The sequence below is a fragment of the Anolis sagrei genome, chromosome 4 (genome assembly GCF_037176765.1).
Source record: "Anolis sagrei isolate rAnoSag1 chromosome 4, rAnoSag1.mat, whole genome shotgun sequence".
Lineage (NCBI taxonomy): Eukaryota > Metazoa > Chordata > Lepidosauria > Squamata > Dactyloidae > Anolis > Anolis sagrei.
The window spans coordinates 226283860-226428038 of NC_090024.1; the positions used below are offsets into that span (position 1 = coordinate 226283860).

At 39.4% G+C, this 144179-nt stretch overlaps 4 protein-coding genes across 7 annotated transcripts in view; 3 read left to right on the top strand and 1 right to left on the bottom strand.

Moving 5' to 3' along the window:
- Nucleotides 1-1039, top strand: part of CSTF1 (cleavage stimulation factor subunit 1) — an 8364-nt gene extending 7325 nt beyond the window's left edge. Inside the window, exon 6 of the mRNA XM_060772073.2 lies at nucleotides 391-1039. Coding sequence (XP_060628056.2) covers nucleotides 391-650 — 260 coding nt within the window. The 3' untranslated portion in view covers nucleotides 651-1039. The remainder of the gene's footprint in view (nucleotides 1-390) is intronic.
- A 12987-nt stretch (nucleotides 1040-14026) lies between these two features.
- CASS4 (Cas scaffold protein family member 4) lies at nucleotides 14027-46937 on the top strand. The gene is made up of 7 exons (XM_060772071.2): nucleotides 14027-14365; nucleotides 28069-28497; nucleotides 34588-34698; nucleotides 36630-36779; nucleotides 38108-39448; nucleotides 41746-41826; nucleotides 44381-46937. The coding sequence occupies exons 1-7, from the start codon at nucleotides 14303-14305 to the stop codon at nucleotides 44783-44785; spliced, it is 2580 nt and encodes an 859-aa protein (XP_060628054.2). The 5' UTR covers nucleotides 14027-14302; the 3' UTR covers nucleotides 44786-46937.
- Nucleotides 46938-49754: 2817 nt separating this feature from the next.
- RTF2 (replication termination factor 2) lies at nucleotides 49755-111624 on the top strand. The gene is made up of 9 exons (XM_060772070.2): nucleotides 49755-49884; nucleotides 53186-53280; nucleotides 53374-53467; nucleotides 54816-54955; nucleotides 57370-57448; nucleotides 102681-102794; nucleotides 109129-109183; nucleotides 109820-109912; nucleotides 110731-111624. The coding sequence occupies exons 1-9, from the start codon at nucleotides 49816-49818 to the stop codon at nucleotides 110904-110906; spliced, it is 915 nt and encodes a 304-aa protein (XP_060628053.1). The 5' UTR covers nucleotides 49755-49815; the 3' UTR covers nucleotides 110907-111624.
- Nucleotides 75683-98794, bottom strand: LOC132773108 (beta-1,3-galactosyl-O-glycosyl-glycoprotein beta-1,6-N-acetylglucosaminyltransferase 7-like). 4 transcript variants are annotated; one of them, XM_060772068.2, is made up of 6 exons: nucleotides 98668-98794; nucleotides 83590-83766; nucleotides 83102-83215; nucleotides 80295-81326; nucleotides 78765-78860; nucleotides 75683-76070 (listed from the first exon to the last, which is right to left on the bottom strand). In XM_060772068.2, the coding sequence occupies exons 4-6, from the start codon at nucleotides 81265-81267 to the stop codon at nucleotides 75856-75858; spliced, it is 1284 nt and encodes a 427-aa protein (XP_060628051.1). In that variant the 5' UTR covers nucleotides 81268-81326; nucleotides 83102-83215; nucleotides 83590-83766; nucleotides 98668-98794; the 3' UTR covers nucleotides 75683-75855. The 4 variants fall into 4 exon arrangements, with proteins under 4 accessions (XP_060628051.1, XP_060628050.1, XP_067324305.1 ...); XM_060772067.2 differs by lacking the exon at nucleotides 98668-98794 and adding an exon at nucleotides 87953-88238; XM_067468204.1 differs by lacking the exons at nucleotides 83102-83215; nucleotides 98668-98794 and adding an exon at nucleotides 87953-88238.
- Nucleotides 111625-144179: the final 32555 nt, after the last annotated feature.

Consider the following 144179-nt stretch of genomic DNA (forward strand, 5'->3'; position numbering starts at 1 on the left):
TACTGATAACCCCATGCCATGTAAATATTAAAAAGCATTGGGGATAGAATGACCCCTTGTGGGATGCCACATAATAGTTCCTTTTTTGAGGAACAGCTATTCCTAAGCACTGACCAGAACCATTTTTACACAGTGCCTCTGATGCCTAGCCCCAGAAAGACACCATGGTCAATGGTACAGAAAGCTGCTGAGAGATCTAAAAGCACCAACAGGGACATGTGCACTTTCTTATAAAAGACAATTCTGATTATTGATTACCTTTTTGGAAACTAATTGTTGTAATGAGAGAGCAGAAGTGGACCCAGTGTATTACTCATTATGAACAGATTCATTTTAGTTTTTAAAATCTGCCACTTTGTTAATGGTATACATATGTTGCCATGTCTGCAGGAGCGGGTCTGAGTGGTCGCCAGGTTCATAGGACGCAGGCTGTCTTCAACCACACAGAAGACTATGTACTGCTTCCGGATGAAAGGACCATTAGCCTTTGTTGCTGGGACTCACGAACCGCTGAAAGGAGGAACCTTCTTTCCTTGGGGCACAACAGCATTGTTCGCTGCATTGTCCATTCTCCTACCAATCCTGGCTTCATGACTTGCAGTGACGACTACAGAGCTCGATTTTGGTACCGAAGGTCAACTACAGACTAAAGCCAAAGCTGTGAAATACTTGTCTGAATTTTATTCCTTTTTTCATCTATACTTCATTTTGTTTCTACCTTGATGGATTAGCATTTAAGTTTACACTCGGTTTAAAACTGAGAAGAAGCTCTACAGGAAAGTTGATTTTAAGGTTGTGTCTGTATATTGAAAACAAAGGGGCAGCTTAGAACTTTCTCCCCATACTCTAGTTGCAGGGTTGCCAAATTTCACTACTCAGACCGGGTCTTGGAATGTTTTAAACTCTAACCTTATCTGTTTCGTCTGACACACACTTTTTTGCCTTCTGATTGTTCGTTTCTGTCTTAAAATTTTGTACCATGCTTTTGTGTTTTTAATTATTGTTTAGAGGTGGATTAAACTAATGTTTGCTTATAAAATCTATTTTCAGGGTGCTTTTTTAAATGATTAGCTACAACCTCATTTCTTCATGATATATTCAGGAAAGAATATCTGAATTAAGATTGAAAAAAAATATTAAAATGAATAGGAGACAGTGATTTCCAAGTGCCTGTTCTTTGGTCACCTACACATTGATCTGTGTAGGTGACCACATTAAAGAGACATTAGCTTGCCATACCCGCCATTCAGGCAGTAACTTGAATGTAAAAGTATTGGGATGGAATATCTAAAACTAATTTAAGTAATTAGATTTTCTCCTATAGTGGATTTTTTTTTATCTGTATGCCTGGTAAGCAGATCATTCAGAGATTCTGTTTTGGGATGTGTCAACCAAGATGCATTTTTTGCTTGACATTCACTTTCACATGCAGGGAGGGAATCTTTCATCTTCATTCCGAGGGTAAAATGCTTTCTAAAAAAAATGCTGTCAGAGACAGTTTTGATTTTAATGGTTTAGAGCCAAAGAAGAACTTTGCTGGATCAGATCAAAGCTCTAATCCAACATTAGCTTCCCAAAGTAGTCAGGCAAATGTGTAGGGAACACATGGAGGCACTTTTTATTTCTCGCCAAGTAGGATGTTATTTTCATGTTTTTATGTCCCTGTTCTTATTATATTAAAACATTATATTTAAACCTTTGGGACGTACGTGTAAAATTAAGTTTTAAAAAGTAGGATTAGAAGTATGTTTAGGGTTGTGCATTTGGGGTAAACTCTGACCCTTTTCATGTCCTGGCTTTTGGTGGGGGGCCCGATCCGTTGTTTTGGGAGTTTCTTGAAATTGGGAGGACAGGTATCAGTTTTTACTCTCTGGTGCTGAAAGATCCATTTTCTATCAGCCTATTATTGGGGGGGGGGGGGGGGCTTCCCACACATGCTCCCCTTCCTGGTGCATGCTTTAAGAAGGCTTCTTCTTACTTGCTGCTTCTATTCTAGAGGAGGTGCTTGGCTACAGGCCCTGGCAGGTGCGGGCACACCTGCTCACCTCACATGCACTCTCTTTCCAAGGAGAGTAAATGTGTGGTGTGTAGGCCCAGAGCGCTCGTGCCTGCCAGGGCCTGCAACTGAGCGCCTCTTACTCTGTGATGCTCAAAAGCAGGCCAAGAGCTGGGGTGCACTCCTGCTTGCTTTTGTGTCGAGTTGATTTTGGTAATGAGAGGGGCCTTCCTGTTCCGTGCTCCTGAAGAAACAAAGGAAATGAGAGAAACGAAATCCATGCATAAGTCTAGTATGTTGCTTTTCATATGTGGAGGTAACACGTAGCCATTATGCCTAGCAGATAGCTCTATCTTCCCCTAATTCCTGTTTTCTTTTTAAATTCATCTGAGTTGACATTACAATGTTCTCTCATACCCATCCTTTTGCATCACCTCATAGGGAACTTTGCTCATCTTGTCCAACTTGCCAAATCCTTTTTGAGAGGTTGGGAGTGTACTTCAAGTATGGCCATGCTAGAAATCAAAAAATGTTAGAGCTTGATGGGATGTCTTTTCTTTTCATTTAATCCATGGTTTACCAAGGGGCCAAACCTTAAATCAGTTTTAGTCTGTGAGTCACCAGCTTTTAGCTCACAACAAATTTCTGGGAAAGAAAATAAATAATATAGCACATATATGGTCCCAGTCTACTTGTCAATTAAACAGCTTCAAAACAATAAAAGCTTATATCTCTCACTTCTGAGATGACTGATGCTCAACTAGGCTTACATCAGATTTTCTGAATTTACCAAATTAGTTGTGATAAATTGGTTAGATGAAGTTCTGTACTACCATAGTCCAGCTTTCATTTGGATTTGTGATGAGATCTCAAAATTGGGTCAGGGAAGATTCAGAAAACCCAGTTACTAGTTTTTTAGGTATTTTTTTTCCTTTGGTGCAGTTGTCCTATTCTACATTTCTGATGATGTGAGACATTGCTTGGGTTGATTTTGCAGTCTCTTAAGACACAAAAATATACTTTTCAGTTAGAAGTTAGATCTTTTCCTATCTCTCTCTCTCTCTTTGGTCAGGAGCAACTTGAGAAACCTTTTCCTCTAATAATTCTTTAATTACTTGGGCCTGCGGAAAACGAGGTCTATTTTGAGAGGTAAAGTAATGACATTGGAGTATAAAGATCTTAATATTAATGGTAACAGTTCTGCAGTTGAAAAGGAGAACCCTTAGAAGCTGGTCATGAAATACTGAAAAGTTTAAAATCAAGGCTGACTTCAAATTTTAAGACAGAACATAAACACTTTATGCCTGATAGATCCAAGATTTAAGGAACACCAGTACAATTCATAGTCAGCTACTAAGAAATAAACGAAGTCAAGAGGACAAATAGAGATCAGAGCATTTGCTCCACTCGGAAACTGTCTTGAGTGACAGCTCTGAGGGTTGCTGTGTCTCCTGCATATATTTTTGGGGCGGGGGATAGCAGCTGTTGCCCTTTCTCTCCTGCTGCTTGCCCTGTTATCAGGCTGGCTTAAGCAGCTGTGCTCAGCAGCAGGGGGACATGACGCAAAATGGATTGGGAGGGAAGGGTGAAAGCTGGGGGTTGGTTGACAGCAGTGGAGGAGGGAATTCCTGAATTCTGATGAAGGGGTGGTGTCGTTTTTTAAAAACAAGATTATTACAGATGAGGCAACCCTTAATTTGTTTTCCAAATGATAGCCTCTTTCAGCATAAGAGGGCTGAAAGAATCTTGTGCTTAAACAGTGGCAACAAATGATACTAATTCCAATCCTCATAATTATAACAAATCTATTAAAGGTGCCACAAGATTCCCATTTTTATTCTTAGTTTTGTATGCTGTTTTACCTTCTTTTCTCTGACAGAGGCATTGACACAATTACTGTATCTCAACACACAATTGAGAGTTTTCACTTGCGTGGGACCTTGAGATTTGCAGAGATATCCATGCTATCCCAACAAAAACACAGGAAGGACTATTTTGTTCTCAGGTACCTTTAAATGGAATGGGGAATCACGTGGAATGATATGTGTGCCTTGCTAGAGTAGTGAACAGTAATGCTGCTACATTTTGTTGCAAGTGCTTTTTAAAAAATGTTGTTATGTTCAGGTGAAAGTGGTTACTGATGTATCCTTACCTGCTCATGGTGTGGCTAATGTTTGGAGAATCTTCTAATGAGAACTACCATTACTGAGATTCAGATAGAGCAGTGTTTGTCAACCTAAGGAGCAAGACCCATGGGGGGGGGGGGTTGCGAGGGGGTGTCAGAGGGGTCATCAAAGACCATCAGAAAACACAGTATTTCTGTTGGTCATAGGGGTTCTGTGTGAGAAGTTTGGCCCAATTCTTTCATTGTTGGGGTTCACAATGCTCTTTGATTGTAGGTGAACTATTAATCAGAGCAACTACAGCTCGCAAATGTCAAGGTCTCTTTTCCCCAAACTCTACCAGTGTTCACTTTGGCCATATTGAGTATTCATGCCAAGTTTGGTCCAGATCCATCATTGTTTGAGTCCACAGTGCTCTCTGGATGTAGGTGAACGACAACTCCAAAATTCAAGATCAATGCCCATCAAACCCTTCCAGTATTTTCTGTTGGTCACGGGAGTTTTGTGTGCCAAGTTTGGTTCAATTCTATCATTGGTGGGGTGCAGAATGCTCTTTGATTATAGGTGAACTATAAATCCCAGCAACTACAACTCCCAAATGACAAAATCAATCCCCACACTCCACCCACCAGTATTCAAATGTCGGTGTATCGGGTATTTGTGTCAAATTTGGTCCAGTGAATTAAAATATCTCCTGCATATCAGATATTTACATTACGATTCATAACTAGCAAAATTACAGTTATGAAGTAGCAATAAAAATAATGTTATGGTTGGGGTTCACTACAACATGAAGAACTGTATTAAGGGGTCACTGCATTAGGAAGGTTGAGAAACACTGAAACAGAGGAATATCAGCTATTAAATGAAAATGAGCCAGAAGGTGGATGGACTTTTATTGACCATGTGGGAATTAACTGGAGGCCCTCCTTGATTAATAACCTTTCTAAAAAAAAAGGGGGGGGGGTGCATATTAATAACCATGCCTGTAGGCTGCTTTCCTGCTTTCTTGGGTCTCATGTGATAAAATAATGACAACTTCCCTAGCAGTCTTTTGCATAAGTGCATGGGAGCAAATCTGATGAACTTATTAGCAACTGTCAGTAAGGATGAGTAATTTTTTAAATCTCAGCTCATTTATTTCTTAACTCATGCTTAAAAGTTCAAATTCACACTTAAGTATATTCAAATAATGTAATTTAGATAACCATCACTTTTTCTGATTTTCTTTCAAGAAGGAAGAAATGGAGGTTTAAAAAACTGGGGAAGAAAACCATACCAGTAGGTTTTTTCTTGCCTCTGAATAACCACATGAGATTGATACCTGTCCTTTTGAGCTTTTAAAGAATGTAAAAACTTAAAGGTAAAGGTTTCCCCTTGAAATTAAGTCTAGTTGTGTCCGACTCTGTGGGGTGGTGCTCATCTCCATTTCTAAGCCAAAGAGCCGGCATTGTCTATAGATGCCTCCAAGGCCAGCATGACCACATGGAGAGCTGTTACTTTCCCACCAGAGCAGTACCTATTGATCTACTCACATTTTCATGTTTTCAAACTGCTAAGTTGGAAGAAGCTGGGACTAACCATGGGAACTCACCTCACTCCCTAGATTTGAACCAACAACCTTTCAGTCAGCGAGTTCAGCAGCTCAATGGTTTAATCTACGCCATCAGGGGCATCGGGAGAGAGATGGACATAAATAAAATACATAACATAAAAATAAATAGGGATTTCTACACTGCAAGTAAGATAGACTGAGCATACCCTAATACCTGGGAGTCACTCTGGACCATGCTCCGACTTAGAAGAAGCACTGCTTGGCTATCAAGCAAAAGCGGGTGCTAGAAATAACATCATTTGAAAGCTGATGGGCACAACCTGGGAATCACAACCAGATACAGTGAAGACATCTGCCCTTGTGCTTTGCTACTCTGCTGCTGAGTACGCATGGCCAATATGGAATACATCTCAATATGTTAAAACAGTGGATGTGGCTCTAAATGAGACATGCTGCATTATCCCAGGATGTCTATGCTCAACACTGCTGGAGAAATTATACTGTCTAGCCGGCATTGCACCACCTGATATCTGCTGGGAAGTAGCAGCCAGCAATGAAAGGACCAAGACAGTGTCATCTCCGCCCCATTCTCTGTTTGGACATCAGCCAGCATGCCAACAACTTAAATCAAGAAACAGTTTTCTAAGATCTACAGAGATACTTGTAGGAACACCTCAGCAAGCGAGAGTCCAAAAGTGGCAGGCCAAAACCTGTAACCTCAATCAGTGACTGATACCGTATGAGAAACTGCCTCCTGGGCAGACAAAAGCCTGGGCAACTTGGAAGGCACTGAACAGACTGCTCTGGCACCACGAGATGCAGAGCCAATCTTAAGAAATTGAACTATAAAATTGAGTCCACGACATGCGAGTGTGGAGAAGAACAGGCCACAGGCCATCTACAATGCAGTCTGAGCCCTGCCACAAAGGGGGAACCTCCTTACAGCGACACCAGAGGCACTCCAAGTGGCCAGCTTCTGGTTAAAGGAAATTTAGCATAATACCAAGTTCTTAACTTTGTTTGCGCTTTTTTATACATTATAACTCTATTCTCAATCTGCTTCTAACACAATAAATAAATAAATAAATAAATAAATAAATAAATAAATAAATTCTTATAAATGGACTAAGTTTATTGAGCTCTTGCACTCTGTGTATGTCACTATGGAAGAATTGTATATGACCAATGTCCTTGATTTTTTTTTTTTACTTCATTATCAGGTGCTAGTGAGCTTTTTTTCTTCTCTATTAAATGTTACTTGTTGGTTGTATTGTAGCAACTTCATTGCCTTGGAAAACCTTCTAATCCTGAAATTGTGCTGTATGTATGCATATATATTTTAAACTATCGTTTTAGCACAGTGGTTCCCAACCTTTTTTTGATCAGGGTCCACTTGACTAGGGACCACTTTGACCAGGAACCACTTGAGCAGGAACCACTTTGACTAGGGACCACTCTCCAACGTTAGTACCAAAAGGATTACGAATCAGTTTCTGGTCTACTTTAGATTCAATTTGGTTATTTGGGGTGCTGATTCATAAAATTGCATTGCAGAAAATTGTGGCTGGGTGAATCTTCTCCACCCTGGCCTGAGAAACCTCCCAAGGCCAAGAAAGCCCTGGCAAGGATGAGGGCAACAAATAGGCGACTCCTTTCCTCCTTCCTTCTCTCCCTCTCCTTCTCTCTCTCTCTCTCCTCCAATGGTGGCACATACCCTGGTGCCAATTTTCCCCACATCAAGTGACCCGCCAGTGGTCGAAGGCCCACAGGTTGGGAACCACTGCCTTAGCAGAACCCATGGGTTTCAGTTTTTGTTATACAGTACCATGTACACTGATAGTGCTATATAAATAAATGATGATGTTGAGGAATAATTAGGTTTTCCTTCTGAGTATAAATATTCAAAATAGCACAGGTAACATTTTACATGTCTTCTGCTCTCCTTCCTCATCAAGAATAGTCCTGAATCTGGCACATGGATGCAAACTCTATTGCTTGCAATTTGCTGAAGGCAATCAAATTACTGCTGACCCTTTTCCAGTGTGGGCTTATGTTAGATGAAAATATTGTTCAGCTTCCACCACTACCAAGGAGAGCATTTGTCCCGTTTTTGAAAGTCAAGTCCTATGCCAAGTTGTTTCAAGATGTTTGTGACTGCACACCCTCCCGTTCCTCCTATCAGCTGTCTTAAAATAGGAACTACAGGAAGATGAAGCAAAGCAAAAAAGTTTTTTTTTTCCTGTGTGTGGTTATTTGCAGAAAAGCTGCAACCAGTTTTGAAAATTCAACTAATTTTAAAACTGGAATTGTCCTTGAAGTTAGCTCTTTATTCATGGTAGTTTTTAACTTGAACTCTGTCTTGGAAAGTCCCAGGTGGATTTTAAACTAAAATTGGAAAGATATAATTTCAGATCCTTCTTCTTAAGGAAGAATTTCTAGCATATGCTGACTTTGCAGAACAAAGCTGTGTCGCTCAGATAATTGATGATGAGACAGAAACAGAGCAGTTATCACTAACAGCTATGGATAGAAATGTTGGACCCATCGTACTTAGAAAGGTAAGTCACCCATTGTGAAGGAAATATGTGCACATCTACTCAGAAGTATGCCCCAATGCATTCAATAGGGTTTGCTCTTGGGAAAAGAATGCAAGATATTACAGCCAGCGTATGCCTCCTTGAATGAGAACCACATTGGATGCAATAGGACTGACCACTGACTAAATTGGCCATGCTGTAATGCAATGTTTACCTGAGTGAGCCATTATTGTCAATGAGCTTTCTTCTGCGTACCTATCCATACACATCTATAGGGCTTCAATGAGAGCTTGGGAGGATGCTTTCAGAAAAACCAAATTATTCATGACAAAAAACTTTTAGCAATGTACTGGACTGAGCAGACATCTGTCTTTGTGCCTTTGAGTGGTTGCGGGGAAGGCTTGTGAAGAAATTATCTTTGCATGAATGTTTGAGTCTGGAATAAACAGTCCCTATATTTATTACAGGCCAGTCTATCGCAACCCGTTGTTGTTCATATACTGCAGTAGTTCTAGTGGAGTTGAACTAGCTGCCTATGCTCTTCCAGGCTCAAGTCAAAATGTGAAGGCTTTCATTTAAAGCCCTTGGTGGTTTTGGACTCAAACAGCTGCAATATCCCACATCCTTCTGGCGGTGACTTTAGAATTCCCTGGGAGGATCTTTTCCAAATACCTTTTCTGCACTTTGTATCAGTAATATGATCTATTTTTGCTATTTATCTTAATCACTGGCACCCTATGATGGCATACTCAAACCACAAAAATGTGACTGTTTCTAACATTCCAGTTTTTTTTGGATACCATCTGAAAACATGTCTGTATCCAGAGGAATTCTGGGGCTTGTAATTTGGTGAGAAACTTAGGCCCCTTTTTACGCTGCCATATAATCCAGATTATCAAAGCAGATAATCCATATTATCTACTTTGAATTGGATTATATGAGTATACACTGCCATATAATCCACTTCAAAGCAGATAATTGGGATTTTAATGGCAATGTAGAAGAGGTCTTAGAATTCTTCTGAATCACTGGAATAATTCAGCCTTCCAGGTGTTCCTTAACTATCACTCTTAACATCCCTCACCATTGCTAGTGCTGCCTGGAGCTGCTGAGAGTTACAGCTCAACAATATCTATACACATCCACCTCTGCACTAGAGCTCCCTGGTAATTCTTAGTATCTCCTTGCCAAACTACAAATCCCACAGAGCCGAACACGTACTTTTAAAACATCATCAAATTGCTATAACTGTAGTTTAGACAAAGTCTGGAATCCTATTGGTGACATGTTGGTGCATCACATTTGGACACCATGGAATGGGATGTTCACTACCTCCTTGTGCAATCTCCAAACACACCCACAGCTTTCAAGGCCCAGGACCACTGCCATGACTGTTTACTGACTATGGGGAGGAATGGAAGGTCATGTGTTAATTTACTTTTAATGTGAATGCAATGTTTGGATTGGATTAGTTAAAGCTTTTTAACTCTTAGTGCTGCATGTATATAGTTTTAGATATTTAGTTTCAACTTATATTGTAGAGTACTATAGGTCTCATATTGGGAGAAAGGAGAGATACAGTACATATAATACAACACAACACACAATTCCTGTCAAACCTGCTGTTTTGTAGCTGGGGAAAGACACATGAGGTGAGATTCCTGGATTTCCAGCAAACTTCTCCAGATTGCAGTCTGCCTCTTCCCTCTCTCCCAGTAAACAGCTGTGACATTGACCCTAAGAATCAAAGAGTTGGAAGATATCCAATGCAATCCCCTGCCATAACCTGTGCTCCACTCACAACCACAAGCTCCATGGTTTTATATTATCCTCAGAATGAGAGACAATAAGGCTAGTTGCATGTCAACATGAGTCTGTTTTTGTATTTTCCCTTACATCATGCTTGTTGGTTTCTCTTATTTCCCAGAGGCATCTGGTTGACCTCTGTGGGAAGTGGGAACAGTGTGCTGGACTTGATAGACCTTTGGTCTGATCAAGAAGGGATCTTCTTTGTTTTAGGCTATCTTTACTTGGTAGTTTATATTCAGCTGGACTTTCTTCTGCAGAAACAGTTGTGCCTTAAGATTAGTAAAGAAAGGCAAAATGTTAAATAAGGACAGTTCTTTGCTGTTCAGTTAGGCCTTCATGCTGAAAATTTAATTTGTTCTTGTATGTTTTCAAGTTGATTCTAAAATGTGGCAATCATATTGTAGAGCCTTCTTGGCACGATTTGTTCAGTGGTGGTTGGTTATTGCTTTATTCTGAGACTGAGAGAGTGCGACTTGCTCAAGGTGATCCCATAGATTTCCATGGCTGAATAGGAATACAAAACCTGGTCTCTCAAAGTCCAATACTCAAACCACTTCATCATGTTGGTTCCTAATGCCACAGTATATTAATGAAATTAATGCCAAAATAATATATTGTTGTGCTTCTTGTGTTTTATACAAATGTGTATTTTGAGCTGGTTAAAGTGATGGCAGATGTCGCACATATATCTGGAAGTAAATTCGATTGACTTGGTGAGATAGTATTAAGTATAAAAGTAGCAAAACAAATTGACAGCATAATTTATTCTCTTCCTCCAGTAGCCTTGTGCAGCCAGTGCATTGTTTTCATCTTAAATACAGAAATCCCATATTCAGGCACTCCATTGTTAACCACAGCTTAGGTTACTTTATTGGATTACACTTTCTAGAATTTCCAGGCTGTTGTAGGGATTTGGATTGGGGATTTTGGGAGATGGAGTAAGAAAACATCCAGAGTTCTGCACTAAGCCATGATACTCTCCAGGTGACTTTGGGTGAGTTCCTTTCTTCCAGTGATAACCTCTTTTGCAGGCTTGTTATTAGGATACAAACATGATTCCAAATGTGACTGAGAAATATATTTAAATCTCGACCTAACCCTTGATCTATGTCCAGATCCAGACCCGTAGCCAGAAAAAAAAATTTCGGAAGGGGTTGAAACTTTTTCTCCTGAGATGACATTTCAGGCCAGTGTCTCCTGATCTGGCATGAGATCTCAGCAAGGCCCTGAAATGATCCTCATTGTGCAAAGGTTCTTCACCGGTAATTGGTCCTGAATCATTGCTCCCTCTTTAAGTTGGTTCTTGTTGACCACAAAGGACAATAGTTTCCACAATTGGCAGAAGTTGCTTTGTTTTCTTCTGCTTTCTTCTTATTTCCTTTCTTATCCAAACATTTTCCACTGTGAATTAGCAAGAAGTTTTCAGCCAAGCACAAGTTGTTCTGATGGCACTTTGTTTGTTGGTGTCCATTGAAAACTTCTATTGCAATTTCCCATCACACAAATGGTTTAGCAACCAATGCAACAAGCTACTGATGAACACCTTTACCCCAACTTCTCCTCCAAACACCACACAGAGCTTACAGAGAGCACCTTGTACATGAAATGACTAGGCTAACCAGAGAAATCTGCGGAACTATTTGAGTTGAAATCTTAAGTGCCTCTTCTTATCCACAGGAAATACATATCCTGGCAATGGAATCTCTGGATTTTGCACTAACTGAACTTTGACTTTGTCATCAGGAACAGTCTTGTTCATATAAAGTCAAATGGCATGGGTTCTTCTCTTTGCTCCTGTTCCATTGTTTCTTTGGCACGGCTTGGATTAGATCAGTGGTTCTAATCTTGTGGGCCACAGCCCAGCAGTGGGCCGTGTGAACAAAAATCCGGTCTGTGAACCTCCTTCCTGCTATTTATTTTATTTTATTTTATTTTATTTCTGCTCCTTTCCTCAGAGATGACCAGCCTCACCTCTTTTGGTACTAATGTTGGAGAGTGGTCCATGGTCAAAGTGGTCCCTGTTCAAATGGTCCCTGTTCAAGTGGTCCCTAGTCAAAGTGGTCCCTGTTCAAATGGTCCGTGTTCAAGTGGTCCCTAGTCAAAGTGGTCCCTGTTCAAATAGTCCCTGTTCAAATGGTCCCTGTCCAAGTAGTTCCTGGTCAAAGTGGTCCCTGTTCAAGTGGTCCATGGTCAAATTGGTCCCCGGTCAAGTGGTCCCTGCTTAAAGTGGTCCCTCGTCAAAAAAAGGTTGGAAACCCTGGATTAGATGAACTAGTGGGAGACACCTCCATTTCCACAGTTTTCACCCGCAATCCAGATCAAATCGCTCCCTGCCTTAGGCTTTGCCTGCCAGTTGTGGGTAAACCAATTTTGTTGCTTCCACTATGTCAGCTATTGCTGCTATTGCAATGTAAATAGGTAAAAAGGTATGCAATGAAAGTGTGAATAATCAAAAATTGAGATAATGCTTGTAGTTCTGGAAGACTCTAATTTTTGCTTCTCATATACTTGGCATGGGGATTTGGTTAACCGGTTCAAATTCAGGAGTAAACATGGTAGCTGTCCCCACTCCCTCCCCTAAAAATTTTCAGGGGTTGTTTTGAACCTGTAAACCGCCCCCTTGGCTACGGACTTGCCCAGATCTCAACATTTTTTTCTGTTTATTCAGCTCCTTTTTTTTAAAAAAAAATCTTTTTTGGCAAAAGCAATGCTTGTTTTTTGCAAACCCAACAGCCAGCCAGCAGTTCACTCTCTCTTCCAGCATATTCTATTCTATTCTCCTTCCTCTGTATTAATTCTATGCCTTTCCAGGGAGGAGCTTTTCTCTAGATATTTTTTTTATGGTGCAAACCCTGGAGTTTCTCAAAGGGCCCTTCTACACAGCCCTATATCCCAGAATATCGAGGCAGAAAATCCCACATTATCTGCTTTGAACTGGAATATATGGCAGTGTGGACTCAGATAACCCAGTTCAAAGCATATATTGTATGATTTTCTGCCTTGTTATTATTGGATATAGGGCTGTGTGGAAGGACCCCAAGTTTGCTCTTGTATCTCATTTTGTACATTGGTAACTGTCTTTTCTTTAAATAAAGACCCACTTAAGATGAATGTGTCTGAGACCCATTCATACATTCAAACCTCTCTCAATACCTAACACTATGTAACAAAATTTGGGGGAAAAATCTGTTCCTGGTTTGAATGTATTATTTCCCATTTAATTGTGCAGTACTTATTTTGAAAATAGTTGTTATATTCCAGAATCTTCATTTTTATGGCTGCCCAAACTATGTTGAATTGGTAGAGACTCGATGAGATGTTCATTGAAAAACTATAGCAAAATGTGCTGCAGGCTGTCCCGCAAAAACAAATACTTTACAGTTTAATAAACCTTTTCCATGTTTTTATGATAGAACCAATCAGAAAATGACATTTATAACCCAGGGACAAAAATCGTGTTTCATAGTGTAATAAGAGTAAGGTCTATTTTACACAAAGGTGGTGGAGGAAGGGGAGAGGGGTTGGAGACAAAAGAGAAAAGCAATGCGTAAACAAATCCCAGGAGGATCCACCCAAACCAGAGAATGTTAAAAAGTGATTAAGCAGCCAGGACCAGATGGTCAATTTGAATAGCCAGCCCCCAGTGAAAGTATTTCATTTTCATGGCTCTCTTCTGCTTTGTTCTGTCCGATCCACCCTCTGTGCCACCCTCACCCTTAAAAAGATATAATTCCTAAGACTTTGTTTCGGGTAATTTGAGATGGAATCACTGAAGCAAGGCCAGGTAGTTAAAATTCAAGATGATAACAATGCTGAGACTTTAGAATAATTAAAATTCAGCGTATCAGGAGCCAAATTGAAGAGTAAAGCAGTAATGAAAAAAATTAAAATCCCATAGTAGAATAAGAAAACCTTTGCACTACATTTGTTTTATGAGGTTTTCTTTGTATTATATGTCATTGTTGTTTTTAAAGAATTATCTCTCTCTTTCCCCCAATGACTTTTTTATCTGCCCAATCCTCATCTTCCCTTTGATCCTGGGGATGCTAAATATTCAGAACCTCATTTGCATGGGGATCTCTCCAGGCCAATTGCAACACAGGAGAAAAGAACTGTGCAATGAAGTTCCTTCCTCTCTCAAATTCACTCTGAAATTACTCCACCGTCTTTGGGCAGCGAATTAGGCGAAGGAGGTTTTGCAAGCAATTTGACACAAGAGGATTTCTGCTGTTTGGTTGCTAGTCCTGATTTAGTTCAAGGAGGCAAGCCAGATACCTTTTTAATGCCAGCGTGCCTTAATGGACCAGGAAAGGCTTTAAGAGAAAGTGGCAAAATGAAAGTGAACGTGAGTAGCAAACTTTGCTTGTTGCAATTGCATATTGAAGGGTTTGTGTAGATTTGATTTTACAGATTTATCTACTGTGTACAGCTATTGATAATAGACAAGCTGCAACTTTATAAGGAGAGAGCTTTTTGCATTTGGATTGTTGTCTTTCTAAAGATATCCTGAAAACAATAGCTCCCATCTGATTTTTGAAAGCTAAGCAGGGACAGCCCTGGCTAATACATGGATGTGACAACATTGAACATCTGTTCAATGTTCAATAAAATGTTCAATGCATACTGTGTGTGTGTATGTATTTATATATATGTCTGTTGACATATGACATCCTGATAAATTTTCAAAGCATTTTCTAAGGAGAACAATACTCAGTTCCTTCTTCTGAAATACAGCCTACAACAGTATTTGTTGGTGGTGTCCCATCCATGAATTAGCCAATTGGCAACAGAATGTTCAATGTGTCGTCAAAGGCTTTTCTTTTGCCAGAATCACTGAGTTACTGTGAGTTTTCCAGGTTTTATGGCCATGGGTTTTTTCGGGCTATATGGCCATGGTCTAGAGGCATTCTCTCCTGCTGTTTCGCCTGCATCTATGGCAAGCATCCTCAGAGGTACCTCACTACCTCTGAGGATGCTTGCCATAGATACAGGCAAAACGTCAGGAGAGAATGCCTCTACATGGCCATACAGCCCGGAAAGAACCTACAAAAACCCAGTGATTCCGGCCTTGAAAGCCTTCGAAAATACATTTTATGGCCATGTTGCAGAAGCACTCTCTCCTGACATTTCACCCACATCTATGACAGGCATCCTCAGAGGTTGTGAGGTCAGTTGGAAACCAGGCAAATGGAGTTTATATATATCTGTGCAATGTCTGTTCACACTTTCCTCAAACAGACAAAAGTTATTTCTCCCACCGGGGACATTCCACAGATCTATAAACCCCACTTGCCTAGTTTCCAACATACCTCACAACCTCTGAGGATGCCTGCCATACATGTGGGTGAAACGTCAGGAGAGAATGCTTCTAGAACATGGCCATACAGCCTGGAAAACTCACAGCAACCAATTAAATAGAATGTTTTATTTTGCTAGTTTGAAAGAAAAAGCTGCCCAGATAATAGTTTTGATGGATGGCCATATCTATTTTTGACATGCAACAACAACAATAACAGTGATAATAGTAGTATAGAAATAATATAAGCAACTCTAGAAATAATATATAATGTATAGAATATAATAGAAATAGTATAAGCAACATCCTCACTTAGATGTTAGACTCACTGATTGCAGTGTGCTTGCTTCTGAGTAGCTATATGTAAAGATGCACTTTTCGGGGATGCAAAATGTTCCCCAAATAGGTATTACTACTATTTTTAAGTTAGCTTTTTCATTAATAAATTAAAAATCTCATTATACATGTCTTCTGTCATCTTCTGCCCTATAGTCGATCTATGAAAAAGATAACTATAAAGGAAGGAACGTGGGTTTTGGTGTTGAGGAAGCGAGAGATAAAACACAGTTTTATTAACTTGTAAAAATATTGCATGCACAACATTTCATATCAGTTTTAATCTGATAGTCTTATAGATAAGTTGGAACTGATTATTTCTCGGCAAAAGACTTGCTAATTGTGACAATCACATGCATGTGTTGTCCCTAGTTTTGCGAGGGGGGGGGGAGCAAAATGTTAATGGGAGCCAGGATGGTGTGGTTTGGGCGTTTGGAGACCAGGGTTCAAGTCCCTAATTAGCCATAGAGACCTCCCATGAGACCATACAATGAGTTGGAAGAGACCTCATGGGCCATCCAGTCCAACCCCCTGCCACGAAGCAGGAAATTGCATTCAAAGCACTCCTGACAGATGGCCATCCAGCCTCTGCTTAAAAGCCTTCACAGAAGGAGCCTCCACCACACTCTGGAGCAGAGAGTTTCACTGCTGAACAGCACTCACAGTCAGGAAGTTTTTCCTAATGCTCAGGTGGAATCTCCTTTCCTGTAGTTTGAAGCCATTGTTCTGCATCCTAGTCTCAAAGGCAGCAGAAAACAAGCTTGCTCCCTCCTCCCTGTGACTCCCCTTCACATACATGGCCATCATGTCTCCTCTCAGCCTTCTCTTCTTCATGCCAAACATGCCCAGCTCTTTAAGTTGCTCCTTATAGGGCTTTTTCTCCAGACCCTTGATCATTTTAGTCACCCTCCTCTGGCCCCATATAGCCCATTGATTCCTTAACATTGAGCTATGGCAGTTTAAATGGGATCACCTGGAATACTTCTGCAATGTAGACACATGCTGAGATGTGCCTGCATATTTCAGTTCAAATTAGACTGGTACAGATTCTATGTTTTGGTTCAGTGGAATTAACATAAGCAAGCATTCAGGACTATTTAATGCTGTGGTTGCCTCATACCTGCTATTCTTTTCCTTTTCTTTGAAATCCTTTAAAATCAGTGTGCCAATCTGCCATAATATTGTCAAAATAAACTAACATAGTTTAGGAGGCTATTTCAAATGAATTTATCTGGGAGTATCAGTCCTATCTCAGCAGTGACTCAATATTTGTTCAAGGTGAACAACTTCAATCGCCATAGTTCTGTCATCTTTGGAGGAGTAACCCTGTTGCACCAAAAAACAACAGAGTTTTCTGGCATCTTAATGACTGAAAATATTTACAATAGTATAGGTGTCTGTAGATTACATATCCCACATCGTCAGATACAGATGTCTCATCTTTGATGACTAGAACCAATTATTAACTCAAAGATGCATTGACACAAAGATATAAAATATAGACAAGTGAGGAATCAACTCCAGCATTTTTTTCCCTCAGTTTGCATGCTTTGGAGTGGCTATGAACTGCTGCAATTTGTGCTATGGGATTGTTAGTATACAGACTGATGTGGACAGATGTGGAAAGTCCACATTAGAAACATATGAATAGAAATTTTCAAATGCACATGCAGTATAAATGCATGGTTTAATCAATTGGCCTCTGGGCCAGACTTTGGACGTGCCTGGTTTAATCAATGGGAAGAATGGGCAAACTTGTGGATGGAGTTCATCCCATAACATTTATGTCTATGGTTACTACAGTGATGATTTGTAGCAGAATCTTATTGGACTTGAGTTCTGTTAATATCTTGAACCAAAGTAAGGTTTCTCCTTGACATTAAATCTAGTTGTGCCCAACTCTGGGAGGTGGTCCTCATCTCATAACTAAGCCAAAGAGCTGGTATTTATCCATAGACACCTCCAAGGTGATTTGGGCAGCATGACTTCATGGAGGGTTGTGACCCTCCTAGCGGACTTTTGCATGTTTTCAAACTGCTAGGATGTTAGAAGCTGGGGCTAACAAAAAAAGCTCACCCCTCTCCCCAGATTCAAACTTCTGACCTTTTGGTTAGCAAGTTCAGCAGCTCAGCAGTTTAACCCACTGCACTTCCATGGGCTCCTGAACCAAAGTAGTTCCAGGTGATGGACTCCTAGATAATATTCAAAAGGCATAATGAAGCTATTCAGGTTTGTGCCCACTTTGTTGAATTTTATTGTGAAAGAAAAAAGAAAAATGATGGGAAATATGAATGGGTTATAAAGGACCGGGCAATTGCCTTTCTTGGAAGCATATGGCGTCTCTTATCTAATGGCATAATCTTTCTGTATAACTTGCAGCTGTATTGTGTCTTGCTGTGAAGTGTAAAGTTTATTTAGTCTTTGTGTGTGCACAAGCCTATAATAGGCAACTATTCTAAATAAGTATGCCTTGGAGAACCAGCATGTTATAATGGTCTGAGTGTTGGACAAGGACACTGGGACATCAGGATTCAAATCCCTGCTTGGCTATGGAAACCCACTGGGTAACCTTCTGCAAATCACATATCCTCAGTCCCAGAAAACTCCATGATAATTTTGGACAAACCAGAGAAAAATCCCTCTCATTCAATTCTGACAAGAAAATCCCATGTTAGGGTCACCTTAAGGTCACCATAAATCAGAAACAACTTGTCAGCACACAAGAACAACTGCCACGATAGCAAACCAGCTTGGTTTGCAGAATGTTCCAAAATCCAGCTTACTGTACTACATTCGATTAGGGCCACAAGAGCTCTGCAGCTCTTCTACCAGGATAGATAAAGGTAAAGGTTTTCCCCTGACATTAAGTCCAGTTGTGTCCGACTCTGGGGGTTGGTGCTCATCTCCATTTCTAAGCCAAAGAGCCAGCATTGTCTGTAGACACCTCCAAGGTCATGTTGCTGGCACGACTGCATGGAGCGCCATTACCTTCCCACCGGAGCAGTACCTATTGCTCTACTCACATTTGCATATTTTTCGAACTGCTAGGTTGACAGAAGTTGGGGCTAACAGCGGGAGCTCACACTGCTCCTCAGATTCGAACCTGTGACCTTTCAGTCAGCAAGTTCAGCAGCTCAGCGCTTTAACCCACTGTGCCACTGGGGGCTCCCAAGATATACTGTCGCAAAAAACAAGTTCCTGTTAGTGGAAGGGAGGGGGAAGAAACTGAGTTGATGTTGGCACTACAGTGCACACATTATGTATTCAGATGGAATAAGAGAAGAAGGGTCTGTAGGCTTAAAGGGCTCTGGCAGGTGATATGATGATTTTACTTGATGGGTTGTTGGCAAGAGTTGAGAAGACCACAACAAACTTTAGTTGGACCTTGGAGTCCTGCATTCTGCCTAATTGATCCCGATCCCCAATTTTATGTGTGACAACCCCTCATGGGGAAGTGAGGGTACTGGGTTTCTGAGGTCCTCAAAATGCCTGGAAGGCACATGCTTCACCATTCATTGTTTCAGGATTCAGGTAAACCTCAGAAGCACAGATAGTGGAATGAAAGAGAAGTTGGGTCTTCCATATTTGAAAGGTATGAAAGTTGTAAACTCACTTTAATTGTACAGACAAATGTTAGATTGGATTTTGTAAGAGAATTCTTTGTCATCACAGACTGTAAGGAAAAGAGGATGATCCTAGGACTTTTCTGCCTCCTGTCTTTCTCCGTGTCAACTCCAAGATATAAGGCTTACATCCAGTAGTGGATGGTTGCAATTTTAAGGAAGCAGTCAATCTGCTCTGACCAAATTTTAAAGGACTTGACTTGTCCAAGGTGCTGAATCATATTGCCAAATTAGGGTTAGCTGCTTCAATAACTTCATCAATGTTTGGACCAAAATGTGGAGCAAATTAGTTGTTCAGCTGGTATTGGAGTCACCATGCACTACTGCCCTTCACCTCTGTACAATGTTTTGAGGACTATTGTGAAGTTGTGCAATCTCTCTTAAGTATTTATTTTATTTATTTATTTATTTATTGTGTCAGTATCAACCTGACAATTGTATTACATTTTTAACAAATTTTTAACAAACAGACAAAACAGAGTTTGCAAGCTTGGTAGTTGATTAAATGTCCTTTGACCAGTAGCTGGCCACTTGGAGTGCCTCTGGTGTTGCTGCAAGGAGGTCCTCCATTGCTGCAAGTTGCTTCTGGTTGCTTCTGGAGTGAGAGAATCAGCCGTCTACGAAGACGTTGCCCAGGGGATGCCCGGATGTATTACAATCCTGTGAGGGGGCTTCTCTCATGTCCCCCATCTCTTAAGTGTGCAGAACAATATGGCTGGACATACTTGGAGTATTGCCATGAAAGTGGGTCTTTCAAAAGCAGTTTTTAGCATATTGTGCTTACCTCTAATTGTTCCTAGATTCTTTTCTGAACTATACTTCAGTGGCCATGTTCCCTGGAGGATTCTGGGAGATGCAGTACAAAAATGTGACATTTCCAAGCTCTGACTCACATGGTGATAAGTGGGCAGCTGCCACAACAGGCTATGTGCCATTTTTTTTCCTCCTCTGCTGTCAGTGTGCTGTGAGTCACTGTGGCTACATATTTCTTCAGAAAGGAAATGAGAATGAAGGAAAGGTGCTTAGTATCCTTATTAATAGAATAGCAAAGTGGAAGATACTTTAGGGGAGAGGCGGGTCTGTGGGCTCAGGCTTCTTTCCCTAGAGTCATTTCCTTTGTGTAGAAATGCTGTTACCATGACTTTCAAATAGAAGCTCAAATATCCATTGACTTATTTAAATTTATTTATCCAATAGCAGTCATATGAACAAAGCCAGAGTGGGGTGCGGGATGAGCTTGCCGTTTCCAGCCATTAGGGCCACTAGGGAATTCTGGTGGCTATCATACAACCTCAATTTTTCCAAATACTGTCCTTGGGTGAGTTGATAATAAGAACCCCCAACCCCTCCCCCCCCCCCCAAACAATCATGCATCATGATTGGCTTTCATGGCCAGAATCATTGGGTTGCTGTGAGTTTTCTTGGCTGTATGGCTATATTCCAGAAGCATTTTCTCCTGACATTTTGTCCTCATCTATGGCAGGCATCCTCAGAGGTTAACAACCTGCCATATAGTTGGGTGAAACGTCGGGGGAGAATGCTTATAGAACATGGTGATATAGCCCAGAAAACTCACAGCAACCCAAACATGCATTTAATGAGTTAGACTGAATCACAACAAGAAAGTTAATCTTTCAAATGTCTCTCACAGTTTTAAATACCATAGAGTCATGGAATCATAGAGCAGGAAAAGGCCTCATGGGCCATAAAATCCAACCCTCTGCACGGCACAGAGCATCCCCAGCAGGGAGCGGTCCAGCCTATTTTCGAAGACACCTAGAGATGGATACTTCATCACCTCTTTAGGGAATTGTTTGCATTCCTTCAATCATCTGGTGTTTTGTTTGTTTTTTACTAGTAAAAATGCATTGGGATTATGCAAAGTGTTTTCTGGTGCAAGCAAGTTTTCCTATAGCCTTTGATGCTGCAAGGTTAGCCATGGATACCATGCCCAACTCTTTGGAGCTGAACTTTGATTTGGGTTGTGAAATCAGCAAGAGTCACTGTTTAAATTTAGACACAGAAAAGAGGAAAGCACATTTCAGCCGGAAAATTTACTAGAGAAAGTTGACTTTTGCTTGGATCTTTTTCTCCTTCCTCTTCTTCCCTTCTCCCTCGTCCTTTCAAATCTTAAAATGGTACACATAACATATGTACCAGGGATTATGGGTTCGAGTCCCATTTGGGGTGGCTTTAGTTTGGGCTGCAGTGGTGCAGTGGGTTAAAACTTGAAGCTGAAGAACTTTTTGACCAGAAGGTTGGTAGTTTGAATCCATGAGGTGGGGTGAGCTCCCGTTGTTAGCCCCAGCTTCTGCCAACCTAGTATGTTAACAAAGGTAAAGGTTTCCCCTTGACATTAAGTTCAAAAACATGCAAATGTGAGTAGGTTAATAGGTACCGTTTCAGCGGGAAGGCAATTGCACTCCATGCAGTCATGCCGACCACATGACCTAGGAGGCGTCTATGGACATCTCCGGCTATTCGTCTTAGCAATTGACATGAGCACCAACTCCCAGAGTTGGGCATGACTGTACTTAATGTCAAGGGGAAACCTTTACCTTTGTTAACATAGTAACATTGCCTACTTACAGGGTATCTGCGCTCACAGGAGATTAACAGTGTAAGGTCCATAGCATTTCTTTTAACAAAAGGAATGTGTAAACATTTTGATTTTCTGTTGAATATATATATATATATATATATATAAACAAAAACACTTCTTAATCATCCAACACATTTCTAAATTAAGGATAAGATAGAAGCAACTATAAAGAATGTAACCCTGTTATAAATGCCTAAGAGAAGAAAAACAGTTTCAAAAAGGTTCCTGGAGGAGAGACACAGATGAGGAAGAATGTAGGTCTTTATCGCCAGCAGTAAACTGCACATGTTGTACATTATAAGTAGAATTACGTATACCATTGTATAAGATGATTAACCTATTGCTCTTGCAAGCCACCTTGGGTACCACTCTGGGAGAAAGATGGACATACATTAAATAAATAAGCTAAAAATAAATAGGGATTCCTTCACTGCAAGTAAGAGAGGCTTTTGCCCTGGTGAGTTTTGGGCCCAAGCTTCTTAGCTGTACTCCTTTGCTGGGCAGGACAGAGCTGCTAGTTTGTCAAAAATGGTGCTGCTGATTGCATATACTAAAAATATACAGAACCCTCAAGCAAATGGAGAGGAAGTTGTGTTTTCACAAGATAATATGAAATTGTAGAGTAGGAAATGTGAATATAAGGAGCAGGTTAGTGTATGCACAGAAAGATAGAAATAGACTTAGAGGTGGGCAGGGACTGGCTCTGCCATTGGGTAAAGTGAGACAGCTGCCACAAATGGAGGGTTTAGTAGACTGGAAGCAATGCATATTTGCTATCCCCCTACCACCACCACCCACACCAAGCTATCCTGCTGTCTTAGGTATGGTGAAGGATACTGCCCCATAACATTCAAAAAGTGGTTCGGTTTGGGGTTGTTGTTGTTTTTTTTGGGGTTTTTTTACCAAATTCTGTCTGTCACTCATTTTGAAATAAGATATACCTGTCTGTCCAGTTGGGAATTGTATATGGAATGAACTGGGGAAGGGGGATCTTTTTTTTTCTCTACCTTAAGCAACAACATTATTTGCTTTCACCCAGGTCACTAATGCTGTAAGCCCTTGTTGAGCGCATACCAATAACCCTAGCTTGCCCCATGGTAGCTCTCCCATCTCCATCTTTCAGCCCTTTTAATGGGCATTTGGACCTTTTGCCATCTGCCTATGTCTGTGTGTTGAATGCTTCCCAGTTTAAAAAACATTGAAGGTGGTAACCAGGAGTAGATATAGTTCTCCAAATGAGGCCATGCGTGAAGCTTTACTGAGAGGTCATTAATGTAGCTTTAAATTGTTTAAGCCATTTGCTCTCTCTTAAGACTAGGTTTTAAAACCTATTTGACATGTGGGTTTCTAAATGAAAGTGGCATCTATTGTTGACACAGGTTTGCTTCATTCCATACATTTATTCTCAGTGTAGGCTGTCTTTCTAAGATAAAAGGTAAAAAAAGTCCAAGGCTAACCTGGACATGTATCAGAAAAAGAAACTGAGTCAAGGTGCCACAAGCCAGTTGGATAAACAAGTAGAGAAGAAGCATGAGAGGCTGTTTCTATATATGGCAACTGCAGCAAAATTGTTATATGCAAAGAGATGGAAGACTAGAGGATGAAAATGCTGGAATTGGTCGAAATGGACAAAGCATTACCTTTGATAAGAGAAAAGTCCTGGAGTAGTTTTAAGAAAGAATGGAATCCATTAACTGATTTGTTTCTTTTTTTTAACAAGAAGGTTTAAGTTGGATAAGCGAGACTCTACTGTACTTTGTTGGTTATCCATTACTGTGCCAGCATTGTTTTTCCTAGTTCTTCTTTGAAATGTCAGAATGCAGCACTGGGTTAGAATAGTTTTTAGAAGAAGTATTCTAAGTATTTTAGAAGCAATGAATTTGTCTGCAGGAATGGCTATGCAAGACAAACAAGACTGTTACTGTCTGTCGCAGACAGCTGCTAGGACAGTCATGGAGGGTGAGTGTTGCCAAGCTGGGCATTAGAAAAGAGCCATTGTTCCTTCCTAGGCTATCAAGGCAAAAGAAATGTATGTTATCAACAACAGGTTGCTCTCATCATCAGAGCTGGCAAACCCATTTCTTCTTTTAATACTCTGGAACAGCTGCTTCATGTCAGCAAATGTTGTGAATAAAAAAGGAAGCTGCGTGTTCCTAATGCAATTTGCTTCTAAGGATGGAACTTGCAGTTTGGTTAACAGATATTCTTCTGCTGATCAGAATGAAAAGTTGGCACAGTTGGAAGGACTTGAAGTTTACCTCCTATTTCTTTTCCTTAGGAAGTTTTGGAATGCAGACACACACTTTGTCTTGGCTTTGAGAGAAAAGCTGGCATCAAAGAAGAACTGTAATTAAGTTTTTTCCTTTGCTGTGTTTTCTTGCTTTAAGCCAGCAGTGAGCATATGATTGAGGCTAGATAGAAGGTCACTTTCAATATCTGCTGATTCCATGTGTACTACGCTGTGCACTTTATGCAGCTGGAAATTATAATCCTTCATTCATAACCATTTGGGTTGCATTTATATTGTTGTTTTTTTATTATCGGGGAAAGAAGTCCTCCAAAACAGAATTTTATAAAGATAAATTTATTTGGTTATTTATTTCCCACACTTGTATCCTACCCTTCTCACCCCAAAGAGGAATCAGGGTGTCCTTACAAAGGCAACAGTTAAATACCCATATATACATACATCGATGTATAAACAAAAGCATTAAAATCCAGACCAATTAAAACATAACATAAAAAATCAGTTAAAATCACGCAATCCAGGTCATATTCCTGGGCCAGTCTGCGTCATCATTATGCTATTTTGTAGACTCTTATTGCACTGTTCCTATTTACTGACCAAAAGCCTGATCCCAGAGCCATGTTTTTAGTTTTCTCCTGAAGGTCAGTAGGGAGGAGGCAGATCTAATTTCACTGGGGAGGGAGTTCCACAGATGAGGGGCCATAACTGAGAAGGCTCTGTCTCTTGTCCTCACCAACTGACTGACCCCAAAGACTTATTTGGCAGCCAAAACATTTCAGGCAAAATTTAAGGAGATTTCATGGAAATCCAGAGGGCCCAATGTTCAGTGAGATCCTATGGACCAGCTATGGTTCTCAAGCCATGCCTTCCAGTATTTCACAGTTAAAAAATCAGGATACATGTGGATAAGCAGAACAAGACCCAAAACCATTTGAACCATATAACACGGATGTTATGTATTGTGCTGGTACGGCTGTACCAGGAGCACCAACTTCCTTTTCTTTCTTTGAATGTTTGCATGTATTCCAAAGTTCCATGCATTTTGCAATAAGGTGGCTTCCCTTGGTTTGCAGCCGCCTGCCTATCATCATTGCTTTTTTTAGTTCCGCCCCTTTCCCCATGGTTCAGGAAGGAAAGGGAGCCATTTTTGTTCAGTCTTACAGTTGAAAGCTTAGCTACAGGATTGCGAATCAGCTCCACCTGTAGAGAAGCTTTGTTTCTTACCAAATTCTGGGGAAACACAGTTCCAATGGACTCCAGCTGGAGAATCTACAAAGCCTTGGCTGGTAGGTCTACTCGGGACCCAAGAAGCAGTTTGGAGCCGGGAGTAGAGTCCACACCAGCAAAGTTTAGAAAGTTGTCCAAGGAGGGGTTAAAAAGGGTTTTCCTCTTAAAGAAAAGAAACAGTTCACGAAGCCAGTTGCCTGTCCCTTGTGGACAAGATTAAGAAAGCCACCAGTTGATTCAAAGCCTTGAAGTATTTGTTTGATTTGTTGAAGATCTGAGAAGTGTTTGATTGTTTTGTTGAAGACCTAAGCAATAATAAAGAACCTTGTTAAACTTTTCAAGCTTCTAAAGACTTTTGTATAGGAAAATCCTTAGGGCCTCTCAGCTGAGGCACCCCAGCTTCCCGCAGGGCACAAAGAGCACGTCCTGTTCAAAAGTAACATATTATGCAAGTTCATGTTATGTGGGTTCAGCTAAATGCAAAGCCCCCTTCCATGGAAGAAGAAAAGGGCAGTAGGCTGCCAGGTTGCCTTTGCTGAGATCCCAAAACTGGACCCTTCCTCGGGTGTCAAATCCAGTGGGTAGCCCAGCTGTACTTCTCTTGGCAGATGAAGGAGATGAACACTTTTCTTGGCTGAGAGAGACAGCCAGGTCTTCCTGCCTTATTTGGCACCTGGGGAGAGGGCTGTTCTCAGGATCTCGGTGTGGGAGGCTTGTGCCCCATAATGTGAGTCTGCCCTAGAGCTATTCTCCCTTCCATGGGTCAGAAGATGAGGGGAGGAATATTTTGCTATGTACAGTATTTTCATCTTTCGGTATCCTGCCAACTAGGGAAAAGACCTGATGGATGAGATCTCTCCCCAGAAAAAGAGCTCCAGATTTTTTTGTGAAAATCGTATTTCACAAATAATCTTGGGATAGATTCCTCACATAATACACAGGCACACTGTATAGGGAAAGGGGCAGAATCTAAAGCAACAAAAGGTGGAAGAGCAGGAGAAGCATCAAGAAGAGAATCAGAAGAAGGGTCAGGATTTCTTGCTTCCCATTGTTGCCAGTCAGATGTGTTTAGTGAAACCTACAGTCAAGAGATGTGGACAACACAATTTTTGGTGTTGCTTCTCAGAAATTTCTATTCAGAGGAATAGAGGGTGACATCAATTTTGGGACCTTGGATATGCAAAAATGTAAAGTGGTCTTCAGTCTTCATACGCACACACTGCATACAGCCATGATAATTGCATTGCTAGTAACAGGTAAAAATAACAAGCCTGGAGCCTTGATTGTGGTAAGAAGGGTGCTAAAAGTTGTTTCCTGTCTTCTCTTCCTTAGAAGCACAGGAACATTTTGCATTTAGCAACTATGTTTTTCATTTTGCCTGTGTGGGGCAATGTGGAATAGAAGATAAAAATATTTGCACACCTACGCATGCTGAACTTTCTGACCGAAAGGTCGATGGTTCGAATCCGGGAAGCAGGGTTAACTCCTGCTGTTAGCCCCAGCTTCTGCCAACCTAGGAGTTCGAAAACATGCAAATGTGAATAGATGAATACGTAGCATTCTGGCAGGAAGGTAACGACACTCCATGCAGTCATGCCAGCCACATGACCTTGGAGATGTCTATGGACAAAGCCGGCTCTTTGGCTTAGAAATGGAGATAAGCACCACCCCCCAGAGTTCAACACGACTAGACCTAATGTCAAGGGGGAACCTTTACCTATGGGGCTACATCGTGTTTTAATGTGTGTATGTTACATGGATCCCATACTAAGAGAAAAATGGGATATTAAATAAATAAATAAATAAATATGTGAGCAACGTGGGAGCGGGTGGGGGTGGGGAGAACAGAATGAGGGTAAAGTTCTTATTTCAAATTCATATATCTTTCATGTGCAATCAGTCTATAATTGCATTGAAGCAGACTTAGCAGCTGTAGGGGCTTACTAATGAAAATTGATTAAATTATGAACTAAGATATAATTTGTTAATGAAAAGGGGTACCTCAATCACACTGATTATTTTTAATGAAAGTGATTAACTGAATTTGGAATTTCAGCATTACCTTTTCTCCAGAACCAAGGCATTAATTATTGTTTTATTAAATGAATCACTGTGCTGAAAAAGAAACATACTTTACGTTATCTGGTATATTTTGTAAAATAAATGTATTATTTACAAATACAGAAAACATGTATATACTTGGCACTACAGTTGCAATTATTACTTTAACCAAATCCTAGTTATTTGGGTGCCTTTAGGGGGAGAAATACCAGCAAAAAACAAAATGCATTCAGGGAAAAGGACAGAAAGGAAAAGACAAAGCAAAAGAAAGGCCAAGGATTCATAGAGTTCATTTGCTAGTAAAGATGATCCAAGATGAACTAGTTCTGGGTAGAGGAGGAGATAGTCCAGCAAAAAAGAAAAATAGTAAAATGAAAAGAAGAAAAATGACTTTGTGGTAAGTTAGAAAATGAGTTCTGACTGCAGGTGAAGCAAGGCATTTATTATGGCTCAGAAAATCCATATGAGTTTGATGACTCCCCCCCCCCCCCCCCTTAATGTGGGTACTGGGATCTAAGCAGATTCTCGAGTTGAGGTCAAAGGTTTGAATCTGAACTCTGGTGGACATTAAATGATACATGGAACTTAAATATGAATTGTGTAATTGCAAAAGAAACTCTGGGTAGCACCTGACATTTAGTCTCTTCTGTTCCAGAATACCTTAGCCAAAGCATTATATGACAACAAAGCTGAGTGCCTGGATGAGCTCGCCTTCCGCAGAGGAGACATCCTGATGGTTCTTGAACAGAATCTTCTTGGAAGTGAGGGGTGGTGGAAATGCTCCCTCCATGGAAAGCAAGGCCTGGCCCCAGCAAACCGCCTCCAGCTTCTCACACCTTCAGTGGTTCCCTCCACCCAACATGATGCTGAAGGACTACCAGTCAGCCCACAGACAATCTATCAGGTTCCTTCAGCCCACAGGTCTTCCACATCATTATCGGTCTATGAACACATGGATGGTTGGATTACTCCATCTCCTCCTCCTTCTTTGTCTTCTTCTCATCCTGTGACACAGGAATTATACCAAGTGCCAGCTTTGGCAGCTCAAGTTCTCAGTGAAAAGACTCAGAGTTCATCGAATCAGGTAAAGATGTATGAAAACTCTCCTCCCCAGGAAAAGGAATAGTGAGCAACAAATAGGCAGCAATGAAGAGCCACAAATTATGGATGCTTTTATTTAATCTTCCCTCCCTTTCCAAAAGTGTTCTCCATCTATCTATCATCTATCTATCTATCTATCTATCTATCTATCTATCATCTCATTTCAACTCATGCATGTATACATTGTACACACACACCTGTTTCCATGCACATAAGTCTCCAAACATGCATGGGACCTGGCAACTTCACTCCTCTGGAAAATTACTAGACATTTCTAGTGGACTACCTACTGCTTGTGTAGGATGGTCACCTGTCCTCTTTTATAGAGGATGGTCTTCTACTTCAAAGTTGTTTCTATCTAAAGGTCCTTCCAATATAAAGATAATAATATTTTTAGTCGAATGTATCATGCAGCTTTTAACACCCTCTGTCTCTGTTGCCCATTCTAGAATCTTATTATATGTTTTTGTTACATTTTCTTTTCTGTTTTTATCAGTTGGTCCCAGAATTCCTCTTTCTCATTGAATCTGATAATTTTATCCTGTTTGTATCTCTTATCAGGAGATACTGGAATCAAGACAGATGTTTATATTCCTGAGTTAGTTCTTCTTGTGATTTTAAGTTGAAAGTATCATTATTTTTAATTAATATTTCCCTGTAGGTTGGCCATTTTGTCCAACCTAATAGTCTTATTTGTTTAGTTTCTAATGGCGAGAGCCATAGTGGAGTTTTTGAATAAAAATATTTTTTATATTTGTCCCAAATTTTTATAATAGCAGACCTAATACAAGTGAAAAATGTTTAAGAAGCCCTATCCTAGTCCTGCACTCAACATCCAGGCTCTCAAGTATATTACACAACTATTCAAATCCAAGCTTGGGAAGTAACTAGCAAATTGACACATTTTCTTTCAGTTTTGCATATCTCACTAGATTCCCCAGTGAACAGCAAAGTTAGAAATATACTTTAGTGAATTACATCATTGAAATGGGGCTTCTCCTTCCTGTCAACTCTGTTAAACAGGAAGATTTCCTCCTAAGGGGGAAGTGTTATCATGGAAGGAAAAGCATCATATGGCTCTGTGGTTAGGAAGAAAGAAAGAGAAAGAGACCTTTCCAGAGCCTGAGAAAAATTCCTCTCACTCTTGTTCGCATGGTTGCATGCCTTGCTTGACATCACAACAAACAGCTTTGCCATTGGGACTCTGTCAGAGAGGTCCATGGTAGGAAAGGCGGCAGCAGCCCTGAGCATGAAGACACATATTTTTCTTTTTGTGGTGAAAATACCAGTCTACCCCTTCATTGTTGATCCCATACCGGGCTTGGTTGGGATGTGAGTCGTGGCCTCAGGATTATTTTTATTTAAATATAAATGGGATCAACGAATATTAAATAGTAGGTTGTTGTAGGTTTTTTCGGGCTATATGGCCATGATTTAGAGGCATTCTCTCCTGACGTTTCGCCTGCATCTATGGCAAGCATCCTCAGAGGTAGTGAGGTCTGTTGTAACTAGGGAAAATGGTTTATATATCTGTGGAATGACCAGGGTGGGACAAAGGACTCTTGTTTGCTCGAGCTAGGTGTGAATCTTTCAACTGACCACCTTGATTAGCATATAATGGCCTGACAGTGCCTGGAGCAAACTTTTGTTGAGAGGTGATTAGATGTCCTTGTTCGACAATATATTAAATATATTGTCGAAGGCTTTCATGGCCGGAATCCATGGAATCCAATATATTAAATATTACAACCCAGAAAGTCACACTGAAAAAAATGGTGACACTTTCCACCTACCAGTCGATCATCATTCCCTGGGCTCCCTTGATTCAGATAGACACATATAACTAAATATCATCCTCCCTGCCCCGCCCCCCAGAAACTATTAAGCAAGAGGCTAGTTTTAAAAAAAATCACATTACAATGTAAAAGAGCTGCTTTTATTGTCTTATATTGTGTGATTTGTTAGTGGAGACAAATCCAAGAACAGTGCCAGCCTAGCTCAAAATGTTAAGACAAAAAATAGAGACCTTTCTTCTGTTTTCAGCCTTCCATTCTCCTATTGTACTTTCAGGTCCTGTGGCTCCATGTCTGTTGTATTGCCCATAGCAACCATCATGAAGCTGAGAAATAAAGTATTGCCAGCTTTATATATTTCAGCAGGAATGTGTTGAAATGTTCTCTCACTGCTGTAGCAAACTGTAAGACACTTGCACTTCTCATCAAGATCAGTAAAATACTAAAACTAAAATACATTTTTCCTCTGGGAAAAGACTAAAGTGTTAGAAGTATCTTGATCGTTTTATAAAAAAGTAGAAAAAGGACAATTTGGAAAGTTTATTTTAAAAACCTTGATAGTTTGAAAACAGCGAGTGAGTAAAAAAAATGCTTGAATTTGAAATGAATTTTCTGCTATAATGCCAATAATTCATCTTTCTGACAGTGAAAATGAATGGTGGTAAATTTAACTCCTCTAGTTCGTTATTTATTTATCTATTTCGAGCATTTGTATCCTGTCCTTCTCAACCCCCGAGGGGGGACTCAGGGTGGCTTACAACTGACAATCATTAGATGTCAACAAACAAAGAATCACAATACAAACAATTAGCATTAAATAAGATAACAAGATTATAAAATACATTAAAATACTGTCCATTAAAATATTAAAACACAGCCAATCCTAAGTCCGCAAATCCAAATCACAGTCCAGAGTTCCAGTCCAAGATCTATTCATTGACAATTCTCATGAGTCATTGCAGTTGCTGCTCAGTCAGCTGCCCGAATGCTTGGTCTCAAAGCCAAGATTTAAGGGTTTTTTTCTAAAGGAGAGGAGAGAGGGAGTCACCCTGATTTCACTGTGGAGTGTGTTCCATAGCCGGGAGCCACCACTAAGAAGACCCTGTCTCTCGTCCCCATAGTTCATTGATGGAATTTAGTATGCCAACATGTAGCAATAGTTTGCTTGATGGCTTATCTGTATGAACAAAAAAACCCAGGACTTCAACATGAGTCTAGTGCTGGCCGTCTACATAATGCATGGGGATCTCCAGTGAGGAGTTGTTTTAATCGTTCAGTCGCTTCCGACTCTTTGTGACCTCATGGACCAGCCCATGCCAGAGCTCCCTGACAGCCATTGCCACCCCCAGCTCCTTCAAGGTCAAACCAGTCACTTCAAGGGTAACATCCAGCCTCAATTCCTTCCCCCTTCCATTTTCCCCATCATCATTATCTTCTCCAAGCTTTCCTGTAGTCTCATTATGTGACCAAAGTACTTCCTCCTAAGTTACTTCCTGTGAGTATCATGAGTTTTCTTCCCTTAGTCTGACTTTGCTCTGCTTTAGCCACAGTTGGGGATACTCTGGAGTTAGCAGGACATTTTGGAGTACACTGAGGTTTTGCTGCTATCTTCACAACTGGATTGGGACAATTTTAGCTTGATTCACGATCCAGATGAGCCTTGCCATCATCACCTTTTCCCTGAGCTGATCAGTGAAGGGGAAATGATGGTTCATCCTCATGTCGCTGCTGTCGCTCCTTGCTGGCCACAGAGCTCTTTGCAAGGGCTTGGCCATCATTGTCACATCTGCTAGTGTCAGAATGGGGCACATATATGATCAGCAAGAAGGAAATGGTCACTCTATGTCAGCAAATGTGACCAGTGACAGCCAGATGCTTGGAAGGAGCAAGGAGCAACACCAGTGACGTGGGGATAGGCTAGCATAGAGAAAAGCTGGACCATTTGGACACTGGCTGTGAATTCAGCAAGTATGTGCAGAGCTACATCAGAGTAATCTGCCCCATATAGATGTGGTCTCAGTAGGGTTGAATAACATATGTTAATGACTTAGACAAAATTAGCGATACAACTCTAACTATCTAATGCTGATGGTTGAAACTGAACATCTACATCCAGAAGGAACTTGCAAATAGTATGCTGATACAGTAACTGGAAATGAGAGCTTGAACATGTTCTTGTTTTGGACTACAACTGACAAAAAACCTTAGTATAACCAGTGTTCAGGGATGTTGGGAGTTATAGTCTTAACAAAGAACTTTTCTAAAGTTCTCATCAATTGTGGGTTATTTGAAACTGCTACATGATAATGCTCATGAATTTAAAGTTTGCTGAGGTCACACATCACAGTTGTTGCTATATAGAACAACTGTGTCATAGCAATTCATCACAACATTTATACATACACACATACTTAAAGAATGTGGGGGATGAACAGCCCAGCTGAGCACAGGAATAGAAGGAGGGTAAACCCAAATCTTATAGAGACAGCTGGCTTTGTGATGATCAGCTGCTCCTTTGGCAGCTGAGGAAAGTTGGTCTCTGTTTAGGAATTTAATTCAGAACATGGCTGTATTAATGTGTTGTCGAAGGCTTTCATGGCTGGAATCACTGGGTTGCTGTAAGTTTTTTGGGCTGTATGGTCATGGTCCAGAAGCATTCTCTCATGAAGTTTCGCCTGCATCCTCAGAGGTTGTGTGGTCTGTTGGAAACTAGGAAAATGGGGTTTATATATCTGTGAAATATCCAGGGTGGGATAAAGAACTCTTGTCTGTTAGGGGTAGGTGTGAATGTTTCAATTGGTCACCTTGATTAGCATTTAATGGCCTAGCAGATTTCCAGGTGTGGCTTGAAAACATTCACACCTACCTTCAACAGACAAGAGTTCTTTCTCCCACCCTGGACATTCTACGGATATATATAAACCCAATTTTCCTAGTTTCTAGCAGACCTCACAACCTCTGAGGATGCCTGCCATAGATACAGGCAAAACGTCAGGAGATAATGCTTCTGGAACATGGCCATACAGCCCGAAAAACTGTATTAATTTTATATCCCTCAATCCCTCAATCTGGCCTTGCTTTCTCAAAAATTTCAAAGGTAAAGCAATGGCTTGGAATGTCTGCCTACTCAAAATGAGCCCATATATCCAATACCATCCAAGGGTACAAAGATATAAACTCAGATCTTTTAGAATTTTTGGAAAATATGTGAGATCACAATAGTCTGGTCTTAGGCAAACATTGTTCCATCCTATGAAGGAGGAAAAAGAAGGATTTGAGCTGACCTGCCATCCTCAATGTTTGTATCAGGAAAGGTACTAGAACAGAGGTCACTGAACAAGATGATTAAAAATGTTGTGTAAGAGCTACAATGGTTTCTCAAAATCAAGTCATGCCAAACTAATATAATCTCTTACTCTGATAGATCAAGGGAATGTGTGGTTGTAATATATCTTGATATCAGTAAGCCTTTCAATAAGGCCCCCTTAAATTCTTTTGGAAAAGATAGTACAATATATGCTAGGTGATTTTAGTATTAGATAGATTTGTGGAGAGCCACTGTGGAAACCAGGACACTGAGAGACCAAGTCCCCACTTGGCCATGGAAACATCATGCTCTCTTAGCCTCAGAGGAAGTTGATGATGAACCTCTAAATCTTCTGATTTTGTTTTTACGGTTGTGTAACATCCTCCTTGAACTCCTGACCCCCTATTGGAAACGCTTCTGTGTGAGAAAGAGAAAAGGGTTAGGGATTAGAGTGAGATGAGCCTGCAGTTGCATGTGGCCTCACAGAGTGGGAGAAAAATGCCACGAGATAGGATCAAAATAAGATAGGATCAAAATCTCCCCTTCTAAAAATTGTAAAACAGGTCTTTTTTGCAGCTACCCGCTTTTATGCAGAAGACATAGACTTTCTGTGTTCCTCAGACAGTGGTGTAAAAATCCTTGATTTGTAGCAATAATTCATATGTCCACTCACATTCTTGTTTCATCCCTGTCTGTAGTCAGTTCCCACATAGAGCTGTACACACTGGTCCCTCTGGCCGAAAGGTATTTGCATGTAATTTTCAAACATGATTGTTGTTATTTGGGTGCAATCATGGTGCGAAGAACAAATCTGCTTGCTTTCAAGACAAAAACCGAACATTATAATCAAGTAGCAAAAGATTAACTGAAATCCAAGAAAAACTGTTTCTTTCAATTCCTGAACACAAAAATGTTCACAGAATGCATATCTTCATTTTGAGTTCACAATTTCTCTTTGATCTCTTTTCCTTAGCACCTCTTTACTCTCCCAAGAGCAACCTGGGCTTCAGCTTCTGCACTGGAGAGAAAAAGTGATATATATGATGTTCCATCACCACAGCATCGTGCATCTCTCTTTGCTCAGGTGAGTCCCTCTGTGTTAACAAAACTCTCCAGCAGACGACAACAGCAACATTCTAGAAATCATTACCATCCACTCTCAGTTGACCCCTTTGTGGATCCATGATCAAGACACCTGCCTTCCCCCCATATAAAATAAATTGCTGATAAAAGTGTTCAAAGGGGATACTATAAATTAAAAAGGTACAAAAACTGCAATTAAGTTTCATTTTACAGTTTTCCTGGCACTCAAGGGCTAATGTCAAAATATAATGTGTTAAATACTGTGCATTATACTATGGGTATAATAACCTAGGCATGGGCCAACTTGGGCCCTCCAGGTGTTTTGGACTTCAATTCCCACAATTCCTAATGGCCTACCAGCCATTAGGAATTGTGGGAGTTGAAGTCCAAAATACCTGAAGGGCCCAAGTTGACCCATGCCTGGTATAACCCATCACAGGGTGCATAGACTATGGAATCCATGCATTTTAACCCCACTTTAACTGCCATGGATTCCTTAGAATTGTAGTTTTACAAAATCTTTAGCCTTTTTTTGCCAAAGTTTGTGGTGCCTCACTAAACTACAATTCCCAGCATTCCATAGTTGTGAGCCATGGCAATTAACATAGGGTAAAATTGCATTAATTCTACAGTGTAGACGCATTCATAGATAGCAATATGAGTTTTCTGGGGGCTTTTCTTGCAATAAAATAGCATATCTGACACATAATTATTCAACTAAACTCAACAAGTAGACATGTTTACTTTATATGCTGTATTTGTTTTTCCAACAGCCAAAAGTAGCTAAACTGAAAGATTTATTTATGAATGGACACACCTCCAAACAGTAAACTATGTTTACTAGGGATTAAATATGAAGGCCATACTGAAAGTAATGCCTACCAGATCATGCTTAGTTTTTTTAAAAAACAAGACTTAATCAATTATATACATGTGTAAAGTAATGCTTTGTCAAGAATTCAAAAAACGTCTCCACCAATAGCAATGAATTTATGCCACTCATGAAATCCACTTTGGGGAAAAAATTGGGCACCCCACTTTCCAGTATTTGATAACATCATCTGCTAAGACTACACCACTGAAGCATAGACACCCTACCCAACTCCATCCACACCCCAGCAGAGTCTTTGAAACTGAAGCAACAAATTAATAATGCCCTGCATATTGTAGTTTTACTAGCTGAAGTGGAGATTTCCACACAGACATTTCCTCTTGCCCAGGGCTGCATACACTGTTAAGACTGGAGAATTCACACCCGTTAGTTTCCCAAGTGGAGATGGCTTGTAACAAATGGAAACTATGTCATTGGGTTTTTGTGGCAAGATTTATTGTGATGGAGTTTGCCTTTGCCTTCTTCTGAGGCTGAAAGTGTGACTTGCCTTAGGCCACTCAGTGTGTTTCTGTGGCCAAACAGGGATCTGAAAAGCAACATCACAATTGGGTTTCAAACCACCACACTGCACTGTCTCTCTTTAGCAAGCTTACTTTGCTAAATTCATATTTGAATCCAGAAAAAAACCTCCTGAACTGTATTTATTGAGCCATTCTGCCATCTAGTGACTATATTCTTTTAGCACACCGTTATAGCAGTACATATAAATGTGTAAGTCTAGAAATGTTAGTAAAAATTGGGTTGATATATCCACATTCAGGGTAAATATGACACCTTTGCTCGTATCAAAAAAGGAACCATCTCTTCTCTGAATAGAGTGGTGCAAGGTGAGAGCTCAGGGCCCTTCCATGCAGCCCTATATCCCAGGATATCAAGGCAGAAAATCCCACAGTATCTGCTTTGAACTGGGTTATCTGAGCATTAGGTAGTGAGAGTTGTGTCTGCTCTGATGTGCACCAATTAAAAGAAATGTGTAAATAATTCCTGACTGCATCACTGACAAAATATAGAGGCTGATTTCTTTTTAAATGTTTAATTAGGGTCTCGCCACTCCTCCTTCCTCCAGAAAGGGCTCCAGACTATTTCCCTCCACAGAATATTGCCTGGGGAAAGCACAGCAACTTTATGACATCCCATTGAGCCCGGAAATGGCACAAAGGCGCACTTGGCAAGAATCTTCATTGGACAATGTAAGTGATATAGGTAAATACATTCCTCTGAAACACCAAAATATTCTGGGCATAGTCAGCAGAATATCATTTGTCAGGGCTAGGTCATTAAACTTAAATCCAGAGTTGAACAATGAGCACTGCGAGCTAAGGATTCCTGCAGTAAATAGCAAGACGCAAAGCAAGATGTTTAAGGCTCGTGGTTTTTTTGGTGGGGGGGGCGGGGTGTTTGTTTTTTTGTTTTGTGCGGACTGACCAATACAAGTTTCTCACTGGGGCTGATGCTGCAAAGTTAAACTGCAAGACAGGACAAGGCCCATAAAAGTGAAGATAGGGCCCTTCCAGACAGGCCCTATATCCCAGGATCTGATTCCAGGTTTTCTGCTTTCAACCAGATTATATGAGTCTGCACTGCCAGATAATCTGGGATAAACAGAGGACCTAGGATCAGATCCTGGAATATGGGGCCTATCTGGAAGGGCCCATAGAAGTGTTCCCCCCAAAACATGAAATCTTTTATCTCATTGTGGACTTCAAGTCATTTTTTGCCTATTGCTATCCTATCACTGCATTTTCTTGACAATATTTTTTGTGGGGGGATTGATGTTGTCTTCCTCTAAGGCTAAGAGTGTATGGCTTGGCCAAGATCTTTCAGTGGGCTTCCATGTATGGATTAGAACCTTGGTTTCCCGAGTTGGAGTCTGATGCTCAGAACAGTACACCATGTGTGATACTAATGCCAGTATACATTCGTGAAATTCACGACATAATATGTTTACAGTACTTCCTTAGTGGTTTTTACATGACATCTTTCATCTGGTTAAAGAGATAGCTGATGTTGCAAGTTTAACTGGAATTAAGTTCCATTGACTCAGTGGGTTAGCTTTAAGTACAAAAACATTAAACTGGACTGCAAGTGATTGGACTGATAGCTTTCTTTACTTGTCTGACTCTCTCCTGCTTTCTAATTTTCATTTGAACAGAATATATATATATATATATATATATATATATATATATTCATGTTCATGTAGTTATTCATTTCAGTTTGCAGGTGATTTTTAAAAGAGTTTTTTCTCCTACTCCACAACCTTTAAGTTCCTCGAAAACTCACCAAACTTCCTCTTTTTGTGTGTTTACTAAGTGCATGATGTTTCACTCTTTATAGTTGCTTTCCCTCTGCATTCTAGCTTACAATGTTTATCTAGAATTTTAAAAATTATATCATTTGGTTATATATATATATATACACACACACACACACCCGCACACACACATTACAGAAAAACACAAATTATATTACAATAATAATAATAATAACTTGCATTTTTCTTTCTGCTTCTCTCCAGGTATATGTCATTCCCACAGGAGTTTCTAAGGATCTTGTCACAGGAAATCATTTGGCTCACTACAATACCTTACCAAACCTTCGGAAATCCGAATGGGTCTATGATATACCTGTGTCACCTGAAAAATCAAAACAAGCTACTCAGAATCATTCCCCAAATAGGCATGTGCTTTATGATATACCACCAGTTAGGCCTGATTCAGGAATGCAAAAAATCCCATCTGTCTACAATGAAGACAAATTAGTGAATACAGAAGCATACGATATTCCACCCATACGAAATAAATTAGCTTCTCCTATGAGTCTTCTTTATGACATACCATCCACACATGATGCTTTAGTGCAACATCAGAATGGCCTTCCTTCAGATGCTCTTTCCTCCAAGACCGAAAAGGAGAACCACCAACAGACTGTCTATGATATTCCAAAAGGAATGCCTGTTGCTTTGACACAAAAGAAAGAAAATGCACATGGTGACAGATCTGAAGATAATGTACACAATTTCCCTCTGCTGTTGTCCACAGATGGCAGATTAGATCAAGACAGATTGTCTGTCTCAAGTATAGGCAGTAGAACCAGCACCATATCGACATTATCAAGCTCTTCTACTGAGTCCTTTTCATCTACAGCATCATCATCAACTCTGTCATCATCTTCAGAAGAGTCCACTAAGAAAAGTACCATGGAGCTTGAGGTGGCCATAGGGACTCTAACTAAACTACAGCACAGTGTATCAAGCTCAGTGGCAAGCCTAATGATCTTTGTGAGCAGCAAGTGGAGATACCAAGAACATCTAGAGGGAAACATTGAGGAAATCCACAGAGCAATTGATCACATTAAGGTCTCTTTGGGAGAATTCTTGAACTTTGCTCGCACCATCGAAGAAAATGCTGCTTCAGGCTGTGATAGCAAACTTCAGGCAAGGATTAAAGAGCAGCTGAATAACCTCACAGGCTCTTTTCAGATACTGGTGGAAACTAGGGATGCACTGAATGATTGCAAATGGTCACTCGACCTTCTAGTAATTAAGAAACCTCAGAGTAACCCAGATGACCTGGATCGTTTTGTTATGGTGGCTCGCACCATTCCAGATGACATCAAAAGATTTGTCTCCATCATCATAGCTAATGGGAAACTACTTTTCAGAAAGAACTGTAAAGACAAAGATGGGAAAGATGAAAGAACTGGTGGAAAGCAAAAACTATTAAAACACACATTGGAATGTCGAGTAGAAGATGAGTCTGTTCAAAAAAGTATTTTTGATAAGCCAAAGGAAAATAAACCATGTTCAGAGAAGCTGAGGGTTGATGACACTGAAGATTGTGATTATAGCCGGATACAGGTACGTGAGACTGGTATTGCAGCAGGGACAAGTACTGGTAAATGGTTTGAGATTGAGGGTAACCTTTTCTCAAAGAAAAGTGGTTGAGGCCCAGATTCAGCAGAGACATGCTTTCAGAAATATTACTCTTGATGTTCCCTGGTTAAAAATAAAATTACAATGCTCAATAGGAAAATGGGAACAAATTGTTTTTTAAAAAACATTATAGTAGAGGCTAAAGCAGTAAAAACTGAGCATCTCTTGTCCAAAAATTGGAGATCCTAAAAAATCTGACATTGTTCACCTGGGTAGATGAGATAGTGACATATCTGCTTTCTGATTTATTCCAAAAATTATATAAAATGAGTGTACTATATTACACATAAATGAATTTCCTGTTTAGACTTGGGTCTCATCTCCTCGATATCCCATTATACAGTATAAAAGGTAAAGGTTTCTCCTGACATTAACTCTGGGGGGTGGTGCTCATTTCCATTTCTAAGCCAAAGAGCCAGTGTTGTCCATTGACATCTCCAAGGTCATATGGCCAGCATGACTGCATGGAGTGCCATTACCTTCCCGTCGGAGCGGCACCTATTCATATTTGCATGTTTTCAAACAGCTAGGTTGGCAGGAACTGGACTAACAGCGGGAGCTCACCCCGCTCCCCATATTTGAACCACCAACCTTTCAGTCAGCAAGTTTAGCAGCTCAGCATTTAACCTGCTGTGCTACCAGGGGAACCCCTATTATACAGTATGCATCTATGCAAATGTAGATATTCCCAAAAGGAAAAAAAATCATTTCTGATGCCAAATATAATGGATTTAGAAGTCCTCAACCTGTGTTCGTGATGGTACCTCTCCTGTAGAATTTGGGAAAGTTACTTTTCAAGAGTCCACTAGCCAGCATTGCTATAAGCTCCATTATTTCTTCCAGCTGTTCACCAGTGCACAATAAGTGTGCATGATATGGGGACTTAAAAAGCCAATGTGGATGGGTTGAGTTCCTTTACCAGTAATTCACCACCATGCACACACAGAAATTCCACAATAACTAACCCTAACGGTAAATTACACATCTGGAGAATTTTACCTTGAAAAGCCTATGAAGAGGCAAATCTTTTCCAAGATATTCTCAGATCTTCAGCTGGCTTTGGAATGGTTTGGATGTCTGCATGAGCAATAGGGTCCCCATCAGAAGCCCTTCCACCGAATTTGCATTCCATTCAAGACAGAATGGCTAGCCCAGTTGTAGTTTTCTGAAGGCTCACCAGGCAGTTACTCTGATGTCATTTTTGGTACCAGATAAAGATTCCCAGGCTTTTCAATTGAAATGGATCTGCTCTATCATGGCTGGGTTTGTTTTGAATTCTACTCCCAGCCATTTCCCTGGTTTTAGTGTATTTTTAGATGTTTTCAATATGTATAAGTTTTATTGGTGTAAAGACTGAATTTTATTAAAGGAAAGTAAGTCGCCCTTTTGCTAAATATAGATCATTTCTGATGATGGCGCACTTCAGGCAGGACCTTGGAAGACATAGTCAGTGATCAGAAAGACATAATTGGGAGCAAATAGACTCAAAAGAAGGGAAATATATTCTTTAGCAAAGCAGCAAGTACAAAAAGGTCTATTAAAGTATATTTGCAAAGCATCCATGCCCAATTTTTACTGTAGGAACAGGACTTGTACCAAAACAGATCATCAGCCTATATAGGACAATATTGCCAACGTTGACTGGCAAAGGCTTTCAGACAGGATTTTTGCTTAGTTACACTTGAAGGGTTGAGCTTGGGACCATTGCCATGCAAAGCATATACCCAATTACTGAACTGTAGTGGGATATTGTACTTTGTTCTTATCATGATACAAAAAAGTTCTATGGCAATTCTGTTCTGGAATATTAAAAAACAAGATTGGTAAATGCTCTTTCTGTATTTATGGATTATGGTCAGAGGCGGCTCTAGGTAGTTTTCAACGGTAAGCAAACAGTATTTTGCCCCCCCCCCCCCCCCCCCACCAATCACTGGTATATATTTTCTGTTCGTTGTGGGAGTTCTGTGTGCCATATTTGGTTCAATTCCATCACTGGTGGAGTTCAGAATGCTCTTTGATTGTAGGTGAACTATACATCCCAGTAACTACAACTCGCATATGTCAAGGTCTATTTTCCCCCAAGAGCGCTTCAAGAGTGCCCCTGGGCAAAATCAACTATATTGTAAATGCTTACTTTGCGTAATGGGTTGAGCCGCCCCTGATTATGGTCAACATTTATGTTCAGTATGAAACTGACATGGTTTTTTTTTTCTCCTTTGAAGAAACCAGTAGGATTGGAACAAGCACAGCCGTTTCCTTCACCTTGTAAGACAGAGGAAAAGAATGTCAAATTAAAAATAAAGGTAATATTATTTAGTATAGCAGTGCTCTACAATGATGACTGAATTATCTGTTGTTTTATTCCCATTAGTACATCTGTGAGACTGATTTTAATTAAAAAAAGAGAACAGTGAAAAGGAGCCCCTACAACTGTTCACAAATTGTATTTCTAAAACTATACAGCATCTGACTAGGGATATATGGAAGTGAAGAAGTTGGCAGATATCATGTTAACAAAAGGCATTGTGCAAGAAAAGGGAAAATGCCTTTTTTAAAGTCAATATCTGACCCATGCTTCATTCTGCACCATCTCATTATCAGGTCTTCAAACAAGAAATAAAATATATAAAGATTGCCATACTTGGTGTGATTGAGCTAAAGTGGACAGAAATGAGACATTTTCAATCAGATAATTATATAATGTTTTACTCTGGAAATGACAGTCTAAGAAGACGCGTGGCAGCTTTAACAGTGAGACAAAGTGGAGCAAAAGCAGTCATAGGATGGAGTGTGAAATCTGGGAAGACTTGGCATTAATAAGAGCAATAAAATTTAATGGAAAACCTTTCAGTATAACCACAACCCAAATTTATGTTCCAAGTACAAAGGCAGATTAGGCAGATATGAAAGAACTAGATAAGATCCTTAAGTATAAAGCTATATAATGGAATATTAATGTCGGAATCATCAATCTCATGGTATTTCCAGTTTCTGTGTATAGTTCTAAAGTGAAACAGAGAAGAAAGCTGATAGGAAGAGAACCTACTCATTTGAAATGAGGTGCCAGAGTTCTATTGTCACCATGGATTGCTAAAAGGAGCCATAAATGGCTTTGAGAACAAATGTATCTTGAACTCTCATTACACGTCAAAATTACAAAATTGGGGCTATTATACTTTGAGATGTATCATGAAATAACATGACTCATTGGAAATAATGACAATGCTCAGCAACACAGAATGCAGTAGGAAATGAGGAGGATGACATTGACTCAATAAGGAGGTCGGAAGTCTCTCATTTCTAAAAAACTGAAGAACAGTAACTGACATATATATGCATGCTCCTCTGCAAATAGTTTTTCCATGTGCAGATCTTACAGTTATTCAGTGGATGAGCTAGTAAACTTAATTAATAAAAATTTATTTCTTTGAATGATGTCCCTTAGAATGACATCATATATAAACTATAAAAGGACTTGATTTAATTTCAAAATGGTTATAGGATTTCTTTGGCTAAACCTCTTACCTGGAGTGGTTTAGCCAAAGAAATCCTGTAACCACTTTGTTTCCCCATTATATCACCTACAAAATCTCTTATTCTCTCTATGCTCTTGATCAAAGAAGTTGTGTCCAGGGATATTCTTTCTACTTTCCAATTTTTAAATATTTGTAGACCTGGCTTTAATCTGATTGTTTTCCAGCTTTGTAAGCTATTTCGCTTTACCATGTCAGAAGAAGGCCTTGAGAGAACTCTTTTGCAAAAATGTATAGCTGGGAGATCCACAAAAATGTCAAATTGTGCTTACCTGGTAACTTCCTGTTCTCAGTTAAGTGCTTTTCTTAGTAAATATTGCCCCACAAGGATTACATATAGGGGCCTTCCCCTTTTCTAGGCTTGTGAGGAGCTATTTTGCCATTTTAGAAAAAAAATCCTGCAGGTGGAGATAGGCAGTGAGGCAAATGTTTCCTATCTCGAACGTTTCCTATCTTGGTCTACATTGTGAAACTTTGATTATGTCAAGATTCATAAGAGTTGACTCAACATTTGCATCAGTATTTCAGCCTACTACTTTGTCACTATTGGGAAGAGGCTCGGAGTGCATCTACACCAGGTTTGCCAAACTTTGGCCCTCCAGGTGTTTTGGACTTGAATTCCCACATGGGAGTTGAAGTCCAAAACACCTGGAGGGCCAAAGGTTACCCATGCAAGGTCTACTCTGTAGATTTAATATAGTTTGACACCACTTCACCTGCTGTCGCTGTTGTAGTTTGGTGAGGAACTTTGGCAGAGAAGGCTAAAGATTTTATAAAACTACAACTTCCATAATGTCATAGCATTGCTCCACGACAGTTAAAGTGGTGATGGACAGCCTTAATTCTACAGTGTAGATACGCCCTCAGTGATAAAATGTATGTTTTCAAAGCAGATATGCTGAAGTTCAACTCTTGGTGAGATAAGATCAAGTGTTGACTTCTGCCAGAGACTTTGAAGTGTTTATAGTTTTTAATTGTTTTTATATGAATTTTATTATGTGATTTAACCTGTTTTAAAGGATGTATTTATGTGTGTTCAACAACATTAATTGTTGCCAGTTTGTACGCTGCCTTGAGTCACCTTTGGGCTGAAAAAGGAAAGATAAAATTGTGGTAAATAAATAAATTTTAACAAGTAAGAGCAAATCACAGTGGGCTAAGTGGACAAACAGCACAATCAGATTTGAGTCATCTACCACTTTTCCTAGCTGAAGTATTTCAGTTGTGATGTCATGTTATGATTACATAACTTGCCTTCTGAGAAGAAACGTTTGAGAAAGAACGGCACTCAATGTGGTTCCTGTTTTTGTTTCTCATTCTCTAGGGTTCACCACCTACAACACAAGACAGCAAGCAGGGCCCAGCCACAAAGATGGAGTTGTCCAATATCTGCAGACTATATTTTGGTGCTGTCCAGAAGGCCATTAGTGTTTTCCACCAAAGTCTTAACAAAGATCAGGCCCCTGAAGTCTTCATAGCCAAGAGCAAACTGATAATAATGGTGGGACAGAAGTTGGTGGATACCTTGTGTCAGGAAGCCATTGAGAAGACCAATCGAAATGAGATCCTGTGTGGTAGCAGCCAATTTTGTGCTTTGCTGAAGAGCTTGGCGGTCGCTACGAAAAACGCTGCAATGCAATACCCAAGTCCTGAAGCTATGAGAGAACTTCAGGATCAAGCTGATGGGCTGTCAAAGTACACACAACAGTTCCGAGCAATGATGGAATGAAGCACTGACTCGTTGGGTGTTCCTGAGGATAAGATGAACATATGTTGGCAGACTCTGAAATCTTTCTTCAGTTTGCAAACACAATCCTGTCCCCACAATCTAAGAGCCCTTTCAAGGTGCAGTGGTTCTGTTTTAATTGCCATGACAACATCCTATGGAATCCTAGGATTTGTAGTATATGAGACTAGAATTCTCTGGCTGAGAATACTAAAGACCCCTCTTTTAACTGCAAATCTGGGGTTCCATTGGGTGTTGGCAATGGCAGTCAAATTGGATTCATAGGCCATATCTGCATTTACCATTTAATGCAGATTCAAACCAGTATTGAAGAAAATAGTTTTGCTGTGCAGGTGATGACCCAGGAAATCCTGGAACTAGTTTGGAACTAGGATGGTGTTTACACAAAATACAGAGCACCGATGTGCATTAAGGTATTTTTTCATACCTTAGCGGAAGAGTGTGTTGCTTGGCTGCAGTAGTTTGAAGCTAGCTTTGAACTCCATTAAATGGTCATGCTAGATGACCATTAGTGCTGTTATCTGGTAGTGTGGAAGACCCCTTAGTATGTATGGGCCCCATCATCTTGTTCTGTTGAGCTGCAGGTCTGAATGCAAGCACTACCCGTGACAACCCAAATGCAAGTAGAAGTCTGTGTGTGACTGCAAATGTTTTTTCAATAGGGTCCACAATTGTGTAATTGTGGAAATGAGAATTGTCCTTTGCACCTTGCTGTTCCAAGAGTCAAGATATAAACTGAGGGGAGGCCAAGTCTTACTTAGGCTGATTATGACTGTTCAAATACAATGCCTTGAGTGGGGCAAAAGTGATCACGGGAGCCGAGTTTAATTTGTAGGAGTGATGGACTCTTTGTTTATTAGAAAGCATGGGTGTCAGTGTTTTCATCTGCACAAGGAAGATAATCCTACAGTAGTTCCTTGTTTCACAGGTATGTTGTAAGAATAAATATATACACATTGGATGAAATGTTTTGAGGTCTTTGGGGCTATTCAGAAGTCAGTGAGCATGTTCAGCAACAGACCTGAGTAAACTATCAAGTCTATCAAACCATTGGTTGAGATAGTCCTTAACCAGGTTGGACATTTCATCCAATGTTTTATCGTTAAAGGGGAACCTTTCACACTACATAATTGTACAGTATAACCAAGGGCCCTTCCACACAGCCATATAACCTAGAATATCAAGGCAGGAAATCCCACATTATTTGCTTTGATTATATGAGTCTACACTGCCATATAATCCAGTTCAAAGCTGATAATCTGGATTTTATATAGCAGTTTATATGGCAGTGTAGAATGGGCCTATATTGCTTTTAGATTCAATGACAATTTATGATGGAGAAGCAGAGCAGGTGCACACAGTCTTACGATCTATTCTCAATCCCTACATCTAGAATAATTGCTATGTCTGCATTAGCAATGCTGGAAATGTAAGGCAAAACTCTGTGGCATCTTTTAGTTTTGCACCCCACTAAATTCTTCAGTTGATACCACATGAAAATTCAGTGTAAGCATTTTGTATATGGACATGCTTACATAGATTGATCTTACAATGCAGATGCATCCTAAGAAACCATCAATTAGTTTTTAGCCAGTTTTTGAGAAGCAGATAAAAGAGGGCTATTCTATTATTTCTTTAATTTATATCAAGCTGAAGGGGTAGAATCAATACCAAAGTCAAACAAAGAACGTTATTATGTATTTTAAAATTAGGTCTTTTAACACCAAGTAGCAGCAGAAAGCACTCATTATCAGAAAATGGAAGTGGCAGAAGAAGAATCCCAAGAGTCAGTGAATATAATTTGGGTTATAACAGGCATGGGCAAACTTTGTCCTGCAAGGTGTTTTGGACTACAATTCCCACAATTCCTAACAGCCTACTGGCTGTTAGGAATTGTGGAAGTTGAAGTCCAAAACACCTGGAGGGCTGAAGTTTGCCTATGCCTGGGTTATAGAAAAATTGTCTAATTGGTTCTATTTCTAATGTTATAACTAGCAGCATTAGTAGTTTCTTCATTTTTAGTATCTTTATAAAGGTCTAAAACCCTAAGATTTGCTACAGAAATTAGCTTTTACACTTTCCTTGCATATGTTTGTCTTGATTCCCAATAAATAAACTAATTTATTTCATGTAAGGTTGTGTCAGGTGCTGCAAAATGAAAAGGAACAGGTGAGATGCAAATGTAAGTGGCATTGTTGAGCAAAATCCTTACCATCACATTGCAGGAGAGAGAGATGGTTGGCAGAATCCCAAATTGGATTAGTATGCATTTTGCAATTCCCAAGTGTGTTTAGCGAATATTTTTTTCCTTATTCTTCATTTTAAGTTATTTCACAATGCCCAGAGTTAGTGGGGTGGGGGGGAGGACAGACACGCAGAACTACTTAGGGAACATTTTTTATCAATATTTCCTTCTAGGTAAAGGTAAAGGTAGTCCCCTGACATTAAGTCCAGTCATGTCTGACTCTGGGGTGTGGTGCTCATCTCCATTTCTAAGCCGAAGAGCCAGCGTTGTCCATAGACACCTCCAAGGTCATGTGGCCAACATGACTGCATGGAGCGCCGTTACCTTCCTGCCGGAGCGGTACCTATTGATCTACTCACATTTGCATGTTTTCGAACTTCTAGGTTGGCAGAAGCTAGGGCTGACAGAGGAAGCTCACGCCGCTCCCCGGAATCGAACCTGCAACCTTTCGATCAATAAGCTCAGTAGCTCAGTGCTTTAACCCACTGCGCCACCGGGGACTCCATACATTTCCTTCTACCAAGGTTTTATTTTCCAAGGTGTGCGTAAAGCATTGCAGCCCTTGTCTTTATACACATGTAGAATCTGAGCATTAATAATCTTTATTTGTACCCCATCACCATCTTCCCAAAGGGACTCGGGCGACTCACAGAACCACTCCAAGTGCCACATGCAGACAATAATACATAAGTATAAATACAATGACATAAGTATAATAACAGTGCATAAAAGAGCATTGGACTAGGACTACAGAGACCTTGCTTCAATTCTCTGTTCGTTCACGGAAACCTGCATGAGTCACATACTCTCAGCTCTAGAAGAAACCACATTGATAGGTTTGCCTTAGAGTCCGCATTCACCTGAAATAATGATGATGATGATGATGATGATGATGACGACGACGACGACTCTGGCAAAGACTCTGTTACAAGCCAGTAAAGGTGGTCCCAGTGATGATCGGCACACTGGGTGCAGTGCCTAAAGACCTTGGCCTGCACTTAAACACAATCAGTACTGACAAAATTACCACGTCAGCTGCAAACGGCCAATACATCACACAGTCCTGTACCTTGAATTGGGACCGGACGATGAACGGCAGCCAGTGGAGCTCCTTAAACAGCGGGGTTGATTGCTCCCTGTAATTCGGGCTTTAAAGGTCAAAACCTATTTATTTATTTACTAAATTTATATACTGCCATTCTCAGCCCGAGGGCGACACAGGGTGGTTTACAAATGGCACAATTCGAAGCCCACAATAACATAAAAACAAAACATTTAACGTAAGTAAAATTCACTAAATAATAAATCAGTAAAAATATATTGTCGAAGGCTTTCAAGGCCAGAATCACTGGGTTGTTGTAGGTTTTTTCGGGCTATATGGCCATGTTCTAGAGGCATTCTCTCCTGACGTTTCACCTGCATCTATGGCAAGCATCCTCAGAGGTACCTCTGAGGATGCTTGCCATAGATACAGGCGAAACGTCAGGAGAGAATGCCTCTAGACCATGGCCATATAGCCCGAAAAAACCTACAACAAACTAGTAAAAATATAGATCCTCCGTGTCTCATTACTAAAATCATAATCCAATCGCATTGTCCAGTTGTTCCGAAGATCAGAGTTTGTCTGCTACACTGCATTTTGGGAAAGCTTGCTCAAAAAGCCAGGTTTAAACTTTTTTCGCGAAATGTTAAGAGAGTGGAGGCCAATCTAATGTCTCTAGGGAGGGCATTCCACACCTGAGGGGCCACCGCTGAGAAGGCCCTGTCTCTCGTTCCTACCGGCTGTTAGGAATTGTGGGAGTTGTAGTCCAAAACATCTGGAGGGCCAAAGTTTGCCCATGCCTGTTGTGGAGCTAAAACTTCCCAAGCTTCCATAGCATTAGGCTCTCCAAAAACTTTTGGATTTCAACTCTCACAATTCCTAAAACCTGGTAGCCTGTTAGGAATTGTGGGAATTGTAGTCCAAAACATCTGGAGGGCTGAAGTTTGCCTATGCCTGTTGTGGAGCTAAAACTTCCCAAGCTTCCATGGCATTGGGCCCTCCAAAAGTTTTGGATTTCAACCCTCACAATCCCTAAAACCTGGTAGCCTGTTAGGAATTGTGGGAGTTGAAGTCCAAAACATCTGGAGGGCCAAAGTTTGCCCATGCCTGTTGTGGAGCTAAAACTTCACAAGCTTCCATGGAATTGGGCCCTCCAAAAGTTTTGGATTTCAACCCTCACAATTCCTAAAACCTGGTAGCCTGTTAGGAATTGTGGGAGTTGAAGTCCAAAACACCTGGAGAGCCCAAGCTGCCCCATGCCTGGTATAGATGAACACAATGGAGCACCAATGGGAAAGGCCATTAAAATGATCTGAACTCTCCCAACAATAACAACGAGGCCCCTTCCACACAGCTGAATAAAATCCCACATTTTCTGCTTTGAACTGGGATATAGGGCAGTGTGGACTCAGTTAACCCAGTTCAAAGCAGGTATTGTGGGATTTTCTGCCTTGTTATTCTGGGTTATATGCCTGTGTGGAAGGGCCCTGAGTCCACACTGCCCTGTAGCCCAATTCAAAGCAGATATTGTGGGATTTTATTCAGCTGTGTAGACAGAGCCTCGTTGTTACTATTGGGGCCTAGCTCAGCCCTGGTTGCTAGGCTCCCTTAACAACGCTTCCGCATACGTCATCATCCCTCGCCCTTACGTCATCATTCTGCGCCTTCCCTACCCGGAAGTCTCTTTGTTGTGAAGGAACCCGGAAGTGAGGAGAAGTAGAAGAGATGGGTTGCGACGGGGGAACGATCCCGAAGAGGCACGAGCTGGTGAAAGGGCCCCGGAAAGTGGAAAAGGTGAGGGGAGAAGGCTGTAGGGTTTGTGGCCTCCAGGCCTTCTTGGTTTCTCAGGGACGAGAAAGATGCCTGTGTGTTGTTCATAGGAAAGCCTTCTTTTGCGAAATCAGCACCTCAGGAGACGTTCAAGTTTGTAGCTGTGTTTAAATATGTGAGAGGAAGCCACAGGGAGGAGGGAGCAAGCTTGTTTTCTGCTTCCTTGAAGACTAGGACGCAGAATAATGGCTTCAAACTACAAGAAAGGAGATTCCATCTGAACATGAGGAAGAACTTCCTGACTGTGAAAGCTGTTCAGCAGTGGAACTCTCTGCCCTGGAGTGTGGTGGAGGCTCCTTTTTTGGAAGCTTTTAAACAGAGGCTGGGTGGCCATCTGTCAGGGGTGATTTGAATGCAATATTCCTGCTTCTTGGCAGAATGGGGTTGGACTGGATGGCCCATGAGGTCTCTTCCAACTCTTTGATTCTATGATTCTAGGGTCCAATCTACACTAGAATTAATACAGTTTGGCACCACTTTAAACTGCCATGCCTATGGAAGCATAGGAGCTGTGGTTTTACAATATAATAATATATAGAAATATTAACATTGTAATGTAATAATACTAATATATTACATTTAATATGAATAATGTTAGATTATATATTATATATACTGCAAGTTATGATAAATTATATATCACATATACTACAAATTATGATATAGAACAATATCTCATACAATACTAATAATATAATATACTGGTAGTGTGTGTGTGTGTGTGTGAGTGTGTATACACACACATACATACAGGGTGCAGCAGTATAACTTCCTTTTTTCAAAACTTAATAAAACCCATTGTATGAATCAGAAAAAAAATTATAATGTTGGCGCATACCTAAAGTTTTGTTTTATGTAGTTTTGAAGATCAAATTAGGTAGGTGACGTCCCCCATTTTCCGTTCTCCATACACTGATTAAACCGATTTCTGGCATTTGTCATGACTCTTGCCAGCATAGCAGGCGTTCTGTTGGCAATTGCTTCCTGGATGTTGGTCTTCAAATCTTATAGGGTCCTTGCACGGTTCACATAAACACGGGATTTCAAAAAACCCATAGAAAAAAATCACAAGGGGCCAAATCTGGAGAGCCACTCCAAATCCACTCAAAAAGTAGGCCTCAATGGCAAAAGCACGCCCCTTGCTATTCCAACGCATGATGGTGACTGAACTGTGTCAAGACAAAACTTTATACTCCCGCCTCTCGAACGAGACCACTCGTGCTCTGCTACGTCTTCAACCAACTGAATGGCACGCATTTTAAAATAAGGAAGTTATGCTGCCTCACCCTGTATATAGTGGTATAATAATATAGTACAATATATAATAATATAATAATTGTACTATGTATTTATTTATATCCCGCTTTATCTCTCCATATGGAGACTCAAAGTGGCTCACAATTAAAAACACTACAATACAACTTCAAATATACAATAATGAAACAGTATGATCATTAGACAAAGATGAAGTACTTTGGCCACATCATGAGAAGACAGGAAAGCTTAGAGAAGACAATTACGCTGGGGAAAATTGAAGGAAAAAGGAAGAGGGGCCGACCAAGGGCAAGATGGATGGATGGCATCCTTGAAGTGAATGGATTGACCTTGAAGGAGCTGGGGGTGGTGACGACTGACAGGGAGCTCTGGCGTGGGCTGGTCCATGAAGTCACTAAGAGTCGGAAATGACTGAACGAATGAACGACAACATGACCATTCTATATTATTACTATTATCATTAATATATTAGTGTTGTTATATCACAATATTATTATGTATTATATTGTATTATTATGTTGTATTATATTACAGTATTATTAACATTGTGTGTATTGTATATATAATATATTATATTATTAGCATAGCACAGTATTGGTGTTATAGATGAGTATATTGTACTATACTATACTGCAATAATATTAGTAATATGTATAATATATAATTATTATATATTATTATATTATACTACTGTATATTATTATACCACAACTTGTATAATATACCACCAGTATATTATACTATTGATCTTATGTATTACATGTAATACTAATAACATTGCAGTACAGTGGTATATATAAAAACATATAATACTAATGTGCTATGGTAGGTTAGGCGGTTAGGAATATTGGGATTTGAAGTCCAAAATACCTGGAGGGCTGAAGTTTGCCCAGACCTTCTTTGCCAAAGATTGATGGTGTCTCACCAAACTAAAACTGCCATTATTTCATAGCATTCAGCCATGGTAGTTAAGTAATTATGTGCAAGAAATAACATTTGTACACATGGAGCCACTAGAAAGTAAAAACGTCACTTAGGGCTCTTCCACATCAATAAACCCAGAATATCAAGGCAGAAAATCCCACATTATCTGAGTGTGGACTCAGATAACCCAGTTCAAAGCAGATATTCTGGAATTTTCTGCCTTGATATTCTGGGATATAGGGGTGTATGGAAGGGCCCTAAGTCCATTCTGCCATATATTCCAGTTCAAAGCAGATAATGTGGGTTTTTTCCCAGCTGTGTGGAAAGGGCCTTATCAGCATTGTGATTGCCTTGCAGAAGTTACTTTGTAGTTGGGAGCATCAAATACCTCTATACAGAGTCAGAAGCTGCACTCTCTGAAGAAGCAACCCTTGGTTATTTTATTATTTAATTCTAGAATTCTTTCATCCATGCATACTGGTTATCATTGGTACTTTTAAATGATTATGGGATTGCACATAAGGTTTACTGGTTTACAGGACAAAAATAAAATTCAAAATTGTCTCATCATGGTTGCTCTTCTATCCTATTTCGGAATAAAGTTTATGACCTCTGTGTAGAAACCAACCATGAATAGTGACTTCATATGAAAAAGATTCACACTGAAATTAAGAGATAGCTGTTGAAAAAGTAATAGGTATCTCTTGAAGAAGACAAAACATTAGTTTGTAAGCTACCTTTCTACTTAAAAAAAATGCAGGCTGTACATATTCTCATGTTAAGGTGCTAAGAGAAATTGCTTGTGTCTCTAGGGCTGTATGCGGTAGTGGGCAGCCAAAAGATAAAGTGCCCTCCTATTTACAAACACACTGATTTATCTTCAATTATGGAAATAATCTCTACCAGTAAGCATTGTTATAAGTTTTAAGCTTTTCTTATGTACTATATTATGTACTGTAAGTGGTGAGTTTAAAACTAAGGTTGAATTGTAGTGGAATATGAAATTGTAGCTTTTGATAGTCAGATGAAAATGTATTAAATCTTTATGTTTTTATATGTTCCATAGGTTGATAAAAATGCAGAATTAGTGGCACAGTGGTATTACTGTACTTTGAGCCAAGAAAAATTAAGCAGGCCTATAGTAGCTTGTGAGCTTGGCAGGTAAGATTAAAATTCTTTTTTTCTTTTCCATGAAACCAAATTTCTCAGTAAATTCTTGTCATATAGTAACCTACAAAATGTTTTCTGTTGTAGGCTATATAATAAAGATGCAATCATTGAATTCCTTCTGGATAAATCTTCTGATAAAGTGCTTATGGAGGCTGCATCCCATATCAAGAGTATTAAGGTAGACTTTAAGTTTATTGTGTGCCTTTTAGAGTTCAAGTTTTGCCTCTGTGAAATACTCCTAGTTTTTGCTCTTTAAATAGAATATATTTTGGATGCATTCCTACCGTGTAACCAGGGATTGCTCTACAGTGCAACTGTATTTTAGAGGTGATCCACATACCTCCACATACCTGGAAATCGTATTATCACTGCAATCAGTGTGCTTGTGGGTTCCTGTTTTTTAAAATCTTTTTTTCCTGGACAGATACCAGCTTTATACTTTTTGTGTTTCTCATAGCTTGTCCTCATTTCACCAATACTTGTTTTTTTTTTAATGGATTTCTTTCTTGGACTGAAATATACTTAGGGTTGCCCTAAGTGTGAAACGACTTCAAGGGACAGAACACCAACAATCCTAATTAACTTGACTATCTCATCAGTCAAATCCAGGCTGCCACTTTCCATTGAAATACAGGCAGTCCCCAAGTTATGAACAAGATAGGTTCTGTAGGTTTGTTCTCAAGTTGAATTTGTATGTAAGTCAGAACAGGTACATTTTTAAGTGCATATATATATATATATATATATATATATTGAGAGAGAGAGAGAGCTAGCTCGCTCGCTCTGAATAGCATAGGGAAGAGTTAACACCCCCATGGTGTTTATTTTGCTCTCTATGCCCCTGTTCAGAAGATTTCATCTCACTTTCTGTCCCTGTGATAATTGTATTTTGAAAAATTTGGCTTGTTGTGAAAACAAGGATTGGTGATAAAGTTTCACTTGACACCCCTTTTCCCCATGATAACTCTTTCAGGAGTGAGTTCCTCTTCCTAGGGGTAGATTTATCTCACATCCTGTTGTCTCACTGTTGTTCTTAACTATGAGTCATTTGAAAGTTGGGTGTTTGTAACTTGGGGACTGCCTGTACTAGTAAGTTTGTATTGGTTAAAAAAATTATTCATTTTAAATACGATATGTACAGTGTGCACATGTATTCATTCATGTTTTTTTCAAACTATAATCTGGTCCCCCAGCAGTCTTGAGTGACTGTGAACTGGCCCTCCATTTAAAAAGGTTGAGGATCCCTGCTTCAGTTATATGCGTATTACAGTTGCACATACCTCTGAATAGAAAAGCAATTAAAGCTATCATCATCTTTTAATTTTATATACAAAAAAACTTTTAGTCAGAAGAGGGACATTGACAACCCTCGGGGGTGAGAAGGGCGGGGTACAAGTATATGAAATAAATAATAAAATATTTCACAAATGGCTTTATTCATGTGGAATGGGAAGAATTGGATATGCCTTACTTGACTGCTTAAATTTGCTTGATCTTAAATTATTTTTATTTCTGTTTTCTTTCAGAATGTCATAGAACTGAAACTCACTGACAATCCAGCTTGGACTGGTGACAAAGGCAATACAAAAGGGGATAAATACGATGATATCCAGAGTGCATGTTTCATTTGTCCGGTAGTTGGATTGGAAATGAATGGAAGGCATCGGTTAGTATTTACTGAAAATTTAGAATACTATTTTGTAATGTATTTTTAAGTAATTTCCAATTTATAGCAGCCCCAAGGCGAACTTATCTCAGAGTTTTCTTGATAAGATTAGTGTGGAAGGCATTTTCCTTTGCCTTCCTCCGAAGCTGAGAGAATGTGACTTGGCCAAAGTAGTTCAGTGAGTCTCATGGCTGAGCAAGTATTTGATATCTGATCTCTAAAGCCACCACCACACATTCAGATTATTACTCTGAATGTAGTAATCTCACTCTCATCATTAGTTCTTTCTAGTTTACAGTAATACATCAACGATGATGTTCTAGATAATCTGTGTTCAAAAATTAGGGTCTGGGATTGTGTGATTTGATTTTGTATCTCAGTTATTATATTTAACAGTAAAATATTTGGGCTTTGATTCTTGTTTCCTTATACTCTATGGGTTTCACACATGGGACATATACCCTTCTAATTGTTATTATATTACTAGTTTGGGTACTTGCTGTTGCCCAGGTTATTAGAAGAAGTCATTTTTTTAATTTTACAAAATGCATAAGGTTGTAGGTATACTAAAACTCACATCATGCCAGATTAACCCTCTATCATCCATCAGATGTGCTATTAATGGACTAAGTCCTGAATAATGTTCTAATGATACCAAAATCCTTAGCTGGTTTTAGATATTATGTTAACAGCTATATTTGGACAGGAAAAGCTAAAAAATCAACTGAACCCAGATTTATAATCTGATAGAATCCACAATTGCATTCTGATTTGAAATCCCTTACGTCAAAGCTAGGGAAACTTTTTTTTTATTGAGAGCCTATGTGGTATAATGGTTTGAGGGCTGGATACCAGGGATTGAATCTCTGCTTGACCATGGAAACCCATTGGACATGTAATACTTTCTCAACTTCAGAAGAAGGCCAAGGCAAGCACCCTTTGAACAAATGTTGCCAAGAAAATCTCATAGTAAGTGCACCCTAGAGTCAGCATACGCCAGAAATGACTTAAGGTACACAACAAGTGCAACTTATATTCTTCTTTTCTCTCAAAAATAAGACTTAAGGTAGTTCATTGGGTGCTTTAATAACAATCCAGTTAATATTTGTGTTTGTGTAATACATTTATGAATGAAAACATAATTTAAAAATACAAACTAAAATGTATCAGTAATAAAATTAAGTAAATACATCACCAACATGGTGAAAAGTCTTTCTTAGCAACTGCTTCATTATCAAAGGACAACCTGGTTTGGCTTCCTGACAGGAGGACAGCAAAAAGAGAGCCAAATTGAGACTTTTATAAAATGTTCAGATTTTATATGAGTAAGTTGCACATTGATGAAAGACATCCAAACGTGATGCATAGATGACCTTCACAAAACAGTCTTATTTGTTTTGCTTTCCGGTTATGACATGACTTTGCTTAGGATACAATATATTTATTGTTCTGAACCTAAATCTTAGTTTATTTACCAAATTCTACCTGGAAGCTAATAGTGTTCAATATTCATTGTAGTGAAAAATGTCCTTGTTCGGACACAAATTCCACTCAAATATCACAGACATATTTCAGAATCACTTGGAAGCTGATCATATGTTTATGTCCTAAGAATTAGAATTAGTGGAGAATATGAGGAACCTATGAAACCTAAATGAGAAATACATATGTGTTATTACCATTTGAACTTCATGTTTCATTAAGTGGTGAAGACATACCACAAGGGGGCGCTTTAGGATACATAGGTTAAATTGAGCCATTTTAGTTTTCAGGGCAAATAAAGTGTATTTTTAAAACTTTGTTGGTTCACCTTTGCTTAGAAATTAAGGTTTCTAGTTTAAATGTAGCTGTGATTTGTGGCTAATGCTTTCTCTGGTGAAAGTCATGCCTCACTGAATATCAGCTGTCAGAATTTAAGACTTGGCTGAAGACCCTTTTCTTCCGACAGTCCTATCTAGACAGTTTTAAAAGTTGTGAATTTTAACCTGCATTTAATCAGTGGTATTTAACTCTATGTATCTTGGATCTCTTGCTTTCAGGGAGACACATGTTATAAATATATTATTATTGTTGTTGTTGTTATCATTATTATTATTTGATGAAATTTAGTCCCAGCAAAGAATGCCTCAAGTGCTGCCGGAGTCCTATTGAAACAAATTACTGTGTTATTAAGTGTGCTTTAAATTTGTTTTTATTTTTGTGGTTATTTATGTTTATTTGAATTTCATTACTTCCAAGTGCCTTTTTAAAAGTAGAGATAGGATATGCAAATTAATTTTTAAAGGGGCATTGCAGTCACATGTATTCTGAAGCCCAGTGTATATATTCTGATTTAATATGTTATTCTATGTATTTTCCTCAGAGATACGCCCCTTGACCTTAACTTATTAACCATCATTATTTGGTTCTGGTAGGTTTTGCTTTCTGCGCAACTGTGGATGTGTATTCTCTGAACGTGCTCTCAAAGAAATTAAAACAGAAGCTTGTCACAAGGTAAGCTTTGTTCCTTCACTTTCTTCCAGTGTAAGTTTGTTTTGCATTCCATAGTTACATAAGCTTGAGTTGATTATATGTGTGTAATTAAGAGCTAGAATGCAACCATGAATAAGGGACAAACAGCATTGAGATTGCCATTGTTTTAATCTTGCAGTATATGCATCTGGGTATTAATATAAATGACATATCTTGTGGCAATCCATTGAGAGTTTTGTTATCTGTGTTAAGATGATTTCTGTTATCTTTTGTTTTGTGGGGAAGGCTTGGCCCTTGAGCTTCATGCAATCCTTGAGGCTTCATAAGGTGGCCCTTGGGATCCCACAGAAGACACCTCCATCTGCCAGCCCCATTCCTTTTTTAAATCTGAGGACGAATTGGGCATTGTTTTTGCACATAAAACATTTGTCTTCCTCTGGCCTTGTAAAGCTGCCAGACCTCCCTAAAACATTGATACAGAGGGGGAAATGGGCGAACATTGGCCAAATGATTGCTAGAAGTGACATACAGGGTTAGTCAAAATGCGTAGGCCAATAAGCCATTCAATTGAATGGCTTATTGGCCTATGCATTTTGACTAACCCTGTATATTGGAGAAACCTGCTGATGTAGCCTGTCAGATGGGCAGTGAGAAGTAAAATGACCCCCCTTGCACTATTGCCCACCCCTGTACTAAACAGAAAGTGCGTTGTCTCTGCATTTCCAGAAGTGCAAATATGTCTTTCCCCTTGCTTTTAGAACTTCAGTTAAATAGTTGTCTCTTTTACAACCACTGTTTATGAATGTCCTCCCTTCTCTTCATTATGAAGGGCCCAGATTTTTTCTAAAGCCAGGAACTGGAGTTTTTGTTGTTTCCTATGCTGCAGTTGTTGCTTAGATCACACAACCTCAATCTTACCCTTCTCCTGCACACACTCACATACCCATAGGTCTGATTTCACTGCAGTTTTTTCCCCTCTGTTTCAGATAAATTCATTTAGGCACTTGTCACTTCACTCTTTCCTTTCAGTGATCCCAGCAGACACAGTAACTGCACATTGACAGTAAACTTGAACAGTGACGATTCCTTGATAACTATTAAGTCCTGCAAAAATATCCAGATAAATTGTTATCCCGTGATTTCCAAATGACACTGACCATATCAACCCACAGTTTGAGACAGTTGTGACGTGTATTATGTTACAAGACATACCAATTCCCTGCAGTGCTGTCATACTGTGGTTTAACAAAATATTGTGGTTTTCTGAATATACTACCACTGTAATAATGTCATTGTTCAGACAAATTAAGCTGTTTTGTGGTTTTGAGTAGAATCAGAATAAGCTGAAAACAGATACAATTCTAGGATAGTGTTCAATTAGTGGTTAATGTAAATAAATATCACACAAATGCTATTGGTTAAAGGATACAATATGCTTCATAAACATGCCTGCTGCTTCAAGCCTGGCTCCCCAAATGTGATCTGTTGAGTAAATAATTCTTGCCTACTTGAGGTCTTGTTTCTCTCTGTGTTGTAGCACTTCTTTTAAGATCTGTGGATCAGTTGATAGCTTTGGGAAAGGTCCATTAATTAGTTGAAGCACATGCTTTGAATGGTCATGGTCCTGAGGCTTTCCAGTTACAGGGATGGCTGGAAAGAACTCCTCCTCAGAGAGATGCTGCCAACTGGAGCAAACAGATACATCACCACAGTGAGATTAGAGAGCAAGTCTGGTCCAGTGGCTTGAGTGCTGAGCTATGACTGGAGACCTGGGTCGAAATCCCTGCTCAGCCATGGAAATCCACTGGGTAATCTTGGGCAAATCGCTCTCTCTTAGTCTCAGAGGAAGGCAAAGTCAGACCCCGTCTGAGGAAATACTGGCAAGAATCACTGTGATAGCGTCACTTTAAGATTAACATAAGTTGGAAATGACTTGAACATCCAAAACCAGTGTGGTTAATTGGTACCAAACAGTTTTATGTAAGAATATATTGATCGACATGTTTAGAATATTAAAGAAATATTCTAAATATTCTTACTGGTGAGTCTTACTTTTCTGAGTCTTGTAGATCTCTAAGGGTTCTATCACTCAGAAAAATGTTGCAGGTTCATTCTAATGAAGTGATTTTCCAAATGGTTGTTGGTTCCACAACTTATAAAATGGCCACAGTTTTGGAAGTTAGTTGTCTTTCTTGTTACGATATGTTGTGAAAGAACATGCGCTTCTCTAAAGCAAATGCTTGGAGAAGAGCAACTTTTCTCTCTTGCTTAAACCCTGGTTGTTGCAGAAAGATGCCTTGGTCTCCATATGTGAGAATTACTATGGTAAGGCAACTGTATATGTGTTCATATACAATTGGCCCTCCACATTTGCAGGTCTGGTTATTTTGGATTTGGTTAAAATGTTCTTTGGGGCATCTTTAGGTCCTCCAGCAGAACTCTGTGGTCAATCTCCAGCAGAAGTTGACCACAAAATAGCCCTGGATGACCTAGAGATTCTCTCAGATTGAAAGGAACGATTTTTTTAAATTTTTGTACTTTTTTATACTTTGCAAAGTAATTGGCAATGTTCTTTACTTATGCACATGGATATGAAATCTCTCAATGCAAAATGCTGTCCTTGTTGGGGGTTTTCTTTGGGGGGGGGGCACAGTAAATACGTAGCATTGATCTCGTGGTGTTCCTTGGTTTGCATTACTGAACTATCAATACAGTTTGATTGATTCCAGTGAAAGAGTGTGTATTTTATACAGATGTGTGTTGTCTTTAAAGGCCTTTTGTTGCAATATGATTTTATGAAGTAAGTGACAATGTTTTATACTTATGTACATGAATATGAAATCTGTCAATGAACAATGCTGTCCTTGTTGGGGTTTGGTTTGGTTTTGAGGGAGGGGGGCACAATAAATACGGATCTTTGGTCTAGTGTTGTTCCTTGGTTTGTTTGATTGGTTAAAGCTTAGGCTTTGGATATTGTGTTGATTTTCTTTAGAGCTGGTTGATCTTGTCATGCTGGTTCACTTCCTTATTACTTGGCAGCCAAAGAGCATTAAAATAAGCACAGAGTTGCTTACAGTGGTGTTTTGGGTTACTTTCTAGGTGAAATTTGAGCAGCAAACACTGTTGAAAACTGAAGATATCTTACATATTTTTTTATCATATTTCTCAACCCCGAAGGGGACACAAATTGGCTTACACATAGGGAACTATTCAATGCCTCAAGAACAGACAATTAAAATAAACATTTAAATTAAGATTAAAATCAGTACAGATTAAAACAAATTAAAACATTACAACCATTATTAAAACCATGCCATCCATAATCGTAATCCTGGCCACTCCAGTAGTCATTGTCAGGTATTCGGACAACGTAGCTAATCCAGCGAAGTTGATGTCAAAGGATCATCGCTTCAGTGCTGGTGGTCTTTGCTTCTTCCAGCACACTGACATTTGTCCACCTGACTTCCCAAAGGATTTGCAGGATACTTTAGAGGCAACCCTGATGGAATTGTTCCAGAAGTTGAGTGTGACGTCTGTAGATCGGTCCATCTTTCACAGGCATATAACAGAGTTGGGAGGACAATAGCTTTATAAACAAGCATCTTGGTATCCCTGTGAATGTTCCAATCTTCAAACACTCTCTGTTTGCATAATACAGCTGGAGGTGAACGCAAATATCACTAGTTGTAATGCACCTGTTTGTGGAGATTATCTTACATCCTGTGGAAATCTAACTTTCTTTTGCAAATTCTGACAGAAGTTCTCTGCTTTGTATGGAAACATCCTTCTTTTTAATGACAAGATTATACTGCTGTTGGATTTAATCCAGATCTTTGTCTGGATATCAACTTCTGTCTTTTCAATCCAACTGCATAGTTTTGAACTTTTAGTAGATTGAGCTTTTCTTTGAAAGAAAAGAGGAAGTCCTTTGAAAACCCCTGCCATCTGAGGGCAGGCAGTTAACTAATGGAGAAAATGACTTTGTGCTCCAAATATGAAACTCTCTCTTTAGAAATGTTTGTCTAGTGCCAGGAACAAGGCAAAGTCCATCTTTTATCTCAGGCCATTAATGGCACTTAACTCTGTAGCCCCCTTTTAGCAGAGTGTTTTTAATTGACTGTATTTTAAAATTGCTGTATTTTAAATTGTTTTATTGTAATGGTTTTTATCATGTATTTTATGGTTTGTAGGATATGGCAGTTAATGCATTTGAATTTTTCCTCTGCCTGTCTGCCTTCTAGACAAAAATCCCATGTCTAAAAGTGCCTCTGAACAAGGCATGGGCAAACTTCAGCCCTTCAAGTGTTTTGGACCCAATTCCCACAATTCGTAACAGCTAGTAAGCTGGCTGGGATTTCTGGAAGTTAAAGTCCAGAACACGTGACGGGCTGAAATTTGCCCATCTGAACCAATGTGGAATTAAGGAGGCATACAGCAAATGAGAATTACTTGCAATTCAGACAGATGTTCCAGATATAGTTGAACTGCAATTCCTATCAACCTTAGCCAGCATAGTCAGTGGTGGGGGTGATGAGTTGTAGTCCCAACAATATCCGGAGAATCTTACTATTTGTTTATTGAATCCCTTCAGCACTGATAAATATACACATGTGATTGCTATTTTCAATTAATTACAACATTTAAACCCTGGTTTGAATATTTTTTTAAAGTACAAAATTCAACCCTCGATTTTGCCTTTTTACATTGGAACACCGATTTTCTTCACCGTTATATATAATGGGACTTGAGCATCTACAAGCGGTCCTGAATAAAACCCTAGCGGGTACCAAATGAGTTCAAGATACATGATGTTGAGAGATTGTTTTTTTCTTCCTTCATACTTCTAAAGTGGGGTGAGTCATTTAGAACCCACTAAATGTTTTAGATTGCAACTTTCAGAAGTCTCTCTTAGCATGGATAGCATCAAGGCACTATGTGAATTATTTAAAATATCTGGAAGTCCATACATTAATCATCCTCTTCCACAGCTGGGTTGAGTGAAATTGGAATAGCAGTTGAACTTTCCCCTCGCTGTGCACCTAAAAACATGACAAATCCTCACATTGTTCAGCAGTTGGACCATGTAGATAATACTCTCAAAAACAATACATTGTGCAGAATACTTTTGGCCATTTGCTACCAGTTGATGCCCTTTTGTTCGAGTACCCAGATGTCAGCACTTTTACAATTGAGGTGCCCATTGTCAAGTGAAACATCATTTACATTTGTATTCAGCTTATTTCCAGCATTCAATTGATGACAGTTGCTGCAATGTTTCCCAGGGTACTGCTTGTTAAGCTGGCATCTCCTTCCCATATTGCATATAAGGGAAGGAGATGGTATGGTGATTTTGTTTATTCGTTCAGTCATTTCCAACTCTTTGTGACCTCATGGACCAGCCCATGCCAGAGCTCCCTGTCAGCCGTTGCCACCCCCAGCTTCTTCAAGGACAAGCCAGTCACTTCAAGGGCAAAAAGGGCATCCACCTTGCCCTTGGTCGGCCCCTCTTCCTTTTTCCTTACATTTTCCCCAGAATCATTATCTTCTCCAAGCTTTCCTGTCTTCCCATTATGTGGCCAAAGTATTTATCTTTGCCTCTGATATACTAATGATTGTACCATGATCTATTTTCACTATTTAACTTGAATTCCTATATTACATCATTATTCATATGTGTAAGTTAAATTGAAATGATCATGATCCTGTTTAATTGCTCTGTTTCCATGATATCTCCTGTGCATTTATGTTTCTATCCACCTTATTGAACTATTTACCTTTTAATAAATTCGTATGTTGGCGTCCCCCGTCCCCCTCCCCTCCAAAATTGGGTTGCTGTTGCTTGGTGCTTGTTTATTACTGTTATGCTGTTTTGTGTCATCTTAATTTGTAACTTGCTGTTGTTTTGCTTTTAATTGTATGTTGCCTGGGCTTGGCCCCATGTAAGCCACCCCAAGTCCCCTTGGGGAGATGGAGGCAGGGTAGAAAAATAAAGTTCTTCTTCTTCTATGGTGATAAGACTGAGGAAATAAAGATTTACCTATTTTCCAGTTTTTTCTTTCTGTATCTTCTAAGAGCAAACAAAGCAAAACAACAAGTTCTGATAAAGTAAGAATGATAAAGCTCTTTGTATGCTGAAAAACACCAAGGTCATTATCTGCTCAGCTTTTGTGATGACTTCTAGGTCATTCACTTTGTTAAAATATATGCCTTCCTAAGATGCCAATTTCTTGAAATGTTTTGTGACTCAGATCTTCCAAGTGTGCACATGGATCCCTCCCTACAATGTTGGACAGATAAGCCATGAGGCTTGAATGGAAACCAGTTTCACTTCACATAAGCCAGCGACACTCAACTGGTTTTGAAGCTCTGAGCGTTCACAAAGCAAAGCTGTTATAAAAAAATTACAGCTTTTTCATGCTTAAAACAGTTTGTAAGAAATAATGAATCATAATGCAAAGCAAAGATTTCTGTTATAAATTCTTTATTCTGCTTCAGGACTGCCTGCATTTGCTCAATGCCTCTTAAACCTTTTAAAATCAAGACTGAAATGCAGATTGAGACAACTATCTCAATCACCTGTTCTTTTTTCTTCTTCTAATGCCATCAGATGCCCAGATATTGTGCTTTGGTTTTTCCCCTCTTTAATTCTAAATCCTCAGCACACCTTTGACAAATGTGGGAAATTGTTTGGTAAAGTTCTTCCAGACATCCCTTGCATCAAAGAAATGTACAGGAAACACAATAGTTTTCAATTGTGAAACTTCCTAGTAATGCCTAAAAAAATATTTAGTGTATGGTGTCAGCTGTTTATAACACTTCCAGGTACTGTTGACTGAAAGACGGTGTAAACATGTTTTAAATAAATGATGTTCTTGCAAATTGTGGCTCATCAAATTTGTAAAATAAAATGTCAGTATGTGTATACATGACATAAAGCTACAGTGCTCTTGTAGAGGGAAAACATCATTGTTACAGCTGCTCAAAAGTTCCCATAACAAAGTTCACGTAAACGTAGAGGGAAGGTTTGGGGCCACAATTATGGATTTTAATATGACCTTTTCATATTAAGGGTCATTCTGGGGAAGAGGGGGGGGGATTCCATTGCCACTTCAGGGGATCATCTGGTCCTAGCCACCACGGACATTTTTCCTGCTAAGGCATTCTAAAAGGTCAAAAGAGACACCATTGTAGAGAGAATTGTGAGAGTTTGTCCTTCATTTTGGTTCTTGGAGATGGACTAAGCTCTTTATTTATTTATTTGGAACATTTCAAGGCAGTTTGCAACCACAGTTAAAATATAACAACATAAAATAACCCATTAAAGTAATCCCAAGTTTTCCCTTTTGCTACTCCACACAGAGAAGGGGGTGGTTCCTTTTTTGATCAGAGTTGAGCTACAGAATTCACATTGACCCATGCATATGTGGGTTTCTTTTTGAGCAAAATTTCTAGACGGCTGCATTAGTATATGGGGGGGGGGGGATCTTCAGTTGGCTGTCGGCAGCACACCATCTAAATTGGGTGGCTTTTCAAATCCCGGGTCTTCTAAGACTGAGGTGTCAGGGTTATGCCTGCTAATGCAGGTGGTTACAACAGAGTTGTGCTGCTCTGTGAGGTCAGAGGGCTCCAGAGCACATTTGAGCCATGTTTCATTTGTTGTGTACCATTCTTTGTGTTGATTTTCTTGGCAATCAATCCTAACTGGTACGGGGAAGTTTTGTACATAGTAACATCTCATATTGTATTTCTGGCCGTTACATATGTGAGTTTTTGTGATAGCTCTATAATCAGGGAAGCATTACATTTGTTTGCCATTCACAAATAGACTTAAGTCACTGCTTTGTTGAAAGCAGACAGTTGGGTGAATGGGTCTCCCAAGCTGCTCCTGCCTGTCTCTTGCTGTATGTGGCATAGAAATAAATTGCCACTTGAAGAGTCTTGTAGTATCTTGAAAGTGGGAGAAGGGTGGGGTAGAAATGAAGGAAATAATAATAAAGTTGGCCTCAAATTGCTTAACCTAAATACATGTAAAATATGGTGTTTGTAATTGTCCAGATTTAATTAGTTGAAGACTGAAATTGGTCTGTAGTTGCTTACTGTATTTCAGTTTCTTCACTGCCTTCTATTGGCATTAGAGTAATTGTGGCATTTTCCCTGTTTGCAGCAGTATGTCTGCAGTAAACACTACAATAAAGCTTAAGTTGGGAAAGAATGAGACTTCAAGATGGCTGCTCCTTCTGTAGCTTTGTGTGTCTGCCTATAACAGGCAAAATATATGGCAACTGCTTTCAGAATTGGGTTGTTGTAGATTTTTTCAGGCTACATGGCCATGTTCTAGAGGCATCCTCTCCTGACGTTTCGCCTGCATCTATGGCAAGCATTCTCAGAGGTTGTGAGGTCTGTTGGAACTAGGAAAGTTGGGTTTATATATCTGTGGAATGACCAGGGTGGGACAAAGAACTCTTGTCTGTTGGAGCTAGGTGTGAATGTTTTAACTGACCACCTTGATTAGCATTTGATGGCCTGGCAGTTTTTTTGGTGTGGCCTGTTAGTGCTTGAGGGAATCTTTCGTTGAGAAGTGATTAGCTGTCCCTGATTGTTTCTGAGTCCTTGACTACAGACTACATCAAGGGCTCAGAAACAATCAGGGACAGGTAACATACCTCACAACCTCTGAGGATGCTTGCCATAGATGCAGGTGAAATGTCAGGAGAGAATACCTCTAGAACATGGCCATATAGCCCAAAAAAACCTACAACAACCCAGTGATTCCAGCCATGAAAGCCTTCGACAATACATTGCTCCCAGAATGCCTTACTGAGCAGGCATGAACAGTAAAATAGAAAAGAGGAAATCTGATCATTTTGCCTCACTGGTTCTCCTGGCATATTAAAAGAAGCACTGATCTATACATCTGGCCACCAAAATGGAAATTGTAAGAAATGTGGGAGCTGATGAAGGAAAAATCATCTCAGATACATTTTGGAATATGCTTTCAATGGGTCTCAACTTTTTTGTCTTTTTTTCCCCTATGCAAGACTCCTCTTTTTATATATACACACTTTTAGTTTTGGATAGAGGTTTTCTTGAAACATGTTGATTTGCTCTTCTTTTCTGTGATGCAAACCAAACCTTTTTCTGGGTTGTTGTAGGTTTTTGGGGGTATATGGCCATGTTCTAGAGGCATTCTCTCCTGATGTTTCGCCTGCATCTATGGCAAGCATACTCAGAGGTAGTGAGGATGCTTGCCATAGATGCAGGTGAAACGTCAGGAGAGAATGCCTCTGGAACATGGCCATATAGCCCGAAAAAACCTACAACAGCCCAGTGATTCCGGCCTTCGACAAAACCTTTTCTTTCCGTGTTAATTCTGCTGTAGTACCATATTTTCTGATAAAGAAGTAATGCTCAAGACCACCTGTTTTTATGTATAGCTGTACTCATATTCTTTTCTGTTTTTTCTGCTCTGTTGTTAGATTTTCCTCCAAAGTATATTTGGTGACATGTTCTTACAAAGCACAACAAAAGGGTGAAAGGGGAATTGGTTGCTATGTTTCTGGTAGTTAACAGTTTGTTTTTATTTAAAGCCTCAATTAACTCTATTCCCTAAGTGCATCTTCCTCATTTCTGTGTATAATAAAAAGTAAATTTAAACAATGTGAATAGAAACAAGAGATTTTATATTTCTTCAATATGTCACATTTACACATGGCATCAATAAAAAGGGAATTACTGCATCCCTCAGGAACTTCATTCTAGTTAAGGAAAGGATTTTATATGCTGACATCCAAGCATGCACATCGTTGATGTGTTTATAAACTCCACTGCTAGATACAATTACCGAGTACAATAGATAATAGTTATGTGCTCTTGTTTTATTCATCTCCTCCTTTATACACTTTATCAGGCTTTTGACTAAAGCTTATTGTTAGGATCACTCAGCACCCCATCTTCCTTCCCTGACAACTCTATTAGGCCGTTTGACCCAGTTTGTGTCTTTGCATGCTTCACAGCTCACTGTATTTTCACTAGATGCTCCAAATCAACAATGCTGGCTCAGGGATGCTAACCGTATTGGTTTTCCCCAACTTCAAAGATAGAGATGAAGTGTTAAACACAATGTGGTTTGCAATTCTTTACATTGTAAGCCCATATTCTAAAAGTTAACCACAACATTTGGTCAAGCCATTAGAAGCAGTCTTTGGCGTATAGCCCAGGGGATTTCAGAGTGTTTTCCAACTCGGATTTTGAGAAGCGAAGGTAACGGCGCTCCGTGCAGTCATGCCGGCCACATGACCTTGGACAACGCTGGCTCTTCGGCTTAGAAATGGAGATGAGCACCACACCCCAGAGGCAGACATGACTGGACTTAATGTCAGGGGACTACCTTTACCTTTTTCTAAGAAGTACTCTATCTGTCACGTATGGCAAACTCTGCCCCTCCAGGTGTTTTGGACTTCAACTCCCACAATTCCTAACAACCTACTGGCTGTTAGGAATTATGAAAGTTGAAGTCCAAACAGAAGGGCCGAAGTTTTCCCGTGCCTTCTATATACACTCATGTATAAGTCAAACTTCTGTACAATAACTCGAGGGCAGGATTTGTGGCCAAAATTATATATTTGTAGATGACCTGTAGTCAGGGGTCATTCTGTAGAGAGGGGAATGTACCAGTGCTGTCCAAGAAGGTCAGCTGCTGTTTGTCACTGCCACCTAGGCATTAAAAAAGGCCAGAAGCAGTGCTGTGGCAGAGGGGTTGCTGTGGCAGAGGGGTCAGTGCTTCTTTTGGGTTCTTGAAGGATTGACTAAGTTCTAGTCTTTTGCCTTCTACTCAGAGATTGTGCCCCTTTTAAATAAGAGTTTAGTTACAGCATTTACATTGATCTGTGAATGAATACACTCATATTTGGGGTAAAATTTTTAACTCAAATTTCTAGACTTATACATGAATATATATGGTACTTCTCAGTTAGAAGTGGGTTTTTTTCTTTAAAAGATAGCTCACTCACAGTTGTCAATCATCTTTTTATCTGTTTTTTCCCTTCAGAACTAATGCTTCTATTCATATGCAGATTCAATGCCAAAATGCAGATTTAATCAATGGAATAATTCATTAAATAATATTGGCAGGATGAATGGATTAAGAAATCTTCAATTAGTTTATCTGTGCTGTGCTTCAAAAGTAGCCTTGGTAGATCAGACCAAAATACATTTGTAGCTAGATGATGAAATCACTTAGCTCTGGCTACTCAACTTTTGCTCTAGCTATGTATTCTAAACAATCTTGTCTGAGTGTCCAGAAAGCAATTAGCGCCTATCATTAGTAGGCCTTATTGAAGATGTGCCTGTTCCTCACATTTTTTGAGTTCTTGTTTCATTCCAAGTTATTTATGAACTGCTCCAGTTATTTATGAAACAGGGCAGAGGCGGTATCAAATCCCAAAACAATAATCAAGAAACCTCAGGTGCAGTACAACTAAGAAGTGATGACATGTCAGAAATTTCAGACACAGTGAGGGTGACATGTCACCTCTAATTGTACACGAGCAAGTTCAGTCTATGAGGGCAGTAAACGTGTAGTCCTTGTTATAAACAAAGTCATGAAAAGTGCATTGTGACATGTACCCTGAAATAGATGCAACCAAGATAGATGTGTACATATAATACAAAATTCGTATCTCAAAATCTGTAATTTTTTCCTGTGTGTGTACGTATATGAGTGAGGACTCCAGAATAGATATGGCTCTCAATAAACTCGAGAATATATAGTATTTTAAGGGGTGGGGAAATCACCTTAGTTACCCTTTATTTATTAGGCTAAGGTTACCTACCCATCCCCCTCTTGTTGTGGATGTATTGCATTATATTAAGGACAGGAAAGGGGATCATTGACAGAATTTGCAGATGTATTCACTCATTTTGTAAGTGCACTCAACATTCCTACATAAAACTTTCTAAAGTGCGGTTCAGTGTCTAGGAACATTAAAAAGTATCTTTATGCAAACAATATCATTGTCAACCAGACCTTGCTAGACCATCCCTTTGCCATTTGATTGCATACATGTTACTTGAAAGTAGGTTTCACTCTGTTTTTTAGAAGTTATTCTAAAGATAGTGGTATAGAGCTAGGAGGCAGGCAATCTTTTTATTCTAGAAAGGGTGATATATATCACAACAAAGCTTTATGAAGGTTTTTGAAGAGTGTCCCGGAATACATTTCTATGGTGTGCCCTTTCCAGCTCTGTTACACTTTTGTTTGTGCTGTGAGTTACTATATGATTTGTGCTGTTCTACTATAGTTCTACTCTAGGGCGATCTTGACAGAGGAAGACTGAAGGAAAGTAAGAAGATTGAAAGGAGATAAAAATAGGACAGGCATGATATGTTGCCGTTATTTTCCACTACATTTTCAAAAGGATCTCAGAAACATTCCTTCCCACTTCTGTGGTCTCCTGTTTCATATGTCTTGCAGATCTCTTAAAATATGAAAAAAAATTGCATAGAGCTGTTTTTGGTTGTGAAATGTTAATACAGCATGCCTTGATAAAGCCCTCCAGTATTCTGACCCTTCAACATTAACATATTTTACTTCTTGGTACGAAATGGCTGAAGGTTGCTCTGTGAAATAGGCGGCTCATTGTTTAGATTACAGGACCCACTCCCTGGCTCCTTTGAAGAGTCCTTAAGACATAACTTGTACTAAGCCTGTTTTACCAGAAATACCTATTGCAATTTTTTGTTTTCTCTACTACCTTTAGGCAACATGTGGGATTATGCTAGATCACATACTTGCTGTGGACCAGCAACATTTTTACTCCAATTAAGCCATCAGGAAACATTTTGCTTCAGCAACAATAAATATAGTTTCAACTTAAGGTGACCCCATTAATTTCATAGAGTTTAAGTAATTTCATAGAATTTAAGTAATCCCCTTTTAAAAACGTTTAGAGATTTGGAGAAAATAAAACATAAATTCGATGCTAGGGATTGGGATCTAAAGGTGATAAACATGGAAAGAATTAAAGATCAATTAGTAGGAAAGGACATCGCTTCATATGAGTGTTTACAACTGAGAAAATGATCAGCTGATATAATAAAGAAGTATAATGGGGTAGAGAATATATGAAATTTGAGAGGATAATAACCCAAAGAGAAAATAAAAAAGAAAATGAAACAATAAAAGGAACAATAAGTGATAATCATAAATTATTACTAGAAGACTATCAGACACACGAGAATTATGGGAACTAGATTTGGGGAAAATCTTGAATATTTGAGAATAGAAAAAATATGGAATATGTGCATTTAAAAATGTCTACAAGAATTAAAGAAAATTATTATAAAATGATATGGAAGTGGTATTTAACTCCAGTTAGATTAAATCAGATAGATGAGAAATACTCAAACCAATGTTGGAGAGGTTGCCCGGAAGCAGGTTCAAACATTCATATATGGTGGTTTTATAAAGTTATACAAAAAATTTGGGAGACAGTATTTAAAGAAATAAGAGCAATAATAAAAATAGAGTTATAGAGTACACCAGAAATAGCATTGTTCTGAATATATGATAAGATGATACCCTCACAAGAAGAGAAATAATAGGCCTCTAGTTTACTAATAGCTGCGAGACTGATAGTTGCAGAGAATCGGAAAGATAGAAGAAAAATCCAATTAGAAGAATGGTATAGAGAAATTTGGAATATAGTGATTAATGATAAACTTGTGACTTTAAACTTATAAAGGAATATGGAAGCAAACAGATTTTTGGAACATATGGGGTAAATTTACTGAGTTTATATTCATTGAAGGAAAGGGGAGCAAACCTGCAAAAAAATGAAATTTTGGAATTAAAGGATAAGATGAGTTGATACAAGTGGAGGTGGCACAAGAAAAGGGTAAGGGATTGGGGGGGGGGATAAAACAAAATATACTTAAGTAGATAGAAGGTTGTAACAGAATTATAAACATAATACGTTTTAAGTGGGGAAAGTTCTAAACTAGATGGGAAGCATCTTATATCATGTTTATTGTTATTTTAGATTAGCAACTATGTAAAATGTTAACATTCTTAATTATTTTACATATAAGCTGTATTAAGACATCAACCGTTTCTCTTTTCTTTTTTAAAAATACAGTGTCCTATCTCGACTTCAATACTGTTTTCAAAATGGTTAATTGTATTTGCTGTTAGGGGAAAAAAAGATGAAAGCTGTGACTGCATCTCCATTGACATAATCTGTTAAATCAAGAATCCTGGCATGATAAACGGCAGTGTAATGAGCTGGGGGGAAATGGAATTGGGAATAATCTCAAAATGTATGTTCTTGAAAATAACTGAAACATGAATGAGACAGGTTTGAATCAATAGGAGGAAGAAAGGCTTCAGTAGTGAGAACATGTGTCCTATCTAATCTTATTTGCTTTGCCCAGAAATGGTACTGGTTGCTAGGTATTCTGAAGGGGATAGTGATTCATTTTCAGGATCATCTTTCATATGTCTCCCACTCACACATATGGTCATACTCCCAGGTTGCTTATCCCATTTTTCTTCATTAATAAAAATAATCTACACTAATTAGATCTCTGTGTTTATGCTTTCAAAGAAAGAGACCATAGTCTTCAAGTTCTTTTCTGGAGGTAATTTGTAGGTGCCTTCTAACATTACATTAGCAAGAGGGGGGGAAACTGCACTGCAACAATTGACCATGGCCACTTTTGTGCTCCTTCAAGTCATTTTCAACTTATGGCAGTTTTAAAGTGAATCTAACACAGTGTTTTCAAAGCCTGTGGGCTTTCATGACAGAGCAGAGATTTGAACCCTGATCATGGTAAATATGCAAACCACAATCACCATGCTGTGTGGAATTAATACCAGCATGAGCCATTTCTTGTTATTTGGTGGGAGGGCCATAATTTCTGTTTGCATATGGCAAGTCATACTCTCTCAGCCGCAGAGGAGGGCAAAGGCAAAGCCCTTGGAATACACCTTGTTAAGAAAACCTTAAGGTCACGAACAACATTTGTAAATCCTTTCTTATTTTCAGCCCAGATGAATGCTTTCCTAGTCTGCTGATAATTGTTTCAGCAGTTCCTCTTGGTATTTTCTTCTAAATCCTTGACCTTGAAACTATGGTGAGTCCTACAGTGGCTTCACCTAAGAAAACCAGAGTTATATTGAAAAACCATGTTGATGAGAGAACTACCACTAATACTATACCATGGATTACTGTAAAAATTAATTTGAAATTACTGTTACATAACAGAATAATACCCACCTGCCATAACAGATTCCAGCCAGTTTCTGTAGCTTCAACCCAGTGAACGCACAGTACTTTGCCTTGAGGAAAACACGTACTTTCCTATTTAAGAACTTTCCTGATTCAGTATTGTATAAAGAATATTTGTCAGTTGGAGAGTTCTTTCTGAGATACTGGAGAAGGTTGAATAAAGGGATTTGTTTCCTAAATAAATACTGAATAGAATACCAGAGTTGAGGCAAGAGGTTATTTAAAATTAGCTCTGTTTCTGTGGGAAAATGTTTAATGACTTGTTCTGACGGCCCTGGTGGCCTCCTGGTTAAGCCGTACTACAGCACAGCAGCATACTTTTCTCACTGTAGTGGGAATCTTCAATCCTTCTGCTTCTTGGTACCTCTGGTACGGTTATATCAACCCTGTGGTTAACACTAAGACATCTTTGGAAATGAACTTGGGTGAATGGAATGTAGTGTCAATTGATACTGTGTCTACTTTTCTGTGGCTCAGATTTTTCCACCCCTAGAAGTGGAACAAGCCTCACTACTGTGTAGAGCATTGAAGCTATTAATGATTAATAAATGTTTCAGTATTTGTCAAGAAACAGAATTTGTCCAACTGCAAAGTTTTTAGGAGACACTAGAATTTTCAGTATAATTGCATTTTTACACTACTACATTGATGTCAATGTAAAAATGGATGAAAGTGCTTTCACTTTGTAATGTACTTGGTTTCTAGAACATTTTGAGATGCACTGCTTTAGTTAATAGCAGATCCACGCCATTGAGATGGATCCCCATGGAGGTTGTTTCAATGAAACAAGTGGGAATATGGTTCCAGTTTTATTCTACAGTTTTCACAGAGTAATTGGCCTAATTGCAAGCTAAGGGCTAGAGTTCAAGGAATTGGTTCTTCAGAGAAAGCATACAGTTCATAAAGTGCTTCCTTTCAGTGGTCTGCTTCTACTTGACTCTTTTGAAGATAGTGTTCAGAGTTTCCTGTTCAGTGCTCAAAAACAAGATGTTTATCCGCTTCATAGTCTCTCTTGGCCTTTTGTGCTGTAGTGATTGTGTACTGCATTGTAAGAAATGATTTGATTGCCAGATTCTCTTATGTTTGGCCATCATTTTAGGTATATATGCATGTACATACAAAAGGTTGATAGTTCAACTTTCAGTCATTCTCTCTGAACTTCCTCTATCAGGACACTGAAGCTCAAAGAGAGTAATTCCTGTTGATTTTACCACACCCAGGTTAGTTTGTCTTGCGTTTTCTGAGCCATTTCTGTTGTAGACTATATTTTCAGTGTTGTGCCCAGACATGCGATCTCCTGTGTAGAATAATACGTACATCAAGTAATCTGGATTCAGCTTGCATTTTGCACCTATTGAGACTGCTGATCAGAGTCACGGATTGGCCGGTGTTGGGGGGCAGAGGGAGAAGAGAGGCATTGGGAGAAGTAGTCATTTCTGAAATAGCTTAGAAGTCAGTATATATAACATTTTCCCCGAACTACCTCCAATTAGCCATGTAAATTAAAAAACAGCCAACGTTTTCAAAAAAAAATGTTCCTAAAAAGTATGAATGCATTCTGGTTTCCATATTCACAAAAAGTAAAGGATCTGTGTGCTCAGCATAAGTCAGCCAGCAGACTGAGGGTTCGCTAACAGAAAATGTTTAATTCTCCCAGATGTTTAATTCATCTTCAAACTTTCTATTCAGCCACTTCATAGTACTGGATATGCTAGCTAATAATAGGAAATGTTTTTGTTTTTATAAGATTTTATTCTCCCAGTAAGCCTTCTTATAAATATTTAATGGGAAATCAATAGTTTTGATGTATTGCCCTACATCTGTGCTTCAGTTAATTATATATAGTTTTATTCCAGTATTTTAATAGTTTCCCCTTCATCTTGAATCATGACATATGCCATACTACATTTTATGTGTAACTAAATTTACTTGGAGAGCTGAGTCTGTCATCCAATTAAGGAAATCTTTGATAATCTGTATGCATTTCACTTGATTTAATCAGTTAGAATGATCTAGAAAAATATGCATGTGGAAATCAGTGTGATATGTGCAGCAGGCCCTACACTTTGTAGATATTAGGGGGGCAGGGCCTCTTTGAAAATGGAGAAACACTGAATTTTTAAAAAGCTAATTTTGTTTACCTCAAAGAACCCTTTCTAAGGATCTCTAGGAACTCCAGAATAACTGTATGGTCAGCCTCCATCAGACATTGACCATAGAGTCATGCTGGAGGACTTTCAAATTTCCACAAAAGTGATCTCTCTAGTCCTCTGCCAAAAGTTGATCATAGAATCAAGGTGAAAGATCTAGATCAGGTATGAGCAAACTTTGGTCCTCCAAGTGTTTTGGACTTCAACTCGCACAATTCCTAACAGCTGGTTGAAGTCCAGAACACTTGGAGGACCAAAGTTTGCCCATGCCTGGCCTAGAGATTCCTAGATAAAGATAATCAAATCCACAAAAGTTAAAACTCGTAAACACGGAGGGCAAACTATCCCATAACTAAGTTCAGTCTTGCTGAGCTCAATGACTCCATCCCAGAAATTGTTGGACTGCAACTTTGAATTTTTCCCATTAGTTATGCTGCCAAGGACTGATAAGAGTTGCAGCCCAAATACAACTGGGGGATGGCAATTTCCGTACCCCAATCTATTTTAAACTTTGGCAAAATCTAATGTGGTTTTAAATTATGCATCAGTTTATTAGAGCAAGATTTATCTGAGAAGATGCATTCCTTACTAAGTGATTTTTAAAGCACCTCTTTTAAAATGTGAACACATGTGAATGCTAAAAGTACTTTTAAAATATACTGTAAAACCTTTTAGAAAGTTGGGACTCAATCTACAGTAAAGGAACAATTCTTACTAATTAATTAACAAACGGGTCAGCCACATAGTATATTTATTGCTATTGGAATGTTTGAGAGGGGATTAGATTTAAAGAAGTCAGTATTGGTAATGGTACCAAATTCAGTCCACACAAATTCCTTCTTTTATTAAGTTTTTTTCCGTTTTTGTTAGACAGTATGATACTGTATAGTCCAGATTCCACAGCTTTATGTTCTTTGGAATTTACAGCATTTTTTTAAAAAAAACAACAACTCCAAACTTCCTTTTGTTTTGCTTATCTTCCAAATATTGTTCATGGATGTTGGCTTTCATGTCCTTGCAGATGCCACTGTTCTTCTAATGGGACTTCTGCCTGTTGGAGTACTTTTTGCCTGAAATGCCTCTCTAAGCATTCCATAACAAGCGGAGAGGCTGCTGTTTCAAATTTGTTGGCAAACAGATGAGGAGATTCAGCAATCCACTTTAAGTCTCCAAGCCCATACACACAAATGTCTCTGACATAAAGACCTGCAAAACAGAAATTGCTAATTAAAATCTCTAATTGGGTATATTCCAGGAAAGGAAACATTCAATTACAGGCAGATGTTATATAATAAAAGTAAAGAAAGTTGGTTCTCCATCCTAAATCAGACTTCATAGAAATACCATGCCATGCCACCAATGCTTCATTTGCTTTTGATTCAATTCTGGTGACATCTCCTTGAGTCATATTAATCAAGGACATGGCTTCTCAGATATATGTTTAGGGATCAGGTGAGTTGGATGGTGGAAGGACCATAGGAACAAAGAGGGCTCTTGTGCTCTTCCCTTTCAATTGTCCATTTCACATTTTATTTTGGAATTATTTACTCAAGAAGCAATCCGATTGTTGCAGTACAGCAGTAGTGAAGCTATCCTTGCTAATGAGAGAATAAATGTCTGTTTGTCATCATATACGACTGTGAGGAGTTGTGTATTTCATGGTGTTGAGGCCTGTGAAGCCTCTGAGGAAGAGGACGAGGATGTTTTGGTTGATCCTGGTGTTTCTGTTGAGGAAAGTGACAGTATTTTTCAAGACGACGGGAATGTTTTGAGTAGATCTGTTGTTTGGGAAACAGGCAATGATTGTCATGAGAATCAGCCAGGGATTGACTCTGAAAGGAATATGGAGGAGACAGGAGGGTTACAGATAACCCAGCATTTACAGATTAGGAGGGATAGTGTGAAACAGACAAATCCAGTATTCCCAGAGACTGAAAGATAAACAAAGGGAACACAGGTATGAGAAAGGATGATGTCATGGGCAAGAGGGAGTATTTTTAGGAATTGCAGTCAATGTTCGGTGGGGAGATCAACATTGGATTTCCATGTGTCAGAGTGTTAGGAGTTTTGTTCTTGGATCTGTATCTTGTTTTCCTGTTTAGATTCCATGTCTCCTGTTTGGATTATAAATCTTGTTTCAAGTTTAAAGCCTTTGGGATTATACTCGAGTTCAAATACCAAGTGCAACAACCCTTGGATTACAGTTTCTTGCTTTTGCCTTAGGTGATTTTGGAAATCTGAATAAGATAGGAGTTGGTCCTTGCTTTTTGTTAAGCTTCTGGAAATCTAGCTCATGGATGTATTTTGAAACTGTTTTTATTTTAGATACTTTTTAAAAAATAAACTTACTATTCTTGTTCATTTGTGTGGTGTTTGGGTGAAAAAGGGATCAGGTCGGCGACTGGGCTGCAACACATGGGCAGAGCAACTCACAAAGTTAATTTAGTAGATTGGTTCCCAATTTTTTAAAAAAATCTCTATTACTAATATAGGTAGGAATAAAATTTTGAAAATTACAACCTAAGTCAAGTTGCATCATAAAGGAGGATCCAGTCAGTCATTGTCAAACATGTCAAGTTTATTGACATTTTGAAGGCATGGGGGAAGGAATAGAATTTTTTAGAAAATTCTGAAAATGCAAAATCCCCTTTTACAGACTGAAATAACTTTGGGACTACACAATGTATTATATATAATATAAATACTTAATATAATGTATTATGTACAATGTGTTCAACAGCTCATACCAGTCCACAGGCAACCACTTTTGAGTAGCTTTGCTGTACATAATCCTTTACCGGCTGCAGTTTTTAGAAAGAATGTGGAGAAGGGAGTACATTTGTATTTCCTTAAAACATTTCAATTTTCATCTTAAAATAAAATGTTCAATAATATTTTCTCAATTTTTCTGAGGGGAAGGGGATTCCTTCAGTTTTTCTTCCACTGGGCTTTCACCGCTTTAGTTTTTATCACTAGACTAGGTGGTGCCCTGATGTATTCAAAATCATTTCCTACTTCTACTTGCATCAATAGATGGAAAGCTATGTATCTATGTAGGGTTTTAAGTAATGTTTCTTCCTATTAATTACAGTCATTTAGTCAAGAATTTCCCTGTGTAAAAATGTTTCCATCATATACGTATTTGCATCTAGGGTGGGCACCATACTGTTCTACGTATGAGCATTTGGGTCAAGAGTCTCTAACCTTTCTTTAGTTGTATCCCTCTCTGAATCCTCAGAAGAATAAAAACTAAATTCTCAAGTGGAAGGGGAGACGTTATTGCTGAAAGTGGCTTGTTATGCTAAAAACTCATCAAGCCATATCTTTGTAAATATAATCAGATCAGTTCCAAAGTTAACTTCTTTCCCTAAAGCTATGCTAATAAGCATTGTGGTGTAGTGGTTAATCACAATATCAAAGTACAACTGGGGAAATCAAAGTTGAAATCCTTAACCAGGAAACTAATTCATAAAGCTAATTGTATGACTCTGGACATGTCATCCATGGTCATTGTCTACAGAGGAATAAATGGAACAGAAATCAGCATGTAAACTACCTCAAACTCCCTTGAAGGAAATTTAAATAAACAATGATAACCTTAACCAAACATGTAATATACATGTGAATGTATGCTTGCTATTTTTTTCGGAATGAATAGTGTACATATTGTGCTTAAGTTCCAAGAACAATATTAAGTGATTTAATAGCTCAGAAATGGATGAACCCTATAAATACAGTGTTCAGCTCTTTCCAGCTTCTGTTTGGTTTACTGGAAATAATGTGAGCCATAATGCTCAATTCCTATCAACGAATGAAGGTTGCACATGATCGGGTATTGGCAGATAGCTCTATCTGTGTGTCTTGAACAGAATTCATTTGTATTTAGTTACAACATTTTACCTTTGCAGCCATCATGCATTTTCCCTTCTTGATCTCGCCACTTGATAGCTCGTATGTTTCCTTCCCACGTTAAATCTGGTGTAGCACCTGGAGCATCTACAACCAAATTGAAAGCTGAGTTAGCTGTGATTTTTAAATAGATATATGCATATTTGTTTGAATTTATGTGCCACACACTGGCTGGTAGTTATGGGTGCCCCTCCCCCCCCCCAATATGTGGGACGTAGTTGTCTATTTATAGTGTTGTTTTTTCATTTCACAAGGTAAACTTGTTAGTCAGCTATCCTTGTTCTATTTTCAGAAGTGTTATTCTGAAGTTTATAGTAGCAATGTTCACCTTATAATCTACAAAGCAAATAAAACCTATTCCATCCTATTTCTCCTTAAATCTGTACATTTTCAGGACTCTCCCAGTACTTTATTAAAGGTGAAATCTTGAGTCCTGATATTGAAAAGGCTGTCTTAAAACTCTGCCAAGAATGAACTTGCACTTTTAGAAAAAAGGATTTGGCTTCAAATGGTTCATTTGGGGGAAAAAACCATGAAGGCTAAGATTTGGAAGAGTGTGACCATGTATGATATGTTTGGGGGGGGGGGGTCTTCAATGCAGGGCTGTAGCATAACCACCTCCATGACTCCCAGTGATTGCAAGGAGCAGACTCTGAAGCTGAAGTCCCTCAGGATAATCTGCCTAGGTCTCCATGTCAGGAAAGAATGGAGCAAAAAGCAAAAGGGAGGAAGGGTATAGCTTTCTTTTTCTTTCTTTTTTCTTTGTCATTCTCATTATTTCTTTTCCCTCTCTCCATTCTTCATTCCCACCCATGGTAGGGTCAAAATGTTTATTTTCCTTAACTATGGAAATGATCACCAGTAAAGAGATTTTGAGATTGTACTGATAGCCACATATGATACTAAGTACTATGGATACTGTAAGGATGAATGCTGCTGATTCCAGCGCAGTTGATGTTGTGTTGATGAGCTAGCAAATATGACATCCTTTGAAAATGACTTTGTATGGTTCCACCAATGTCATATTTTAAGGCTCCAGATTTTCTTTGAGATGGAAATTGCTCCACATATTTGAAGTGACACATATAAATGGTGATAGCTCAGAATCAACACACTCTTTTTTTATCTTACAGGACAACAGAATACTTGGGAAATGGGTGGTGTTTAGCCAAGAACTATTGTATTTTTGTTTTAATCAGAAATGGGGAAAGCATAGGAATGTCCCCCCCCCCCCCCTTTGGAACTTTATTTGGGACACACACTAACATTGTGGTTGGTGAAACTGATATAATATATCACAAATGAGAATAGTTTTGAAGAATTATTTTTCTTCTTAAAACAAAACAGGATGATCTTGTAAACCTGATATACAATTAAACAGCCATTATCTCTCCATTTGTTTACCTATTTTAACTCAGAAGTCAGAATAATCTCATAGAATTCAAAATTTGATTAATACTTGGTAGATATTGCTAATATTGTTAAAATGACTGGTGAAAAACTGTTAGTAATTCTGCTTACCTGGTAAGCGGTTCAGGGTGACCCAGTAATGCTCATCTGGGCTGTAGGTGTCCTTTGACCATTCTAGCAGATCTTTTGCACGTGTATCCGTCAGTGTAAACTCTACAAATTTTCTTGTGAGTACATAGTAGGCACCCCCAAAATATATAGTCAAATTGTGTGGTGGATCACTTTTCAATTGCTTCGTTGGGTAAACATAAGATTTTCCTGAATGTGCATATTCTTTATAACTCACATGTGTTCGGTGCTTCATGTGAGGTGGTTGAATAATTCCTGGGGTCATATTTTTACCATTCCATTTGCTTTTAATGTATTGTACAATTTCTTTGTTAGTTTTGATGGGATAATCCTGTCCACATAAATTAATGACATAATTCCACTGATTTTTTGAATGAATCAAATCCTTCATACAGTTGATATCTGCTTGCAGTCTGGAAAATCCTGCATAAACCACCGTTTCTCTTTTTGAAGCAATAAAAATGTTCTCAAAGCAGTTAACCAGGGTTTCCACAGCCAATTTGTAATCCTTGGGTGACTTCTGATCAATGTGTATACAGTAAATATTCTGCGGCAGATAAATGGCTCTAATTAACTTTATAAACATATCTAACTCCTTGTGAATAGTGATGATGTATGCCAGGGAAAAATTTCTTTCTTCTTCCGATAGTGGACTTGTAATGAAGTGGAGTTTCTTCTGGAGTGTTGAGCAATTGCAAGGGGTTTGTATGCAAGTAAGCATTTCTCGTCTGTGGTGGTGTTGCTCGCATAAACGGCCAACTTGAGCAGCAGCACCTTTCCCATCAAAGAGGGCTGAGCAGAGCTCGTCTGGATAAGAGCCACATTCTGGTAATTCAGAGAATTCATCTTGCTCTTCTTTGGATGTGGCATCCCTTACATAGAGAAATCCAAATATGAGGATACATGCCATGATGCATATCAAAAACCCTGATTTTGCTGCCTCAAGCAGGTTCATCTTTTGCACTCCAGATGCTTTCTTTGGACCATAGTTCAGTGAATTGGTGTGTCTTCTGTCTGAGAGAGTGAAAGAGGAAAAGATCAACCATCAAACATCTACATTCTGAGGAAGGTCTAATAAGTTACCTTGTTAAAGGGAGAAAAAAGTCTCCTTGATTTTGTGCATATGATTAGATTTCATTTTGTGAAAGACAGGCTCAATTGTGTCTGGAGGACTGTTTTGCCTTTATCAGTCTACCATTTAGCTTTTGGAGTCTGAGTTTTTGTCTCCTCTATACTAAAAGCAATGTTCGTTTCTGTCTCGCTTCTCCTCTCTCTCAAACGCACACACACACACACTGTGGCTTTACCTCTCTGTAGTCTGTTGATTCTGGAACTTCCTTCCCTTCCCTACAGACACACGCAATGAATGGGAACAAGAGGAAAGTTCCAGTAGGTGCAGACAAAATGTAATGAAAGAATAAAAGAAAGGGCAAAAATGGTGATTCATGATGATTCTGTCACATGTTGGTTGTGCTTCATGGCATTGGGAATTCAACATCACTATTTTGTTTTTAGATAATAGTTTTTTTTCATCCCATGCATTCCTAACAGGAATGCAGAGAAAGTTACTTCTTATCCTAAGCTGCAACTACTTTTGAAATTATTTTGGAGGGCAAGGCAGGGTTAGTGCTTGTGGAAAAATAGGAGTCAAAACATACTTTTGGCTATATGGAACTGACACTGTTGCATACTTTTCCAAATCACATATTTGGTACCTAACTTGAAAAACGCTATTGCAACTTGCTAATAAGTATGGTTGGAACCAGAGTCATGCTTAGTGTAAATCACCTGATCTCAGGAGACCTAATGTCATGACTAACTACAGTAGTCCCATTAATTTGAATGGGTGTCCTCTGACTAAGCCTCGGGGAGTTTGTCCTTCTCACAGATAAACTCAAAGGAGAGTTTACAGATACAGTAGAGTCTTGCTTCTCCAACCTTTGCTCATCCAACATTCTGTATTATCCAACGCAGTCTGCCTGCCGCCTGGATCCACAATTGTTTCAATAAATTGCAATGTTTTGGTGCTAAATTTGTAAATACAGTAATTGCTATGTAACATTACCATGTACTGAACTGCTTTTTCTGTCAATTTGTTGTAAAACATGGTTTTGGTGCTTAATTTGTAAAATCATAGCATAATTTGATGTTTAATGGGATTTTCCTTAATCCCTCTGTATTATCCAACATCTTCACTTATCCAATGTTCTGGGGCCCGTTTATGTTGGATAAGCGAGACTCTACTGTATACTAGAGCAAGAACAGGCAAGCTGTCATCCACCTTTCCCATATTCTCATTGGCTTCAAAATGAACATTGCAAATATAAACATTCTTTGTCTGATAGGCTTTCCTGTAAATATTAGACTCCTAAGAAAACAGGATTCTAAAATTACAAGGAAGGCTGTATAGGCAGCGGTCACTCTTTCTTGCAGTTGTCTGCCATGTATATTGAGTGAACAGAACAGCAAGGGGTTTGGTGGCTGGTTGCTGGTCCCTGCTCCCTTTATCATGTGCAGAGTTTACGCAAGGAGAGTTTACCCACAACCATTATAAAACTTGCAGTAGTGCTGCTTCATTTTCCCCATGTTATTTACATTACTTTAATTAGCCACAAGAGAATACTTTTGAATATACAGTATAAAATTATACAACCTTCAAGTTTGTCCTTTAAAAAAAAAAACAGACCTGAGCAACATTTGTGGATCTAGGAGTGTTGTTTACATTTAATGTTTCCTGACCCATTTTAGCAAAATTGTTTACTATTACAAATTTCTGAATAAGCTCTTACACAAACTTGGCTTTGTAGAAGTATCCTAAGCTTCTCAATGCACCAGTGTGTTTCCTTAGAGCTCAGAAAGGAAGATTCCATCCTTGAACATTGAGATGCTGGATAAATGCAGCACTAGAAGACAGATTTAGAAACGGGAACATGGTTAAAATGCCTTGTGGCCATAAACAAACCATCACATGTCATTCATTTTACTTGCTATAGCACATGCTTGAAAACTTCACATATAAAATCAAAAGTATTATGAATTTGTCATTTTTAATCAGTCATTAATGAATTTCTCCTTTCTTATGATACAGACACAGTGCAACCAATGAACAGCACGATTACATGTATAGGAACATAAATATTTTCCCATATTGTTATAGTCTCAAAGTCTAAGCTTTAATTTAAATCAGTTATATTTTTGAAGCTGCATATTAATTCATTTTTCAAGCTCTTCAAGCAAAACATGCAAAAACATATGGAAATTTAGAAAGAATATAGACCTTGTTGTCCTTACTGACATGTCCAGGATTTCATATCGAAAGACTGTCCTTTCCCCAGACTTCATTGTGTTGAAATCTTTTCTGTGGAGTGCTGGAGGGAAGATGCATCCATTTTGCTGCTTAGTCCTATCTCTCTCTTAGTCACACTGCTCGTCTGTGGGGGCTGCCTGTGCAGGCCTAAAAAAAACAGCAAAAAAACCAATCCCCATGGAATAATGTTTGCCAGAGGGATAGGTTTACTATGTAAACATGTACATAGAAGCAAGCGTCTTAATAAGCATCCACTCAATCTGCAAATGTTTTGCACTTGCATCAGTCTTTGGGCGATGTGGAGCACAGGGGGAGGGAGGAAGGGGAGGAGAGAAGTCCCTGAAAGGTGGACGCAAGGTTTTCTGAGCAAAACAGAATCACGCGTGCTTTCCCGTTGCTACTGGCTGCCAAGTGACTAACCGGGCCAAGAATAGATTGCATAATGGCCATTGTGTGCACTGTAGTGAGGATATGAGTGTGTATGTGTGATGCTGGAGAGTGTGCATGCGATAGTTACACAAAAAGGTGGAACTGTAGAATCCAAAGTGTTGTGTTAACTATCAGCAGTTGAAGAAACTGCAAAATCACTCTGGATTTGACAGATTTGTTATCAGTTCTGTCACCACATTCAGAAGCTCATAAACACAGCATCATTTCTGCACTTCAGAAAAAGGCTTTTCAAGCTGTTTTCTCATAAATATCACAAAACTGTAGCCCCTCTTGAAATTTGTGGCCAGCGTTTCCCAGATTAAAAACAAACAAACATGTGCAGAGCAAACTGAATTACAGCCCATCTATTTTTAACCTTCCTTGACTTCAGCAACAAGCCTCTTCCTCAGTTTGATAATTTCAAAGTACAACTTTTATAAGGCAATCGTTTTCCAAGTGGCAAAAGCTAATAAAAAAGAAAAACGTGCAACAAAGACAGCCAACACCTACATTCAGGGTCACTCCATGGCAGAACAAAAACTGCAGCCTTTTTGCCCACAAGTGTCGCAGGGTGTGGGAAAGTGACACTTTTGGCTGTGGCTTCAAAAATCCCCCAGCCAGCATAGCTCCACAGGTAGGAACATGCTTCTCTCCTATTCACATTTCTGTTTGTACAAGTATATCTGTATTAAAGGCAACACTTAAAACAGATTTCTAAAGCCCATGGACTGCTCTGCATTGATTTAAAAGTAAAATTGGTGTGTTTCTAGCAAGATTGGCTAGAAAAAAATGAATCTAATTGTCCTATAATGTGTAGTGTAGTGGCTTGAGTGTTGGACTACAACTCTGGAGACCAAGGCTGAAATCTCTGCTTGGCCATGGAAACCTATTGACCAGTCACACTCTTAGCCTTAAGGGAAGGCAATGGAAAGCCCCTCTGACCAAATCTTGCTAAGTAAATCCTGTGGTAAACTCACCCTAGGCCACGTAAGTCAGAAATGACTTAAAGACACACAAAAACAACAAATAATATTTTACCAACACCCAGTCGAAAAGTATAATGCAGACTTTAATCCTTTAGAATGGAGAGAGAGAGTGGGGATCCCTGTTCAATAGGGCAGTAGACTCTGTAGCCCAGAATGTGTGTTGTGAGTTAGGCTATTTTAGATTCATGTTGCTGTTTCTGAATTTTACTTAGGTCTTTGAAATCTATATAATTTTTCCATTGTTACAACATGCCAGGACAAACTATGCAAACGCTTTTTTAAAAAACCACTTTCACTTCCTTGTGGTCAGGATTTCCCATACATACTATTGTAAGCTACTGTTTGTTCTAAATGCTGTTTGAACAGAAAGTCTGTCATCCGTTTATCTAGAAGACACAACCCAGCAGTTGACACAGTGGGATTAGATAGCACTTTTACAGAAAGTAAGCATTGACGATGCCTGTACAAAGTGTAGGAGTTTATGATTCCACCTGAAGAGAAGAGTGCACTTTTTAATGGTAATGATTACATTAATAGTTAATGATATATGGGGCAAAGCTCACTGGTAGACTATGTGCTTTGTCTGCAGACTATCCCAGTTTAGTTCCGGTATCTCCATTTCAGAGTGTCAGATAACAGAAATGGGAAAGATTTTTGCAGGAAACTTTAGAGTGCATTTTCTAAAAGTGAACTGTACTGGGCTGGGTGGGAACAATGGTCTTGTAGGTGTAAAGCATCTTCATAGGTTTCTTGATTCCAGTGAATGATAAAGAGAGAACGTGTGATTTGAGTATTAGACTACAGTTCTGGAGACCAGGGTTCAAATCCCACCTGACCCATGGAAATCCATTGGCTGGGATTGGCAGGTCACACTCTTTTTGCCTTAAAGGAGGACTAAGGCAAACTCCTTGTGGACAGATCTTTCCATTAAAAGCATTACAATAAAGTTTTAAATATACAAATATACAAATATTAAAACAGTATTAAACATCATTAATATTAAAACAATTCAGATTAAATCCATAAAAACATATAAAACCACAGCAGCCCCAGACATGACCTTAAACACCTTCATCTTTAAAAGTCTTCGCCTGCCACTAGAAGGACAGCAGGGGGGGGGGGGGGCATTCTGACTCCCCTGAGCAAGAAATTCCAGAATCGAGGGGCAGCCACTGAAAAGTCCCCCTCTGGCCTGTTTGATCAGCCAGGAATAGCAAGAATACATGTAGTAGCTCCCACCTCTTCAAGGATCCTGCCCACATCCTCAGGTTGCATACATTGAAAAGTATTCATGTATATATGGTATACAGTCTCACGTTTGTCTTTACTCAGCCAGATTGCTTCCATTGGTTTTATGATTGTCTGATTCCAAACAATTATTGGTTAACAGGTTACCTCTAAATCACTATTTCAAAAATACGTTTTAAAAGAGATTGACAGATACGTTACACTGCTTATAGTTTGTAATGACTTCTAAATTCCTCATGGTTCAGGGAAACCAAGAAACAGTGGACAGATGGGATAAGGGGACGTCTAACCACTGTCCAACAATACACCTGCCAGGCACACTAAAAATCCCAAATTACGATTCCTAATATATGTTTATACAGGAAAAGAAAGGCTTTATGTGGTGACTGCCTTGAGGGTACAATATGTAAAGCAACACTGACACTGAGCCAAGGTTTCTGGGATACCTTGGGATGGGCAACTTATTCACCAATGCAAATACTGTTTTACCTCCCAGAATTCAAATGCTCTAGCTTTGCATGTTGTCATAAAAAGAAGGATATGAAGAACAATAACTATGGGGGACCTGTAGTCTCATGAATGAAATAAGGCATTTGGATATAAGTACTGTACTGTACTGTAAAGCTGTGAAAGCCAAGATGGGACATCAGATATAGATGTCTGACCCACATCAAGGTTTTCCACATGTCATTTTCCATTACAGATTAACAATCACATAATTCAAATTTATAAGAAAATGCTCACATCTCTGAGGGATGCGCGCCAGACTATATACCAGTGGGGAGAGATAAAAATCCAAATCATACTAGATCAAGAAGAACTTACAAGCAGTGCAGTACTGTACTAAACTTGGGTGCAATTTTTCTGTTTCTTCAATCATGAGATAGATTTCTTTTTTTAATATGGAAGTGTGTATGTGTGTGTGTGTGCATATATGTGTGTGCCTGTGTGTGCAAGCACGCGCACACACACACACAATCTTTTGAACAATTTATTTAAAAATCTCCCCACATTTGAGTTTTAAGAAGTTTTAAAAATTAGAGAGCAGACGAGCCCTTACAATGCAATAGAAACTAAACCCTTTTAAATTCCCATTATAGACCCTCTTCTGTCTGTATGTTTGTTTTCAGCTTAAGTTTCTCTCTTTTAAATCCTCAGGCATGTTGCCAACTAGAGATCAGCAGCTTTGGAAAGATGAATATGTTACATTGCCTTTTTACTTGTTGACCAAACAAAAATAAATTATTCTACGCTGTGTTCCAAAAACTCCTAAACCCTGGATTCAGAGTGACAGTTTTTGTTGGTTTGGTCTGTTCTGTAGTTTTGCTAAATCATGGAGACCTTTCATTTCAAAATTCTTCCTTTTGTTCAACTTCTAAAAGGTAAGGGAGATACCTACATAAAATAGAGAAGTTTAAAGCATTTTGAGTTGAAAATAAATAGGAGGAAGTTAAACTAAATCCCTCCCACCCCCCAAGAAAAACTATAAACACCTTCTCACATCTAAGTCCTCAGTGTATCAAGTTGGACTGACTGTAAGTTACCAGTAATGCTAGAACAGGAGAGAATGCTTCTGGAACATGACTATAAAGCTTGGAAAACTCACAACAACCCAGTGATTCTGGCCATGAACGCCTTCGACAATACAATGCTAGAGCAGATTTACTCACCTACTACTGAAAAACACAAGTGATTTGAAGATCCTGGAAAGAAGCTTGTTAGAATCCATTGCCCTTCAAAGCAAGTAAGTTCTTCAATTTGTTGTGCCAGCCTCTGTCACATGCATTGAGCTAATATTTAACATGAAATGCTTATATTCCTCAGTTAGCTTGTCTTAACTGCTTATGTCCCTTCTTGTTGAATTCAGCAACAATCGTATTCTGAGTAACATAATTAAAAATAGTTTTGAGCTTTTCCAGATTCCCACCACCACCACCACCACCACCAGTTGTTCTGACAGCCTTTTAAGGCAGTGAAACCAGTTTTTGTAAATGAGATCTGTAGATACTACATTGGTGTTGATTATAAATAGCCTTGGTATGTTTTTAACCTCTAGGCTGCTTGGAGAGTACAGTGCACAAGGTAAAAAATCTTGTGCATTTCTTTTCTTTAACTCTCCAGTCGCTGAAACTTTCCACAGGATGAGAGGCATGTCAGCATACTGTAAGATCTTATTTCAGGCTGCCAGTAAAGTGTGAAGACATAATGAATCACTGTGGGAAATCTGGCATTAATCCCTTCCCCTAATCTAATCTAAATAATTTCATTTCTCTTATTTTAACATATGAAGACTTTAATATGTATTTAAGCTACATTGTTCTGAGACTTAAGAGAATACATTGAGCAGCTTCTTAGTATATGATAGCTTAAAGTAGAGCGGTGGAAGGAACTTGAATCTTGTACAAGTTCAATATTGTAGAATTTGCTGTTAGTTTTTATTATTAAGTGTAGACACCTTAATGCAGTTAGGGGCTATACAAACCAGAAGTGCCCCCCCCCCCAATCTGTAGCACAATAAAGAACTGTATATGCTAACAGGTCCTACATAAAAAGCACCTCTCAATTTAGCTCCCGAGATGATGGATTGAACCGTACCCCAAAAGTGATTATCTTTGTGGAAGGCCAAAGTTTTTCCATTTCTTCCTTTCTCCTGAGCAAAATGCCAATCAGTTTGATAATTACTCTATAAAGAAGGCTGTGTTCAAATATCAACATTGAGATTTAAGAGTGCTGTGGAAGAACACAGTTTTTCTGTATTCTACTTTGAAATATTTATCTCTGTTTAACTCTGGAATGTTGGTGGGTCTTTTCAGAGTTGTGATCACCCCCCCCCCCCAATAAGGACCAAGTATTGTTGATGTTCTGGATTCAAAAGTAGTTATTTCTCACCTTTGTCTTGAATTCCAAGCATATTTTGGGAGCGGGGGGTGGGTGGATTGGCATAGCACAGTGTCTCTGAGTTCTCATCACACTTCCCAAGTCCTTCTGGTTTGTCAACAATCGTTTTATTGTATTGTCAGTGACCATTACAAAAACAGAAAAGCAAAACACCTCTGGTTGGTTCCTTTTTATTTTCTTACTAGGTCTGATTCACCTCATTTGATGTCACATCACTTGATGACTATCAGCCAAATGAGTGAATTAACTCAATTGAACAATACTGTGAGTTGACATTGACTGATATGGAAATCCTGATGATAGTGGATTAGTAAGTGGCTGATTTATTTGTTACTACCGTTAGCCAAAGATGCACATTTTGCATGAGCTAATCCAAAGACTTTCTGTCAGAGTGAGAATATTTCCCTGCTCCCCAACTGAGATTGTTTCTTCATTTTCCCTCTCATTTTCATTATCCAGCCATTTGGGATAGTGCAGTAGCCAAGAGCAAATATCAACTACAGAATTGCTCTTAAATAACTATCCTTCAGATTGCTAACTCCTTAATGAAGAAAGGGTTCTATCCTGCCAATCCATGCAGCAGATAACCGCCCTTCTTACCATGTGAGTTGGCTAGAGAGGGATTGGTTTATAGTTGTTACTCTAAAGCGGACCTACCCCTTTGATTAATGCATTTAGTGCAGTTGTTCCCAACCTTGGTCCTCTAGGAGTTTGGAACTTCAATTCCCAGAAACCCAGTTTGGCCAACGGTCAGGAAATCTCAAACCATTAAACCAGCATAGCTTTTAGTGCAACATAGGCAAGTAATGCTGATAGCTGGAATGGTCTGTGAGAATAAACAAATCCAGAAATCTGGAAATACTTTTAGTAGGATTTTATGTGTATCTCTTGCTCCTGAGCATGAGACAAGGTGTAGTTGCATTCATGTCTTGATGCTTATTTTGAACTCATTGGCTACTATATGAACAGAATGTCAGGCTAATGGGGCCTTGGTCAGATCTAACATCGCTTTTCTTATATTTGTAGTACCAACTCAGAATTTGCTAATTGGACAAGCTTTACAGTCCAGTTGAAAAAAACAGCCTTGTTTCCTTTTTGAAATTTTTCAAACAACATCCCTTTTCTATAGTTATTGAATGCAAATGACTAAATAAAAAAAACTTGATGGTCCAAGCAGTTATGAGCTTAGGTACTAGAGCACACTGAAACTCCTAATTGAAAAGAAATTGGGTAGTAGGCTAAAGATAGATAGTCGATATAATAAATGTTTGGTTATGGAAAATATTATTACTATGAATATTGTAGATTTATACTTGTATTTTGTACTGTGCACCCACCTAAAATTTTAGAAATTTTATGAAATTACATTAACTAAACTGAGGGATTGTGGTTAACTCAGAAGAGTTTTTGAAATGGCAAAATGTAATAAATTAAATTAGGCCCCAATATTTGAGGAATAGAAAGTTTGGCTTCTAATCAAATATGCATATGTATATATACTCCAGGAAAATAAGAATCCCAGAGTTGTAGATGGAAAATATTATTACTATTAGTGTTGTATGTAGATGCTTGTGTTTAGTACTAAGCACCCACCCAAAAGTCAATAAAATTTGTGAAACAATATTCACTAATAAGATTGAAATGGGCTATAAAAATTGATTGGTTATATAGAATTATATAAATTTGATGCAATACAAAAGGAGAGAAAGCATGATAATGATAAAATAACATAAATACTTCCCCTTCTAATAATTTAAATGAAAACTTTAGAATTATCTTAAATTAAATAGATAATTTAAGAAAATATTTAATGTGAAACAATGTTATGAAAAATTAAGATCAATTTTCACTGAATAAGAACTGGAAAAGAAGATCTGAAGACCAGGAGACAAAGTGAGAAGACACAAGAAGATGGAATCAATGGACTTAAAATTAAAATTACGAAATGTTTGTTAAACAAGTAGAGATGAAAACTTTTCCAATGTAACAGTGATAGCTTCGTAAAAGAATCCCCCATAGCCCAACAATCCCTGCCCTCTTTGTTTTATCCTTATGACATAGTAAATTTTTGCAAAGATGCAGCTAACCAATAACAAATCTACTATCCCAGTGATTCTTAACCTGTGGATCCCCAGGTGTTTTAGCCTACAACTCCCAGAAACCCCAGCCAGTTTACCAGCTGTTAGGATTTCTGGGAGTTGAAGGCGAAAACATCTGGGGACCCACAAGTTCAGAACCACTGTACTATCCCCAGATCTTTCTTTTTCCCTCCCTTTCCCCCTGCCTCCTACTCTCATTGTAAAAGTTCAATAAAACAATTCTTGGGAGGGAGTACTAGACCACATTTACATCATTGCATGAAACGTTTCAAGTATAGTTCATATTTTAGTACCAACTTTTATTAGTTTTTTCCCCTTTCCGTACTTTTTGTCTAGTTCTGTTGTTATCATTTTTTCTGTTTCTTCAATCCTTTAGTATGATTGCCTAAAAATTGTTGTAGGCCATAGTTTATAGTAGGTCTTACAACCAGGTGGAATACAGTTTTGATCGCATGAAATTATTCCATAATTCAGTATTTGCCTCAAACTTCCATTTCTGTTTCTTTAGACTGAGCTCTTGCTTTGATGTCATTCAGTGATTTTTTTAAAAAAAAATCTCGAGCCTAGACACGATTCAGTTATATACTATTCTAAATTACTGCTTATTAAAGTTATCCTATCAGTAATATAAATCTTGTATTATAAATTAGGAAGATAATTTGTTTCCCAAGTGTAATTATTGCCGGTGCTGCTCTTATTGTACAAAATTGAAATATGGTCATTTCTCTATACATTGGAATGGCCTCACCCCTAGCACAATTTGTTGGCTAAAGGCAGTCTAAAATCTACCATAAGACATACCTGTTTGTAGATTAGCAATTAATTATAATTTCATACTGTTAAGAGCTATTTAAAGTGGAAGACAAACTTGGACTGTGTTCTCTGAATGTGCTTCTTATTATCTGGCAACTTTTAAACCTTCCTGGTTCTTCATCCAGCCTGTTCGTTGCTAAATGAAAAAACAATTACAAAATGATACCGCCCTTCCTTGAACATGTATTATTTCAGATAAAATGTGGCCTGAACGTCCTCTCTTCCTTTGTGAAGGAGAAATATGAAACAGGCTAATGGAATGAAGCTTTCGGAGAAATGCAATTGTTGATAGTCCCATTCTTATTTCCTGTACATTCTTTTGTAACACTCTATTAACAGTCTATTTCAAGAATTCAGTACTGGAGTTAATAGCCTATCAAGGTGTTTACTGCTTGGAAATACCTTAGCCTTTATCTATTTCACTATTTCAAGTTTTGTTATTATATAAATGTTTAAAATATGTGTCTTTGGGGCATGCATACATAGTTTGATTTGGCACACATCTGATCCATGCATGTGACATAGCTTCTGTGTATAGCCTTGTTAGTTTCCCTGCATCATGTGTATGAGGAAATGTGATGTTCCAAAAGAAAGAATAGCTTAAACTACTAAGAGTCTTCTGGCATCTTCAGGATTTACAAATGAAGAGATTTTGGTGGCTACAGTCTGTTTCATCAACTGCAACAATTGAGAGTTGTGGCTCAGATGCCCACTGGCCTCATATATCCCTTACTAGCTGTCCCCAGCCATGTGTTGCTGTGGCCCAGTCTGGTTAAATGGAAAAGAAAGATAAGAGAAAGATCAGGTTACTAATATATTTCATTTCACAGTGCTTGTGGGTATACATTACGCATTTCCTGTGCAGAGATAGAGATTGTGTGGTTTGCCAACTCTTAAACATACAACATATAATTGTCCATGTGAGAAGCAATCCATGTGTAGATCTAAACCACACAATTCTTAAGATTGGCCCTGAGCTTTATAGATGGTGACTGCAAATGCCAATCAAATAGAGAATTGCAATCTCTTAAATTGAAATGGCATATCCGTTGGAATCATAGGAATGGGAGGAATGAAGACATCTTCAACCCAGAATATCAAGGCAGATAATCCACAATGTCAGCTTTGTACTGGGTTAAATGTCAATGTAGACTTAGGGCCCTCCCTTACAGCTATATAACCCAGAACATCAAGGTGAATGAATTGTTTATTGTACCAGCCATAGGCCATGACAGCACATAATATACAACTGTTAAAAGTACAATAAGCACTTTCCAATATAAATATTAAAACTTATTCTATATACTGGCTCTTTAAAATTATAGTAGCAGTGACAAGTGTCTGATTTGTATCATCCCAAACTATCTCCATTTCTAGCCTCTGCTGTGGACTTTACTAATTTAGCTCGGATCTTTTGGGCTGAGACTGCAAAAGTGGCAATCTTTAATGTTATGTTTTTTGGAATAATCTTCTAAGTCACAAAATAACTGCACACTGTTGCCATGCTGCCCTTTCTTCCAAAAGGGTTCCCAGAAGATTGTTTCAAGGGTTGTTATATAAAGGGTAATGTGACAATAGTGTATTAAATCCTCTCTTTCCCCAGACCCACAAAGTCATTGGGCATGAGATATACCTCTATATCAGTCGTTCTCAACATGTGGGTCCCCAGGTGTTTTGGCCCACAACTCCCAAAAATTCCAGCCAGATTATCAGCTGTTAGGATTTCAGGGGAGTTGAAGGCCAAAACATCTGGGGACCAACAGGTTGAGAACCACTGCTCTCTATCTTCCCTCTAGCCAGCCTGATGGATTGTTTGGAAGCGGAGGGCTTTAAATGCTTTTCTAAGGACTACAGACATTAAGTCTTGAAGCTATTGTTGACAATATTGGTCTTCTTTAGTAGAGGATACCAAGTGGTGAAATCCTGCTGTTTACTAGTTCGCAAGTTATCAGTTGCACCCATCTTAAAGATTTTGTCTCTTATCGCTTTCTTGCAAAACATCAAGGCAGATCATCTGCAATGTCTGCTGTGAACTGGTTTATTTGAGTCCAAACTGCCATGTAACCCTGTTCAATGTGGATCGGAACTTTAAGACATAGGAGGCCCAAAGGAGCCCCAATGAAGTAAATAATAAACATACAATGACATTCCTGAGGGTGGGGGTGGCATTGGAGGAGGAAAGGAAAGAGGAAGGCTCGCCCCTCTCAGATGAGGCAATGATTAACAGCGAGGGCTTTTTAAAAGGGAAGCTTTGAAGTTAGGGAAACCCAATGGAGGGGGTGTGATGCACATGCCCGCGCTACCAAATACACACACAGAGGCCAAGAGACGAGGCCAGCCTTACCTGACCAAAGAGGCCTGGCTGAGTGGGTAAGTGACCGAGGCGCACTCCCTCTCCCTTGGGCACGACTTAAGAGTGAGGCAGGGAAGCAGTGTTGAGGATGGAAGGTGAAAGCATGGCCTTGAGGGCCACCCCTGCTTTGCGCCCTCTTCAGTGCCGAGACAAAGAAGGACAACAATAAACTATACTCACAAAATGAATGCTATGGTAAACGACACATCTCAATTCTAACACAATGTCACTCTAAACCAGTGGTTCTCAACCTGGGGTCCCCAGATGTTTTTGGCCTACAACTCCCAGAAATCCTAACAGCTGATGAACTGGCGGAGGTTTCTGGGAGTTGTAGGCCAAAAACATCTGGGGACCCCAGGTTGAGAACCACTGCACTAAACAATTAAATAAAAATGAAACTACATAAAAATGAATGAAAACGTAATTTAGCAATGCATTCGGAAACTTTGAAATAGAATTGTAAAGTATGTAGTATAGCGTGTGTTGCCCGTGTCCAGCAGATGGTGCTGTTTTTCCTGAAAAGCATATTTTTACCTGTCACAGGTGTTACATCTATACAATAGTAGGTATGTAAAAATATAAAACACGTGCCTGTTCAAAAGCTATGTTGTGTCAAAATTTGAAAGCAATCGGTGAAGTATTTTGGGAGATTTTAGATTTTGAATAAACAAATATTTACATTTTATTTATATAGATAAACTAGATTTTATACTTGATTTTGTGTTATGGATGCTATTTTCTTATTTATTTGTGAATCTCAATATGGAAAGTATGGGGATTTTTTCTGAATAGAGGAGGATCTTCCTAGCGTACTGAGGTCGTCTTATTGATGTGTAGCCTCCAGACTATATCAGAATGATCTAAATCACATAAAGAATCTTCTTTTTTCAAAATAAATCTTATCTTTATAGAGAATTTGTTTGGAGTTCTTTCCCCTTTAAGTGGGGGTTCATCAGATTTTCACAAGAACTTATAGGTCTGAAGCAGGAACCTGTGACTTTACAGCTATGACTAATTTGTTAACTTTTTCAGGGGCTTGTCCCACAGCAGAGGCAATTGTCAAGGATGGAGGTCTCATCCCACTATACCTTGCATTACTGACCTCCCCAAGAGTAATATGGAAGCAGTGTTCCCCTTACTCTGTACAACCATCTTCTCCCTGGGAGCATGCTTATGTATTATGTCTGTAACCTAAATCTTTACAAAGAAATCTGACATGGCTTCAGTAGGAGAATTTGTAAAATTGTACCCTTCGCAGATTTTTCCCCAGAGAGGCTACAACAGATTTGATGTTGCAGATATGATCACTGTGTCATCAGTTGATGACTTTCCACTTACAAAATGTCGAGAACCAAGCACCACAAATAAGTTTGTGTGCGATCTCAAATTAGCAGCTTTCAATAGAAGCAACTCTCTCAAAAAGTCAGTGAGTAATTGGCACACATACATGAATCAGTCTTGAAAGAGGTTTAAAACCAGTACAAATGTCTTATACCTTGATGCAGTTCAGTCCTTCCCACTTCACTTCTATGACACACTAGTTTGCACTGCACATGAAAAAATAGTTGTTTTGCGGTTTGATGATATGAACATATTGACGTACATTCATAATCTGAGATTTTAAAAACCTGCGGCCAGAAAAGCATATAAAGGTATATAGAAAACAGAAAGTCTGTATTAGTTGTGGCACGTTAGAAAAGCACACCTGCTTCACACTCTTTTGAATACTTCTTGACACTCCCTGTTAAGGAGTGCAACTGAAGAGATTCAGATTTGTGGGCAGGGGCAGAGGATAAAAAGATGTCCTTTGTGATCAACAGGAAGCCATAGTTAGATAGGCAGGGAAATTCCAAACCAGCAGTCTTCTAATTTCTGAGCCTCGCACTGATATAGTCTCGGTTTCTAGTTTCTTTTTCAGTTGCCAGTTGATTTAGAAGAATTTTCTTAGGAGGAAAGCAGAGGTCTCATGCATTTTATAGAAACTTCCATACAAGACACTTTGTTTTTGTTAATGCTATATCATTTCATGCCTTACTTGCATAGGAAACCAGACAAGGGAGCAATCCCAGCCTGGTGCACTCACAGTGTATTAGGCTACAGTTCTCATCATCTTTAGTTAACCTGCTTTGCTTGAATGTAGCATAGTTTTTCCTATTTGTATTCCCGTTAGTTTCCTAATTTCATTTTTATAACTTTGTAGCTCTATGAACCCTTTCATTCACGGGTTACTTTCCTGAAAACATTGTTAGGGATAGGATTTCATCCATGTTTACTCATGACTTAGACAAGTGATAAGAAGGTAAGTGTTATGGCACAGAAGAAAATCTCATTAGAGTTCAGTTACATCATATTCTTAACAGTAGACAATATTTATTTTAGATTGTAGCCTCTTGGCAGTTGATTTCTGTCTATGTAACTGTGTAGAGATACTGTATACATAACATAATTTTGTCTCTGCTTACATTGAAATCCCTTAATACTAACACATCACATCCCAGGCAAAATGGCCACCTGTGACTCTAACACAGGGGTTCTCAACCTATCGGTCCCCAGGTGTTTTGGCCTACAACTCCCAGAAATCCCAGCCAGTTTACCAGCTGTTAAGATTTCTGGGGGTTGAAGGCCAAAATATCTGGGGACTCGCAGGTTAAGAACCACTGCACATAATTATAAATGGGCTAGAAATGATGGAAGTGGAATATATAAGTGAGCTAGAAATTATGGAAGCTCCCATTTTTGTTTTTGGAAAATGGCATTCATAACCTTTTGGGAAAATGCATTTTGGAGATCATAACTTTTTCTGATTTTTAATATCTTTGTCTGATGTGCCAAAGTTCCAAATAGCTTCCCAATCTATTTTATACTTTGAATTTATGTTCTGCTCCCCACCCAACCACCAAAAGATATCACTGCTTGTAGATTTGGGGTTTTGTTGTATTATTGGGCTGGTAACAGTGCCAGAGGATGGCAGCTGGGACAAAACTAGGCAGGTTCTTAGTGACTATTGTGAGATCTTCATGCGTCTGAGATATTACATAGCAGAAAATTGGGATGTCATATTTTGATAATCTCATTTCTTGAGTTTTCTTTAATAGCAAATTGTAAATCAGATAATAAAAGGAAAGTTTGGAGAAGTGCAGGCAATCTCTATTTAAAGCTCTGGAAACACATAGCTCCTGGTCTCAACTTCTATTGCTATGCGATATGATATCTCCTTCTTGCACTGCCTCCAGTCTCTTCACCTTTTTTTTCTCCATTGGATCTATATAATCATTACATTTCTAAGAAAATCCATTTGCAGTACACATTATGCAAGGAATATATACAGCTATACTGAATTTGAATGTGTTGTTCTAATAACAGCATATCCATCTTTTGAACCCAAATTGCTGTACATGTATAATATTATAAATAATAATAATAATAATAATAATAATAATACTTTATTTATGCCCAGCCACCATCTCCCAGAGGGACTCAGGGTCGCTCACAAAGCACTTGAGGTGCAAACATGCAAAATACAAAAAGTGGAAAGACAATAACGCAAAGCAATAACAACTAACATAAACATCATAAAACCCTCAGTAAAATGCAACAATAGCTGTAGAAAAAAAACAAACTACTATCAGTATCAGTCTCATAAAATGCACGGTGAAATAATCCCTAGGTCCTCCAGTTTCTAAACATGGTCAAAGGCCCTGTTTGCCCCACCATATCTTGAGCAATGATAAATCTATTTGCCCCCAAGGAACCGGGAAATTGAGGCATCTGTTAGATGTTTTGTCTTATGTCTGATATAACAGGCCGTGTTTTCTATTTAATTTTAGTTGTTAAGTCATAATTTGTTTTTATATATGTTGGCTTGCCAAATTTCATTACTATCGATGTATTATTGTTGAGTTCAGGCATGGAATGTTTGCCTTTTATGTTTGAAATCTGCCTTGAATCCCTCCGGGGAGATAGGGCAGAATATAAATAAATTGTTGTTGTTGCTACTGCTGCTACTGTTGTTGTTGTCGTCTAAAAAATCATGTCTTCAATTGTATATGAAAGGCTTGGATAGTGGGAGCTAGCCTAATCTCCAAAGCTTTTTCTTTCGTAAGCAGGTGACAGAAGATGTATCAGATGCCTCTGTAATTCCCACACTTGATATATGTTGCCTCACGAAGATATACATTTTAACCATAAACCAACAGCATATCAAGACAGCAATAACACTTACCCTCAAACGTCAAGTGAGAACACACAGCAAGGTTTCCTCAGGAACATCACACATGAGCACTTGCCTTTAAAATGTGCTTTGATACCGCATCACATTGAAAACATGCAGAGTACCTAAATGTGCTTTCAGCTCTGTGGAGTTCTGTTTTAAAGGCTTCCTGTTACGTCAATCAGACCCTTGTTTATAGGAAGAGTGATTATCGAGGAGGCCAGAGGAAAAGGAAGTAGGCAAAAAATGAAATCATGGTGCTGAACAAAAAATAAATAAAAAATCCCCAAACCATTAAGTGCTACTTGATCTACCTCTAATTTTCTCATCAGTTGACATCTGTTACCCACCAATGAATGTTGTTTCCATCTTTTTAAGAGGCAAAGTAATTTTGCTTTCTGAGTGTGCATGCAAATGTTGCCAGGATGTTTTGTTTATTGTCTAGCAATAAACAAGAAATTGATACCAGTAACATTTGAGCTTTGCTTTCTTTCAAGCCCAGTTTTTTAGTTGTTTTTTTTAAAACCCCATTTATATTGGATGGAAATGTGATAGCTTTCATTGTGTGTTGATGTCACTGGTTGGGTTTGTCCAGTCTTATCATTTTCTTCTTTTTACTCCTATATTTATGCTGCTAGCTGTGACTAGAACAACTTCCTTCCATCTGTCAAGCATCCTAGAGCATTGAATATGTCTCAGTAGCAATCATGTTTGGATGTATATGAATGAAAATGGATGCTTTCAACTAGAGAGGCACCACCAAGAGTGTTCGTTCAGAGAGTAGGCACATTAATGTAATCCACAGGAGAAAAAGTGCGACATACCTCCACGTGCTCAGTAGATGGCTGGGGTTTTTTTTTGGGGGGGGGGGGGAAGCAGTGTATTTCAGTTTATACATATTTCACTGTCCTGCAGGGGCTACTTAAAAAATAAATATATTATAAATATCTATTCATATTTCAAATTAAAGCGTATTATGTATGTATAATATAATTATGTGTTGTCTTTTTAATTTTGCCTTACATTTATATTTATTTTTATGTTGTTATGTGCCTCTGGAAAAAGGACACTGAAATATTTATAGGCTGTAATGTATTGGGCTTTTTCCAAAATAAAACTAGTCATCCACTGGGTTCTTGAGCATGTATCTCCTTTTTCCCCTATAGATTCTGTAGTGTAGTCTTAATTTTTTTTGTCTCTTCTGTAGTAATATAATGGTATAATTATATGATTATAAATGATTTTAAGTGGGCTAGAAATGATGGAAGCTCCCATTTTTGTTTTTGGAAAATGGCATTCATAACTTTTTGGAAAATCATAATTTTCGCCTTTAGAGATCATAATTTTATAAGAAAATGATGACTTTTCAGAGAACCCTTTAGAGTATAGCAATAAACAAGAAGTTTTGGTATACAACCAGATATGTTTATGCAAGGCAATGGTTTCAGTTGTTAGACTGAATAACCTGTTATCTCTGATCAGTTAGGAAAACAGATTTGCGAGTGCATAAAAACAACAGTGTTCAGAAGTGTTTTTTAGTGCCCAAAAATATTCTCCCATAAAACAACTTGTTTTATATCATGCTCTCAAGAGACAAAAGTGAAGCAGACTTGGATATAATAACGTATTTGGTTTACTGACAACCTTCATGTGTTCAGCATTCACAGGTACAAAACGTATCAGTCCAGGTTCAGATATGTTTGAGGTGATTCTGTGTGCCATCCAGACAGGGCATTTCTCTTATAACAAAATAGCTACCAACAGGTCACATATTCAGAGAGAGAGGGGGGGAGGGAGGGAGGGAGGGAGCGTGTTGTCTGCACCCCCTTTTATAACCTCTCAGAAACAATCGAGTAAAGGAAGTTGCATACCAGAACATACATATAGAAAACAGTAAGCAACAGGATCATATATAAACATTACTAGAGGAGACTTGAAGAAGGTTGTCATTTCCAACACTTGCAATACGCTTGTAAATAAAAGGCTCATTATAATGTAAGATTAGAGAACTGGTTACCAAGTAGATAATAAAAAATACATTTCAGGCTGTGTCTTCTTGGTTTAAGAGACTGAGAACTGTTTTTTGAAATAAATTGTGTGTGTGTTTGAGTGTGTAAAAAGGGAACCCTGCTGTGGGAAATACGACTGCTTTATGGAAGTACAGTTTCTTTTTGCTCATATTTGCACACAAAATGAATGTAATTGACTCAAAATTATCCATATTTTTCTATATTAGCTAGTCTTATGGATATGAAATGCCATACAAATATTCATAGATGAAAAATGCAATCAACATTGGAAATGATAGTTTACTTCTGTCTGTTTTATTCTGTTGTAACAGACAGTCAGCCTCTATGTTATTTTATCATTTCTAATTTGTATAGTTTTTGTTTGTAGCTTTATGAGGCACTTAGCAAAACAAATTTTATTCTGTTTCAGGTCAAGGGTTTTGTTCCCTAAAACAGAAACATATCAAATGCACATTTTTTTTAATTTTACCTCTTTATGAGTTCAGAACAAAATTAAACAAGATATTATTATTATTATTATTTGATTTAGATGTGGTGGAGATCTAAATGTAGATAACTCAAAGTAAAGAAAATGAATCAACAGTGAAGTTGTTGATACTACTTTAGGATACCTGATAATCATTGAGAAATGATGTTCGAAGTAAACAAAAACTGCCTTTCTTTAGCCACTTGTCCAATCCAGAAATTACTATTTTCTCAATCTAACTCACCTTACAGAATTATTGTGGGTATAATTTAATGTATTCCATTCCTATGCTGCCCTTTCCTGGATTTGAACTTAAGGTGACTCACAAAAGAATAAACTAAAAACAGTAGAGTTCTAAGATCTAACTAAAATCATCACCTTAAAAGTAACAAGATAAAAATAATACATAACAAGATAAAATAATGTAAAAGCATATACAAGTTAAAAGTTAGCTATTTTGTGGCTACCTTGTGTCCCTTGGTAGATGTATAGATTAGAAATAAATCCATCTATTTGGGATATATAAAACAATTAAGCTACAAATAAATTCAAAATTGAATTAGTAGACCATACGAACCAATCCAAAAGATACCAGTCAGATTTGAGTCCCACTGAAATCAAAAGGATAAAAGCAGTTCAGTTCTGTTGTTTTCAGTAAATTGTTTTGTAACTTAATGCTGCTGATTTCTCTTTGAGTCCTGTAGGTTAGATCCAGTGGGTTGCATTGAACTCAGTGGGACTTTCACGTTCATTTTAACGACAGTGAGCCCAATGTGACCTTCAGCCCTACTACTTCCTTTTTAATGCTGTTAGTATTTTGTGTTGCACTTTGTTGCTTTGTAAACTGCCCCGAGTCCCTTTAGGGCAGTGGTTCCCAACCTGTGGTCCGTGGATCAACAATGGTCCACAAGAATGGTCCAACATTACTACACTGTTGCCTAAAACCACATGGCAATGAGAGTGACTGGTCTCGCGAAACCCTCTTACAGTGCTGAGACAACGGGGATATCAGGAGAGGAGAGGCTGACTACCCACGAAAGATTATTTCTAGCATATCAGTTCTAGATTATTAAATATGGTTTTCTGTGGGTGAGTAGATGGTGACTACTGGACGGCATCTGTTCTGTATCAGAAATTAGAGCTGATGTGGTCTAACTAATGCAGTTTTCTGAATCAGCACCCCAAATAGCCAAGCCTAATCTAAAGTTTACCAAAAATTGATTCGTAACCCTTTTGGTGCTAATGTTGGAGAGTGGTCTCTGGTGAAGTGGTCCCTGGTCAAAAAAAGGTTGGGAACCACTGCTTTAGAGAGATGGTGGTGGGGATATAAACACAGTTGTTGTTGTTGTTAGAGCATTATCATATTCTTTGTGCATGTTGATAACAGATTTCTCATCTGTACCATTTTCCCAAGGATGGGAAACAGGTAAGGTTTAAATAAAACAAAAACAAGAGGAAGGAAGAAATGAATGCAGTGGTAATGATGACGACAATAGTGATGATGTCTTGTTTGCTTTTTTTCTTTAAAGTGTGGGATCCCATTTCAAGAGGAGGATGTGATTGTACTTAATGGCACCAAGGAAGATGTCGAAGTGCTGAAGAAACGAATGGAAGAAAGAAGACTAAAGAGTAAGCTGGGAAAGGTAAGGTCTTTGTCTGAACACATTGTTTTGAGTTATTTGCACTTGTGAAGACACGAGTATAGATTGGATAAGAAGTAGTGGGTTGTTGTTCTTATGTATGTAGAAGTTGACTTCAGTATATGGTGATCCTCATGTTTTCTTGACAAAATCATGACAATTGTAGTTTGACAAGGTCTTTGGCCTTTTCGGGCAAATTGTTGGTGCCTCACCAAACTACAACTCTCAGGATTCCATAGCATTGAGCCATGGCAGTTAATGTGGTGTCAAAGAGCATTAATTCTATAGTGTAGATCTACCCTAAACTGGAGTAACTGTTCTTCTACATCAGGGGTCCTCAAACTTTTTAAACAGAGGGCCAGGTCACAGTCCCTCAAACTGTTGGAGGGCCGGATTATAATTTGAAAAAAAAAACATGAATGAATTCCTAAGCACACTGCACATATCTAATTTGTAGTGCAAAGAACACTTAAAGCAATACAATGATTAAAATGGAGAACAATTATAAACTTATAAACTTATTAGTATATATAAATATAAACTTATTAGTATTTCAGTGGGAAGTGTGGGCTTGCTTTTGGCTGAGGAGATAGGGTTGTTGTTGTTGTTGTTGTTGTTGTTGTTGTTGTGTGCTTTCAAGTCCTTTCAGACTTAGGTTGATCCTGAGTGAGGGTTGGGTAAATGACCTTGGAGGGCCGTATTCGGCCCTTGGACCTTAATTTGGGAACCCCTGTTCTACATGAACGGGGAGGAGGCTTGCTTTCTCCTGTCCATCAGGAATGTGAAAATTCTAGCAAGAATTCTGAATGGAGCAATAATTCCATTAATTTACCCCTTCAAATTTTCTGCTACATCAGTTAGATGCTGCTAAACAGAAGTGTAATTATTTTTCTGAATGTGAAGATTGGGTGGTGAAATCTAAGGCAATTCTAGCAAACATGCTGACCATTCAAATACAGAATTTAGAATTTACCAGTCCACCAGTCCTCATCATATACACTCACATAAACACACCAATACGCTTACATACTCACATTTCCATGACATTAGTAGAGCTTTTTAGAAATATAATAATGGGCTATCCACAGATATTGTCATACCAGTCTAAACATGCCATATCATGATGATATTGTAAATTATGTAATTTCAGGTCTGGATAATACTTGGATGCAAATTGTCTAGATTAAGCATGGGCAAACTCCTGTTCTTCAATGTTTTGGACTCCCAACTCCCAAAATACCTGGAGGGCTGAAGTTTGCCCATGCCTGTTCTAGATTATACCAGTGAGATCAACAGAGTAAACTAAAACAAAACCAAATGGGCCAGAATATGATGACAAATTTGGAACAAGACTATTGAGCAAATATAATCTTCTAGTCATCCTCCTTTCCATATGCCAGAGTACAGAAATAATAATAACAATAACAATAATAATAATAATAATACTTTATTTATACCCCGCTACCATCTCCCCAAGGGACTCGGTGCGGCTTACATGAGGCCAAGCCCACAGTACATCAATAACAAAAACAATCAATACAATACAATTAATATAAATCACATAAACAGTAAACAGTAACACACAAGCATTTAAAAACCTATGGCCGGGCCAAATGTAATAGTTTAAAATTTAAAAAATAACACTGGGCATGAACGAGGTAGTATATAACTGATACAGGGTTTTCAAAGAGAAATGAGGGAACGCAGACAAATCAGTGGTAAAGTGCATTGAGGGCATATATGTTTTTTATTGTTTTTGAAGGAGAGAAGTGAGGGGGGGCATTTTTATTTCATTAGGGAGGGAATTCCAGAGCTGGGGGCGATCGCAGAGAAGGTCCTCTCTCTCATTCCCGCACTTCAGACAGGGGTGGAACTGAGAGTAGGGCCTTCTCTGCTGACCGCAGTGTCCAAGTTGGAACATGAGAGGAGATGTCGTTTGACAAATAGCCTGGACCTGATCCATTTAGGGCTTTAAAGGTAATGACCAGCACTTTGTATCTAGCTGGAAAGCAGATCGGCAGCTGCTGGGAGCTGCTGCAACATAGGAGTGGTTCACTCCCTGGGCGGCGCTCCTGTTAGTAACCTGGCCACTGATCTTGTACTAATTGAGCTGTCTTCAAAGGCAGTCCCACGTAATAGAAGGATTTGAAGTCCTACTGAAAGCATTTTCAGGCATCCCAAAGCACACAATGTAAAGGGAGGAATTCTTTAATATTGTGGACCTTTCTTCATCTCTTCAGCTTTCTTTTGCATTTTTCAAGCAAGGTTTTGGGAGCCTCACTGTCTCCAATCAAGATAACAGTTTCAGTTCTATAATCAATGTCTCAAGCTTTTTATGGTAGGGAGAAATGACGTGCAAGAACAAATTCCCTAGCAACTGCATCATCAAGGCCTCTTTTCGCTTATGCATCTGGCTTCCTGTTGGGAATGAAACTTAATCAATTGTGAGCTTCTGCAGCTAACATTCATGTTGAAAATTGATGTTAAGACAGCTTTCATGCTGGAAGCTGGAGGATATCCAAGCATATAATGCTATTAGGCTTCTCTATATTACTAAAAGATTAGCTTTGCCTCTGAAGTGTTATTCTCCAAAGGAGTGGTACTGGACGAGATTCCTTTGCCTAAGAAGGCATTTCTAAGTGAAGGAAAGGAAAATGATACTAGTATCTCTTTTGGTGGTGATAATGTATTAGCCTACAAAATACGTGAACGCCAAAATCACCTTCACCTCACCTCACTTTAAATTACCAAGGACTCCATATAATGTCCTGGTTTTCCTGCCTGTTTCATACCACACAAAATTGAGTTATAAACTGCTGATTAAGCTGCATTACTTGGAAGTCTGTGTCTCCTTGATGAGTTAGGACTTTACAAGCTTCCTGAATCCTTTTAAAAAAAGATATTTTTATTCTGTTATACACACAGATCAATAAGCCAAATTCCAAATGTTACACATATAAATCCTGAGTAATTCAACAAATATTAAAGACATTATGCTAATTCACACTGGTGTATATTACATTATCTCCATCTTCCCTCCCTCTCCCTCCCTCCCTCCCTCCCTCCCTCACCCTCCCTCTTCAACCACAGTATATTTCTAGCTAATCTTGCAGATCCAGCCACTTGTAGAGTCTTTGTATTTTTTTCTTTGATGTGATCAGTGGCTCCTCCATTTTTCACCCAGTTGAAGTAGACCTTCCATCTATTTGTAATGATCTTTTCTTTGTCCATTCTTGGTGTTTGCTTAGACATAATTCCTGTAATATCTAACAGCACTTGGTCATACATATAATCATTCCAATTACTTAACGTCCATTTCGATTTGTCTTTCCATCCTCTAGCAATCACCACATGGGCTGCTCTTATTGTTACCTTAAATAACTCCTGGCAATTAGTTATTATACTCGGATGATCCAACACTCCCCATAGTAGCAAATCATTATTAATTTGAATTTTTATCTGGAATATCTCCTGAATTTTTCCTTGTATCATTTGCCAGAATTTTTTTATTTCAGAACACTCCCACCACATGTGTGAGTAAGTACCCTTTTCTTTATTACAATGCCAACACTTTGAATTCTTTCCTTTTACCATATAAGCCAATTGTCCAGGAGTTCTATACCATCTTAATATCATCTTTTTTTCTAATTCATTATATTTTTCTATTTTTATTTATTCATGTTCCTAATTATTTCCTCTATTTCTTTTGTCTGTAATGACTTAACTCCGTTCCATTTGTTACTTATTGCTCTAATCACAAGCTTCCTGAATCCTAACATCATTGACTATAGGAGGTAGTAGTAGTAGTACTAATACTAATAATAACATTTATTTCTACCTACCTCTTCTCAGGGTTCAAGTTGGGGTACAACACATTTAGAACACATTATTATAAAATGCCATAAAAGGCGTAGTACAAGAATTAAAATATAGTACCAATAGAATGTAAATTTAAAATTCAGCATTTAAAATTGACTGGGGAACCCTGGGGAGCTCCAAAGGTTTCCTAAAGCTTTGGAGTTCTGATTTCCCACTCATGCATACCTGTTCCACTCTGCATTCTCCCCCCCCCCCCTCCCTTTGTGATGCACTTCCAATATTACATTTTTTCTGCACAGTTTTGGGTGTCTGGAGAGAAGGGCAAAGTGTTGGGGAATCTGGGTTGGCAATTCCAATAAAACATCCTGAAAATATAGAGTTTAAAAATGGAGATCAAGACGTGTGACTTTCAAGTGCCTGCCCATCCAGATTGCTTCCAAGTAAATTACATCCCCCTAAATCTCAGTAATAGTTTGGATAAAAGAAGAAGAGGAGGAGGGAAGGATGGGGAAGGAGAGTCTAATATTTGCCCTATCCAGCCATGTATCCTATGGCTAATTAGAGAAAAGCCCTTTATTGCCACCTGCTGGGTATGATAGGGAAAACCATCAGCTTTGTTGTCTTTCTCACCAGTAGTTTTATGTGATATATTTTTCTATATCCAATAGTTTTGATTTTTGCAACTGTGTATTTGACTTTTTTTAAAATTACTGTATTTTATCTGTTCTAAGATGCACATTTTCCCTGATATAAACATCTCTAAAATGGCATGCATCTTAGAGTCTCAGGTGCTATCTATCTATCTATCTATCTATCTAGCTAGCTAGCTAGCTATCTATCTATCTATCTATATGTTGGTAGTACTGAAAATAGTGTGTGCCTTATGATTGATGACCTTAGAATCAAACAAATATGATAGTTCATTTCAAATAATAAACTCCATCTAGGAGCAAATTTTATTTAAGTGCATGTGGCTGCTCAGCAAAATATAACAAAGTACACAAGCAGTGACACCTTTATTGGTCCAACATCCAAACAATGATGCAAACTTTCAAAGCATCTCTGGCGTCTTGATCAAGCAAAGATATTAAATATTGTATAGAAGAAAAACGGTCATGATGTTAATCATGGACCAATAGACCTATATTCTGTCTGACATTTGGTCAGTTAAGGTGGTATTGAGGGATTTCAGCGCAAGAAGGCCCATATTGGTCATGTGAGAACTAGGGGCAAAGCACAATAAAAGACAGATAATAAAATTTCAACTCTATTAGCAACAGAAAAGTAACTTTTCTTTAGATCTATGTACCCTGCCCTATGCTGTCCTGTCTAGGAGAGGGATATTGTTGTTGTTGTTGTTGTTGCCCCTCTCATCTCATAGAAGGAAGAGTTGTTCATTGGCAAATTAATGGAAGAAACAAGTTAGGTTCGTTATACTGGTCTGACATAGAAGTTCTGTGTACCAAAGTTTTAAAACAGTATTGACAAGCTGGAACATACCTGTAGGGAGGCAACCAAGATGTTAAAGAATCTGCTAATAAAGTCATATGAAAGAGCTAGATATGTTTTGCCTGGAGAAAAGAAAACTTATAGGCCATATGATATCCCTCTTAAAATATCTCAAGGACTGTCAGGTGAAAGATGGAATGAACATGATTAGCTGTTTCAGGAAAAAGAATCTGCTGCACTGGATTCAAATAACAAAAAAACTAGATTACGTTAAACATTAGGAAGAACTGTTCATCTATACAACAGACTGCTCAGAAGGTGATAAACTCTACTTTATTCTACACAAATTGGCTGACTGTCTCAAGAATGCTCTCATGAGGGATTTCTGTTAAGGCAATCAGTTGAACTTGGATGCTTCTTGTGGTCCATGTCATCTGTGTAGTTTCATGATTCAGTGAATTAAATTGTTTATACACTCATAACCAGCTTTTCACATGGAAGTCCAAATTTCTTTATTGTAAAATGTTTTGTTAGCAAGGATTCCTGCGTGTGGTCTCACTTCAGTTAATGCAGCCAAAGAATTCCTTAGATCTCAGATAAGTGGTACCTTGAGAAACCGAGTCAAACCTCAAGACCTCTGAGGATGCCTGCCATAGATGCAGGTGAAACGTCAGGAGAGAATGCTTCTAGAACATGGCCATATAGCCCGAAAAACCTGCAACAACCTAGTCAGCTATGATTCCATAAAGACAGAGTTCAAACAAGGAAAGCCAATTTAGAGAAAGTTTTGTCCTCTTACCCAGGATCTCAGGCACTAGATGAAGCTGAAGAAGAATCTTCTTTGCTTTATCTCCTTGTCTCAGTAGTTGTCATAGGATGAGGTGCTCCTTCAGACATATAGGAATGTTGCCAGTAAGGTAGTCCTGATTTTATTATGTAAATGTAAAACCTTTTACTCCCACTAATAAGCACTTTTACCACTTGTTTCAAATGTCAGATTTGGAACTTCTTGTTGTCATAGTGCATCTGTGCAGAACTCCCAAAATCAGTTTTTCCTCCCTTGTTTCAGAAATCCAAGAAATCTAAGGCAGCAGAGACCACCGTGAAGCCTGAACCCATTGAAGGTAAGTCACAGTTCTACTCAGAAAATATGAAGAATGCTGAGGGAATGAAATTCAGTTTTCTTTTTTGATCACAACCACATAAATTTGTCACTTTAGCAATAAACTAAATCTGGCTTATTTTATTCTGTTATTTTGATTGATTTATTTATTTTGTGTCAAAAGCATTGTATAAATAAGTGTAAAACTGATAAAACAGAGGGAGCACAAACGGCTAAAGAATTTTAGACCAAAAACGGGCAACAGTGACCGCATTGTCTGTAGCTTTAAACAATTCTTCATCTATGCATGAGGCAGGCCATTGTGGGCACAGATGAGGAGGTGTTTGTTCTGCTCCACAGTCACACAAGGTGGAGGATTCTTCTAGGTGGTGCCATTTTGTGAGATTGTCCTGTGATCTGCCCACTCCACTTCTGTGTCTGTCCAGGGACTTCCAAGTTGCCCATTCTTGCTTTGCCCCTGGAGGAAGACCCTTGTGGCGGGGGGGGGGGGGGGCATCCAGTTGGCATTTTCTGGTTTTGATAACTGTCTATTCAGTTGAATAAAAGATCCAGATCATTTTACCTTCTTGTATTCTGGTAAGCTTTGTTCTCTGATTCCCCCCCCCCCCCTCTTTCTCCACCCCCTTTTTTTTAAAAGATTCATCCAAACCTTCTGAAGCAAATACTGAAAAGAATGCCACAGTTACTAAATCTGGAGAAAAGAGAAGCATTGCATTCTGCAAGAGTACAGGTTGGTTTCAAACTTTCCAGTGTATCCAAATGTTCATCTAGAACTTTACTTTGGGCAGGTGGGAGCCATAACATGGCCCATCTCTTAGTTAAATAAGTTCTGAAGGGGATTGCAGGCGCTTTATCTGCTTTTCCTGAATGAGCAGCTCCCCTGAGTTTGCCTCATTTCTTTAACCACAATTAAATACTATGTGTTAGGCATTCACAATTAACATCAACTAAGGTTACAACTTAACTAAGATTTCAAAGCAAAATTTGAAACCATTTAATTGGATTGAGGAGCTCCTCTAGACATTATTCATGTGGACTAGAATAATCGAATGACAGATGGAACAGACCCCAAGGAGTATCTAGTCCAAACGTCTGTGGTGCAGTACTCATCTCCCTAAGCCATTCTTCACAATGCTTAATTTCCAAACTTTTTACTTCACTCCGGATGTTATATTGTCGATACACCCTAGAATATTTGAAGACTGTATCATGAGCTGACTCATGTTCAATTTGTGGCCTACTAAATCCTCAACATCTCCTGAACATGTTTTGTTGTCAAGCCAGATGTCATCCATCCCATATTTCCATATTTTGTTATTCCTAAATTAAATTAAAAAAATAGAGAAACCATATTTTTGCTTGATTTTCAGAAGTCTCAAAATTCACCTGTGCTGAACATGGAAATGTTGGGAGAAAATTGACCAATTTAACATGCCTAACATGTAACATGAGTGTGTTTTAGCTAGTCCTATTTCTGTTTATCTATTTGTTTACGTACAGTTTTATCAAAGGAGTTAACATACAGTGTCTATCTGCTTTGTTACGCAGCAGTCAATGAGAGTGCTTCATCTTCATCTGGAAAAGAAAGCAAAAATGTGAAGCGGCCCATTGCAAATGCTGAGAAGTCTGAAGCATATAAGTCTATTTTTACTTCCCACAGCTCAGCCAAACGCTCTAAGGACGAGTCTTCCAATTGGATTACGCATACAGCTTACTATTTCTAAAATGTCAATGTGTGTGATTTCTAGCTCTTTCCCACTCATCTGCTTTCCCTCTTACAAAGGAAGCCTTTGTTATCTAGTAGTGTGCAATTTCTCAAATGATATAATGCTCCAGTCAATATCACTTTGTATTATATCTAATAAAAATAGAGCTGAAGTTATCTTTGTTTTGTTTTAAAGGAAATGATTTGAAGAACTCATTAGGATTATTATCTATTGCCCTTTGCGCAGTTTGAATTAATTGGGATGGTACAAACAGTGGGTGATTTGATTACAGCATCCAAGTTATATGGGCACATCTGTTGCTTGGCAGGCATCCTGTCTACCAGCTCTGATTAAGTGGAAATGTCAAGCTGAGAACCTCTAATAATACAACAGGAAGCCAGCATTTCATTCTTTTCTAGCTTTGTATGAATGGGTTAAGATGCAACATGGATGACACCACCATCCCTTTCCCTGTGTCTTGTCTATAGTGAGTCCTAGTTATACAGCATGGAGTTTTAATGTTCAATGTGGCTGTGGGATGATGGATCACACACAACAGCTTTATAGGTTCTATCCTGGCTTGTCCTCCTCTAGCTGTATAGCTCTCTCCGGTCATGCTGAATATTTAATCTTAAGTGTTCATCCTTCAAATTAATCAAAGAAGCAAAACAGGGTCTTTTCTCATTTTTGAACTCCTTGTACTTGCAAATAAAGACACCATTATTTGTTTTTGAAACTTGTCATGATTTCATCTTTAAAAAATTGGAGGTCATTTTGGCTTACATAAAAGCTGCTGCGAAACATGTGTTGGCATTCTTCTGTGGATACATATGCAAACACTAGTGGAAGACTTCTCATAATGCAACACCAAAATATAGCAGACAATGTGTTTCTGTACAACAAAAATATGAATAAAAACACAAGTAGTTGAATATAAATGAGTATAAAAGTTCCGGTCAACACTTTTTTATGACCCAAAATTACAACTAAAGCACTAGAGCATCTTTGGAAAGTAATTTATATGTTCTTGAAGGGGAAAAAAATCACTTACTTTGACTCCACTTGACAGCCAGGTTAAAATGGACACAGCATTGGAAAGGCTTGAGTGCTTTATCCAGGGCTGAAACTAATTTCAACATTTGATTGCTATGGATAATCTGATGGACAAAGTTAGGAACACAATAATAATACAAGCAACTTGAATGTTACATCTGAATGCAATTTTTCTGCTTCTTGGCAGAGGGTTGGACTGGATGGCCCACAATTATAATCACAGTGATAACACAATCACCTGCATATGTATCATTTTTCAAATATACACATATCATTTTTCAAACATACACCGATGATGTAACATTTATCTCCAAATATGAGTAATAACAATAAGAGGCTGGGCTTTAGCACAGCAGATTAACCACCAGCTGCAGTAAATCTTGCCAACTAAAAGGTTGACAGTTCAAAGCCCAGGTCAGGTGAGCTCCTGGCCTTTAGCCCAGCTTCTGCCTACCTAGCAGTTTCAAAAACCAATGTAAGTAGATACATAGGTACCGCTTAAGCGAGGAGGTATTTAAGGCACCCATAAGGGAATGCCAGAAAAATGCTGGCTCTTCAGCAGGGAAAGTGGAGTGACAACACACACACCCATGACCAGAACCGAGCACAGCCTCCAAGATGCCGAAGATGGGAAAGCCTATATATACCTATATCTATGTACACTTGTCTGTCTTTTCAGTGTATAATGGCACTGAATTTTAGCTACATATATGTTCTGTGACCCGCCCCGAGTTCCCTTCGGAGTGAGAAGGGTGGAATATTAATACTGTAAGTAAGTAAATAAGAAGATTCACACAGTGATAACCGCCTGGGTCAGTTCTGCTAGTTTTACAAGCAAAGACAAAATTGTTCAGATGTTTTATTTGTTTGCTCAGCTCTAGGACAGCTGTCAGCAACACCTTCCTGAGCCTCTTGCCCTAGTGTGTCAGTTTGCTGCCACCTGCTTCTAGATCCCTGACTTTGGGGTAAGCTACATTTTGGATAATAATTCCAGCATTCCCAAGCCAACATAGATGATGATCAACAAGAGATGCTCTAGAGGTCTGAAAACATACAATGTTTACTTGATTTTTTTCCCCTCATTGAATAACTAAAATGGAAAACCAAGGAACCTGACAGATCTGTGCATGTTTGTTGTGGTTCTTGGGAGGGGATTTTAGGAAACGGGAATCGCCTTTTGCACATTAAGCCTAATGAAAATTCATGTAAGGCTTCAAGTGCATCTTGGGAATAGCAAGACAGAAGTTTTCCTCTCTAGGATTGTCATGTTTTCACTAGCTTACAGGATCAACATTGTTCCATTTATATGTGACAGGGCTGACTTCTGAAGTTCAGGCGCCAGTTGCTGTTCGTGTAATTTAATTAAAGATCAAGTGCTCTCGTATACTCACCCAAGTGGTCAGATAAATTACAGGCACCAGTTGAAAAGGGAACTATTTGTACTCTGTAAATCCATGATGCACAGGCTTTGTGGAAAAACAAATCAAGAGCCAGATGTCAGCTCTGTCAGGTTATGAGGTCCATCTTTGTATATAGATATATTTCTGAAATAGCATAAATAACCCTCTGTGAGAAAGAGAAAAGACGTAAGTGCTCTTGTGGCATGTTTACTTTGTATTTTGTGCCTTTTAACAAAATGATTCCATAAAACAATCATTAGACATATTCTCCATTTGTGATATTCAGACTGAAACAGTGTATGGAAGTTACAAGCTGCAAATAGCAACATTAATGGTTACACAATACTTTTTATATAATCTCTGAGTAACAAAATAACATATCAAAAGCAATTTAGTAACTGGGTATTGGGTTAGCTCTCCCTGCCTTGATGTAGCATTTTGTAATTGTTTTTCTTTTCTTTTTAAGTGCTTTAAAAGCATTTCCCATGTTTTATGCTCTTCTCAGATTGCAAAGAGTCAATGCTGCTAGCATTGGAACAATACAATATATTTATTTTCTGATAACAACAATGGGGAATTGGTTAACTGGCTGAAACCAAAGGGTGCTTAGCAATGGCTCTTTTTCATCCTGGAGAGAAGTGATGAGTGGGGTGCCACAAGGTTCTGTTCTGGACCCAGTGCTATTCAACATCTTTCCCAATGACCTGGATGAAAGAATAGAGGGTATGGTTATCAAATTTGCAGTTGACACCGAATTGGGAGGGATAACTAATACCCCAGAGAACAGAATCTGAATCCAAAATGACCTGAACAGATTAGAGAGCCAAAGCAAAGCTAACTGAATCTCAACAGGGAAAAGTGTATGGTATTACATTTAGGCAGGGGAAAAATGAAATGTACAGATATAAGATGGATGGCACATGGCTTGGATACAGTACATGTGAAAGGGATCCAGGAGTCTTAGCAGAACGCAAGCCGAACATGAGTCAACTGTGATTCAGCAGCTTAAAAAGCCCATGTAATTCTGGGCTGCTTCAATAAGAGTATAGTGTCTAGTTCAAAGGAAATCATAGTCCCATTCTGTTTTGCTTTGGTCAGACCTCACCTGGAACAATACAGTTCTGGGCACCACAACTCAAAAAAGACATTGAAAAGCTGGAACATATTCAAAGAAAGGCAACAGAAATGATGAAAGTTCTGGAAGCCAAATCCTATGAGGAGGATCTTGGTAGGTTTCACTTGGAGAAGATAAGGGTGAGGGGACAGGACAGCCATATTTTAATGTTTGTGTTGTTTATTCATTCAGTCACTTCTGACTCTTTGTGACCTCATGGACCAGCCCACGTCAGAGCTCCCTGTTGACCGTGGCCACTCCCAGCTCCTTCAAAGTCAAACCAGTCACTTCCATGATACCACCCATCCATCTTGCCCTTGGTCTGCCCTGCTTCCTTTTTCCTTCAGTTTTCCCCTATTGTTTCTCTTCTATATTTGTAAATTTTAAATTGCATTGAAACGCTTTAAATTGCATTGAAAAGCCGCTTTGAGCCTCCTTGTGGAGAGAAAAAGTGGGAAATAAATAAACATAAACATAACAATATTTAAGCATCTGAAAAAATGTCATATTGAGGAGGGGCCAGGCTTATTTTATGCTGCTCTGGAGACCAGTAGTACACTGACTAATGGATTCAAATTTCGGGGGGGGGGGGGGATTTCCACCTAAGCATTAGGAAGTACAGAAAGAACTGATTGGTAGTGGAATAGGCTGCTGGGGATTCTTCAGCAGAGGCTGGGTGGCCATCTGTTGAGGGTGCTTTGATTGTGTTTTCCCGCATGGCAAGGGGTTGGACTGGCTAGTCCTTGTGGTCTCTTCCAAAGCTGTGTTTCCATTATCCTATCAATTCACCCAAAGATAAAATACTGAAGAGTTGAACCTTTATTTATCCCATTAGGTACGTATGGAAAGACAGAGAATATTAGAAGAATTTGCAATTCAGCATCTAGAGCTCTCAAGTTCCTTTGCCTCCTCCTGCTCCCTATGCACACCCTGGTCTGTAAGTGAGCTGAAAGGCTGCAAACACCCACATCACTTTGTGTAGTGCCGTGCAAGCTCCTCACTGTGAGAAGCATTTATCAGCTTTAAACCTGTGAAGGGATATTAAAAGATAATTATCCTTTTTCTTCCAATTAAGCTGAGCTCTGTCAAGTTTTCTGCTATGAAAATATGACATTTGTGATGGAAGTTAAGCTGCAGTAGGTGCCTGCTCTGTTTCAAGTGTTGTTTGAAAGCACAGGAATGGTTTGAGATAGTCCAGACAGCTTTTGCTCCGGGCAAAAATCATCTCTCTGCTGCAGAGTTTCCATACCAGCTAATTGTTAATTGGAAAATGCACATTCACTGCATAGCTGTATGATCACATGGCAAGCAGCTTGTTTCCCATTGTCATTCCTTCCTGAGGTTTAAGTAAAAAAAAAACAAAAAAAAACAGCAAAATTATTTTAAAAGTGTCATATATTTGGCAGGTCTAGGCCACAATCTGGTATGGTCCAGGAAGGTGTAATAATTATATATGTGGAATGTGTACTACCCAGCCATACACACAGTCCTGGACTTACCATAAAGATGCTGCAGCCTACATGTATACACACTGATGCACACGCAAGCACACATACAGAGCGATTCCATGCCTGTTGGGATTGATGGGGAAATTAAAGAAACATCTCGCTTTGTCCACTCTGCTTTGGTCAGCCAGGGTACTCTAGGTTGCTATTCATTATGTAATTGTTTAACGTCTGGTTACGAAACCATAACCAGATATGTCTCCTAACCCATGCTGCTCTCACTAGCATGGAGTGGTATATTGCAGAGAATTTCCAGATCTGTAATTCTGAGTAGGAATCTGCAACTAAAAACAGAGAATTTCAGCCACTTTTTAAAGTGGGACCCATAATGAAATGTTGCAGGTTAGTTAGTTAGTTAGTTAGTTAGTTAGGCAATTCGTCATTGTCCGAGTATTATGACCTTCCAAGTGTACTGTCTTGGCAATGGCAGGGCCGTAGCCAGAAAAAAATTTCGGGAGGGGTTGAAAATTTTGCGGGGGGGGGGGGGGTTGAAAATTTGGGGGGGGGGCTGAAACCTGCCTCCTAGCTCACGCTGAAGCAAAGAACACAGCAGGGGGCAGAGCAGCCTTCAGTAGCCTGCAGCTCCACCCCTGTCAACCACCTCCACCAAGTCTGGCCTCCTTAATGAGAGCATTCAACACACACACCCCCAACTTGGTTGCTTCACTACATCGGCTATTGCTGCAAGTAATGACAGTGTGAATAAATTGTCAATATTTGCTTGAGATAGTACTTGCAGTTCTGGAGGGACTCTTAATTTTTTGCATCTCGTAGACTAAGCATGGGGATTTGGTTAACCAGTTAAAATTCATGAGTAAACCAGTTTTTTTAAAAAAAATCTTAAACATTTCGGGGGGGGTTTGAACCCCTAAAACCACCCCCTCGCTACAGGCCTGTATGTAGGTGACTGTGGAGCCCTATTCTTGACCCACATGTTCTTCCACAGTGAGGGCAACGGTCTCCAGGTGAAAGGCGGTCCTGGTCAGGGGTGGCTTGACATGCTTTCCTCTTGGCACATTTCTCCTTTTCACCCTCCATTCGTGCCTCTTCAAATTCCACAACACTGCTGGTCACAGCTGACCTCCAGTAGAGAACAGGGCTTCCCAGTTCTCTGTGTCTATGCTGCAGGCAAGAACATTCCTATTCACCAATCCACTCTGTGTACCTGCCAGTCAGATATAATCCCCTTCCCATAAAACTCAATTCCTTTTCTGTTGCCAACTTTTCTGTTCCCAACTATCATTACTCCCCAGCTACTGAGCATGATAAGACATCACTGGGATATTTTTATATTCCTCCTTCCTTAGAGGTTTTGTTTTCAAAAATATTGTTTGTACTTCTGAATGCTTTGGAATTTTTGTCTCAGGTCCCTCAAGTCTTCCCTTTTGCACATACCTCACTCTAAAGCCACATGCCTTCAAATACTTTGATAGAATAATAGAATTATACAGTTGGAAAAGACACAAGGGTTATTCTGTCCAAACCTCAGCCATGCAGGAAAATACAATCAAAGCACTCCTGACAGATGGCCATCCAGTTTCTGCTTTAGAATCTCCAGAGAAAGTGATTCTTTCTCTGGAGGTAGCATATTCCTCTGCTGTGCTGAACAGCTCTTATCATCAGGACTTTCTTCTTAATATTTAGATGGAATCTCTTCTCCTGTAATTTGAACCAGCCTCTTCAATGGGACATCCTTTCAAATGTTTAAACGTGGCTTTTCATGTCCACCTCTCAAACTTTTCTTCTTCAAGCCAAGCCTACCTAGCACCCTAAGCCATTTCTTGTAGTGACATAACAACAACAACAACAACAACAACACTTTATTTATATTTCACTCTTATCTCCTTGAAGGAACTCGGAGCGGATTACAACATGCACAGATAGGCAAACATTCAATGCCTTTAATACAGTGGGATAACAATGACATACAAATACCCAGAATAAAGGTAAAGGCTTCCCCTTTCATCTCTGGCTTTCCGTAAGTGATGCTCATCTCTGGCCATGAGGAGGTGCTCTTGTTCCATTTCCAAGCCAAGGAGCCTGTTGTCCATAGACACCTCCTGGTCGTGTTGCCCGCTTGACTGCATGGGTGCCTTTATTACCTTCCCACCAAAGCGGTACCTATTGATCTACTCACTTTGCATGTTTTCAAACTGCTAGGTTAGCAGGAGCTAGGGCTAACAGCAGGAGCTCACCCTGACCCGCAGCTTCAAACCGCCAACCTTTAGGCCAGCAGATTCAACAGTTCAATGGTTTAACCTGTTGCATCTCCACTTGGTTTCCAGACTTTCTAGGTTGTCAGTATCAATATCCTTCTTGAGTTATGGTGCCTAGAACTGGGCACGGTATTCCAGATGAGTTCTGACCAAAGCAGGATAGAATTCAGTGGAAGGAAGAGTGATGGAAAATCTGTGATATTGAATTCATTGGTGGCTTTTCCCCAGCAGTGAAGACATGATCCAATCACAATACAAGTGCAGTGCACTTATGGGACAGACATGACAGCATGTGGTAAGCTCCATCCAAAGGCAGCTTTATCCTGCTGCAATTGGACGTAATCAGCCTCATGTGATAAAGTCCTTAAACTACATTATAGGGTAGTTAATAGCAATACAAAATTACAGATTTTTAAATGTTTTAACCAGTTACTTGAAGCAGGAAAAGTATAGTCATTTCTAATAGTTCCACCCTTTAAAAAAACAAAAAAAGGTTGGCGCTTCAGTCGAATGAGTGCTGAGTTGCAGTTCTTAACCCACCAAGCTCCACCCCCGGCATTTTTAATTGCAACACAGATAACCTCACAAGTTAATCATAAAGGTAGTCATAGATAATTTATTACAGCTTCTTGTACTTGTAGGCTATTTGTTTAATTAATTCTGCCCTGCCTCTAATTATGCCAATTATGTATTCAAGTTTTCTGTATTGGGGAAACTCCTGCGGTCAGCACACTGGAAAAGGACTCATCCTGGGAAATTCCCCTTCATAATCAAACATACACAGTGATTTGTATGGTATTGACCACATGTGAAGGAATCCAAAATCCCACTGCCATTATATTGCTCAGACAAGCTTTGGAGGATGAAGACAACTGCAATTCAATACACAGTGAACTTACCAAAAAATATCCTTTCAGCACTTTCATTCACCCAGCCTGTGAAGCAAGTGAGATGCCAAGAGACATGCAACTGGAGATGATAGATAGACAGACAGACAGACAGACAGACAGACAGACATGGTGATGATAAAAATAGTATTAAAAATGGTAGAAATCAGTATAGAACACTATGACAAAATGTAGGACTGTGTTGATGTGAGTTTTCTGGGCTGTATGGCCATGTTCCAGAAGCATTCTCTCCTGATGTTTCACCTACATCTATGGCAGGCATTCTATGAGTTTGAGGGGTCTCTTGGAAACTTGGCAAGTGAAGTTTCTATATCTGTGTAATGTGAGAGAAAGAACTCTTGTCTGTTTGAGGCAAGTGTGAATTTTGCAATTGGCCATTTGATTAGCATTGAATGGCCTTGTAGCTTCAAAACCTGTCTGGTTGTAGCATGGGGGATCCTTTATTGGGAGCTGTTAGCTGGCCCTGATGGATTCTTTTCTGGAATTCCCCTGGTTTTTTTAGTGTTCCTCTTTAAAAAGGGGGGGGGGGGGATTCCAGACAAGAATCAATCAGGGCCAGGTAACACCGTCTTGACTCGCATTCGGGCTGAGAAAGGCAGAAAGAAATGTTGTAAATAAATAAATAATAATAAATCAAAGCCAGCTAACACCTCCCAATAAAGGATCCCCCATGCCACAACCAGCCAGGCTTTGAAGCTACAAGGTCATTAAATGCTAATCAAGATGGCCACGACCGGGATTGCCTTCCACCTGGAAACCGATGCACTCACTGTGGGAGAAGATGCAGATCAAGAATAGGGCTCCACAGTCACGTACGGACTCACCGCCAGAACCCCGAACTTGGAGGCCCATCATCCTTGGACTACGAGGGATCGCCTAAGTAAGTAAGTAAAGTAAGGTGGACAATTGTAACATTCACACCTGCCTCGAGCAGACAAGAGTTCTTTCTCCCAACCTGGACATTTCACAGATATATAAACCTCTCTTGCCTAGTTTGCAACAAAACTCAAAACTTCTGAGGATGCCTGCCATAGATGTGGGTGAAACGTCAGGAGAGAATGCTTGTAGAATATGGCCAGACAGCCCGGAAAAATCACAGCAACCCAATGATTCCAGCCTTCGACAACACAAAATATAGGACTGTATATTGATGTTGGCCATGAAAACCCACTGGGTTGGCCATGAAAACCCACTGGGTAACCTTGGGTGAGTCATGTACACTCCGCCCCCAAAAAAAACCTTTGATAGTTGGGTCACCATAGATAGAAAACAACTTGAAGGCACACAATAGTGACAAAAATTGTACCTAACAGTATATGCAAAACAATACAAAAGCCAGCCATACAACCCAAATATTACCAATTTCCCAGGATAGTGTAAATGCATATTTCTTCTCTCGCATACAAGTGAACAGTCCCGAGTATTCAATATCCCATAAAAGTATCAATGCTTCTGTAACAAATCTTTCCAATATTCATGTTGTGACCCTTTCATTTTGGGATGCTAATGGTATTATTTACAAAATGTTAAAAAATGGGACTGAGTAACGAGTTGAACCTTGATCGACCCAGTTTAATAACATTATACCATTTTGTGACTATCCCCCTCCCCTCCTCTGCATTATTGATATGTCTGTTATTAAAATTGCTCGGTGTATTTCAGTGGCTGTTACATTCTTGCCTACCAACTTTGGCCAAACATTCCAACGTATGTGAAAATGAAAGTGCCAGTGAACTACAATGGGAATTCTAAACTACAGTATATAAAACTTTGCTGTTTGCTACATACTGCTCTAAGATCAGCTTCAAATACTGTTTTCTGAATCTGAATGAACATTTCCCCATACAAATACAGAGCAAATTCAATTAAGCTCTAGATCAGGGGTCCTCAAATTAAGGCCCAGGGCTGGATACGGCCCTTCAAGGCCATTTACCCGGCCCTCGCTCAGGGTCAACCTAAGTCTGAAATGACTTGAAAGCACACAACCACACCAATCTAATCAGCCAAAAGGAGGCCTACACTTCCCATTGAAATACTAACAAGTTTATATTTGTTAAAATTGTTCTTCATTTTAATTATTGTATTGTTTTTAAGTGTTTTTGCACTACAAATAAGATATGTGCAGTGTGCACAGGAATTCATTCATGGTTTTTTAAAAATTATATTCTGGCCCTCCAACAGTTTGAGGGACTGCGACCTGGCCCTCTGTTTAAAAAGTTTGAGGACCCCTGTTCTAGATCATAGCATAAGACAGTATGATCCAGAAATGTACCCACCCACAAGGATGGTGATGATAATCTGCAATTGCTTTATGTGTCCATACGATGGCACCATTGGTACAGCCTACAGATGACTGAATTTTCAGATGATGCACTTGCCATAATGAAAACCCTTAAGAAACAAATATTATCCAAGAAAAAAATTGAAGTTGGCAAAAAAGACCATAGTATTTCACTGGTGGGGTGGACTACTACCGTTTTAACCACTTGGTGAAAGTTTAACAAAAATGGACTCAGCCTAACTTCTGTTAACAAGGTGCTGCTACAGAAAAAAAAATGTCCAGTCTATCCACTAACCTAACTGCATAGTGGCAGACTGATTTTTCTGAGTGAACTACTACTTCAAGTCCTAGAAGTGAATTTTTCACTCCATGATCTTGCACAGCCAGTGATTAGCATCCTGTTAGTGGCAGATGCAAACACTTTACATCTGTGTTTTTTGCAAGAGTTGATATTCCCTTCTTTCTTGGATGTTCCGTTGTACATTCAATTGACGATTTCTGTAACAGATGGTCCCTAACCATGACCTGAACTAAAGTTCCTCTTTTTGATTACTATACTTTTAAGTTAAACTGAAATGATCCTGTATTGTCGAAGGCTTTCATGGCTGGAATCACTAGGTTCTTGTGGGTTTTTTCGGGCTATATGGACATTTCGCCTGCATCTATGGCAAGCATCCTCAGAGGTAGTGAGGTCTGTTGGAATTAGGACAATGAAATGATCCTGTTATAATTGCTCTATTCCTATGCTACTATATGTTCTATCCACCTTTTTGACCAGCCTATCCTCTAATTCATTTCCACATTGGTCCCCTCTCCCTCAAAATTGAGACTAGAGGTATCTCTGTTGTTGCTTATGATGCTTGTTCATTATTGTTTATGATGATGCTGTTCTTATGTTGTTTTAATATTTTATTGTTCTGTTTTTAATTGTATGTTGCCTTGGGCCTGGCCCCGAGTCCCTTCGGGGAGATGGAGGTGGGGTAGAAAAATAAATCTCCTCCTCCTCCTCCTCCTCCTCCTCCTCCTCCTCCTCCTCCTCCTCCTCCTCCTCCTCCTCCTCCTCCTCCTCCTCTTCTTCTTCTTCTTCTTCTTCCATCCTCATTGACCAAAGCCCTCTCAATTCACGGTACTGCTGTTACAGCTGCATGCTATGGCCATTGCTCAGGGAGTCAGCAAACAATCAGAGAAGCATCTGGCTGAGACCCTGGTAGAACATGCAATCTTTCTGCATCTGGTGGCACAGCCAGACATTTTTCTGATTCCTTCTGCCTCATGCCTACACCAGCCATGGAATGGCTATGGCAGCAAATTCATGATTCTGATGGGCAGTAAATAGGGAGCTCTAGCAGAGTTGTGCCTGGAGAAACCTGGGCCAAAATCAGGGCTGACCATTGGAACTTACAGAATCAGGCAAAGTGACCCCATTCTGAGACAGCAGAACCACAGTAAAACGCACAATAATTATCTGACCCAGGACCCCAGTCCTTGCTAGAAAACCCTTAACCTTCCTGTTTCTTAAACTGGTAAAACCACCTCTGCATATTCCCCTACCTAAAAAACCCCCAAACATTATGAAATTCATGGGATTGCCATTAATCAATAGGCAACTAGGAACCCCTGGTGGTGCAGTGAGTTAACCCTTGTGCCGGCAGGACTGCTGACGGAAAGGTCAGCGGTTTGAATCCAGGGAGCAAGGTGAGCTCCCATCTGTTAGCTCCAGCTTCCCAAGAGGGGACATGAGAGAAGCCTCCCACAGAATGGTACAACATTCGGGCATCCCCTGGGCAATGTCCCTGCAGACAGCCAGTTCTCTCACACCAGAAGCAACTTGCAGTTTCTCAAATCGCTCCTTACATGGGGGAAAAAAAAAAGAAACAGGTAACTTTGGCACACACACAACTTGAGATCCATGGCTAAGGTCTTCCTTCAAACACTTCTTCCAAGAAAAGGGAATGAGACATTTTTCACCACCTATAATACACTTCCTAGTGTGTTCTTTCATCAGCTCCAATCATGTTGATTTTTTTTGTTTAGTGTGTCTTCAAGTTGTTTCCGATTTAAGGTTACCCTATTGTGTATTTTTCTAGGGCTTGAGATTGTGTAACTCCCCAATGTCACCTAGTGGGTTGCCACGGCCAAGCGGGGAAGTGACCCCTGGTCTCCAGAGTCGTAGTTGAAACCATGATACCATCCTGGCTGATCACAATTGAAATGCTTCTGTGCTCCTAGGCATTTGTTGCCTTGGAGGTCTGATGTGTACGACGAACCTTGACTGCATTTTGGCACCATGTTAAAACATGAATATTAATATTTTTAAATAAAGGCTTTGAGGCCTGATTTTATCTATTTTCTATATGTTTGGTCTTGTTTTAATTTATTGCAGACTTCAGTAAGTTTTTAGGCTATACATTATTTGTTTTACTGGTCCATGTTAGATTGTATTGTTTAAAATAACTTTTTATGCCACCCTGAGATTCTTGGCCTTGGGTTGAAGCAGAAATGTTTGAATAAATAAAAGAAAATAAATGTGGCTAGACAACTGGATTGTGTGAGACCAATTGACTAGATTAGACCTACTGATAATGGCTGGGAATCTGTGTCAGTTCATAGTTAGCTAAATACTTTACTTATTACTTCTCCTGGCCTGATCTACCCAACCACCCTGGTGGAAACATCATTAAACTGTATTTTGATTTTGAATGGACCTTCTTTTCTTTCATTAACTCCTAATTTCTTGTTGACCAAAACAAATATGCTTTTTTAACATAGTGGGGAGGGGGGCAAGATTGGTGGGGCAAGTTCATCTTCTCTCCCCCTTTCTCTCTGTTTTAGTGTTCAACATGCTCCATAAGGGACTTTGGAGACAGCTGCTGTTTGCATTGCCAATTGTAGGTTGATACATACACAGATAGAACACAATCCCATTCTTACCCATAGCATTGTTTTTACAGACACCTGACACTAAAAGTCTATGTTTTCTCAGCTCTTTACCATCCTCCTAAATACTTCCAGGTAGTCACAGGGTGAAGAATAAAAGGGGGACTGAGAGGATGTGTTGTCAAAGGCTTTCATGGCTGGAATCACTGGGTTGCTGTGAGTTTTCTGGACTGTATGGCCATGTTCCAGAAGCATTCTCTCTTGGCCTTTCGCCCACATCTATGTCGGGCATTCTCAGAGATTGTGAGGTCTGGGTTGCTCTGAGGTCTGTTGGAAACCAGGCAAGTAAGGTTTGTATATCTGCGGAATGTCCAGGGTGGGGGAAAGAACTCTTGTCTGTTTGACGTATGTGTGAATGTTGCAATTGGACAGCTTTATTAGCATTGAATGACTTTGCAGCTTCAAAGACTGGCTGTTTCCTGCCTGGAGGAATTCTTTGTTAGTAGGTGTTATCTGGCCTTGATTATTTCCTGTCTGGAATTCCCCTGTTTTTTTAGTGTTGCTCTTTATTTACTGTCCTGATTTTAAAGGTTTTTTTTTAAACTGGTAGCCAGATTTTGTTCATGTGAGAAGACTTTGTAAAAAAAGGAGCTTCTTTTTTCAGGGGCTTTGTAAACTGAGGTGTATTTATATTGTACATCAGCCTGTGTTGTAGTACAGTATGACCCGCATATCTATGGGACAGGTACCCACAGTTCAGTTTATCCATGTCTGACAAAACAGACAGTAGTCCCATGCGGGATGGAATCCATTTTTAAATGTGTATGTCCCTGAGATAAAGGGATGTGTGGAAGCACCCTAGGTTTCATCCTCTTAAAAAGGTAAAAGGTAAATAAGTCCATGCAGCTACATTTTTGCCTAGAGAGAGGCAAAATGTGTGTCCTCATAGGTAGAAAGAAAAGCAGAAGACCCTAAAATGGTGGGGACTGCATGGTCAATCCAGGGAAATTTAAACTTAGAAGGAAATTCCCCCACAGAATTCCATTACTATGTCATCAAAGGGAGAGGAGACAGTGGCTAGCAGGGAAGAGGAAAGACAAAGCCCTTTTGGGAAACATGCATAGGAATATGGAGGAAGGAATCCCTCAGCTTAGCCCTGTCTCTATCCCAGCTACTCATTGAGGACTAGAACCTTGATGACACACAGAAACTTGTGCAATCCAGGAATGAAACCCAACACACAAAAATTCCTGAACTGTATTTCCTGCAGATAAGCTAATGCTGTGTTATAAAAAAATGTTCTTTTTCAATCATGTTGTAAGCTTTCTTAAGTACCAGTCCTGGGAGAAAGTCATATACAATTTAAAGAAATAACAAGCCTTGGGTCTTTCTTAGAAAGGCGCCTCTATGAGGTCAAATAAATTGCTTGATGCCCATCTCAACCCACATCCACAACATGTCTGCAGTTGATTAAGTGATAGCAGTCTTTTTTTTCCTATTTCTCTGCACGGGGTAAGCCGGGCCCTTCCCTTGCTCTGGTTGAACCTGGGTTGCTGGTGCCACAGAAACTGGTGCTTTGCCTCTCTTTTGATGAAGTCACTTGTTAGCGTGGTTCTGCTGGGAATCTCCAAATTAACAAAACAAAAAATGGTGTGCTCCTTTTCAATGCTTGCCAAGAGCTTATTTAAACGGAGAGTACAAATTAAAAGAATTAAAAAAGCCAGCTCTAATTAAAGACCACAGAGAATCAGCAGAAGAGTTGGCACTGCCCCTGTTATCTTGCTCATCCGTGGATGCTCTAGACAATTTAAAATGTCACAGCATTCATTACACGTTCATTAAGGGCGCCACCAAATTGAGGAAAAATGGGATAATGATACTTCACACTCGTGTCGGGTTTTCCACTCGGAGATCAAGGAGGAGTTTTGTTCACATAATTATCGCGCTCCTCTGCCAGAGGAATCGACAGAGATTTTTTAAAAAGCAGCTAAACCTATTTGTACTGAGGAGACAGGGCAACAAAAGAGAGGCAATTGACCCCAACTTCTTGTCCTAGCTTTGCCCACAGTTAAGGCATTTTGGTAGTGCTTTAACTGTCATGAGCCCCCGGTGGCACAGTGCTGAGCTGCTGAACTTGCTGGCTAAAATGTCACAGGTTTGAATTCCAGGAGCGGGGTGAGCTCCCACTGTTAGCCCCAGCTTCTGCCAACCTAGCAGTTCAAAAACATACAAATGTAAGTAGAACAATAGTTACCGCTCCGGCAGGAAGATAATGGCACTCCTTGCAGTCATGCTGGCCACATCACAGTGGAGGTGTCTATGGACAACGCTGGCTCTTTGGCTTAGAAATGGAGATGAGCACCAACCCCAAGAGTTGGACACAACTGGACTTAATGTCAGGGGAAAATATTTACCTTTACTTTACCTTAACTGTCACGGTTTTATTTATTTATCATGTCAGAAGCAAGTTGAGGGTACAGCTAAAATGCATTTAGAAACGCAAAGTTAAAAAACCTTGGCAATATGCTAAATGTCCTTTGACCAGAAGCTGGCTACTTTGAGTGCCTTTGGTGTCACTGTGAGAAGGTCCTCCACTGTGCATGTGGCATAGCTCAGGTTGCATTGCAGTAGGTAGTCTGTGCTTTGCTCTTCTCCGCACTTGCATGTTATGGACTCCACTGTCATGGTTGAATCCTGTGGATTCCTAGATTTGTACATTGGTGAAGCTATTTAAACTTCTTTTCTTGAGAGTTCTGTACTCTTGACTCCAGCACTAGCCCCCTCTTGCAGATATTTAAAAGTCCTTGCTCAAACTATAAAGCCCAGGACTCCCCAGGATGGAGCCACAGCAGTTAAAATGGCATCAACCTGCTATAAATATGCGGTATGGATAGAATCAAGATATTTTGGACATATCATGAGAAGAGAAAGCTCACTAGAAAAGACAGTAAAGCTTAGTATGATAGAAGGCAGTAACGAAGGAAAGATAATACATTCCAGATAGATAAATTCAATCAGGGAAGCCACAGCCCAGAGTCTACAAGACCTGAGCAGAACTGTTGGTGATAGGATGACTTCAAGATCTCCCATTTATGGAGTCTCCATAAGACAAAGTCACCTTGACGGCAGTTAACAACAGCATAGATAGAACCCAAAGGTTCCCTATTGTTTGCATTTTCTAACACCTCAATGTTTATTGATAATTATTTAATTGCATTGTAACATTATTCCAACTCAAGGTTGTGTTCCTAGTGGGGTGGCCTGAAGGAGTCTCCTATCTAGTCACTGATCAGCTCCAGAGCTTTAGCAAGCTGGCTAAACTTGAGGCCAAATACAAATATTCCAGGTAAGGTACAGTTGCCCCTCCATATTCACAAATTCTGTATCCATGGGAATTCAAGCATCCACAATTTTAAAACAATTGAGATATTACCATTCTATATAACAGACTGCATTTTACTGCATTATTAGCCCCCAATGGTGTAGTGGGTTAACCCCTTTACCGGCAGGACTGAAGACCGACAGGTCGCAGGTTCGAATCCAGGGAGAGCACGGATGAGCTCCCTCTATCAGCTCCAGCTCCTCATGTGGGGACATGAGAGAAGCCTCCCACAAGGATGGTAAAACATCTAAAAACATCTGGGCGTCCCCTGGGCAATGTCCTCGCAGACAGCCAATTCTCTCACACCAGAAGCGACATGCAGTTTCTCAAGTCGCTCCTGACATGACAAAAAAACAAACAAACTTCATTACTGCATATAACTGAACACCAGCATCCATTAATTTTGAAATGGGGGAGGGTATTTCCTGGAACTAAGCTCCAATGGATACCAATGGCTCACAGTAATTGTTTTATCAAAATTGGAAAATAAGTTTAAAAAAATTATAGGAGATTCTGCTCTAGTTCCAAGTTTCCATGGCTATAATTGAAATTATTTTTTTAATGACAGTTTTGAAAAGTGAGCAAGTGCTTCTGTTCAGGGTTTTTTTCCCATGTCAGGAGTGCCCTGAGAAACTGCAAGCTGTTTCTGGTGTGAGCAAATTAGCCATCTGCAAGGATGCCCAGAGGTGCCAAATGATTTAATGTTTTACCATCCTTGTAGGAGGCTTCTCTCAGGTCCCTGCATGTAGAGCTGGAGCTGACAGAGGGAGCTCATCCATGCTCTCCCTGGATTTGAACCTCCAACCTGTTGGTCTTCAATCCGGCCGGTGTTTAACCCATTGAGCCACCGGGGTTTTTGTTCAGGCAAGCTTTTGGCTATGAACCTGATGTTCTGGAAGGGTCTTTTAATTGGGTGTCTGTGTTGTTTCCTTTGCTGAAAGCAATCAATAGTAGCCATTTTTGTATGTGGGAAGCAACACCTCACAGAGACGTCTTCCTGGAAATGAGGAAATAATGCTAAGGACTTAAAAAATAACTGTCCAGCTGGGCAGTGAACAAAGCTAACATGAAAACAATAAAGTCATTTGAAATTTAATGCTGGAGGAGAATTTTGTGGATATCATAGACTGTCCAGAAGACAATGAATGGGTGTGATAGCAAATCAAGCCTAAGCACATACTAGAAGAGAAATTGACTAAACCAAAGCTTTTAGACATATCATGAGATGATGTGACTCAGTGGGAGAGACAATATTGCTGGGGAAAATGGAAGGTAGTAGGAAAACTGGAAGACCACGTTACAGAGGAACTGGCTCAGTGAATAAAACCATGGCTTTGAGATTTCAAGGTCATATTAAAGCTGTTGGTGATTCATGGAAGTCTTTCATTCATGGGATCATCATAAGCTGAAGCTGACCTGATTTTTTTTTTCATGTCAGGAGCAACTTGAGAAACTGCAAGTCACTTCTGGTGTGAGAGAATTGGCCATCTGCAAGGACGTTGCCCAGGGGACGCCTGGATGTTTGATGTTTTTACCATCCTTGTGGGAGGCTTCTTTTGTGTCCCCGCATGGAGAGCTGGAGCTGACAGAGGGAGCTCAACCCGCTCTCCCTGGATTCAAAATACTGACCTGTTTATCAGCCATCCTGCCGGCACAAGGATTTAATCCATTGCACCACTGGGGGCTCCTAGCTGACCTGAGTACAAATAACAGCAAAATAAAATAAAATAATCCCTCCATTATTCTTCATGTCTTTTGGAAAAAGATACAGCAGCTTCTCAGTATCTTCTAAGGCACCTTCCACACAGCTGAATAAAATCCCACATTATCTGCTTTGAACTGGGATATATGGCAGTGTGGACTTAGATATCCCAGTTCAAAGCAGATATTGTGGGATTTTCTGCCTTGATATTCTGGGTTATATGACTGTGTGGAAGGGCCCTAAGTGATATCATGAGGAGTCCTTCATATGGAAAGTCCCTCTATCTTCTGATATTGATAGGTAAGGTATGTTGGAGTCTTCTCTACTGAAAATGGCAATTGTAATTTTAGTGAAACTGCAGTCCTCTCCACTCCTCCACTGAAGAATGATCTTCCAGAATGAAGTTGCCTTGTTTGCTTAGTCTAACAGAGCCAATTCATTATTTGTTTGTTTGTCTCTCTGTTTAATATGTCAATATTTGTCTTATATCTTTCCCTAATTAGCAAAACCAACATTTTGAGACATAAAAACACAAAGCCACATGTGCCGTCTCAGTTCTGTCACGGAAGGTACTGGAAGAGAGGAGAGCATTTGTGCATTTCCCATCCTCATCTTTTGTGTGCAGTCATTACAGAGCGGGCCTTCACTTGAAGCAATGTCTTCTCGGGAGACTGAATGCTGCGACAGTAAATGGCTCTGAAATGAGTTCTGGAGTTATGTGTTGTCTTAAATCTCTCGGCCCCGGGGCCAGAGAGTCAATTTCTAGCATGTCTCAGCAGAGTTTTGTGACAGTTCATCAACAGCAGAAACCTTATGGGATGAGAAGAGCATTGATAGCAAACCCAATTGAACACGGCAGTGTTTGCTCCAAGCAGGACAGATTAAAGATGGCTCAGCAACATATGATGTGAGAGGCAATTGCACAGTGTAAGTGCAGACAGATGGAACAAAATGTACTGGAAATGTCACTTGATGTAGAGTAGCCAACTAGTTAGAAATATAGGGGACCTGGCTCAAAGTTTTCTTTGGGACCAGAAAGGAACAGAATTGTCAGGGTCCAAACTTACAGTTGTGGAAAGGAAGGACATGGCATCCAGATGTTGGAGGGGAGAACTGTGGGGAATGTGACTTTCCGACACATCATACTCTAACCTGGGCTCTTTCACACTACACAATTTTTGTTGTTTATTCGTTCAGTCACTTCCGACTCTGTGACCTCATGGACCAGCCCATGCCAGAGCTCCCTGTTGACCATTATGACCCCCAGCTCCTTCAGAGTCAAGCCAGTCACTTCATCCATTCATCTTGCCCTTGCTCGGCCCCTCTTCCTTTTTCCTTCCATTTTCCCCAGCATAATTGTCTTCTCTAAGCTTCCCTGTCTTCTCATGATGTGGCCAAAATGCTTCATCTTTGCCTCTAATATCCTTCCCTCTAATGAGCAGTTGGACTTTATTTCCTGAAGTATGGACTGGTTGGATCTTCTCGCGGTCCATGGCACTCTCAGAATTTTCCTCCAACACCACAATTACCAACTATACAATTACAGCACCCTTATTCCACACTAATTGCTATGGATCCATCCTATACAATTTGGGGTTTGCCATTTAGGGAAGGATATTTAAACTTATGGTGCTATAACCATTTAGTATGAAAGGAACTCTGCTGTTGCATTCAGCTGCAAAGTAGGACAGTCTCCTTCCATCATTCTTGTGGAAAGATCTAGCTACCAATGCAGTCATCTTTTTATACGCAGAACAGGCAAGGGGCGACATACTCTTTTTGGCAAGCAAAACATCTTGGGCTGTTGTGATTGGCAGGCTGCAAGAAAGCTTCTGAATTGGCAATAAGCCCTACATTGGTAAGAGCAGTATGTTGTAGTGTTTTAAGCACTGAACAATGGGTCTCATCACAAAGGCTTGGCATCACAGTGAGAGGGAAGCAGGACAAATCTGTCTCCCCACATGCAGCTCTGTCTCGGTGATGCTTTCCCTCCCAGAGAGGACCTGTGTTCTAGGGGATGCCTCCAGAGATGCTTTCACCTGGATTGTAGGTGAGGCCTCCACCAGAAGTCACACCAGATGTCATGTGATGGCCAGTGTGGGGCTCCATCCAGAAGCTGGGGCAAAAGTGTCCTAGGATGCTAAATTCCCCCTGTCTTATGAGATCCCAAAACTCTTGAGACCTATGTTTGGTTCCCTGCTTGGCCAAGGGAACCTACTGAATGATCTTGGGCAAGTCATATACTCTCAGCACCAGAACACCCTGGGATAGGTCCAATCTAGGGTTACTGTAAGTTGGAAACAACTATAGGCACCCAACAACAGTATATATAAGTAGAATGGCCCTCTGGCTCTGCCCAAGTGAACTTTCCCCAGAATACTACCTTGTACTAGGGTTGCCAGGACGTCCTATCTTAGGGCCTGATATTTTAGTTCCAAAATTTGAGACCTGGAAGCAAAGCTTCCTGATGCCAGTGGCGATGGGCTCTAGCAATGCTACAAGGGGCAGTCCCTGTGGATGTCATTAAGCATGACACCTTAAGCATCACCAGACCTAACAAATCAGGCATTTTATATACTCTGGGCAAAGGCTAGATTCCTACCCTTCGCCCAGAGGATTAGAAAAGAGAGTTCAAGCCCTGAGTTATTGGAACCCAATCTAATCTTTGCTACATCAAGGCTAATATAGTTTATTCCATGGTTCTCTGTCTAGATTGAGATATTTATCATCATCTTCTGAAGGTCTAAAAAATCCACTTCCAGTTAGGAGAAAATCTTCTGTAGGTTTTAAAAGGTGAATGCTGTATGTCACTAATATTTTGTGTAAGAGGAAAGTGGGCTTTCTTTCTTTCTCTCTCTTTCTTTCTTTCTTACTTTCTTTCTTTCTCTTTCCTGCAGGGTCTGGAAGTGTTCTGGGGCCCCAAATAGCTTTGAGAGGTACAAATAAATTTGGAAGTGAAATTAGTTGGATTCACTTTGTTATTGTTGTGTGCCTTCAAGTCATTTCTAACTTATGGCAACCATAAGGCGAATCCCTCTTGGCAAGTTTTGTTCAGAAGGGGTTTACCTTTGCCTTCCTCTGAGGCTGAGAGAGTGTGACTTGCTTAAGGTCACTCAATGGGTTTCCAGAGCTGAATGTGGGATTCAAACCCTTGTCTCTGAGGTGATAATCTAGTGCTCAAAACACTGTATCACACTGGTTCTCTAAGAAAAAACGCATAGGTTAAACCATATGGAACCATTAAAGAACATACAAAACTAGAGGTCCCACCAGTTCCCATAATACGACATCCTGTAGGCAATTACTCATTAAAAGCTTGCTTGAATAAGACTGTTTTTGATTGTAAAGGGGTAGCAGGAAGGGACCAGGTTAGCCTCCCATGGAAAAAATCCATACAGTGGAAGCAGCCACTAGGAAGATTACCACTACATATGCATTAGGCATGCTTATTACTCAGCCTTGTTGAATGGGGTTTCAGATATATGAAAACTTTGATTACCGTAGAGTTGCTCTGGAGGACCAAGAAAATGCCTAGAGAAGTGTTGTCAGAAAAATTATGGTTTCAATTCACATGAGAAACCAGTATTATGTGAAGGACCCTGGAATGTAATACATAGACCTATTTCAATACCCTATTTATTAGGGTCATGGCACAGTTATAAATATCAAGGTGGAACAATGTTGGATTTGATTTAGAAAAACATAGGTTTAAATCCCAATCAGCATTACATCCATTGTCACCCAAACAATGTCTGACCCTAGGCAATCTCATAGGATTATCACATATCTGTAATTATAGATGGAAGATGGAAAGTATACCAACATGTGGGACATAATCAACTCTCCAGGTGCTACATAACCTGACAACTGTGACATTTTGAATAGGACATCTTCATATTCTAAGTTTTTAATCTCTTCTGCTAGTAGGTCTTTTATAAAACTAATGTCTCCTAATTGCCCATCTAAATCCCAGCTACACCCAAATACTTTGCATTAGAATAGGAAAAGCTCACTGGTTAGATTTTTGCTGGGAAATTTTTCTCTGCTTCTGAAGAGATTGAAGATACAGAGGAATAGGGAAACAGACTGCGATTGACAATAGTACTATTAGAACAAATGCATCAGGCCCTTAATGGCTGGGCAAATTAGTGCCATTCCCTAAGCCTCATGTATTATATTGCTTTCAAGAAAGAGGCTTTTACCACCTGTTGTTTTTTTATCCCTCTGACTTATGACAGTCCTACCATAGGATTTCCTTAGGAAGTTTTATTCAGAGGATGTTTCTGATTACCTTTCTATTAGCCGCTCTGAGTCCCCCTGCGGGGGTGAGAAGAGTGGGGTAGAATGTTGCAAATAAATAAATAATAAATATTTTATTTATTTTATGTTAATTTTATTGTATATATTTATTTTATATTATTATTATTTTGCTTACAGCATTAACATCTGTAAACATAACACACACAATATTAATATTGATTCTGTGATAAGTGTCATCGAAGGCTTTCATGGCCATATCACTGGTTTGCTGTAAGTTTTCTATGTGTGGCCATGTTCCAGAAGCATTCCCTAGTGAACCAACCTGGACATAGCATATTATTTGAGAACACAGAAATGCTGGACCACTCTAGCAACTACCATGTCAGGCTACATGGTAGTTGAGAAGCCACTGAAATCCACAAACATGTGGACTATTTTGACAGAAAGGAGGAAACCATGAAAATGAACAAAATCTGGCTACCAATATTTTAAAAAACTCTAGAATCAGGAGAGTAAATAAAGAACAACACTAAAAAAAAACCCAGGGGAATTCCAGACAGGAAACAATCAGGGCCAGCTAACACCTCCCAACAAAGGATTCCCCCAGGCAGGAAGCAGCCAGGCTTTGAAGCTGCAAGGCCATTCAATATTCATCAACATTCACATTTGTCTCAAGCAGATAAGAGTTCTTTCTCCCACCCTGGACATTCTACAGATATATAAAGCCCACTTGCCTAGTTTCCAACAGACCTCACAACCTCTGAGGATGCCTGACATAGATGCGGGTGAAACATCAGGAGAGAATGTTTCTAGTACATGGCCATACAGCCCAGAAAACTCACTGCAACCCAGATTCTGAGATACTTTACCACATCCTTTCATTTAACCAGTTTAAATTTTTGTTTCAAACATCCATAACCTTAGGGCATTACCATCATTTTCAGGTGAGGATATAAAACTTGACCAAAGTCATCCAGTTGGTCTCCAAGGCTTAGTGGAGATTTGAACCTCAGTCTTCCGAAGCCCTAGAGTGCATCTACACTGTACAATGGATGCAGTTTGACACCACTTTAACTTCCATGGCTCAATGCTATGTAATCGTAAAAATTGTAGTTCTACAAGGTCTTTAGCCTTCCTTGCCAAAGAATGCTGGTACCTCACCAAACTACAAAACCCACTTTCCATAGCACTGATCCATGACTATTAAATGCTGCATTGTTCAGTGAGGATGCATTCAGTGCAGTTAAACTGCATTATATAAGTCTATGTTTCAAACTGCATTATATGGTAGAATAGATGGGGCCCTAGGTTTACTTCCATGATCCAGAATTAAATTGCGCTGCTCCATGCTAGTCATTTTTCAGCTTCAGATCAGCTGAAAAAGCATGTGGTATGTTGGCATTGCAGCCTCCAAATCTGCAATTCCACTCTAGCCAGTTGGGACCCAGGCAGTGGGATGCCCATAGTCACATGCCTGTGCCAGAAATAGAAACTAACATGTGCACAAAGGTTGTCCTGATTTTGGAACTGCTCTGGGGCTACAACCTTGTTAATCTGGCCATGCAGGCAAACCCAAATAGAAGCAAGTGGGGAATACTGTCATTGTCTCTATTTAAAAAAATACCTGATATGTCTACCTTGCAAGGCCTGGTGCCATCACTGAACACTCTGATTGGTGTGATTTATTGCTCAGCCTCGGGTCCTCAAGTAGTGGGTGTACCCACATCACATAATTGTACCACTTCAAGGCAACTTCAAGGAAACTGCTGTGGCTCCCATACTATGAAATCATGTGATTTTTAGTTTCGGGATGCACACCGAATTCTCTCTTCTTGTTATTGTTGGGTGCCTTCAAGTGATTTCCAACTTATGGAAAGACAATCATGGGGTTTCCTTGGCAAGATTTGTTCAGAAGAGGTTTGCTATTGTCTCCTGCTGAGGCTGAGAGAGTGCAGGTTACCCAAGATCACCCAGTGGATTTCTGTGGCTAAGTGGGGATTTGAATCCTTGTCTCCAAAGTCCAGAAGTCCAATATTCAAGCAACTATAACATGCTGTCTTTTTCAGAATTCTCTGTTCGCAAGTTCTCTAGGATTTAAGTATTTCACCAACTGCAAATCCAGTATTCCATGAGATGAAAACAAGACAATTAAAGTGATACCATATTATACCGTGGCTTTATTTGTGTACTGTGGATGTTGATTTTGATGCCTGTTTTATATTGTTATGATGTCATTGTTTTATTTTGTTTTATATTGTTGTTATGTATTGTTGTTAAACATTTCATCTGTTTTGATCGGGCTTGGCCCCATGTAAGCAGCCCAAGTCCCTTCAGGGAGATGAAGGCAGGGTACAAAAATAAAGTTGTTGTTGTTGTTGTTATTATTATTATTATTCCTAGTGTCTTCCATATGTAGTCAGTTTTCTGCAGACTAATATGTAGTGCATGATACTATGTCACACATCATGAGGGGAGGGCCTCTCATAAGATCCCAGAACTTCTGCAAAATGTCAAAGTTCATGGAAACTCCACATGGAAATCTTGTGATGGCAGGACAGGCATCATGAGATGAAGACTATCCTTCTGGTTTGTTCATGGAAGAGGAACCCATACCTGCAGCATTTAATATGGAAGGCCTGATTGCTGACCCCATACCAAACACTCAGGGGTCCATCTGCTGGGAATGTGGCTGGCATCATCTCTCTGATATGGAATTTGCTTGTTCCAAATTGCCCCAATATAGGACTAGAGACTACAGATCTCCAATTTATGGCAGCCTTAAGGCAATCCTATGAAGGTTTGCCTTTTTTTCCCTCATGTCCGTTCTACACTGTCATATAAAATCCAGATTATCTGCTTTCAACTGGATTATATGGCAGTGTAGGCTCATATAATCCAATTCAAAGCAGATAATGTAGATTATCTGCTTTGATAATCTAGATTATATGGCAGTGTAGAAGGCCTCAGAAAGTTTTGCTCAAATAGGGTTTGCTTTCGACTTCTTCTGAAGCTGAGAAACTTGTTCAAGATCATCCAGTGGGGTTTTGCAGTTGGAACAGAGCTATGAAGCCTGATATACCAGAAGTCTTGTCCAATAATCCAAATGCTTTGCCATGCTGGTTTTCAAAACAATATGCCCTATGCAAAATGGGATTCCTGGCCCCCTGTGTTGCACTGCAGCTCCCATCATCCCCTAAGACTTCCATCACCAACCAACTTGGGTTAGAGATTACGGCAACTGCACTGTCCGATATATTTGGAGGGCATCAGGATTCCTTTGGACAGTGGTTTTTCCACAAATGCACCTCAACCTTTCAGTGCAGCATTTAGTAAAGCATCATTTGTCAACCTAGCCTGTCTTTGACCAAGAATCACACCTCATTCATTCATTACTCTGATATTCCATCTCCCTACACCCACATCATAACCTCAAAATTGGATACATGACTCTCCTACTCTCTCTGTCCCCAGGTAGGTCAAGCTGAGAGAGAAAGAGACCACCTGGCCCAAAAGAGTGCAGTGCTTTCACATTTCAATAATTTCCCCAAATGTCACCCAACACTTTTTCCTAGTGTATTTAGATAGGAAGATTTTTTTCCAGTGCAGTCCACACTCCCTCCCGCTAAAGCAGTGGTTCTCAACCTGTGGGCCTCCAGATATTTTGATCTTCAACTCCCAAAAATCCTTACAGCTGGTAAACTGGCTTGGATTTCTCGGAGTTGTAGGCCAAAACACCTGGGGACCCAAAGGTTGAGAACCACTGCACTAAAGGAAAATGTATACTGAGTTAACAAAGGAGGTAACCTGGCAGTTAAACCATACAGTGCTGAGGGATTCACATGCAAGTACAATGGGGCTTTGGTCTTGGAGGCACACATCCTGTGGATACCAAAATTTATGGGTGCTCATTATATATAGTGGTGTATAAAATGGCAAAATCAAGGTTTGTCCTTTGGATTTTGTTGGAGATATTTTCTAGCCATGAATGATTGAATAGAGGGTCAACTGTAGACTGAATAGTTTGTTGTAAGAGTTTGGGAGTACAGTGAAGATAGGGGACATGTGGCCCACTGGATGTTGTACTACAACCTCGATTATACATTACTATTGATAATGCTGGCTATGACCCAACTACATCTAGTGGGCTACATGTTTCTTACCCCAGACATAAAGTTAGTGTGGTAAAAAAGATAATAATAATAATAATAATAATAATAATAATAATAATAATAATAATTTATTTATATCCCGCCCTATCTTCCCAAGGCCACATCATGAGGAGACAGCAAAGCCTAGAGAAGACAATTATGCTGGGGAAAGTGGAAGGCAAAAGGAAGAGGGGCCGACCAAGAGCAAGATGGATGGATGGCATCCTTGAAGTGACTGGACTGACCTTGAAGGAGCTGGGGGTGGTGACGGCCGACAGGGAGCTCTGGCGTGGACTGGTCCATGAGGTCACGAAGAGTCGGAGACGACTGAACGAATGAACAACAACAACAACAACAATCTTCCCAAGGGGACTCAGGGCAGCTTCTAGCGAAAATAACATAGTGGCAAATATTCAATGCCGAAAACAACAAATAACTAATCAAACGATGGGTAAACAAATTCAATAAAAATTATAAAAATAGAAAACTAAACAAACAACATAATATCACAAAATAACACATTTCAACTTTACATTCATTGATCAGAGACGAATAGTCCAATCAGGGGTGTGTGTATGCATATACTGTATGATTGTGATGTTACATACCATCCAAATTTTGCATGACAATGTTTCAAGAGCATATGTACCTATTATATAAAATTTGGTGTCTGTTCTGAGGGCCCTTCCAGACAGGCCCTATAGCCCAGGATCTGATCCCAGGTTTTCTGCTTTATGAGTCCCCACTGCCAGATAATATGGGATAAACAGAAAACCTGGGATCAGATCCTGGGATACGGGGCCTGTCTGGAAGGGCCCTGAGTCATCCCTTCAATGTTTTACTGATGTAGATCCTGGTGTGACATGAAAGCCTGCATATTTCTCAAAACTGTCCCTGGCAGAAGAAGTTGATGCAATTGCAGAAGAGATCAGCTTACCTATTCATCACCCTTACCTTTCCCCAGATTTTTACCTGAGCCAAAGAAGAAAACAACACTAAAACTAGTTAGCAATGTTTACAGCAACTCCAAATCTAGTAATGATCGCATTCTTGTAATATTATCTTTCTAAATAGCCACATCATAAAGCTTGCAGCTGGAAAGCAGCCTATTACAGTGACAAAGAAATAAATAAATACATTGGAAGATATGTGGAAAGAATTTGTGGGGGAGGTGACGGGTTCTTTTTTGAACAAACAAGTCAATTTGTTGTACCTCTGACCCTTTTCCCCCTTGCTAGCAGAGAGCTGGATCGCTGCGACAATGCTACTGCAAAGGGCAGCAAGCCATGGTGGACATGACAACTTCAAACCTGACCAACGATCTATCTAAAACCTGCATCTTTTCCAGCCATTGCCTCTGGGAAGATGACTTGCAGGTGATAGCCTTCCCCTATTGCTTTTCTTCAGATACTGATAAGGATGTACTGCTTCTGATCATGGAAGCTCGGCTCCAATACCTTATCAACCCTAACAGGTCATCATTAGCAAGCTTAGTAGAAGAGCATGGGCACTTTAAAAGAAAAAGAATAGAGAGCAACCCATTTGCTTTTTAACTATTATGCACTGTCATAAAATGTGACTTTTTGGACAGCAACTTTAAAATCCTTCAATGCCAATGACAGCGGAGGGGATTCTGAGATGTGGCATCTCAAAAGTATTTCCCCCATTCCAAGTTCTGCTTAAATAGCAGTCTGCTCTCCACATTTCTGGTTAACTTTTGTGGATTCTACCATTTGATTTCAAATGTTGTTTCTAGGATTCTCAAGGTCTCCCACTGTGACTCTATGATTAATTTATCATAAAGTTGACCACCCTTCAAGAAATGTCCAAGTCCTCTGGTGTGATTCTGTAGTTAGTTTCTGGTGGAAATTGACTTCAAAGTCATATTGATTAGGGGATTCTTGGAATTGTAGTCCAAGCACGTTTGATGGGGATGAGAGAGAAGGCCTTCTTGGTGGTGGCTCCCTGGCTCTGGAACCTTTCAGAAAGACCTGAAGACTTGGATGTTCCAATCTGCCTTCGAATAATGTTTCAACTACTGATCAAGTCTGCCTAGCCCTCATCTTTTGGTAGGATCTCCAGCACTTTATTCCCAGTCCCTGTCCTGCCTGTCCTGCCCTATTTTTCTCAGATCTGCACATTGCCCACTTTTCTCGGCCATTGGTTGGTTGTTGTTTGGTTATGCTTTATCATGTCCTAGATTTTATTGGTTTTATTGTTTTAATATAGTTGATTGTTGTATGTTTTTAATTGTGTTACTTGCAGCTTTGTTTATATTAGGCTTAGTCCCCCATGTAAGCCACTCCAAGTCCCTTTGGAGAGTTGGAGGTGGGATAGAAGAATAAAGTTATTATTATTATTATTATTATTATTATTATTATTATTACAAACTGGAAGGTAACATTTGCCATCCTTCATTGACAGAAGACAACATGAGGGTTCTTGGAATAGGGATTCTTTTACCCTCTTGCTTTAAACACTACTGAGATGTTCTAAGTGGAAGGACTGTATTTCCAAAGCCACGGGCAATTCTGTCCTTGTAAAAATTCTGTCCCACAGGTGCTTTCTCTCCTTCCAATAGGTGTAAAAATGGAAATGAGAACTTTTTTACCTGGGGACTTGTGCTTTCTTCAAAGCTGTTCAAGGGGACAAAACCCTTCCAGGTTTACATTACAAAGTTCCTATCACTGCATGAACCAGTGGCTTGAGGGAGATTTCTAATGAACAGTCTTGAGAGTTGCTGCATGAAACCCAGCTGCAACTGCAACCCAGAAACTACTGCATGCTCAACTGTGGTTTACAGTCGCAAAGCTCTTGCTTATATTTTGTGTAATGAGTTGAACTGTGCTTTGGTGGGAAGATATCCAAATTTGGTAAGACTGACATTCTCTCCCCCACCTGCGTTATATCATTAAGTGGACCTTTGCTGGAATGAGCCATCTCTCAGACGCTTCCCAAACTGGAATTGGCCCTTCTTTTGGAAAAGGTTACCCAACTCAGGTGCACTGTAACAATCATCAGCTTCTGATGTTTCAGACAAGAGGTTTTTCAATGCTTATTCCTACCTGTTTTGGGTTGGACTGAAATATCAGGTCTTCTGTATCCCCCGGGTGGGACCCAGAACTGGAATGAGCCTTGAAACTGAGCAAGAAAGCAAACAGAGAACAAGCACTAACTTTGGCCAAAGTATCTACCAAGTTCTAGCACTGATTCAGTTCAACCTACGCATTAGCCAAAATAAAGTTTCAAGAAGCAGTATTTTCTAGAACATCAGAGTTATGCAAACCAATTGCACGTGAGCAATATCTAATACATACATGATCATCCTTATCTGAGGTCTATGTGACCAGCACAGAATGTAACTAGATCTTGTTTGCTGTTTAAGTGGATGTTCTCAGGGTCTGGAATTATATGTAACCATAACTTCTGGATATTGACCCCGGGCACATGTTATTGCAACTACCACATTTCTAGCATTACACAAATGACAGATCTCAGCAAAAATACATGCAATTGGAAATTTATCAGGCTCACTAAAAAGATCAGCAGACAGCGGAATATCTAATTTTTATTTTATGCCAAGGGGTGCTAGGAGATTGAACATGGAGCCTTTTGCCTATAAACCAGGGATGGATAAATTGTGGCCCAGGCACAGTTGGCCCCCAAACTGGTTTTGAGACCCCCAACTTCTCAAGACTCCCTGGATTGCTTCAATAGTTTATCACTCCTGTTGTTGGACATATATACACTGCAATTGAGCCATAGCCTTTTTATATCCTTCTGCTGTCCTGATTTGTCAGGGACATTATTCTTAAAATGTCCTCTCCTTTTCCTACTTTGACCTCAGAATGACTTCAAAGTGCAGAAGCCCTTTGTCCTCAGATAACTTTGGTGGGGGGGGGGGGGTTAGGGAAGAGGAGGAGGCAGTGGGCTCAAGCAAAAGTAAACTGCTGCAGCCTCTCCAAGGGCACATCTACATGGACTACTTTCCATGAATTGCTAGCAAATCAACTCTGTTTGGATAAATAATGCATAGAGCTGTTCTGGGAGCAGGTTGCTCTGTAGCAGGTTGCTTTGAATTCTCTCCCAGAATATGAAGCAACCCATGAATTTGGGCTCATGTAAAGGGTTTACATGACCATCCTGTATTCCCTGGGCTCAGGCAGCCTGGGGATACGTTATGGCACTCACCATCCCCAGTCAATCACTAGTTGCCTGAAGTGATGTCAGCTGGGCAGCACCTCTCACTTCTCCATTAGATGTACCTCTGTAGCTACTGGAGTAACAGAAAATTCTCTCCTGGAGATCTTGAAGTCCTGAGAAAGCATACATGGGAAAAGCCAGATAGATTGATTTTATCCTTGTAGCAAGCCTTAGGCTAAGCATCCAGCCCCAAATCATTCAGCAAATCATTCAGCAAACTACCTATATAATTTTGAACCCAGAGTCTTCTATTCTAATTGATGACTCTCTTGAACACAGAGATATGTATGTGCCTTAAAGTTACCTGTGGATTTAGGATGACCCCATGAATTTCAGTGTTTTCTTACACATGGAATGCTCAGGGGTGTTTTCACTAGTTCCTTCCCCTAAAATATGGTCTGCAAAACCTGGTATTTGATGGCGGTCTCCCATCTAAGTACTCACCAGGGCAGACACTACTTAATTTCCAAGATCAGATAGGATCTGGTGCCTTTAGGGCATTCAGGCCTAAATGTATTTGGGGTTAAATTCAAGAATGGATTTTTGGTGGACCGGTGGTCCTTTGATTTTTCAAAACATTTGTGATCTGTTTTTTAGAATGAATATAGCAATATATTATTATTATTGTTATTATTTGAAACACAACAAGATGAGTCCACAGCAGACAAGATAGCTCTGCTGGCTGTTGTATTGGATCACATGTCGGACACTTCCCAAGTGTCTAGGACTGTGTGATGTATTGGCAAATAAAGCGTGCACATCTTCTGCAGCTGGCAAATGGTAATTTTGTCAGCGCTGATTTTGTTTAACTACAGGCCAAGGTCTTTAGGCACTGCAACCAGTGTGCCTATCACCACTGGGATCACCTTGACTGGCTTGTGCCAGAGTCTTTGCAGTTCGATCTTTAAAGCCTCATATCGTGTCAGTTTTTCCAGTTGTTTCTCTTCAATCCTGCTGGCACCTGGGATTGCAACATGTATCCATACTTTGTTTTTTAACATGATTGTGAGTATTGTGCTCCAAAACTCTGTCTGAATTTGGAAGTCCCAGAGGAGTTTGACATGTTCATTTTCTGTAACTTTTTCTGGCTTGTGATCCCACCAGTTCTTTGTCGCAGGCAGATAGTATTTATGGCACAGGTTCCAATGAATCATCTGAGCAACGGTGTTATGCCTCCGCTTGTAGTTGTCTGTGCGATCTTTGCAGCAGCTAAGGATGTGATCTATTGTTTCATCTGCTTTCTTGCAGAGTCTACATTTGGGATCTGTCATCGACTTCTTCTTCTTCTTCTTCTTCTTCTTCTCCTCCTCCTCCTCCTCCTCCTCCTCCTCCTCCTCCTCCTCCTCCTCCTCCTCCTCCTCCTCCTTCTTCTTCTTCTTCTTCTTCTGTCTTTTCTCTCCACAAGGAGACTCAAAGTGGCTAAGGGGATGAGCATCATGGAGGCCTCCACGTGTTGCTGAACTACAACTTCCAGCTTTTCCCACTCTTGGCCATGCTGGTTTTCACAAGTGGAACTTGAGGTTCAGTACAGGATTTTCCACTTCTGATATAGGCCAAATAGTTAATGACACCCCTGCATTGAAACCTGAAACACTGCCTCTTTGAAACCCGGGAGGGAAAATTCTCCTCCAATGGAGAGATTCAATAAAACTCCAGGAAGACTTCTTGAGATCAGGGGGACTGAAGTTTCTCATAATCAACTGAACTTTTACTGATTTCATTGCAGTTTATTCTGACTAAGTCTGGATCCACCCCTGTTGTTCTTATTTATCATTGTGGTGGTTATATCTTCCAAATCAAAATAAGAACTTGGATTTGTGTATATTGTAAGGATTCCTTGATTGCTACATCCATTCAGAGGGTGAGACTGAAAGTCTCCTCACCCCTCATCCACATGCTTTATCTAATCACAGCCTCCTTATCATTCTATGAATGGCTGGCTTTTCCCATTATCTTTTCAGCCTGATTTTGCAAAACTTTCAGACAGCTACATGATTTCCCCACCTGCCTCCATTCCTTGTTGGCACTCCTCTCATTCATCCATACACCAGGAAAGGAGGCCAAATGTGACCACCCTCTTGAGAACTATTCGTGCATTAAACTGGCATCATAGGTTTTCTTGACCGGGTGCTCTCTTGTGGTGGATGGCAACCCCATCATCCTCTGCCAGAATAATGGGAGATGCAGTCCCAAATATCACAGTGCCAATCATAAAAAATAAACCTGTGCAAATATAATAATC

Bases quoted from the DNA above. Each gene is read 5' to 3' on its own strand.
- CASS4 (XM_060772071.2), top strand. From the start codon at position 14,303: ATGCCAGCGTGCCTTAATGGACCAGGAAAGGCTTTAAGAGAAAGTGGC. The intron at 39,449-41,745 runs GTACGTGAGACT...TCTCCTTTGAAG, and splicing joins GTGATTATAGCCGGATACAG to AAACCAGTAGGATTGGAACA. The intron at 41,827-44,380 runs GTAATATTATTT...CTCATTCTCTAG, and splicing joins ATGTCAAATTAAAAATAAAG to GGTTCACCACCTACAACACA.
- RTF2 (XM_060772070.2), top strand. From the start codon at position 49,816: ATGGGTTGCGACGGGGGAACGATCCCGAAGAGGCACGAGCTGGTGAAA. The intron at 109,184-109,819 runs GTAAGTCACAGT...TTTTTTTAAAAG, and splicing joins GAAGCCTGAACCCATTGAAG to ATTCATCCAAACCTTCTGAA. The intron at 109,913-110,730 runs GTTGGTTTCAAA...TTTGTTACGCAG, and splicing joins TGCATTCTGCAAGAGTACAG to CAGTCAATGAGAGTGCTTCA.
- LOC132773108 (XM_060772068.2), bottom strand. From the start codon at position 81,267: ATGAACCTGCTTGAGGCAGCAAAATCAGGGTTTTTGATATGCATCATG. The intron at 78,861-80,294 runs GTAAGCAGAATT...ATTTGGTTGTAG, and splicing joins CACCCTGAACCGCTTACCAG to ATGCTCCAGGTGCTACACCA. The intron at 76,071-78,764 runs GTAAAATGTTGT...TCTGTTTTGCAG, and splicing joins AATGCATGATGGCTGCAAAG to GTCTTTATGTCAGAGACATT.